Source organism: Macaca fascicularis, chromosome X (genome assembly GCF_037993035.2).
Source record: "Macaca fascicularis isolate 582-1 chromosome X, T2T-MFA8v1.1".
Classification (NCBI taxonomy): domain Eukaryota; kingdom Metazoa; phylum Chordata; class Mammalia; order Primates; family Cercopithecidae; genus Macaca; species Macaca fascicularis.
Window position 1 is genome coordinate 138,622,379 of NC_088395.1, and position 144,179 is coordinate 138,766,557.

The 144,179-nt window shown below is 37.0% G+C and overlaps 1 protein-coding gene across 14 annotated transcripts; it reads right to left on the reverse strand.

Moving 5' to 3' along the window:
- Nucleotides 1-3,918: 3,918 nt before the first annotated feature.
- Nucleotides 3,919-121,253, reverse strand: MBNL3 (muscleblind like splicing regulator 3). Of its 14 annotated transcripts, XM_074029189.1 has the most exons (11): nt 120,051-120,238; nt 66,193-67,068; nt 64,651-64,695; nt 32,456-32,620; nt 19,185-19,376; nt 17,870-18,106; nt 13,730-13,880; nt 11,715-11,750; nt 9,232-9,326; nt 8,414-8,487; nt 3,919-6,734 (listed from the first exon to the last, which is right to left on the reverse strand). In XM_074029189.1, the coding sequence occupies exons 4-10, from the start codon at nt 32,507-32,509 to the stop codon at nt 8,431-8,433; spliced, it is 822 nt and encodes a 273-aa protein (XP_073885290.1). In that variant the 5' UTR covers nt 32,510-32,620; nt 64,651-64,695; nt 66,193-67,068; nt 120,051-120,238; the 3' UTR covers nt 3,919-6,734; nt 8,414-8,430. The 14 variants fall into 14 exon arrangements, with proteins under 14 accessions (XP_073885290.1, XP_073885289.1, XP_015299527.1 ...); XM_074029188.1 differs by lacking the exons at nt 64,651-64,695; nt 120,051-120,238 and adding an exon at nt 121,032-121,253 and having other exon boundaries at nt 13,730-13,775; XM_015444041.4 differs by lacking the exons at nt 64,651-64,695; nt 120,051-120,238 and adding an exon at nt 121,032-121,253.
- Between the last annotated feature and the right edge of the window lie 22,926 nt (nt 121,254-144,179).

A 144,179-nucleotide genomic window follows, 5' to 3' on the forward strand; every position in this document is an offset into this window, starting at 1 on the left:
GCTTTTGAGTATTAGTGATTCTCTTATAGGCAAGAACAAGTAGAAGGGCTGGAAACTGCACAAATTAGTCAAACTAAATACTTTCTTGAGGTTAGTAATAGAGGGCTTTTTTTTTTCTTGGCCTCAGTTACATCCATTTGTTATACTTAATTCTCTAATTTGTCTTACTTATTGAAACACAGCCTCTATGTTGAAACTCCAGAGTATGACCCTGTGGCTGACAGCATGCACACCATGCCATCTATACATGGGGTATCTTTTGTGATGCTTCTACGGTTATTCCTACTAATTTACAGGTGATTTTTCCTGACTTAAAATGTCATATCTCTATTGACCTTAGAAAAATATATTCTTGAATCTGGCAGATTCACAAAGAAATGTCCATATCAGTACATAGGTTAAATTGGGAAATTATGTTGAAGATAGGGCTGAAGTTGGAATTCCTAACTACAGAATGAAGGAATGCTTACATTTTATATCAATGGAAATGCTGGTCAGATTGTCAGGCTGTTTGTTGTATGGCTAACTCTGAGTGATTATGGGCTGAGGGAAAAGAAAATTCTAGCCAACTGGCCCTGAGGTATTGGACAACTGTAAGGCTTGGATTGCTTTCTGGCTTTGGCTTATTTTTCTCTCTCTGTAAGTGACAACTATCAAAACGAGTAGCAATACCAACTCCACCAACCCCAGGATGGGCTCCTTCTCTAGGTACTCAAAGTACCTGTGGTGATCAAATGCTTAACCTTTCTAACCTTGACCTCTTCAAGGGCCTCATTGCCTGGGGCAAAAAGAAAGTTAACTGGCTATCTGTAGGTGGTGTGGGAGCTAAAACTGGCAGAGATGGTCAGATTGAAACATTCTCTTCCAGCTCCTGTGTTATGTAAGATTTTGGCTGGTTCTCTTCTGTTTAGTTAAAACAAAACAGTGGGAGGCTGAAGTGGCACAGTTAAGTACTTTGTAATCTGGTAAAGGTAGGTCAGAAAACAGCTTCCACTGAACAGGTATAATGTAAATAAAGTCAGTTATAAAGTTGTGCCAGCAGCATTTTTTTTTTCCTTTATTGAAGGGAATGAACTGCCCTACGCTGGCCATCCTTAACTGTTAAATATCATCTTTCAATGGTTACCGATTTGGTTTTGGTTACTGGATCTTAAAGGAGGAACAGTGGTCAACATTAACAATTTGTCACTTAAATAACTATTAATTGATAAACGTTTTAACTGACACATATATCAGCTGATCACTTTCTGTGAAAGACGAAATCTGATTCTATCATAAAGGTAATATCTATCGTGTAATATATGAGGTATTTCACTGCTTGCAACCACTGAAAAGGGAAAACTTGTTCTAGAAACTGCCTGGTGTGTGTGTGTGTGTGTGTGTGTGTGTGTTTATAGTGGGGATTAATTTAAAAAGCAAACAATCTTTGCTAATGATCTTGTTAAAAGATGAAATTATTCTACTCTTGTTCAATGCTGTTAGCTGAGGCTGACCTGTTACCTGTTACTAGCCTTCTCTTTTGGTGACCTGTAGCAAACTAGAAAGCCTCCATAACAGCAAAGCAACATTATGCTTTAGTTAAGTCTTAGAGCAAAAACACCGTCCTTTTCAAAGCCTTAGAAATAACTCTCTCTTACTAACTTTTCCACTATTATCACAGACTTCTCACATTTAAAAAAAGCTCCAAGGATTGCTTTCATGGACTATGTACATTAAGTGCAAAAAAGGTGTGTCTCACACATCCGCACCCTAACTGAGACAGTCAATTAACTGCAGCATATGTTTCTTAAACACTGTTAAGGAGTCATTCCACAGTATCTTTACGTATAGTTTTAAATATATGAATTAATTTCAAAAGAGGCTTTAGTCATGCTTTAATCCTCATATAGCTATATTTGCTTATGTAATTCCAGAAAACAGAATTTTTGCAGCTACAGCTATGCCACTTGAATAGGGTAATTTTGAATAAAGTTACAAAAAAGGTAATGTATTAAAAATGCAATGATTGTGTTTTTAAGTCTAAATACTGTGGAATAACCCTATCCACACAACAAATTCTATAAACTATAAAGCCTGATTCTCGAATCCATGTGTTACAAACTTTTTCACAAAAAGTCACACAAGGACACAAATTCAGCTTTTATATATGGGCCTTTGGGTTTAAAAAATAACTCAACCATGTCTGTTTTCATAGTTTTGAGCTGTATTTTCTACATGCTCATACTGTCACAAATCACCTATAGTTTACAAGTAAAATGTTCACATACACAAATGTCTAAAGGTAGCCATGTTGTAATTTTGTTGCCAAAGCAACAACTAAATATAATTAGATAACAATTATTATTTGTATATAAAGTTAAATTTGTTCTTAAATTGTGAACTGTAAAGGATAGTTTTGGACTATAATCTGTATCTTGTCATACTTCAGTGTCAGTTTAGAACCTAGCTAGGCGGGCAGAATCCATGCAGTAAAAGCTTAAATTTTCTTTAACTTTACTTCGAAATTAAATTCATTAGTTACTTAGAGCTACAGAAAAGCAATAAAATAAAGCCTTAAAGATGAAAAATAAGAAAAATGAAAATATGGTACCAATTAGTGAGTTATATTTACAGTTTGATTAGGTTAGCAACTAAATTTACAGAAGAAGTTGTTATACACTTGGACATGCTATTTATTCTAGTGCCTTCTACAGGCACTGGTTAAACAAGGCTACTATCTTAGTATATCTATTCATCAGAAATGGGAAATCAGATTTCCCTCATAAATTTTGCCTATTTCTGTTTCAATGTGTGTGAAATGTATTTGAGAGAAAAATAATGAGGATTTCAGTTTCCAATCATTCTGTACCTCATAGCCTACCCTACAGACTAAAGGAACTCAGAAAACTTGTGGCTGCATTTTACCTAAGAGCATCCTTATCTATATTCTTCAAAGAGGGGGACAAAGAACCAAATAACATTTTAAGTAGCACATTAACGTTCTCTCTTATTTAAGAAAATGTAATGTAAATGTCATTCCTTATTCAGACATCACTGTGCTTATTGGTAATGCTACTTAAAACAGATTCAAGTTGCAAAGATTAATTTCATTCGGTTTCTGCTGATGGTAGGGAGGAGGTACTTGCTTTTTCCCAAATTGGAGAGCAGGTGAGCTGAGGCCCTCCCATTAGTGAACACCGCCTAGTGGTATAGGACAACACTTATGGCAAGATCAAAGTGCTTCAGCATGTTCAAAAATGGATGAAGAAAATTGATGGGGTAGAGAGAAGATGACTTTCCACATCATGATTAACTACAAATTAAAGCCTCTGATCTAGATAAGTGAAATGAAATGCCACTGCTGGTTGTGGAATCATGCTCCAATTAAAAAAGTAAATACTGTATTTAAATAGCAATTTTATGAATCCATTTACTTTAATTTAATCTTAATCCCTCTTTAAAATATACGTCTGTTATGGTCACGTAATACTTTTTTAAAAAGTTGACGCTACTAAATCCCTCTTAAAGATAACTTTTAGATTATTTTCTCTGTATACATGACCCGTTTTATCCAAGTTTCAGCACTCTTGCATATGTTTTGCAAAAGGCTGAGAAAAATGGAAAAAAACAATAAATTTGGATAAATAGAGGCCCCTGTAAAATACAAAGCTTATAAAATGTTAACTAAGAATCATAAGTGATTAGAATTTTATATATACAATTCATCCAGTAAATTTTTGTTTAGAGTCACTGATTAGTTTTGTGACTTGTCTTTTTAAATGGAAATTTATAGTCTAATGACTTATCTTTCTTTTCTTTTCTTGAATAAAGATAATTTGAATAAGTCATTGCACATCTAGTTCAAAGAGTGCTATCTTAAAATTGTATTTTTTTCCTCAAAACTCTATTGAATTTGATCAAAACTTTAGGGCTTTGGGCTTTCTTTCTTTAAATTCATTTACAAAACAACTTTTAAAATGCCAACGATGTAGAAAATTGTGGCACCAAAAATACAATGGCCCTAAATATTCCTCACTGAACCTTTTACTTTAAAGTAAGTCATTGTTAATGTCTTCCAGTGCTTAACGCAACATGAAAACAGCTGTACTCTAGGTCTATTATCCATGGTTTATGTACGTCTTTGCCCAAAGTTGAAAAAGTTAAGTGAGATAGTTCACTGCATGCAGATGTCAAACTATACAAAAGTTCATTTTGCACAAAAAAGTTCTTGTCTTCTTTAAGAAATATATCCAGACTAGCTCAGGTGCATCCCTTCTGGATTCATGTAGTCAGATCCGCCCTTCTGGAGAGGCACTGGCACAGATCATACAAAACTCAGTTCCATACAGAAGGAATTTCAAAAAGGCATACACTACTTTCTTCTATAGCAATGTTAAGATTTAAGAAACAGAAATTAACTGGTTCAAAGAGTCCATAGGTAAAAGTCGGGACAACTCTTGATCTCTAATTCCACGCAACACTGTCAACAGCTGACAATGGCTCAATACAAGCAAGACTGTTTAGAAAGCACTGTTGATCAGGATTTGGATGGATAATTAAGATCAACAGAGCATCAATTCCCAGAAAGTTAATTTTGCTCTCTCGCATTCCGAGCCAAATGGGTCTGCTTTGGGAGAGAGCATCAAATGTTCTGAAGCACAAACAATGTGAAAAGGAGGAACAATGGGAAGCAGGAGATATTTCTAGTTCCCACAATGGCTAAGGTAGCCTTGGGCAAGTCATATGCCCCTGGATTCAGTTCCATCAACTATGAGAAGGATTTTGCTAACTCCATTGTTCTGTGATTCGAACACTTCTAGCCAGCTTCAGTTATCCTCAATCAGATTTGCTTTTTGTCATATTCATGAAAGAGAAAAACAATTATATATATATACACATATATATGTATATATATGATGGTTTTATACTTTCTGGTGGAAGAACACCTATTTACTAGAAAATATTAAATCTATTACTTGATGTAAAATCTCATGTTTCCACCACTGTATAATAACATTAATAACTGAGTAGAGTGGATGAGATATGTCACACACCACAGGAATTATTTGGTTGTAAAATTCTTTCATAAGTATTAGTAATGTGAATTCAGCTGAGCTCTGTGGAGTATAGCCACTCTGTCTCATTCAAAGGGTGCTAAAACCCTCTCTATTGTCATTTTCAAACATATATAAAGGCAAACAAATCCAAACAAGCAAAAAAAAAGGCTTGGTTATGATGTGAGAGGGTCTGATGTTAAAGTTTGGGCAGGGGGACACTTGCCATATATCACAGGTGCTTTCTCCTTCACTGAACTGTTTAACAAAACGAAATTCAGTTGAACCGAAGCTAAAGACAACTACAACCATCTTTCCCAGTTCTTTTGAATAAATCAAGGAATAATTGTAAGTGCTTCCCTGTTCCCTGTCCTAGCCATTTCTCCAAGCCTGTACTCAGGCTCCCTCTGTGATCAATAGAGAAGACTGTCCATTTGGGGAGGAAAGTCGTTATTTGTAACCAATTCTCTTTCACCCTGACTGACTTTTGCTAGATTGCTTCTTACTTGTTATTCAAAGAGTAGCCTAAAGAGCATGAGCCATTTGCATTTGGAAAATGGCATTTGTGTAAAAGGTGACATTGCCATGGTTTTACACACTTTCCTCGAGTATGTAAGAACTATCTCCACGCCCCCATCTCTCTGTTTGATTTATAACTTGTAATTAGCATATTTTTAAGCTCCCAAGTACCAGTTTCTCAGCTGAAGATGACAAAATGGCTGAGTTTTAGACACTCAACCTAGGAGATAGGATTCTCAAGCCACACACACAAAAAGTCTAATGGGCACTTTACATAATTTTTACTATAAATGCTGAGAAATTCATTTAAAGGTAAAGTCTTATTTTCCAAGCTATTTAAGAAGAGTGAAATAGGGGTTAATGTTTTATGAAGTTCTCTGCTTTGTGCAGGTAATTATTTCTCTCTTTAAAAAATCTAGCAATTTGATTGTATTATGCAACATCAGATCTGCAGGTACAAATTATACACATGCATGTTAATGAACAGGTTTTGTGCACATTCAAAAATGAGGCGTTTTGAATGTCAGTCCCAAGAAACCTACAGAAATATTCTAAAGAAAGAGAGCATATTTGCATGAACCTGTCATGGTTTTAAGCACATATAGTTCTGTTCCCCACTAATAACACTTTAGTTGAAATCAAACACCATACATATACGGCAAAACACTACAGTATGTAAAAACCTAACACAGCACAACACAATACAAGAAATGGTACTGAATATATTTGTTACATCCTGAATCAAACCAATAGACTATCTTGTAAACAAAACAGTAAGGTAACACTTCAAAAACAGATGAACAATTTATCCACCAAGAATGTATATAGTAAGCCAACAGCTCACTGTGGAAATACACTTAGCATGGTTATTAGAAAATCACAAAGAGTAATGTAACAAGTTACCAAATTTTATGGTCATGTTCTGCTTGATAATTCAAATAGGATGGATGGTAGTTACTAGTTTTCTATTCGTGTTGTTTTAACATCTCCATTGATTTTTAATGCTTTATTTTTTATCTGAATTTGCTGGCTGGCAGGTTTGCTTTGCTTAATACATTGACTGCAACACGCTTATTGTTGTGTTGGTAGAATAAGACATACGAGAAAATACATAGAAAGGCCATATGGAGGTTTCCATGGAAAGATTCTGATACTCCATAACTCTGCTGTTCAGAATTTCAGCTGAAATGGAAAAAAAAGAAAGAAAGAGTGAGAAATATTGAAAGGTTATTGAACGAAGAGTCAGGAGAATGTGGTGGGTCTTGTTCCAGTTCTGTCTGTTAACAGTGCCAAAATATCCCCAATGTGAATTTCATATTGAAATAGGGCTTTTGAGAATGATCATGAAAGAACCATGTATCTATGATAGTCTATGATACCCTTTGAGTGCTAATGTGGAGAACTGTCCTAACAGAGATGCACTCCAATGTTTAAGGCATTATTTATCTACTCAATGCCAATACTTTTTGTCGAGCGTACACCCATGTGTCCACCTTTCAACTGGCATGTACTGAGAAAACATGTTTGATACTGAACATTTTGAAATATGCAAATATTAAATACACTTTCAACTTTTTCTCTGAATGTTTTAGAGCCATGCAGTAATAGCCTACCTGTGAAATCTGGGTATTGTATTGTACAAAATTACATTTTTGAACTTTAGAGAAATTTTCAGCACCTATTACATATTGAAGTGATTATGTTCTGCCAAATACCTCTACATTTTCTAACGAAATCAAGCAAGAAGGAATCACTCTTCCCAAACATGCTCTGTTGGAAAGTTAATTTGACAACTTTTGTTTACCTTGATGTAAAGCAGCCCATGAAAGTTGGGCAAGTGTTGGCAAAACCTATATTATCATGTTTAGTGCTATTCCCAAGTTGCCACTATCCCAAATGACACCCCTGGATACAATTACAATTTACAGCTCCTTCAGTTATCCCATGTGCTCAAAGGTGCCTTTTAAAATCCTTCCTTATGATTCAGGGGACCGATTTATTAAATGTCCAGTTGGCTATCTGCTCTGTCCAGAACACTTAGTGTTCTAAGCCCATGTGTCCTCAGCAGGAAAGAAGGGCTAGCTGGGATCTGGGGGACTAGTTAACTAGGGTACAGAACTGCTGCCTCCTTCCACCAAATGACACATGCCAGGTGTGAGAACTTCAAACTTTCGATGATGAAGGTATGCAATTCAGAGTTGGTACACTATTTCAGTTAGTCCCTAGAATTAATTAAAATACCTAGGAGTCTTAAATGGCTTCAGAAGTCACATGTTCTTAAGTGAATGACTGCTAAAATGAAGTGTGTGCCATGATGGGCACCAGGCAAAGAGGAGATTGAAGATGAAGGACAAAAAGAAAAATCCCACAACAACAAAAATTTTAAAAAAGAGACATGATTGGAATGAAAATAATGACTCGGTTACTAAATTATGTCACTCAAAATTCAATACAATGTCACATGAGAGGCATAGTGCTTACTGTGTTTAACATAATCATATCAGTCAAATTCTAAAAATTCTTGTTTGATTTCCAAAAATAATGAAGCTATAAAGTGGTTAAAGAATTACAATTCAAAAGTAATCTGTGCCTCTGTCTAACAAATCATATATTCCTTTACATTTAAGAATGTGTTAGCTCATTGAGAAAATACAGTACCAGCTGTCATTGCCATATAAAAGATACTGCATATTTGCGCTCACATTTCAATTTGGAAAATTTATAATGTGTAAATCAAGCTCTACGTCACAAGCAATGTCTATGAATGAAAATATTTACCAAAGCCTTTTAGCAAGTGTAATTGTGTAAATAAAATATGTAGCCTATAAATATTATTTATATTAATACTTAAAGAAACTTACTGTTCTACTGGGAACTTCTACATCTGTGAAACAAACATGCTGCTATTCAGTTCATCTATTGATAATTGGGGTATCTATAGTAGTAAAAAAGATTTTAGATTAAAATAGTTTCTTGAGAGAATTCTGTTTATGTTGTTACATATGTGGAACTTTTCATCTATAAGCATGATTCCCACTTTAATAAAGCAAAATGGCCCTAATATTATACAATAATTATCATATGCATCTCCTTATAATTTCAAGACTCCCCCCAAACTTATAATTTGCCTTGTGAACTCTGCCTAAAAATACCTAAAGCAAATAAAAATCAAAACGACAAGCACATCTAATGTCCATGTGAGAAGGAACTTCTGATATAATCACTGGGAAATGATAAAGATATCCATGTCTTGGAAAGAAATGTGATATTTTGTTTTCTCTCCAGTGGATCTGAAGGTAAAGGCGATGACTGTACTAAGCCAAAGTTTAAACACAATAATAAAAAATGGCAGTAAAATAAATTCTCTTGACCAATGAGGAAGCATTTAAGTAATATTAAGTATATACATTTGAGGATTGGTGTGTTACCAGTAATTAAATATAGAATATCAAGAGCAACATCTGGTAACCAATTAAAAATGAGCAAAACTCCTCTGATTCATCTTGAGATGAATAGCAAAGCACATATAGCACTCTAGAATATACACAAAAATAAAAATTCTAAATGTAACAATGGCTTACAAACACATAAGAATCTCACCAATCCAAAAAGCATACACTGTGCATTACCAAAACATTGTAGTTATCTCTATCTGAACAGCTGAAATAAATGGCCAAACCTGATTGCCTGTAGTTGGTGCAGCGAAGGGAACGCTGGTGGCAGGTGTTGTTGCTGCAGACACAGTGGTAGGTGTAGCACCGTGCATCATGGGCACTTTCAGTTGAAAACCATAGAAGCAACACACAGGAGGGTAGAGGATTTATGCAACCATGACATTTACGATGGAATGAGGTGTGGCAGGTATCACAGCAGCAAGCCATGTGACATCATAATGATGAATACATCAGGGTGTTCATGCAATCACAGTCAATGCAAAGCAACACAGCATGGAAGGGGGGAAAATTAAAAAGAGAAAAGGGGAAAGCCAATTATATTTACCAATATGGAAAATGGAACCATTCTCAACATTTAGTAAGGTTTTGAGCAGAATCCCATTGCAGTTTACTCAAAAGGCTAAATTTTCAGAAGGGGCTATAATGAATGCATATGAAAACAAAAATCCAATGTTACAAGAGCTATCTATCTGAAGCTAGTTAAGCAGACAAGTAACTGGATTGCGCATTCAAAATGGAATTAAGGAATCATACATTGGAATTTAGGTTCACTGACTTATGGACACGAATGCCGTCACTAGATCTGCAGGTGCAAATGGACAGTTATATGTATACTTACCCGATCTGCATGCAAAGACATGGTAGGTAGACTGGTTGGTGTGTGGTAGGGGGGCAGATATGAAGAATATAGTGAACTATGCATGCAGGTTTTTAAGTACACCTCTGGCAAACTCCTGGGAAACTTTGGCCATTTATCAAATAAATACATGGAGTACTTCATAGTAAATCTTGTCTTCATAGCAACTATTATAGCTACAATGGTTAGCAGCTGTGAAATCTCTTGCAGGACGTTTTATCTTTGCCTTTTCTAGTTCCTATCTCTTTTAGAAAGTGTTTTGGGTGCTTTCTGATGTCTAGCTCATTTCAGAAACCAAACCAGGGAATTAATGTGTGAATGGCAATGTGTGAATGGCAAGCACACATATGTAATAATTTATCATGTCTACATTGATTGAATTCAGATTTTCTGAAAGTCTACAGAGAAAATGAATGGCCAGGGAAAACTTAACATGTGCAATACCATAGAAACCAAAAATGTACCCCAAATGGTGATTAACAAAAACTCCATAGTTATCCATTCCACTTATCTCTAGTTACCCATTACCCAGAGTCATCCCTGTTGTCTTACATGCCAATTCTAAAAACACTCTTGTTTTCCATTTGGGAGTGCAGCAATTTACAGGAAGCAGACCCACTAAAGAATGCAGTTTGCATTCCTAAGCAAAGCTCTGAAGGTGAAAAGACAAGAAAGCATCTTCAAGAAAATTGTCACAAAATATGAAGGCAAAGACACATTTCTCAAACTTGCAGAAGTCTGTTCTGATTGTACACATTATGATTTCAATGTATACATATTGTGCTCCTGTTGGTATTAATGGAAATGTTTATTAATTCCTACAGAAGACAGTCAAACCCTCCCTGACAGGATCCTCACCTCCATTGCCAGGGTTCAGATCTCGCTATGTTAGTGAGCGCTGATACTATGCGGTTGTCATTTTGAACTTTATTCTCAAGAAGCCTGTTAGTAGTGCTTTTGGGGCTCTGCATGTACTCTGGTCCACCAAGGTGACAAAGGTCAATTTGTTGCGAACTCTCAAAAAGGGATGGGATGGCCTGGATTGATGTGAGATGGCAGAGTGGGACGGGGTGGGATCATTTCTCCTTGCATAGAACAGAGCTATTTTCTCCTGGTCTGTTCCTTGTGCCCATGAGGACTGTAGGAGCTGTGAACTCCCCACTCCTTCCTCATGATCTTCAGTATTAGGGCTGTATAAAATGGTTTAGAGATGGCTATCATATTGTGTTAGTGGCTAACGAAAGGATCTGTGTGCAACTGCTTGTTAAAAATCACATAACACCCAAAGAGTCATTTTGAAATTATTCCGTTGTGCCTAGCTTCTATGCCAATGGTGCCTCAGGCTAGAGCACTATAGGATTTATTACACAACACTGCAGAATCCTCTGGCTTTGCTGAACTCATCCTCTGGCAACATGGGAACATCGAATGCTTTAAGTTGTATAGATAACTTTTTCAGGGAGGAATTGTTTCATTGTACTTTACAAGTTATACATTTTAAGTATTTTACAATTTTTAAATAATACATGTTAAGCAAGGAACAAAACTGCCCAGTCTGGCTAGTTTCAAATATTGAAAAAGAGACTTTTTAAATATTTCAGTTGCTATTATTAGGGTAGAAATAGAGAAATGACAGGGCCAGCATTTGGCCACAGTGGCAACCAACTAGGACTTGAGAAAGTAGGACTATTTTGATGCTACAAAGACATAAAACAGAAAGCACCATGTTAAACCTTAACACACTCAGAATATTTCCAGCCACATCTTTCAGTCATTCATCTTTCATAGTCACAACAGAAAAACACATTTTTTCAGATTAGAAAATGTTGATAATTTTTGTAGAAAACCTACCAATATTTGAAGCGGGTGCCATGCACAGTATTGGCCCTGTACACCATGCAGAAAAGCGTGGAAAGTAAAGAAAAGAGATATTTGATTATTAAGGATTTACTGATAGAAATACATTTTAACAGAAAGATTATTTCTTTGCAATATCAATTACTCAGCACATGCAAGTCCAACAATCTCTCATGTTTACAATTACAGATTAGCTTTAAGGTCACAAACCCAGGTAATCAAAATAATTCTTGGATTCTTAGGTACAAAATGAGCTATAATTTTTCTTTAAAAGAATTAACTCACTTAAATTACATATTTATTGTGGACAAATACATCCTAAATAATTTTTATAATAAGAAGGAGAATTTTAATTTATTACACATATCATTTTCTAAATATGCTCCAGAATCTTGTATCTGGTGTCTGTATTTCTATTTAGAGTATTAATCTGTTAACACTGTCTCCTCCACTGTCTCACAGTCAATAGGACTCAACTATGAATATATGGCAAACAGGTTCCATTAAGAGAAACCTCTTAGCTGGACAGGCTTTTATGTTGCTACTAATCAAGGGGAAAGGAATTTTTCTGAAATTTTTGCTTATGAAACTAGATTTCATGTTGGCCAAATCTTGCAAAAAATTTAAACTTGGAAACAAAGTAACTGTAGTATTAAGAAAACCTAAGATGAACAGCATAAATTTTATTATATTCAACCACCTTGACTAGACTTCCAGGGCTACTGAATTCATTCCATAGCTATAATATAAATTGGAAGTAGCCAAGGTAGAGTGATCTAATGTGTAGGTAAATTACCACAATTTTTGAAGAAAAAAAATGCCAGGAATAAAGTCATGTCAACTCATACTGGTTTTCTCTTTTACTCTGTAGACATTATGTGTTTTCTTCTTAGGTTGGGAGAAAAATATCTAAATTATTAGATATCAGTGGTTACTTATCATAAGGGATGTAAGAAAGTGCTGAAGAATTCCATATTTCCTCTCAGAAAATATCATATAAATGTATACAAATTGTATAATTTAAATGATGGCATGAAGGACTACTGTGGCTAGTAATTAAAGACTGGTGTTTTACGGTACCTTTCAAAATTAATTAACTGATTAATTTACTAATTAACCAATAAGTTTTCTCAAGTCTGGGTATTAACAAGGATTTCTAAATTTTTTTAAAACATATGTTATTTTCATTTAAAAATAGTTTCCAATCTTGGGCATTTAGCATTCTGTCAAAAAAAAAAAAAAAAAAAGAAAAAAGAAAAAAAAATGCTGTACTCTCAATGGTTAGAATTTTCAATTTATTCTTAAGAAACTATATGCTCATTCTTAAACTACTAAACCACTGGAAGAAAATTATTTTCCCCCCCAGTATATGATATTTAATTGAACAAATTTTTGGCTTAACATTTTCTATTCAACTTGGTGTAAAACAGGCTATTAAATATAGCTGAATGTAGGAGATAACAAAATACGCTGCAAAATGTCAGAAAAGATAAACTGCTATGTATTTTATATTAACTGATTCAAGAGTTACAGGCTAAAACTATCTGTTTAATCTATATTATACTATATTATACATTTAAGGGTAGTTTTATTTTAACTACCTTTGGCATATCAAAGATATATTGACAACGCATTTCCATAATATCGAAGCTGGGAGTTTTTTCCTTTTTTTTTTTTTCCCCGACAACACTCTATTGTCTGTGACAGTGATACCTGAGAGTCAAGGAATTAGTTTGAGACTGAACCAAGTGAATTAATCATAAGCAAAAACCAATAAATGCTAAAAAGAAAAATGTTGATACCTTTTCCTAGTTTGATTTCAAACCATGAATTTTCATGACTTATAGAAAAACAAGTAGTTCTAGATACTAGCAGATAAGCATAACTTCCTTGTTTTATTTTTAATCAAAATACATGTCCTCCTATAAAAGCTCTTTGAAAGCTGCTTTGCATTGTATACATTCACAACATCACCAAACTCGCTGCAGTGCCCAGAGCTGTGTTCTCACCTGCAGGGATAAATGCCGGCTGTGGGAGCTGCAGGTTAGTCAGAGCCTGTTGACAGTGGAAAACAGTGGGATTAAAGACCGGGGTGGCACCATTGGGCTTTTCCAGTGCTGATCTCTTTGGTATCAGTTGCAGTGTACCAGGCTGCAGGGCCTGTCGGGGGAGAGATGGTACTAGTACTAGAGAAAGTAACCAATGTACTCAAACCAAGCAAGCACCAGTTATATAAGGTATTTCCTGGGAATCCTCCGTAAGGGTATCCATTGGGCAAGACACTGGATAAGCAGTGGCCCCACAGCAAGGTAACCAACTGCAGAGATAAGGGGGTTCACGGCTGTGTGCAGTGGCTCATGCCTGTAATCCCAGCACTTTGGGAGGCTGAGACCAGCAGATTGTTTGAGCTTAGGAGTTTGAGACCAGCCTGGGCAATATAGCAAAACCCCATCTCTAAAAAAATAGAAAAATTAGCCAGGCATAGTGGTGCATGCCTGTGGTCCCAGCTACTTGGGAGGCTGAGGTGGGAGGATTGCTTGAGGCCAGGAGGTCAAGACTGCAGTAGCTGAGACCACACCACTGCACTCCAGCTTGAGTGACAGAGCAAGAGCCTGTCTCAAGAAAAAGAAAAAAGGTAGTCCACTACATGAGCAGTAGTCCAAAACAGAAAAAAACGCAAAAAAAAAAAAAAAAAAAAAAAAAAAAGGTTTTCAACTTCACTAATTTAGACCTCATTTGGGCAGGATGTGACAGAAAGCTACTACAGTAAACGATCATTTATAATTAATATCTCAGGGATACTCATCTGTGAATCTATAAAAATGAGATTAGCGGAAGCAACAGATAGCAGGAAAGAGATTCCTGCCTGTTAAAACTCCGATACAGATCTAGGACATAAATGGCATATAGGTGATAAAGCAGATGTTGGTAGATCAGAGTCTGACACTGTCACCCCATAAAATAAAATCCAATTTATACAAAGACTTCAGGTTCAAATCCAATAACTATATATTTCCTAACTAACAGGTAAGGAAAAGGCAAATGAATATTTCCTTCCCCACCACCTACCTCACCCAGGTACTATGTAGATAGCTAGCAAAATATATGCAGTTCTTATTTATAGAGGCTTGCTGTGCATTTCGGTATGTACCATTTGCTTTGTTAAGTTCTTGTAAGGTTTAATTCTAAAACCTATTAGCATTTTTAAACCATCCTTTCATGTCTACAGTTCTTTCAAAATCCCACTGTGCTTACAATACTCAGTCAAACTTGCCCCTGGATCAGATTCTTTGGAGAAGTTTAATACTACTTTACATTTTTTTTTCTCAGCAAATTGCACGTTACTTAAAAAACATGTCCCAGCAACAACAATTAGGTATCCTCCAAATTCTTAAGGAAACAGGAATGCTTGTGTTGAGTAACTATCCTACCATGTGTCCAAAAGGGTAATGCCATGACCTCGTTCCTGTGGATAACAAAGGTCTCAAGGTATCTCTATTTTCTTTTGGGAACTCTGCTGTCAGTACACACATTGTGACAGAGCTGCTTTTCATTTCACCTAAATAAAGAAAAGCATGCTAGAAGAGTGAGATAAAATAAACTGAGTAGCTTTAGAGATACAAAATTTCCAAATTTATCCCAGCAGACCAGATGGCAAAGGTCAGGACTAAAATCATAAACCATAAAACAAAATCTATCATTTCGAATGCCTTTTATCACCATTGGGAGAAAATGGTTTTGCTGAACATTTTAACTAAGACAGAAGGCTTACTTATCTGGTTGTTAAAAAGATTTCCCTTTGGTATAAATGGGGGGTGTCCCTTTCTCTTGAAAGCTGGCAGCATGGTATGATCATCAGAACCACAGTTATGTTCCCTAGTAAACTATAAATTGGGGTGAAACCTAGATGAACATTCAATAGGCAGACGCTGGTAAAGTAGTACTGCTTGTTTATGGCTGGGGTTTATCCTGATGGGTCAGTGCCCAGTTCCAATTGGGTGGTGATTGTACTACTAAATTCATAAACCTACTGAAGAAGTGTGAGACTGTGGATGAACGAAGTATCAACCCTTTATGTCTTTTTTTTTTTTTATTACAAGCTGCTTTCTGTGAACTTAACCTGAGCTATATACATGAACAAGGTAAAAATGTCTCTTTTACAAAGCATGTCCACTATGAATCCTTAAAAATATAAAATGCTTGAATTTCTTCATGAAGCCCTTCTTTATTTAATCTTACCTCTATCAAATTCCTATGGGCCAACTTGATCACACTGCTAAGACCCTGCTGTGATCAGTTACTTAAAAGGGAATTTTATACTGATATTCATAAGTAACAATTGAAGGCCTACCATATAATATTTAGCTCTCTAAATGGAAATTTGAGGCTGACTTATAACCTATGCATTCTATCAAACACACTCAAATAATCAGAAACGGACAGATGCATATGAAGTTATTTTCATAGCTTATAATTCTCCCATTCAAAAGCATTTAAGACAAAAAGAATTTGGTAAAGTCTTTTTTAACATTAATTAACAGATTATGTTGTTCAGATCAAGGGAGAAAGTAAGTTTTTTCTTCTTTAGTGCTCAGATCTTTCAGGATGCAATGAGTTCAGCTCTGAAAAAAAGTGGAGCCAGTCTGAAAATGGTACTGTGTCCTTGAAACCACAAACTACTAGGAAAAGTGGGAGAAATCTGCAGTATTTAGCTTAGAGAGGAGACATCAGAGTCCTTCTCACTTGGAATAGGGACTGACTTCTTTCGTGAAGTTCCAGTTGCAGCAAGATAAATTTCAACCCAGTATGAAGAAAACCTTCTTAATAGGGATGTTTGAAAATAAGTGTCTCTGTGTTGTGAATAGGCAAAGTCTGTGTCATGGGAGTCCAAACTATGAATGTTTGTGAGGAGATTTAGCTACAGTGCATCTCCTGGGCTTCAGGGTCACGTCAGTGCTTTTTCCACACCCAGGGAACATGAGGTTTCCTGCGGGTTTTGTCCTTTATTGGAGCTATTATGCCTTATTATACAAGGAAAGGTCCAGGTAGAAAAAGAAAGACATAGCAAGCAGCACATCAAAACAATGGACAGCTGTGGCAAACTTAAGTCATAAGAATTCCTGGTTCTCACTGATCGCACTACAGTGTTACACAAATATTTTTCTTACTTCCTACCTTTCAGTGTTACTAAGCAGCACTTACTATTCCCCCAAACTGGCTTTCTACAGCAACTTAAAAGTCAGGCCTCTGGGCTGTGCATGGTGGCTCATGCCTATAATCCCAGCACTTTGGGAGGCTGAGGCAGGAGGATCACCTGAGATCAGGAGTTCAAGACCAGCCTGGCCAACATGATGAAACCCGGTCTCTATAAAAAATACAAAAATTAGCCAGAAGTAGTGCACACCTCTAGTCCCAGCTACTCAGGAGGCTAAGGCTAGAGAATTGCTTGAACCTGGGAGGTGGAGGTTACAGTGAGCCGAGATCACGCCACTGCATTCTAGCCTGGGCAACAGAGTGAGACTCTGTCTCAAAACAAACAACAACAAAAAACACACAACCGCCCCCCCCCACCAAACAACAACAACAACAAAATACCAAAGTCAGGCCTCTGCTCCCAACCATGTAGAAATTCTCCCCCAGACTAAGCAGGCTGCTGTCCTTGATACTATGCCTCTAGAGAGGAAAAGTGGCCTTAACCTTTAGGAAATTACAGCCCACTTAATATCCTATCTTTTAAGTGCTCTGTTTTTGAAAGGCATTAAGGATGTTAGTAGCAAAGTGCCCATGAAAGTGGCTCACAGAGCAGAGGCAACTTTCTGCCTCGCTAGGATATTGAGGGTAGTGAAACTATAAAAGCACTAAAAAATAACTTACTGTTTAAATTATATACTTTACCCTTACTCTGAAAATCGGAGAAAGAGCACAGTAGGTTAAAAGCATTAGTAAGGCTTTTAAATAATTATCTTTAGAAAATCTTAGTAAATAAAGTAGAATAAATAGGTTCTTTCTTTTCCAGCTTATAACCTTGACTGTTCATATTAAGGTCTACTCATGACTATCCATGATTATGGCTACAGGATATTAGACAAATTGAGGAATATACAAAGCATTTACTCTGAAACAGGCCAGAAGTACAGGCCTTTTCTTACCATGGCAGAGGCAGCTGAATGGTTCATCTGATGATGAGCTGCCTTGAGTTTGGCTTGCAAGTGTGCAGGAGGATGAAAGTACTTGCATTTCTCCCGCGAGCATCGACCTTTGATGTAATCCATGCAGATTGTCACAGTATTATCACTCGCTTCAATCATGGAAGCATCAGTAGGGTGAGCATAGCGGCAATCATTCTCCCCACGGGTACAATTTCCACGCTGAAATTCTCGGCAAACCTTAGAACACACACATGCACATACACACGCATCACACTGATGACTGGAAGCTGACTGGCTTTTATTTATTTTGCTAGTGAATGTAACAGTAATTATACATACATTGAATATATTATTTATGAACAAATCTAAAAAGATAAAGAATAATGTAAAGCCATATTCACTATGACATATAAACAGACAGAATTTCTATTCCCAGAAAAAAATTCTATTCTCCACAAAGGAAGGTTGTCCTTACATTAAAATAAAAATGCTTAAAAAATATATTACTGAAAACCAGTTTTAATTCTCCAATTAATACACAGCCCTAAGCATAATTAGTGTTTATTTAAGTCCAAGATGAGTCTTTATTACAACGTAACACACTGGTTTTCCAAAGTCAACTTGTGAACCATAACTGAGTTATATGTACAATCAGATTCTATTATAATACATTACTAGGCATTTAAGGGGCTGCAAATGGAGCTGACTTGATAAGGAAAAGACTAGCTATTTCAATGTACAAAGAATAACAAGAGAAGAATGAAGGACTTCAATAAATCAAAAAGTTGTCTGAAATTTCTTTCAGATTTTCTTTTCTTAGGCATCGGGGGTATTTATTGCCTAGCACATCACTCTCAAAATGGAGAAAAAAGTTGAGGCACTATGAGACTAATTTACTTTCTTTATTCATATAGCTTTACATTCTACAATCATAGAGAGTTATATTGTCTACTTTTTTCCCACTTTGATTATTCTAGCAAGTAGAGACTCATTAACAAATACAATAATCTGTTTCTGAAAGCTGGAGCCTAGGTAAAAGGAACATTCCCACAGAGGCTTCCTGAGCCATCACACAGTCTATGGCTGGGTACACTTAACATATTGTTTGACCCACCATACAGCTGAATCAATGCACTTTATAACAAGGTATGATTGCAGTAGTAAAATGTTTAACATTTTTCTGAGGTTATACCCTATAAGCTAAGAAATTTGGGTTCTCTTATTTAAAACACAACACATTGGGCTCTGAGAATACTGCTTTATGTGTAAGGTTAATATCTATTCTACAGGTATTTATATATATCTTCACAAATACCTCCAGTTTATCTGAACGCATCAGTTTTGGGCCAACAGCTCCTGGCATTGCAAGAGGTGGGTTTCCAGGAATCAGAACAGGTGTATTTGGTACAAGTTCTGCAGGAACGAGGCTCATCCCAGGATGTGGTATGTAAGGATTGAAAGCCATGGGAGGATTAGCTGGAAGTGATGGAGTCATAGGAAAAGAACCCTGTATGTTTAAAAGAGAAAAAAAAAGATGTTAGAGGTAAACAGATTCTTCCTGTCATTACACAAAGAGGCATTCTTTCAGAAACATCAAAATTACTTACGCCACATCAAAATTTACCATTGTTTCTTCTGATTTATTTTTAGCCTCTTACTAATTCCCATAGAGGAGTTGCTTTTAAACCAACAAATCTCTTTAAGTAATAACTTTATTGGTAAGCTGATAAAATAAGCCACATGACTTTAACAGTCACGAATTAGCCAAATTAAATCTCACTGCTAGAGTCTGTTCCAAATGTGTTTCCTCCAACTCTTTCTTTTTTCCCTAAAAACCATGTCACCAATGACAATACACATATGGACAATCTTCTTTGTTTCCTTACACAGGCATGGCCTTTGCATTCAGTCCCTTTCCTTCCTCCTTCCTCTTCCCCATCAATACTGCTTGGCTGTAAGGCTGTCTGTCCTACCACAGGCCCCACCTGTACTACCAAATACTGACTGTGCTTCTGTCTTTCTGGCCTGCTGACAGTTATGGAACACAGCAAGGAGTTGAAGAAGAAAGGGATAAATTAGAAAAAGTGAGTGCTTTAATGTCTACCTAAAATGAGTTTACTATGGTCCATTATATTTTGTTATTTTTTTAAATTAGAGGTCCTGTTTTGTTTAATTTTTTAATTTTTATGTGTACATAGTAGGTATCTATATTTATGGGCTACCTGAGATATTTTGATACAGGCATACTATATGTAACAATCACATCAGGGTAAATGGAGTATCTATCACCTCAAGCATTTATCATTCCTTTCTGTTACAAACACTCTAATTATACTCTTTTAGTTATTTTTAAGTGTACAAGAAATTATTGTTTACTGTAGTCATCCTAGAGGTCCTGTTTCACAAGCTAATCTGACTTGCCTAGCCTTGTCTTTATCTAGGGGGCCAGATGATATTCATAGTTCAAAAGAAGGCACTAGAAATGCTACAAGAATCCCTGTTAGGCAGGAAGAGATAAGATAACAGGATTATATGGTATACAAACTAAGTGTAACTTGTAAAAAATAAAAAAAGCCTCAGAAATGCAAAAAGGTATTACTGTTTTTTCTATTTTCAAAGATCCTGGGACTCAAAAAGTTTGATATGTGTATTTCCTTTATTATCTGTCACATTATTTATCACTTTGCTGTTTCCCAGTTTGTTCCACATGTGGGTATCTTTTCTTGTCAATGTGGTCTTATTCCTTTGATAGTTCTCATCTCCCCTATAGTACACAACACTTAGTGAATGACTGGTTGACAGATATACTCAATGATACATTTTAAAAGCTTAATGAATGAATAACAAATCATGACTAAATGTAGTATATTTCTAAAAATGACTCTATAAGGTAGTTATTGTGAAACTGGTGGTGTTTCACTGTGTATTACTAATTACATGCGTTCCTTTTTGCTTTATAAAATTTTTTCATGTTAAAAAGAACCCGAATCTGTTGCATTTGCCAAACTGTGCCCATACCTGCTAAGTCACATTAATAGAAACAAGTCTAAATACAAATTGTGGAATATAAAGTGAGGGGCAATGTATACTCTTTGCCTCACCCCCACACAGACTTGAAATTGTCACCCGCACAGCATTCCAAGAAGACCCTGTTATAAACCATATTCAGCTTAGAAGGAAGCACTCCCCCATTAGCATTCTACCTTAGATGAGTTTATCAAATTAGCTGATTGGGACATTAGGAAGAGCAGGAAGAATCTGGCGCCAAAAAATTGGCAAGACTCATGAGGGTGAGTAGAAAAGGCATGGTTGCTAAGAGCCTTAAGTGGAAAGGGAAGGCCAGGTGCCAGGAAAGATGATGGCATAGTCAGGAGGACTCTAAAGTCTGGGGGCAAATAGCCAAGGGCTGACCCAGTCTAACTAGGTCTTATGATATAATAGAATACAGGAATATGGGATACCTGTCATGGAATGAGATGTGAAGCTCAGGAACTAGCTGATGTGACATTATCTTATATAATGAGAAGGAAATCTTCTGGAAACAGCCACCCAGGCATGCTTCAGCAATAAGGCAGACTTTATCGATGTAATGATTCATAGTTGTCTCAAGATCACCAAGAAATCTCTGAGAAAAACTCCATTTTTGAAGCACATGATAGTGCTCTTCACTTGACTTTTTGTTGTCTCTGACTTTACTGGTAAATTTCTCACTGAAGCCACCAGCCCATTCTCCTGCATGCTTTTTGCTTTTGCCTTTTACAAAAATGAGCAGGACCATTATTGCATCTATTAATTTTTGAACTGAAAGAAAAACCTGGAGGTGGGTGAATTTTCCAGATTAAAAAGTTATTAATCACTAATAAATGCTGATCAATTAATAATATTAAAGCCTAATGTATGTGTAAGCAATGCTTTCTGTTTATGGTAGCTTTTTACTTCCGTAATTTTTTCTTTTCTTTTTTGGGGTGACTCACCAGGGAAATTCTCCTAGCTAAATTCTGCTTTCTTTGGATTACTTTTAAGCTTTCTTAGGTTTGTTATATGCTCCAAGTGTATGGAAAAAAAGCTATAAATTAATGATTAGTCTACATATAAAATGTAAAGGGCTTGCTGCAAGTATTTAGATTTTTCTAAGGTTTCATCACAAACTATGCTATCTTTAGATCTTAAAACTAGTATCCTAGCACTTATAACTATTTCCTCCTTGAGTATGAAATGCATTCTATAACACTGTTTATTGAGAAGAAGCAAGCTATTCCATTGTCAATACTGGGGCAGAGGCAGGAACTCCTGAGTGGCTTATTTATTTTCAGTTGGACATTTCTGTTTTCTCACCACCACCTCTGCCCCAGGGTAACTACTCCATTTCATGAATTTGAACATTCAAGGGCTTAGCATTGACTAACAGCCATGGGTTAAGTCAAGCAGCCTGCAAGCTCACAAGCTCAGGTTTAATAAACAACTTTAATCCTGTCTCTACATATATCTCAGCCCTTGATGTCAGTTGAGCTAACATGAACCTATCTGTGGGTTAATTTTTATTGTAAAGGAAAAGGTTTTAAATACGCTGACTCTGATTTATCTTTACAGCTTGAAATGGTCTGAACACTCAAATGTTTCAGATATTTAAATTCCAACCTAAATTATTTACTAAATACTTGAAAAGAGACGGCTGTCCCTCCCACAACCAGGTGTAAATTTTCATCTTTCTGAGTCTTGTCAACCAGCAAGAATGGTGGCGACAACAGGCTTTATGAATAAGATCACCTGACAACTATTTATCCCGATGTCTCTAGCAGTATTAGCTCCTACAGTAGAAATTCCCATGAGTTCCCAGTGACTTGCAGAGTGCTTAGGAACTATTGGGCATTCAGGAAATGTGTCCTAAAAATTAATGAAATATCTAGAGAACAGTGGCTTCTAATCTTTTTTGAGTCCAGGACTTCTCCAAGAGTCAGATGAAGACTGCAGGCTCTGTCCACAGAAAAATTCATGTATGCAAAAAATGTTGCTTATGATCTCAGCAAGTTCAAGGACCCCACAACACTCACCCCTGGTGTGGGGTTATGAACTACTTACTGGTTAAGAATCTCTGTTCTAGAGTAAGACTCTGCAAACTAGGGCCCATAGGCCAAATTCAGCCTGCCCGTGTTTTGTATGGCCAGCAATCTAAGAATGTTTTTTACAGTTTTAAATGATGGAAAAAAATAAGAAAATAATATTTAGTGAAACATGAAAATTATAGGAAACTCTTATTCCAGTGTCCATCTACAAATTTCATTGTGCTCATTAGTAGACCTGTATTACAAAAAATTGTAGATACTTGTTTCCTCTCTTGTTATATAAGTACCTATATAATACCCTCAACTTTGCCTCTTGAACCTCACAGCCTAAAATATTTATATTTAGCCATTCACAAGAAAGTTCACTGACCTTGGTTCTAAATGATTTCAAAAAATGAAATTCTCCAACACTTTCAGGAGTAAAGCACCAAATATATACATATATATAGACGTGAATTTAGTATTTGTAGCAAGATTCCACAAACTGAAAATGTTTGGCTTTGTAAACCAATACTAAGGTATTCACTAAAATGCTCTTTTACATAGTTGCTAACGTTAGGATTTTTAACTATTTGTTTCTAGTATAATCACTACTCAGTGACTAAGAATGAGGAAATAGCAATTGGAATCCTGTAAAGGTAAAAATTTTAAGAGCCACCACAGATTGCTCTTAAAGGATTCTGAGGCAATGCAATTCAATGCAAAACTATGCCTCAAATAAATGTCTAGTTTACACACACTTTAGGAACAATGACTTAACAGGTTATTTCTCAAGCTAGTATAAAGAAATGAAAATTAAATGTTATGCTGAATCAATCTTTGTGTCTCCTCAATAGCCTAGATCTATTTGTAGTTACCTCAAAAATATCCAAGATCAGTTACAACTATTGTTGGATGAATGTAAAAATTTCAAAATCCTGGCCTAAGGTCAACAGAATAATCGGGGCCTTCCATCTCTGAGTTTCTGTCTGGAGTTGAATGACTAGATATTTTCTTTTACAGAAGGGTAAACATTTGGTAACCATTTGTTGACCCAATTTTAATACAAGAAAAATAGCACTCTTAAATTTTACTAGCATCATAATATCTGCATTTTATTGCTCATTTGCAAGCATTTATATAATGTAAAAGGAAGCTCCTTTTATGGTCATCATGCATATTTCTATCTTTAGATAATCCCCAAATGCACTGAAATATATAATGTTAGTTTCCATCCGACTTCATTTTCACACAGAGTACAATTGAATAATCTCTCTTTCACAGTATTTGCTTGGTCATTTCCACACTGCTTGAGTAATGTTCCATGGGGACTGAAGTGGCCAAAATGCAGGCTGCAGGAGACCCACATAACCTCCAGACTAGTTAATTGGTTTCTCAATAATTGAGAGTTAACTTTATAAACAGATGCAAGCTGATAGTGGTGGTATTTAAGTACTAATCGTACTTGTTAATGAATAAGTCGCCGTGGCTCTAGAGAGAGCTAAGGAAAAAAATGTTCAAGGGTCAAAAGTGAACCATTGTCCTCACCTAGACCTGGATTTTCTGATCTTATTAATCAGAGAAGTCTCCAAGTAAGAGGAAGCATTGAAGGCAGGCAGGTTAGTTGAAAGATCAATAGGTGATTGTGAGTATAAGAGGTATAAAGAGTAACACAAATGAGAACACAAGTCATGGTTCAGAGCTACCCATATTTGCTGGGAGGAGAAATACAACAGCAGGCCAGGAATCATAAAGGAGTACCTAAACACAGATCAGCACATCACCTAGGTAGAGAGCAAATGATTGACACTTCATAAGCAGGTAACTTTGACATTGTTCCTGAGGAGGTGAACAGGAATTGACCTAAAAATTTGTTGGTGACCACTGTGTAATAATAATGACAATTCAACTAACTTTAGTAATCTAGTAGGAAACAAAGATTACTTTTAAAAAATTAAGTTTGTGGCATGGATTGTAGTAATGGTATCATGAGCCTCTGTTTGTCTCCAAAGTCATCAATTTGCATACATTGAACATGTGCAGCTTTTGTGTGTCAATCATACCTCATTAAAGTAGTTCAAAAATATTAAAGTAGTTCAAAAAATTAAGTGGTTATCTAGTTTTAACAAAGGGTATAAACAAAATGTGGGTTTTTGAGAGACAAATAGGAAGAGATAAGCAAAGCAAGGAACCCACAGGAAACCTGGAGACTATTTATGAAGATGTCAGTGAAAGTTAGATAAATAGGCACGCTAAGAGTTAACATTATCAGGGGTTTGACCAATTACAACCACCACCACCACCACCATCAAAACAACACAAACCAAAACAGACCCTTGCATGGCTAATAGAAAGATAATTCTATGTGGAAAAAAGAGAGGCCCAAAGCTATAAAAATATGAAGAATCAGGTACAAATCAGAAATTAAGGGGACCAGAAGATATTCATCCAACATCTTACTTTTGTTACATAATGAATTCCTAGAGGGTAGAGTTTGTTTCTTGATCATCTTTTCATCCACCCTTTACTCATTTAAATACCTGTCACAGAGTATATGCTCGATAAATACTTACTGAATTGAATAAAAAGGGATTCCTAAACCATTAATTAATTTTTGATTTACTAAATAGAGCAACCCAATTTAAAAATCAGAGTGCAAAAAGAAGTAAAAGTAGTTTCAAAAATGGTGGCAAAGAGAATGAATAAATCCTCAGTCTTGCTCTCCGCTGAGGAAGACTTTAGGCAGATGGCTAGTCCTAAACTGTCTTTTGATAAAGATATGAATTGCTAGATCAAACAGTATGAAAAGCACAGGGTATTTTATACATACATATATACATACATGAATCCCATATGTGTATGTATGTATGTATGCATGTATTTTTAAAATTGGAGTGGCTAAATCCATACTAGAAGGTACCTAATTAAGAGCTCTAAAAAAAGTGATTTAGTGATACTATAGATAAAAATATGTAACTTTATTACAAAGTGTGTAATTCACAACGTGTATAATCCAGGTGATTAATGAATTGCTAATGTGACTGGTATCCAGAGTGGTTCAAGAGATAAGACTATGGAAAGAAGGGTGTAAATTAATATTTAACAAATGATTACAGGATATTAAGGCAAATTACAAACGCTTGGGGGTACCACTTTAATTATCAGGTGGTAGGGCAACCACAGGTTTTTATATAAGGTCTCCTCTCATTGACAAATTACTGAGCCATATCAACCTGCAGGTAAAAAAAAAAAAAAAAATATTTCACAGAGCCCACCAAACTCCCAGCCTTCACCTCATTTGTGATCAACAGCAAGCAATCTCAAGGCAGCTGGCTGTAGCTTACACTGCGACCACGAACAGTGAAGCTCACAGGCCACCATGGTCTCATTAGCAGCAGGCTCCAACTAACCAAGCTAACCAGCCCCAAAGGAGAAGGACACAAAATAGAGGAGGTTACATATAATTCATCTCATGGGAATATATAAAGGATGATAAAGGGAGAATGTTGAGATTTGTGACTATCAAAGAAACTGGGCACTATAAAAGATATCATATGTACAAGTGTCCTCTGTTTGACTGTAAAAGTGTAGCATTTTCATTCAACTTTTGAAAAAAGCAGATTTCGCAGTGTCTATTAACAGAGGTGGGGCAAAGCAGCAAAGGGACTGCTAGGGGATTTATTTTGTTTTAACGTAAAAGAAGCTTTAAGCTATGTGACATACACAGTCTTATTAGCAAAAGGCCCGAATAACTACTCTACTTTGGACCAGTAATTGCAATGAGGAGCAAATCTAGGATCTGTGGGGTCTGAAGCTTAGACCACTGGGTGGGGAAGTGAAGCCTTAAGAATGAAACACACAAATATATTTTGCAAATTTTACAAACACATTTTAAATACGTTGCTAGGACCCCTCTCAGGGTTTTGGAAGGAAACCATGCAAATGAGCATCCCTAAACCCCTCATGTTAGTTTGAAGGTAAGTCTACCTTAAAAACAATATTAGTTGAACAAACAGATAACAATAGGCTTCAGTTGGTACACCTAAAAGTAAAATTTTGTCTAATCTTTCAGAAAATATAGTAAAGTCCAGATGATTATGGCATGGTAGCACTCCAGGCACTTCTGTGATGTGATTTGGTCAATCTCAGTGGGGAAGTTCACATGATCATGACTGTTGTAATTATATTAAGAGCATATTAACCTTATAATTACATAATGTCTGTCTTTTCCTGACTTGAAAATTTTGCAAAAATCCTTTTACAAAACATGTAATGTCACCACATCAAGATGAAAGTACTAAATGCCATCATTCATCATTACATGAGTAGGTGAACTGAAAAACCTGTTGTGGAACCTTCATTAAAACATGTTATAATTTCTGTACTGACCATGAGACTGGTAATTTAGAATATGGACACAGTTTTCTTTTCTACTAAACCTACACAATATCTGGGCCACCTTTTAAAATAATAATTGTTAATAAAAGAGCCATGACAAAACTACTGTTTTTTAAAACAGCATACATATTTCAATCAATAAACTAAGTTTATATGAACTAAAAAACTGTAACTCTAATATGAATATTTGTCCTCTTGTTTTCAAGTACTATATCATTTAACGACTGACTTACAAAAATTAAAAAGTAGGCCAGGCATGCCAGCACTGTGGGAGGTCAAGGCAGGAGGATTGCTTGAGGCTGGGAAATCAGTACCAGACTGGGCAATGTAGTGAGATCACATTTCTAATTCTATTCAAAAAAATTTTTTAAAAAACATTATCTGTGCATGGTGATGTGCACCTGTAGTCCCAGCTACTCAGGAGGATGGGGCAGGATGACGACTTGACCCCACAAGTTTGCGGCTACATTGAGCTATGATCATGCCACTGCACTGTAGCCTGGTCCACAGAGTGACACCGTGTCTCAAAAAAAATAAATATTAAAAAGTAAATAAATATTTTCCAATTTTATCTCTAGTCACTTAAAATTGTTCTAGTCCTAAATTTATAAGTAATATATACCTAAGTAATATAACACCTTGTAGCCCTTTAGTAAAAGAGAAAAAAATTAAAAACATGAGTCTAAAAATAATATTATTCATTAATTAGTATATCTCCCTTCCTCGTACCTATTTGAACTTTCTATTATTTTTTTCTCTTGGTTCTGAAGCATTACATAACCTTCATTCCTTACTACATTAATGTGAGATAAACATATAAGCCTGTTTATGAGAAATATATTTGGTAAATAGAATTATGATAATGATGTAAAAAGGTGGAGGGGGATCCAGGCAGACATCAGATGATTCAATTTGAGATAAAGGAAAACCTAGAGAGGAAGCCTTGTTTATGGCCTCCATGGTTTGGAACTTGGTAACTTAGCCACAGGAATGCCAGCCATGTATAGCATACAACAGAACCTGAGGACTTGGCACACCCCAATGCAACCTCAAATGTGCTGAATCAACAATCTCTATATAAATAATCAAATGAATACACTCTACTGAGTCAAGTTCACTTGTGTGTCAGGATCTGTTTCCATGTGAATCACTACATTCAAAGAGAGAAAATAGAGGAATTTCCCAGGTATTCCTTTAGTTTGGATATGGACAGGTGTAGATATGCAAAATGTCCAAATAAAACATTTTAACAGCCTGTAATATCATATTCACTTTATAAATACATACACCACATCCAGTAGTGAGAATCTTTCCTCATAACTAAAATTTCTAATTGTAAAACCAAAATTTTAAAACATTCGCTTTGCTTCAGGGTAATCCACTGTTCCTACTCTTTCTAATATTCTTCTATAGTGGTTGTATTTGCCTCCTGATTATGGCAAGGGGATACTTCAACTTATACTTTTTTTGCTGGGAACATCAGGAACAATCTCTTTTAAACTGCATTGAAAAATACTAGGTAGTCACACCTTTTGTTTCACCTGCTGAACTTCCTTAATAAAGCCAAAAAAAAAAGCTTTCAGAGATGGACTTTTATACTGGCAAATGTCAATTCAGATCTGTTTAATAGAGTGAACAAACTTGCCTGTTCCAGCAAGCATTCCACCCAAATTGACTAGGTGTGGCTTTTATTCATTGTTCAGTTACACTCAACAGAATCTGTTCTCTAGGTACCATCGCATTTAGGTTGACATTCCCTTTATCTAGGGGCTTATAATAAGCAAACCATATTCAATTCTGCAAAGGCAGATGTGCTCTTCTGGTATCCTAGAAACAGATCAAAGTATTCTTTGTGGAAAGACATGAAGTTCAAGCCAGTGATACAAATGGGTCTTAATATGCAACCCTACAAATATCAGGACTGGAAATTTCTTAAACAAAAGCATGACCATCTTAGAGACAAGAATCAGATTATTGGGTGCGGTGATTGAAAGGGATAGAGAGTTGTTTGAGGGAGAGTAGGTACCAGAGAAATTAAGTAAAATCATACATTACTTCTGTAATAATATCAAGATCTACAACAAAGAAATTTTTTTTCCAAATCAGGCTGGTAAATGTTATTTAAAATTGCTCACACTAGCTCAGTTACACCATGCCTATAAAGTGGCTTCCTTAGACCATAGAAGAGGAATATATCAACCATCTTGGAGTTAGATTTTTGTATACATAATAACTGCAGGAATTAATCATTTAGCAGCTCATTGCATCATAATAGCTATCATTAAATAACCTACAAGGTAGAGAAGCAATTTCCAATTGTTCCCTTGGGTCTTCTAAGTAATGCCTTGTATCTTGTAACATTCTATAAAATAAATTGTACTCCTGTGAATCATATCAGTCATCTTCCGTCATCTGAAATCTAAAATTACCCTCATTGAAGAAAAAACAGGGAAACATATTCTAACATAGAAAGGATGGAGAATCAAATTAGAAAGCACAAGTGAAGAGGCTGGAAAGCACAATGGATTTCTTATTGGATTCTCAAAAAAGCTACTCCCTATTCTCCAGTATGAGCTAGCATGATCAATAACACTTGAAGGGTTGAGACTTGAATTGGAGAGACTCTAGCAGAGGCTGAATAGAACGGCTTTCCTCTGTACCCCTACTTTACCCCACTTCTTGCTCTCTGATTCCCTGAAACAAGGCATTTCACTAGTACCCTGAAGCTGTCCCTCGACCTTTGAAAAGATAAATGCTCCAGCTCTGTAGGAAACACTGGGCTCAGGTGTCTGATAATGAAATCTGCTTCCTAGTCTTTGCTCAGTTTGAATTGAGACATCCCATGAGAAGCTGAGAGTAGTAATTGTGCGTTAAAATCTCCCTTGCTATACCTTTGACCAACATCTTCCCCCATCCCCTCCCACCCACATCCCCTGGCAACTACCCTTCTACTCTGTTTCTATGCATTCAGTTTTTTCAAGGTTCCACATATGAGTGAGATCATACAGTATTTGTTTTTTCTCTGTCTGGCTTATTTCACTTGGCATAATGCCTGCCAAGTTCATCCATGTCATCTCATTTCACAATGTATACGTCTAACAAATCATCACATACTGTACACTTTAAAATATACACAATTTTATTTGTTAATTATACCTCAATAAAACTGGGAAAAAAAATAAAAGCTGCCTTGCTTTATTCCCCAGCCACTCACATTTTCTGGACTTACCAAGCACGTTCACTTCTCTGTGGTTTTGTTCATAACAATTTTCAGTATCCAAAAGACTTTATCTTCCCTCTGCCCTTAGAAGTAGGGAGGGACTGAGATACGTCAGTATGTGAAAGCCCAGAAAAAGCGTTTGCGCAAGGAGTTCAAAGATGTAAAGAATTACTGAGGGTCAAAGAGGAGCTTCGAGGAGTTCACCTTCTAGAAACTAATTTACCAACATAATTAATCTGAGTTCCAAGGCAAAACTTTTTGGTAAACTAATAGTACAGAACATGACATCTATTTATTTTACTTAAATCTGTCTAGACATTCTGGAAAGAGTATGGTGCAAACCTTTAGTGATTCATCATTGCCTCTCCCATCTGTTTTTGCATATATCCATAAAGATGTACTCATTAAAGGGTTCCATATCAACACAGATATCCTTGAATTCTGAGAATCAACTTTATAATGAGATAGGTTTTACTGACAGCAGATTGTCCTCCCACATTTTCATTGCATCTAAATACTATATACATATTTCAGCTTTCAAGTTCATTGTAGTCACTGATTAAATGGGTAACAAATAAAGGTAACAGGATTTTCAAATTTATCCTGTTAATAGTTTAAAGGAAGTAGGTCAGCTGGAATTAGAATGAGGCACCACTGAACTAAATGTGAGGCCTGAAGAACTATAGCAGAAAAGGGACAGTTTTCAATTCACCCTAAGAGGTGTAAAAGCAAAATGAAAGTTTATATTTTAAGGCATAGGGACAAGATGAATTTTCAATAGAATAATATGAACAGATACAGCTTAAGTACTTTATAAAGAATCCATTTAAACTCACAAGTCCACAAAATAGTAGATATTTGTCTAGAATGACATAATCTTACTAATTTCTGCATAGGGAAACCCTGTAGCTAAGATAAGGGAAAGCCACCATCAAGATCATGGGAAATTGGGGAAAACTGAGAAATGGTCACAGAGCAGAGAAGAGAGGGGAGGCAAAATTCAAATGAATGCACTTTGGTACCCTGAATCAGACACTGGAATAGAAAGATTACATTAATAGAAAACCTGGGGAAATCTGAATAAAGTCTGGAGTTTAGTCAATAGTAATGACGTGTGATTCCCGTTTCTTGCTTTTGACAAATCTACCAGGGTAATATAAGATGCTAACAGTGGGGAGAACGGGGTGAAAGGTAATATAGGAACTCTTTGTACTATTAATACCTTTGCAACTTTTCTGTAAATCTAAAATTATTTCACAATAAAAAGTTTGTTTAACAGCAACAACAGGCCAGGCTCACACCTGTAATTCTAGCACTTTGGGAGGCCGAGACAGGTGGATCACCTGAAGTCAGGAGTTCAAAACCAGCCTGGACATGGTGAAACCCCGTCTCTACTAAAAATCCACAAAAAAATTAGCTGGGTGTGATGGCAGGCACCTGTAATACCAGTTACTTGGGAGGCTGAGGCAGGAGAATCACTTGAACCCGGGAGGCAGAGGTTGCAATGAGCCTAGATTGCACCATTGCACTCCAGCCTGGGCAACAAGAGTAAAACTCTGTCTCAAAAAACAACAACAAAACAAAACAAAACAAAACAACACCAAAATCCCCATCAAACAAGAAACTTTGTTTGACTTAATGTCCTAGAATTCAAAGGTTTCCATGTAACAATAATCAACTCTCCTTATCTTAAAATGCCCCTGCTCCTTTATCCATATTCTTTTATAAACTGAACTCATGCATAAATGCAGCCAGGTTTTCAGTGCAACACACCTGACTGCTCTCTTCAAGTGCACAGCTCTGTAGTGTCAATGAACATATTAGTTTGTGTCCTAAATCCTGTTGCAACTAATTTCCGCAAGTCCCTGCCAGGTTATTCCACTGTAGATCTTTATTGGCAATTTTCAAAACATAGCTGCGACTTACAAGTGATGACATTTGAGCGTTCTGGAGCATAAGCTGCATCTGCTGGGCGAACATGGCTGCGGCAGTCTTCTGTTGAATCAGATTGTTCCGCCCATTAATCTCCAGCTGCGTTTTTAAGTGTGGAGGAGGGTGAAGGTACTTGCAGTTCTCTCGAGTACACCGACCCTAACAATGAAGAATGGGGAAAATATTTAATTAAAACTATACACAAATAGATAAATTTTGGACTCCATTATCTGGGGACAATCTAAGCTCCAAAACTCTTCATCTTGAATCCACATAAAGCGAGAAATACCCTGAAATTCACTGACAGTCTGTTAATGAAATAATAAATCCCTATGCCCGGCAGCCATTTTGTTCTTTAGGTTCCGGAGACAATGGCCTTAGATCACTTGCATGATGGAGACCAAAGTGTATTTTGGAACCTCAGCTAATTGAATGTTTTTTATTGATGGTAAGCACTTTCAAGACAGGATAGTGTGTCAGGTCCGTGGAATCAAACATGCTTTTGGTGTCACCTAAATGCTGGCATGGCCGCTGATTATGGTGTTTACTATGTAGCAGCAAAGGATGTCACTGGACTAGTTGTTGATCACATTGTCACAATGTGACCCATTACTGTGTTTAACTCACGAGCAGTATACAAAGAAGCTAATGACTCTCTCTTATTTGGATTACTAGGTCCACCATAAACCTTTTAAGAAAGCACAACTGCAAACAATTCTATTTCCCATAGATGCTAAGATTCTTTACAGTACATGAGGTTATTGGGGGAGGGGAAGGTGGGGAGCAAAGGGGCAACTTTTTTTTGGACCAAAGAGTGCAAGCTGCTAGGCCACCTGAATTCCCAAGAGAAAAATGAGTTTGTTCACCAAGTGTTTTCATTCAACACATGCTATGTGCAGTTTCCTTATTTATGATGCCTACACAGTTTATGCAATGGCTTCTCCATTGTTTAGTTGTTATTAAAACATTCCTATAATGTCATTGAGAATCAAGATGTGTCCTTCAAAACTTTTCTAGAGCTACATATAATGCAAACCCAGATGCACTGCAACTGCTCTTTTTAAATATTAGATCACTAGGACAAGGTGGCTCTATTGTTTTACCTCCTCTGTCAATAAGCTGAGTATAACTTAAAAGTCAGTGTGAGAGATTAAAAGACACATCATTGTTTTCTGTCGAGTTTGTCTTTTTGTTTTTCCCATTGCTCAATTTACATTTAATTAAATTAAAATGATTTACAAAATCAAATGCTATCTTAGTTTTATGTACTTCTGTATTTCTATGCAAATCTTGGAGAAAGAATAATTTATTGGTAGTATGAGTTAAGAATCATGTTAACCTAATCCTCCTAAATTCTTAAAAGTAGCCTAGGAATAGCTACACAATTTCAACATATATAATGAGTATAAGCAGACCCCTGTGTATGCTAAATCACAATAATGGGGGTCTTTTCCCCATAAATGTACCCCTAAGAGAAACCATAAGCTTCTTTTTACACCCACCAACGTGATGCAAGGCAGAAAGTCACAAGGATCTTCAGTTCCTAGATTCTCCACTGTCCATCTACATAACTGAGGTGATCCGGCTCAGAATTAACAGCTGATGGAGGCAGTGGCACTTGGTGACTTCCACAGCCAAGCATTCTAGTTTATACTTCTACTTCAGGGTTTCTCTTCCTCCTCCCACACCCTAACATTAAAGATTTCCCCAAGGCCCTGTTCTAAATCCTCTTGCTCTCTCCTCTCTAATCTCTTTTCCCTGGAGAGACTAAGTTGTCTCAAAGTTCCATCTATTTGTACAATTGCTCGGATCTTAAATCTCTATCTCTACCCCTGACCTCTCTTCTGAATTACAGTCTTTTGTTTTGTTTTGTTTTTTTAACCAATTGCAGCTGCATTTGGAGACCCTGCTGCCTAACCAGGTCTAAATAACTTACTACTGACCTTCCTTCTCATTTGACTATTTTTCATCTTGCTGCATACTCCCGGTTAGGGCCACCACTCTAATTCCTGTGCTTTGGGGTAGTTAGACAGCAGTAGTGGGAAAACAAATTAGGCAGCTCAGCAGTATTGCTTAAGGATTACAGAGCCACCTAGATAGCTTGTTTAGACAATTAGCATACATAAGCATGGAACACAATTTGTAACTCCACTGCAAAAAAAAAAAAAAAAAAAAAACTATATAATTAAGACTGTCTTTCATATTCAGGAATTCCAAACATTAGATAAGTTAAAGAAAAGAAAGAAAAAAGAATAATTGGAATTTCACCATTTGTTACAACTGAGTTTTAATATCATCTACATTGAATGTAATCAGACAGAGAAGAAGAAAGGGAGGGAGAGAACACACTGTATTTGGCACATTTCCTGCCAATATACAGATAAAGAAGTGAACATGCCTTTGTGCTTTTATATCACTATCCTTTACATAAAGTAACTTATCTTAAGCTTTTTTTTGGGAAATAATGACAGTTTAGCAGAGCAAAAGCAGTACACAGAAATAGAAAAAAAGAGAATTACACTTTAAAAAATTATATCAAGTTGGGCTATAAAACTAAAGTATGGAATATGAGGCAGCATGAGATTTAAAGAAACTTATTCATCTTAGTTATGAGATTTTACTTGATTTATAAAGCTTCTATTTTGAATGACAGAATCCATAATTTAATTCTATAACAATGCAAATGCATAGCAACACCACCTTACCAGAGACTGCTGCTTATGTTCCAGAAAGCTTATAAAATAAAATAAAAATCTGCATTCTCTATCCAAACAATAGATGAGGAGACCAAGTAATTTAATATCTATATTATCCATGGAATACAACATTTCAAAAGAAAACTATGCCCCTGTTTTTTTCAAAACGACATTAGAACTCAGGATAATATATTTATACGCACAACACTTGGTGATAATAAATCTCGTCTACATAGCATTCATTCTTCAAGAGGCCCAAACGTAATTATAGGCCAAAATACTTTAATTGGTGTTTGGGAGAGAACAAACTTGGTTTTTGACATCTGTTAACACTTGTTTTTTAATCCTTGTATAGAATTAAGGCTTTGGTAAGGCATGTAAGGTTGGGATGGAGTGGGGATTAGGGAGGGACTGTCCCAGTGGAGGAGGCAATCATCTATTGTTTTTGTCCTTTGGAAAATCGATGACTCTGTACTAGGAAAGTTCCAATGATTTCTGTAGGCCACCTAAGCACTCTGAGTGGGCCACAAGGTACCTATCACATTGGGTCTATAACAGTTTGGTGTGATAGCCCAGCAGCCATCTTGGCTCTGAAAATTCACCCTTCATGTTTCCCTAGCCAAGTCAATGGTGTCCCAAGTCCTCCTTCTTCCAATCTAGACCCACAGGTTCAGAGTTGGCACACACTAGTGCAAAGTATCAGACCAAGTCTTAAAAGACTCTGTAAATGTACCTACGACAGTCGCCATCCTCTGGCAGAGCAGGCTACATACTAAAATCAGCAGCTAAGGGGAGTCAAGACATGAAAATTAACTCTCTCTCTCCCCCCCTCCCATGTACACTGAAAATTAAAGAAACATCGAAGAGATTAGAGTGCAAGCTCATTTATGCTTGCCTCAATTTCCCTCCTTTTCCATTTCCTTTTGGACTTAAAAAACATGTCTTTCACTGTGTTACTGAGTTAAGAAAATAGCAAAGTGATTCAATAGGAAAGCGATTCTCTGCTGAAATATGTGCTACTACACCTATGAATCATATGAATCTTCTAACTCCCCTTTCCCATCTACTGTCTTTGAAAAATGCACTCAAAAAGCAGCAAGCAGGGGGAGAAAATAGCCGATGACATTTCTGAAGTACATCTGCATCAAGAAGTTGATGCCAGACAAAGGGATACGTTGCAGAACATTTATAAAGCCTCCCAAATTCAATCTATTACCTTTTTCCTACCTTCAGGCTTCTCCCAAATGAATACAAAGCCTTTGACTAAGAGAGAAAAGTCTCATTGTAGAGATTCAAATCCCACCTATGTCTAGGGAGTTATGAGAGTCAGTCTGTCAGACACAAGACTTCCCAGGCACTGGGTGATAGAAAAACTCTGTGAAATGTACTTTACGTTCATGAGAAAAAGCCCTACCATACATCAGAATAAGAAAAGGAACCTGGGAGTCTGCAAATTACCCTTTGTCAGCCACAGTATCTTAAGAGAAACAGCTGTTTGCAGAATGACTTGCTTCTTCAAATACATATGGAGTTAGAGAGAGAAAAAAAAAAACCCTAAATATCGTCTCTCAAATACAATTATAACTGGATTATTTTTCAAATACATAATCTCACTGATCTGCTAGACTGCCAACAGTTAAAAGTTAAATGTTAAATCAAGGCACCCAACAGATGATTTGTTCTATGAAGAAAAATGTTGTTATTCCATTTTAATCATCATGTATTAAATGAAAGAATTCTGACGATAGTGCCCCACTGTAACATACTTACATGCATAGACATGGCTTCTCAGAGGAAGTAACAGTGATTTCAGAATTACAAATCCTATGTACCAATTTGGCTAGTTCCTGCAAGCATCACAGATTTATTAAAGCTAGGAAAAACCTGAGTCAAGATCAACATACAATGAGTTATTAGCCAGATATCAGCACTCTACTGGCAAATTTCCCACTTTCTTCCTCTTAGAATTCCGTCTTTACAAAAATGGATAATCTGCATCATTTTCTCCTCCAAATAATGTATCATCTATAAATATTGATATAAATGCACAAAGAGCAGCCTTAAAATTCTGCATACAACTTTTAAGTTAAATGTGAGATGCAGGCAAGAAATTTAGAGGGAAAAGTCTTTGATAAACCATTTCTTAAATATAATGAAGGCAAAATTAATAAGGCTGAACGTCGACCCCTATGGAGAGGGCCAGCCAAGTACCCCCTACCATTGCAGCCAGCACTGTACCCACCTTCTTCATGCTGTCCCAACTCTGTTTTCTTGACACATCCCATACACACATACACAGGGCAATGACTTTGGTGCAAACCAGATAATAAGTTTGAACAGGCAAGAAGCTGGGGGGAGAGCAGAAGAATTTTCTTGCCTATCTGTCTCCAGAGAACTTTCACATTTTGATCTCCCAATGACAAAGGGAGTACTGGGCTCAACAATCACACTTTTGTTCTGAAATAGCCCACTAAGATAATTTGATTCCCAGGATGGAAACAGTTTAGGGCTGAATCGGATTGTAGGGAACATCTTGTGCACCTTTATCTTACAGAGAATGTGAAGGCCAAAGGGGTGAGGTGACTTGTCCTGATTCATAAGCAGCTCAGTAAGCACATAAGCCAAGTTTCCAGACTTTCACTACCCAATATGGATTCTCAGTTCAAATGACTTTTCCTCTGTAAAGATTTTCCTGGAACCATCTCCCCACTCCTGCCTCCATTTATCTCTCCCTTCTTTGTGCTCCCAACTGCACCTTGTACTCAGTTTTATTGTAGCTCTTATCGCTGTGTATGTCGATAAATTGTTTGCATGCTTGTCTCCTCTATTAGACTTTGAGTATGTATAACGGCAGAACTACATCTTCCTCCACTTTCAATCTCCAGGGATGTGTGTGTGTGCCTGATGAATAGTCGTCCCGCCATACACGTTTTTTGAACTTTGTGAGAATAATTTTATAGGGCATAACACTAAGTCTGCCTTAGAAGCCTAAGTGCTTCTCTTGTTATTTTCTTTCACAAGTTCTTTCTTCTCCCTCCAAGAAGAGAACAATAGTCAACACAAGACTGAGGCTGCTCCTGGTTGTCTATTCCAAATGAACCGTTATTCTATTCAGGTCCAGAAAATAGCTAGTTCCTAACTTTTTTTTTTTCCTATGAATATAGACCCTGAGGAATATGTGACCATTACAGCTGAAACATCCTGATAATTTAGTATAACTTAACCAGAAGTGACATGAATCCATGAGGCCCACAGACACAAACTCTGGTCTGATTCCAAGGGGTCTCTGGCCACAAAGGCCCTCAGGATATAGGGCCCCACCGGACGAATAAAGGAGCCAGCAGCAGATCCATATCTAATCAGCACCTGGGCCTGCCCAGGAGGGCCCTGCATTTCCAGGGTCAGTTTAGAAAAAAACTGCGTTCTCCAACTGCCCCACCCCCATCCTGAATTTCTCTGAACAAGCCGCAAGTCAAATTCCCTGAAGCTACTAAGACAAAGGTGGCTTTAGGAAAATCACAGCAGGTGGGGCCTTCTTGTGGCTCTCTAATGCATATGCCTTCTTACAAGAAAAATGTTTGCGGCTTTCCTTCATGACCCACGCTTAGCTTTGTTTACGTTAAACATTTATTTTCAAATGATCATGAGCTTGATCTTTTTCTCAGAAATTTTTTGAACAGCAAATAACACTAAAAATCCCAGAAGCTGTTCACCGTGAAAGCAAGCCTGCCTCACTAATAACCCAAATCTACTTCCTGCCCTATTCCACCCCACTTACACACTTTTTACCTCGGTTCTCATCGAATACTGTCCATCGCTGTAGAAAAATATTAACTGAATGGTCAATAATAAGCTCATCAAAAATGCATCATCTATTTACAAACCAGCCAACCAGAATAAAATTAAAACCCAAACACAATGAAGCACATTGGTACCAATTTATCAAAAGTCAGAAGGCATTCCTGATGCAAAGTATTCCTAGACGCTGTCTTTAGAGCAGCTGATAGCTGCCAACATAAACTGTCATCAAGAATGGAAAAAAAGGGAGAGAAAAAGTAATGGTACTGAATTTGTTACTCCAAGAAATAAAACACACATAAAATTATATAATTTCAAACATCTCCTTCTACACAGACTTCATTAAGAACATAAGGAGGTGTTTCTCTCTGACCCATTAGTCAAATCTCCTGGTCCTAGGCTTCTTTACCTCCTTTTTCTGGACACCTTATCCACTCACTTGCCACAACGATTTACAAGTCAGGACAAACAGGGTACCAGCTGCTTGCCCCCTTTATTCCCCAGCTAGGGCTTCTGCTTAAGATCCTTTCTAGAGATGCTAGGTTTATCAAATAAATATGCAGGACTCCCAGGTAAATTTGAATTTCAGATAAACAGTGAATTTTTTTTTTTTTTTTTAGTATAAGTATGCCCCATACAATATGTTATCTGGCAGCCCTCTCCCGCTCTGTTCTTCTGCCTTGATGACTTGAGCTCAATAAAGGCAAATCCTTGAAAACCCATTTTACCTCTTTACCTTAAGATTCTTAGCAGCCCTCTCCATGGAATCAGCCCAGGCTCTCCCAGGCCTTCATTTGCCCAGAGTAAAGTAGAAGGCACTCTCAGCCCCAGCTTACCTGATCAGCTGCAAGGAAATTTAAGGAAGTTGACTGTTGGAGACAGCAATTTTTGATCCATAGCTCCTCCCACCAAAAGCTTCACACGGCTCGCTACCCTGGCAGCCACTCCACCTTCCCACCCACCGGTGGCGCAACAGTATATTTAAATACCCTCGATGTCCCCTGGAGCTCCCCCTTTAGGCTAGGATGAAGAGGGGGATGGTGTGTGACCAACACCTGCCTAACCCGTAACTCCGATTTTACAGAACAGATTTTTGAGTATATGAGGTGTTACATAAAGATGAGGCTTTTAAGTTTTTAAGGTTTTTATTTGTGTGTGCAGAGGTGAGGGGTGGTTAATTTTTTTTTTTTTCCCCTTCAGCCCTGTCTTTGGAATACTCAAATTCGAGTAAAAGTCAATCATTAAAGTGCAGGGAAATAACTGCTTAGCATCATGTTTCTAAACGCACACATAAGCGCTATAAAGGTACAGATTCACAGCATGCAGATGAATAGCCATTATTTGCATAGATATCTTTTTCAGTCAATACTTGATTACTTACATTAAAAGAAAGCGCAAAGTAGAGAGGTATGGCTAATTCTAATGAACCAAATAATATATTCAAGAAAAATGGCAATCCATAATAGCCTCACATTACAATCGTGAACATTTAAGCAATTGCCAGACACAGTCCTGAATTTATTTTTTCAGTAAGAATGCAGACTCTTTCATTGGAATGATCAAAGATTAAGAATTAGTAAGGTCAGAAGTAGTAAAATTGTACTGCTCTGGGGAAGTTTATATGTTTACGGATATATCATAGAAAGATCAAATAGTAAAGCTGGAAAGGCTCTTAGAGATCATTTAGTCCAGCATTTGCCAGAGTGTGTACCACAGACAACTAATACCAAGAGAGGAACCTCAAACGCTGGGTTCACTGGTCAATTAGGTATAAGAAATGTCACTTTATATTCCTCGCTTGTAGGCTGACAATACACAAGAGTATGATAAAGGCTCTCACATGTCCTAAAGTAAAGAAACCTGGTTACCTTTGTTAACCCAGCATTTCCCAACATTGTTTAACTCACAAACCATCCCCCCTTTTTTCAACATATTACCGTTAACATCTCTCTTTAGTACACCCTTAGGAAAATACTGATCTAATCCAACTTCCTCATTCTATAGGTAAAGAAACTAAAGCTTAAACCAAGTTGTATGGTGTTTTACGGGTCAAGTTAGTTTTCCTTCGTATTTTCATTTTGATTTCTCTCTTAAATAGAAAAATAGAGTGAACTCCCCAAAAATGGCTCTTCTGTTGAAATGCCATTTTTGCCCACCCCTGATCTCCCAAGAGCTAACAAGATGGATATTTTCCTATTACTTCAAAGTAACATCCCACAATCATCTTCCCAACACCCCTTTTCAAAGCTGTAAGTTTCGTCAGATCTTTCCAAATGGTTGCCGTGGCTTTCGTCTTTCATTTGAAGGCTTTAGTCAAGGAACTTCTGAAATAAGAACGTCAAGCATTCTCTGCCTAACTGGCTTTCCTACATTGTGACTTCTGCCCCTTGAAACCATGCTAATTATTTTAGGCTTTCCAAGACTTAAGGGTCTCAAGTGAGTTTTCGCTGTCCTGAAACCTGGGAAGTCAGAAGGTATTGGGCAATCTCACCTCCAAATGGTTTTAGTTTTGCACCAACCTCAAACCTTGGGGTTTCCACTTGGCAAAATTAAATTTCCTGTCTCTAAGTAAAATGAAAAGTTTCAAAGAAGAATTTAATTTGCAAAAATATCTTACAAATTTATGAAGAGTATAAGGTGAGAAAGGCACTGATTATTGTTCAGATTTAAACAATTTATCTTTGCAGGGCTCAGTGTGCGGCTCAGAATAAATTAAATAATTATGTCTTTATAGCCAGCCACATATCTCGCCACTCAAACTTTATTTAAAGGGTAGATATAGCTATTGATTTACCTCCGCATTTTGAAATTAGCAGTACAAAGATGAAAATCAGTTCCTCTTTTGTTAAACATGAATCTTCTTTCAGATAAAGAAATGTAAAACATGGTATCAGAATGATTGTTTGCAGGGTGAATTAGTCTGTGTGAAATTATGTTTCAATCCCCCAATGAGGCCAAATGTCTCCACTTTATAATAAGCATTTTCCTCACACTCCTACCCTACTACCAACCTAACACCAAAAATGGAATTTCCACGCAGAAAGTTTTTACTTGGTGACATGGACTGCCATTAAAATACTTTTGAGGCATGGACTAAGTTTATATTTTGTTAGGGAAAGTATACATTTCATCACCAAAAGTTCTACTGAAACCTTTGTGCCAAGTTGTTATTAAAATTGTAGGAAAGTAGGCAACTGTTGGTGAGAATGTAAATTAGCACAGCCACTGAAAAAAAAAAAAAAAAACAACAGTATGGAGGTTCTCCTAAAAACTAAAAATAGAACTATGATATGATCCAGCAATCCCACTGCTGGGTATCTGTCCTAAAGAAAGGAAAACAGTATTTCAAAGAGATGCACCCCTGTGTTTATTACAGTATTATTCACAATGACCCAGATATGGAATCAATTTAAGTTTCCATCAACGGAAGAATGGATAAAGAACATGTGGTACATATACACAATTGAATATTATTGAACCATAAAGAAGAACAAAATCCTGTCATTTGCAACAGCATGATTGGAACTGGAGAACATTATGTTAAGTGAAATACGCCAGGCACAGAAAGATCAATACTGCTCATATGCGAGAGAAAAAAAACAAAACAAAAACCCACTGAACCCATAGAGACAGAGAGTGGAATGATCTCGTTGCCAGAGGCTAGAAAGGGTAGTTAGCAAGGGCTTATAAGGAGGGGATGGTTAATGGGTAAAAAATACAGTTAGATAGAAGGAATAAGGTCTAGTATTCAGTAGCACAATAGGGTGACTACAGTTAATAACAATTTATTGTATATTTTAAAATAACTAAAAGAGTAGGATTGGAATGTTCCCAACACAAAGAAATGATAAAGGTTTGAGGTGATAGATATCCCAATTACCCTGATTTGATCATTACGCATTGTATGCCTGTATCAAAATATCACATGTATCCCACAAATATGCACAACTATTATGTTCCCATAATAATTACTAATTAAAAATAAAACACAATTGTATGAGGTTTAGAGTATCAGGCATATGCCCAGGGAAAATTCCAAACTCTAAATGTATCATGTATTTAAGCGGCATTTTTAGCCAAATGATTCTTTTAAAAAGTATCTGAAAATTAGGCCAACTTACTGTTTATTTTTGTTCTACAGACACGAAAACAAGGTATTGATACAAATGCTTTCTCTTCTAAAAATAAAGATCTATTCTGCCTGGCATGAATATCTACCAAGTATGTTAAGTTTCATCCAAAATGTAACTTTCATTTGGGATGAAATGTTTCAGATATGTGAACACAATTGACAAAGCTCTAAAGAAACTGCTGAGATTATTTTTCTTTTTCTTTCTCTCTCTCTCTTTCATATATGTGTGTGTCTTAAAATGTTCCTCTCATAAATTTAGTAAATACTGCAACCTTAATTAAGCTCACCTTCTGCTTCCAGTGAGCAGTTAATATTTAATGATGATGAAACTGTTCCCAGTATTTAAAGAACTAAACAAGGCCCTCCACAAACAATGTAACTAGAAATGGGGTTAAAGAAAATAGTGATAAAGGGAGGCTTTTTGCTTTAAAATAAATCAATGCCTCAACCATAAATGTCTCATGGTCTTACAGAGAAGAAGTTGAAATATGACCACTACCAAAGGATGCATATCTCCACACCCAAAACAAGAAAAAAATAAAGCAAAGAACAGAGAGTTAATTAGTTAGCTTCAAAATCTATGAACTGTACTCCCTTAGTCAATTTAAACAGCTGGAATAAGACTTATTAAAAGAGTAGTACACGTCTAAGGATGTAGTGTTCATTAAAAATGTGCATCCTTTATATTAAGCACAAAAAGATTTCTGGGGTCATTCAGGCCATGGTGATATTCTAGTCAGTGCCTTTTAATTAGCAGAATCCTTATTTTGGCGAGGAAAAATAAATAAAATAAATCTACTCTAGCTCCATTGTGCTTTCCCTCAAAATCAAGATAAAATTAGAAAACTTCAGAAAACATGTCTTTCTGAAAAAAAAAGTCAGTTTATGTCTGTTATATAAGGTAAATCAAATTCCATTCTCAAAGATTTTGACAAAGTGGATAGAACGAAAGAAACTACGTGGTGTAAAACATCAGTGCGCTAATCTTTTACACTCATCTTTCTACTAAAGATAACTAGTCTATTAATTTGGTTTTACATTGTTTCATGTTTTGCATTGACTTGGTATACTAGACTCTTGCATATAAGGTCAAGTGACCCTTTTGATGTTAACTAATTCAGATCACTTATGAATAAGCTGCAGATATTTGTATATACAGCTTTAGCTCATGTTACTTGGCATGAGACAATTGTTGATACACATTTAGACACCAGGTTGAGGCCCCTGTAAAATTATATTTTCTATTAATATCATGAAAGTAGTCATAAAACATAAACTAATTTTAAAAACAAAACTAGTCATAAAAAACCAAAACTAATTGGAGAGATTTTTAGAATACTGTAAACTGGTTTCAATTTTTTCACACCATGTCTACCTGAATATTAATGGCTAACTTTATTGTGGATTTACCACATGCCAGGCATTGTTCAAAGTACTTTATATGCATTATCTCATTTAATCTTCGCAATTGAGGAAACAGGGGCACTGAGAAGTGAAAAAGCATGCTCAAGCTGACATAATTAATAAGCAGCAGAGCTGGGATTTGAACCTGTGTTCTCTGTGTCCAGAGCTCATACTCAATCAGGATACTTTGCTTCATAATACTGTGATAGTTCTAAATAGAGGAATGAGCTGGTTCAAATATTTATACTGTCTGGGCCACCACTTACCCTCTAAGATTATAACAAAGACTGCATATCAACTGGCTGTTAGGTATGTCCAGACACTAGTTACTAGCCCAAATTTATGGCAAATTTATTTTGTTCAAAACCCAGGGATCTTGAATGACTTCAGAATGAATAATACAAGGCAACTGAAGTGCGTGTGTGTGGTTTTTTTTTTTTGTTTGTTTTTTTTGTTTTTTTTTTTAGATAGGGTCTCACTCTGTTGCCCAGGCTGGAGTGTAGTGGCACCATCACAGCTCATTGTAACCTCAACTTCCCCAGGCTGAGGTAATCCTCCCACCTCAGTGTCCCGAGTAGCTGGGACTACAGGTACACACCACCATGCCCAGGTAATTTTTGTATTTTTTATAATGACGGGGTTTACCCGTGTTGGTCTAGAACTCCTGGGCTCAAGCAATCCACCTGCCTCAGCCTCCCAAAGTGCTAGGGATTATAGGCGAGGGCCACTGCACCTGGCCCTAGGTAACCAAATGTTAGAAATAGCCTTCCATAATTCCTGAAGCAGAACAATTAGCATAAACATGTTATCTGTTAACACAGCTTTTTAGTAAATGTTTGCACAGTAGCATTTTGCTAGTTGGTTTGGGAGAAGCAATGTCCAATTATCAGGAGTTGGGTCATGAGGGCTTAAGCATAAACGGCCGTGACTTGACAGAAGTAACAGTCTAGCAATATCCCATGGAGATTGAGAACCGATGGAAGTAGGTCTCAATGAAAGAGGTGGTCTGTGAACTTCATGACTATCATCACCACCCTAAGAGAAGAATCTTTTAAAAACACCATAGTGCCATTCAGAAGCAAGTTTACTCAGATGACAAGTGAGTGCTGTAGGTTTGACACTATCACAAAGCAGAGAAAGTCTCCAAATGATGAGAAAAGATCAACCTTAACACAAAATGGTACAAAGTGTTCTTCTGAAGCATTTCATTCCCCTAAGGACAAAGGCAAATGAGAACGCACATGAACTGCACACACCATTTCACAAAAGACTACCCCGCCGAAAGCTCAGTTTCAGAGGTTTTAGTTAAATGACTGTAAAGTAGATATATTTTGAGATACTGCAAAGTGGAGGTGACGATCTGCGGGCCTAGGCACTAGGGTTTGACTTTTTCAGTGCTTCAAATGTACAAGTTTTTTTCTTTCTTTTCTTTATTGGCAATTTATTTTTGGTTAAGCAAATATTCACAAAATAAAACTAAAGGGTTTCAAACACAAATTAATATGTGGCTGCATCATGTAAACATGCCAATAAGATAAACATATCAATTCTATTCTGTGATTTATCATTTAGGTTTCTCCACAGCTTTTTAAAATGAAGGGTTATAGACATTTTGATGATGACAGTAGATAATCTGCCTGTTATATAAAAAGTGAGCTGGGTGCAGTGGCTCACGCCTGTAATCCTAGCACTTTGGGAGGCTGAGGTGGAGGATTGCTTGAGCACAGGAGTTCGAGACCAGCCTGGGCAACATGGTGAGGTTCCATCTCTACTAAAAACAAATATACACACACACACAAATTAGCTGGGTGTGGTGGCACATGCCTGCTGTCCTAGCTACTCGGGAGGCTGCGGTGAGAGGATCACCTGAGCCCAGGAGGTTGAGGCTGCAGTGAGTCATTGTTACCAGGTATCCTTGTTCTTAGAGCTTCCAAGATAGTGGTGGGCCACTTCCAAGATGGTGGCAAGCCTCTTGTTCTCTGACCTGGGGTTCTTGGCCTCATGGATTCCAAGGAATGGAATCTTGGGCCATGTGGTGAGTATTATAGCTCTAATAGAAGCCGTGGATCATGGAAGAGAATCTCGAAACCCAGCGACTAGTTCAGCTTGATTAGGACGAACCTGGGCACTTAGCCATGCAGGAACAATGGCAAGCCTTTAGCCCGACTGGGAGCGGCAATGGGTGCCTCGCTGGACCAGGAGTGCAGCGGACACCCTGCTGGATCTGGAGGGGTGGAAGTCAGCGTTGGGTCTGCGGCGGCGGGAGAAGAGTGTGCAGTACCAAGATTTATTAGAGTGAAAACAGAGCTCCCATAAAATAGGAGGGGACCCAAAGGGGGTTGCTGTTGCCAGCTGGAATGCCTGGGTTTATATCCCGATCATTGTCCCTCCCCCTGTGCTCTCAGGCGATAGATGATTGGCTATTTCTTTACCTCCTGTTTTTGCCTAATTAGCATTTTAGTGAGCTCTCTTTACTACCTGATTGATCAGGTGTGAGCTAAGTTGCAAGCCCCCTGTTTAAAGGTGGATGCGGTCACCTTCCCAGCTAGGCTTAAGGATTCTTAGTTGGCCTAGGAAATCCAGCTAGTCCTGTCTCTCACCATGATCTTGCCACTGCACTCCAGCCTGGGCAACAGAGTGAGACCCTGTCTCAGAAAAAAAAAAAAAAAAAAAAAAAAGTGACTAGACAACTGAGGATACAGAATCCAAAAGTATACTAATACTTCTAAAGACAATATAATAGGGAAAATAATAACAACAACAAATAAATCCACTGTTATGTGAATTAACTGTTTTGGAAGCAGGTCACAGGCTGTTCATACTCTGTCCTCTAATGTATTTGTTCCCAAGAAGAAGTGAATTTAAGTTTTAACAGGAATACAGGATTTTATTAGAAAGAGTACTAAGCTGAGATTCAAGTGGCCTTAATTCTAATTACTTTTAGATCATCAGTAAATTATTTTCCAATTGTGCTAGCTTCTCTAGAAATAATTCCTGCCCCTACATACTTTCTAGGTGCTTTGAAAGAATAAAGGAACAAAGTAAAATTTAGTATGTTTTGGAAGTAAAATCAGTACAAAATGTAAAAAATATATTTTTCTTTATTAGTTCTTTACAACAGAACTAAAATATTTCCCGAGAATTAAGTATAATAACTTTGACAGATTATAACTACTTTAAATCATTTTACTTCCCTAAAAGAGGTAATATATTATCATAGAGTAATTACCAATTATATGAGTAATATAAATTACTATGTGCCTAGGGAGGGAATTTGTATATGTATAATGTTAGGAAACTGAGGACACTTCTCTTATTAGAAATGGATATTACTGTCAAACAGTTGCTGTTCCCACAACTTAGTAGTATTCTAGGTGGAAAGGCAGAGGATAAAGAAGCATATCCAAGTTTTAATTTCATCCTCGTAAATAACTAAAAGGAGAAAAGAATTATTGCTCCTTTTCAAATGGTAATAAGCCAGTGCCTACTTAGGAGACTAGTTTATCTAGTCAAGAGACACTCTTTTACCATCACAAGCTTCTTTAAGATTTAGCATAACGAACATCCACTTTAAAATCATAATGAATAAAACATTCAAAGTCATTTGTATTATATAAAAAAGCATGGAGCATCACACTCTAGTTGGTACTATTTTTATTCTAATTTGGCCATGGGTACTGTTATATTTTACTTATAACATATATTAAAATGATAACAAGAAACCAGGCAAGTCATTTTTTCCTGGTAAGTTAGAAAGACAAAGTCAAATAAGAGACTATAAAAGATGTTAATGGTGCTTAATATATTTTTAAACAATTATAGCGAAGTGATTTTAAATATCATTTAAATAAATTGGTAAAATAATAAAATCGAATCTCGTTAGAAAACTGTTTATAGATGTCTGAGCCAATTTTTCATTTTTCTGATTTTTCATTTTAATAGGCTAACCTTATGGAAGTGAAGATTGACTCATATAAATGTGAAATGTCTGAATATACTGTGTGTGTGTGTGTGTGTGTGTGTGTGTATACATACACACACCCTTTTGTTCTCACAGTTGCTACATATGAAAATTTGAAGGTCCACATGTGGCAGCTAGCAACACCTACAATACACGTTTTGGGGTACAAAAAAAGTCACTAATCCTTTCAAAGGGTTATAATAGGCAGATAATTAAAATAACTTCATTTCTTTTGGGTTCCACACATTTAGACATCAGCATGATTCTTGCCCAATTACCTGTTATATAATATTCCATAAGTTTCTCTATGTTCCACAAAGACAGGGTTCTATGATCAAAGGATTTAGAGAAATTCTTGGGTTAAACAGAACTAAACTGCACTAACACGCAGTTAACAGAACTAAACTGTCTTTCATGCAATACCTCTCAGAGCCTTTTATCAGCTAAAAAGCATTGTGATGCTCCTTGGAGGGAAAATATAATAGGTCTCCGAAAGAAACATTAGTTTTCCAGAATAGACATCATTTCCCTTCCAACAGATCTGAATATATATCAAGAAAGGGCCGTTTGAACAAGTGGTGAGGAAGGAAGAGGCATTGGAGGAACAAGACAGAGTCCTGAGAATTATGAAGCTTTGAAACATCATCCTTAATTGACACCCTGCTAAACCAATTATCGTTTTCTCTAAACTAATGGTTCCCAATTTGCCAGAATTACCAGGACAGTTTCTTGAAACAGAAAGTGTCAGGCCTCCCCACAGAGTTTCTGATTCAGTAGGTGTGGGTGAGGTGAGAATTTACATTTCTAAATGCATCCAGGTGAAGTTGATGTTGCTAGTCCATCTGCCATACTTTTGAGAACCCCTGCTCTAAGGGAATATTGTCCTATCTGACAATGGATTTAGTTATTTGCTAAGCATTTTCTTATGGTACTGATAATTCAGTTTCCAAAAGGTCATACTGAAGGAATCTGGACACCTTAATTCTACATCTCTGACATCAGTAATTATGTTAGCAGCCACGTAAAAGAAGGCCGGTCTAGGTCATGAAGAAGGATTGGCCTTCTCAAAATCTATTCTACTACTCCTGGGAAACACATTCATTTTCTGTTTACAAAGTAGGGCTACTAGTTATGATGGTAAGTATGTATATGAGAGCTCTGTGTTGTATGTTGCTTACATTTGCTGTATAAACATTTCCAGAGTGTTTTCTAAATGTTTGGTATGTACTCAAATTTGAACGAATAAAGGATTCTTTAAAAACTGCCCCTCAGCTCTCCAATAAACTCACACCTTTACTCACTATAGAAATCCCAATCATTTGAGAACATTACCCCTTCTCCTCACCCCTAAAAAAAAGATACCTAGAAAAAAGACAAGCTAAAAGGAGGAAAATACTTTCCACATCGATTAGGCAAACAATGTAATGCTGACCACAGCATTTCAGCACAGACGATCAAAAGCTTAAGTATCAATAGATTACTAAACTTCAAAACAAGCACTGAATACAAGTTCATCAATTGCACCCTGCAGCGAGGAAGTAAGGAAAAAACACATCTCATACAACCCTTTCTACTTTTTTCCTAATGAAAAAAAGTGAACATCTAAGGAGTGTCAAGTATTTGTTATTTATTCCTTTCTGTTTTACAAGTAGCCCCAGCTGCATTTGGTTTACTTCTGAGTATCACTGGAAGCCCATTTTAAACTGAGGCCCCCAGTTAACCATACTGGAATTCCTGGAATACATTAACATGTCCAAATGAAAATCACTCAGATAGCCTTATAAGCTGCAAATAAGAAATGCAGAAATGGAAATAGCCCCTTCTCTTGTTGACTTGCTCTCTTACTACTTAGACAATTACATTCTTCCCAAAAGGCTCGAAATGACCTTCAAGAAAGATATTTTTGCAGTAAGATTATTACAGTAACTGTAAAGACTGATATAATGGGGAAGGTGGAACAATGGAGATAATTGTATCAAAAACTTCAAAATTCTAGACTAAGGTTAATTGCTGCAGCTAAAACTTCAAAATTCTAGACTAAGTTTAATTGCTGCAGCTGGGCCCAAAACATAGCTGTGAGCTTTCTGGCAACCACAGTAAATAGGAAAATGTACTGAATTGCATTTGCTCCTATAGTCTGATAAAAGAAGGCATACCGTTTAATACCTCTCCTGCATAAAAGTAAAAACTTGTGCTAGATACTGTGGAAGAAATGAAAAAGATTATGCCATGGAAACTGCCCACAAGAAGTTTACAAATCTTCTCTCTCCCATAACTACAGAGGCATGAGTAGTTGTGCTGGCGGGGGACCTAGGACTTGACGCCTGCTTGGAGGTTGTGAACAGTAGGGAGATCAAAGGTAACTAGTGGTGCATGTTTAGTGGTGCTGTTGAAAATGAGGAAGAGCAAGTTCCATGGGGAGAATGAGACTTCTCTGGGCCATAATTAATCACAGCTATTCATTTTTGCTTCAACGAAAGCAGAGGAGTTTATAATGAAAAATATGTGATAAAAATGGCACAAATAATTCTCTCTTGGGGGTGGAGGAATCCTACTCTCTTATATTACCCTCTTTTCATGAGTATGTTACTCTATTCATTACACTTTCCTTATGTTTTTGTTACAAATACATTATTATTGGAGCTGAAGTATTTCAGAATGAAAAGCCTTTCTCAATGGGTGTCTCCTAATTGCTTTCTTTCTTCACTCACTCCTTCCCTCCTTTCCTCCTTCCTTCTTTCTCTGACTTGGAAGCAATGCCACTTTTTAAAGGTATTTCTTTAGTGGGACAATAGGAAAATTTGGGGAGAAATAAGTGAAACATGTTTAAATGTTTTATCATTTCAAAGATGAGTAAATGTCACATGCCACTAAAGTGAGGCCTCAAGAATTTGGAAAAAGGGGGAGACAGTCTTGGTTCTGTTTTATCTGTCAGTTGCCTATTAAAATATGCAAGTCACAATTATGGAAATCATTGCCAAATGTTGACACCAGCTGAATGCTGCTAAATATTTAAAAATCATTTTAAGGTTTTTTGTTGTTGTTGAAACACTTTTCTCAAATGTTCCAGACACCTTCCCTGTTTTTGAAAGCAGAGTCAGTTGTCCAAACCTGAATCGTATCTTGGTTACTAAGGATTGCACTAAGACCTAAGGATCGCCTGTTCAGAAAACCAGCAATCACTATCCAGGAATGGAGATGAACATGGAGAAAGTCTAAGAGACTGGGCTGACTATACAAACTCCAAGATATAGTACATGAGCCTAGAGATCCTTTCTTAAACTTCCATGTTGAAATTACTTTCTTATTATTTCTCCCATTTCTTTTAAAAGCATATTGCTTGGACTAAATTACAGTTACTGTGGGTTTTTTTAAGTGTTAATTCATGGGCTCTATTATAATATTTCTTTGTCTTTCTATGTTCAAACTTTTTGGACTTTGAAAATGTCATTGTGTATTTAGAACAATAGTTCTTTAATAAACTTTAAATATATATATTTTTGAACTAGGCAGTCACCTTTTTCACAAAATCGCTTTTTGAAGATTATGAGCTCATACTTGATTCAGAATCACCTTATTAGCACTCATTATGCTTCCAAGAATACCTTGATTTGCAAGCTACCCATCTGCTGTAAAATTCAACCTCAAACATTTTAAGACAAAAAATGCTAGACTACTTACTACTGCATAATCACACTGATTATTTTAAAAATAACACTTAACAATGGCCACTAAGTAATTTTGTTTTTAAATCCGTATATAAGGTAAAAGCACGCCAAATGTAACAGTTGGGGAGTATCCAACAGCATTTAGCCAAATATCATTTCTATAATGCTAAGGGATGGAATTAGATTTGCAAATATCAGCAATCTGTAGGCCATCAAATCTAGGTTAAAATCTGGTTGAGTGAGGAAAGTTGGCACATGGGGGTATACAATTTTCATCTATATTTGAGTAAAAACTGAACTGGGAGTGAAATTACAGCTGTAGATGAAGAGATCTCTGTGTACCTCTCAGTTGAGCCCATATTTATTCTCCCTCTCTCAAAGTGTTTCAACAATCTCATGTTTCATTCAACAAATATTTTTCCAAGTCCTCACATGTACTAGGCACAAAAGATATGATGGTGGACAAGATAGCATCTAATGCAAAACAAAACAAAAAGTATGGCAGACTTTCACTGCAACTTCAAAGAAATCTGATGTTAAGATGAGCACAAGGTCAGTAGGCTGGAGGAAAATATCCACTCCTTTCTACTTAACCATGTAGGATTCATCTGAATCTCAATTCCATCACTAGTTTTTCCTTCCCACCATGACCACCTAATTCAAAACCTTAATATTTCATACCTTCGATACTTCAACAGCTTTCTAAGAGGTACTTCCTCTTGTCAGTCTTTTTTTTCTATCATTTTTTTTTTTTTTTTGCACAAGCTGATGGTGTCATTTCTCATGCTTCAGCCATTCTGACTTAACATTCGACTCCCCAAACATATCACAGTTTTCCCCTTCTATCTTTGCTCAGGTTATTCCCTCTGCCTGGAATACCTTCCTATTCCTTCTTCAAAGAACACCTCAAACAGTGTCTCTCCCATGACTGCATCTTCAGCCACCACTGCTGGATATAATCCCAGTCCCTACCTGTGCCCTTGGACTGTTTTAGCTGTTAGTTTGTATCTGGCTTACGGCATATAACACAAGCAACCTCTTACTAAAAGGTCAGGCAAGAACCACGTCTTTCCTAACTTTGTATTCTCCACATTACTGAGCCCAGTGCCTAACAAGTAAGAGATTGCAATAAATGTTTGTTGAATGAATCATTTCTTTGGGGAATTGAATGTACATACAATTCTTAATGGATTTAACAGGACTTTCAGAATTAAATAACCCCTGACATTTATAAAAATCCTTCTAGGAAACCACAACCAAATAGTCTTATAAATTCACTGCTGCTGCTTGCTCTGAAATGAAGAGAAACAGAGGTAGTAGGATTCCCATGACTTGCTCAAGGCTGCATAAGGAGCCCTTGTTAGAACTGTTATGTGTGACAAAGCAGCATTTTCAGTGTTTATGCTACTTGCTGATAGAACGTTTCATTTCAGATATTTTCAGTGGTTACATCTAGAGTTCACCCAAGAAAAAGGCATTTTCCAAAACTACTTATCAGGCTCCTTTGAAAAATGAGACAATATTCCAAAGTCAAATTCTTCCTACAGTGGGGGTACTGGGAGATTAAGGATGGCTATGGTTTTAAAAATTTTTTAGTAACACTGAGGTTAAGACTGAATTTGTTTCTATATAGAACACTTTTTTTGGTTAGTAAAAAAAGTAAAATAATCAGGAAACTGCAGAAACTCTAGAAATTACATTTTTATAAAAGCTGGAAAAAATTAAGTTTGTTAAGTGGAACGACTCCTAGGATAGGTATTTGTGAAATATTTAAAACAAGAACACAGAGTACATGGAGCTATTAAAAATCCTCAAATTATTACTTCAGTTTTATTATCTTTCACAAATAGGTGGATGAACAAAGATATTAAGACAGTTTGACAATGTGGTCTTAAAACAATGTAGTTTTTTAAAAATGAGACCTCTAAAAAGTATTTGGAGCTAAGAGATTATTGATACTACAGTGTCATCTACTCACTGTATTTAGACGCATATAAAAGATGGTTAAAGAGTTTAAAGTCACAGAAAAAGGTTTTCTGTTTGCATTTTTGCATGCTAAGACAGAAATTAGAACATTACTACCATTCAGTTAGTTAGCTAACAAATCATGGCTGATACATAGGACATGTCTTGGTTTTTGTCATATTTAATGGAATTAAAGGGAATTTGTCATCTGTAATACATTTATATTACTGTGGACTTTACATTTTCAAATTTTTGTACAGTTTTCAATGTGGAAACTGCCTTCACTGTCCACTATCTACTCATAAGAATATAGGTAGAAGCAAAGCCTAATTTATTTTCTACCAATTTCCAGTGGGTTAAAAAAAATTTGAGCTTCAACAGAAAAAAAACTTATTTATGATAGACAAAAATCCAATTTAAAGCATACATTTAAATGCCTATGACCGAGTTATGGCTGCAAAACTGTTTCTAACAGATAGATTCTATAGCCATATCTACTTAACTAAATAACAGATTAGACATGACATTAAGCAATTTTACATAAACTCATCATAAACAAGATACTGAAAAGTGATTTACTCTATCTCTAGATACAACATGGTTCAATCCAAATACTGGAGATCATTTAGAAAATAAAAGGACGAAAAACAAATGGAATTGTTTACTGACTTCAAAGAAAACAGTATCAAGAAAGATGGCAAAAAATGTGAGACAAACTTGTAATGACATCTAGCAGTAAAACTTGACCCTGGGGTGAGAATTGAAGGCACAGAAATAAAAACATTGAAAACCCAAGCAGGACTGCAAATCTGGATTAGACATCAAAAATTTTTAAAAAACCATAAATTTAAGAAACTGAAGACCAATTATGCAGCAGAATAAACACTGAAGAAAAAAAAAAAAGAGTATTTAGAGAAAATAGCAGACAGCTCAGATTCCTCTGGAATATATAACCCCATAAGTCAGGGACCAAGTGACACACTGAGATAGAGGAAAACAAGGGTCACCCCAAAGATGGTACATGCAGAAAGGTCATCTGCAAGGGCAAAAAGAACAGTAAGTAAACAATGTTCTATGAATAATGTCATGTTCCTAGAAGAACTAATTGCTATTTCCAGATGCACAGAAGTACCTTGTATACACATTTCAAAAAAATCTGATATGGCGAAAAAGACTTCATTTCAGCTATGCTACATGAAGAGATTATTTACTAACCAAGTAGGATCAGATGTATATTACCCTAACATCTAAGAGTTTCTTCTAGACAAAATAGTTGACATAAAATAGTTTTCAAATTTCAAATTTCCAAATCTCTCCTACTTAATGGAGCTCCCATAGCAAAGGGTCAGTATTAATGGTATCATCAAATAGTGGTTGGGGAATACATGCCTGGCCCTAGCCCAAGTCTTTTCTCACCAGATGCCCAATTACAACTTGGCCAGGAAGAAATGATTTTGAGCTATGATCCCATAAAACAACACTTTAAATAAGTTGGATTAGATTCTAAATTACTGTACAAAATACTTGACCCATAATAAGGCTGAATTGCTACTGCAGTGTTTCAGCTGATCTATGACAGGTTTCTTCCTAGTTGGCCAGGGCATCGTACTAATGAGAATATAACAGAATCAGACATCAGTGAGTTTTATGCAGTGAAGATGTGATATGCAGGCACAGTTATAATCCCCAGTTCTGGTCAGCAAACTCAACAATGCAGTGTTTGGGGAGAAGGATGGACAAGGGAGCAGAGACAGCTCAGTGTTCTGATGTTCATCAATTAAGCAAAATTTAGTACCACAGAGTTAGGTAACTTTGTCTAAAAATTCTTCTCTTCTGCCCTGTTTTCAAAACAAGTTATCCAAGTAATTGTCCATGAACTAAATATGGAGGTTAATAAAGTCTTAATCTAAATTATCATGAATCAGAAACAATAAAAGAGGGAGGGAATAGCAAAGGAAAAGTTGGCTCTCCACCCCTCACTTTTAAGTGCAAAAAGTAAAGGAGAGCCACAAAACTTCACAGACAGTCCCAATGCAATGTGGAGCAGCATGACTGTGATAAGAGCTGGATGCTTTTGGTTTACTAAAGCAATAGACTAATTGATGTTTTCTCCATTTCCTTCTCCTCCATAGGAAAGAAGACCGAATAATGATTGGAAGAACGCTGGAGTCATCAAGCTCTTTTGATAATTGCATATGTGAACTAGGTCAAGTAACTCTCCCCCAACGGATCGCCAGTTTACCCAACTGTAAATGGCAACAATTTTGAACTGAACGTTCTTCCTTCTACAGCCAAAATTATTCATTTGCTAGGTTTGTGAAGTGCTTTTATATGTATGAGTGCTTTCTTAACTATTATCTGAGTCATCAAGCTTTTGTCGGGGGCGGGCAATCTCATGATCAGTCATGACATGGATTTTAGAGTTTTCTCATCCCCATACTCAAAGTTTTTTTAAAAAAAATAAAAATGAAAAGAAACAATACCCGACAATATTTCTGAGCCTCAAAGGACAGACTAAAAAAGCTAACTTTTAAAATACTTCCTTTTGAAATAATTTTGAACTTACAAAAAAATCGCAAAAATGATACCTGGAGTCCCTGTATACCCTTCACCCAGAATTCCCCTACTGTTAAAAACTTACATAACCATAACACAATTACCAAAACCAGGAAATTAACACTGGTACAAGACTCTTAACAAGAGACTTATTTGAATGTCACCAATTTTCTTCCTAATATTCTTCTGTTCTAGGATCCAATCCAGGTTCCCACATGGCATGTATTCCTCCCTTCTCCTTAGTCTCCTCCAATCTACGACACTTTCTCAGTCTTTCCTTGTCTTTCATGACCATGACACTTTGGATGAGTACTGGTCATTTATTCTGTAAAATGCCTCTCACTTTGTGTTTGTTGAATGTTTTCTCATGATTAGATGGAAACCATGTCTTTTTGGCAGGAATATCACAGAAATGATGTGTATTCTATCTGAGGGTATGTGATATTGCTATATCTTATCACTCATTATGTTAACCTTAAACACCTGGTTAAAGTGGCATCTGCTGGGTTTCTCCACTGTAAAGTGACTATTTTCCCTTTATTTATTTATTTTAGAAACAGGGTCTTGCTGTGTTGCCCAGGCTGGAGTGCAGTGGCACAATCACTGCTGACTGCAGCCTCAATCTCCCAGGCTCAAGCAATCCTCTGCTTCAGCCTCCTGAGTACCTGGGACTACAGGCATGCACCATTATGCCCAGTTAATTTTTTAAAAAATGTTTTGTATAGACAGGGTCTCGCTATATTGCCCAGGCTGGTCTCAAACTCCTGGCCTCAAGAGATCCTCCCATCTTGGCCTCCCAAAGTGATGGGATTAAAGGCATGAGCCAGTCACCATGCCTGGTCTATTTTTCACTTTTAATTGATAAATATCCTGGGAGAAATACTTTGGGACAATGCAAATATCCTGTTTCTCCTCCAACTTTTACCCACTGATTTCAGCATGTATCAGTGGATCTTGCCTGCAACCACTATTACCATGGCATTTGCCTACTAGTGATTTTGTGTTTCCTTCATTTGTTCTCCATTTATTAATTGGAATTCTTCTGTAAGGAGGAGTTGTCCCTTCTCCCCACCTTATCCATTTATTTATTTATTTATTTATTTTTATTTTTTTTTGGTAAACTATGGACTCATGGGCATCTATTTTATTCTATGGGCTATAATTCTATACTATCATCATTTAGTTTCTTGCTCAAGTTATTCCAACTTCAGTCATTGGGAGCTCCTTCAGATTGGCTACTGTGCTCTCTTTCGTGCCCCCACCCTTTTTCTAGCACTTTCTTATATTCTTACACCAAAAGACATTACAGCCTCATCTTGTATTTTCCCTGCTTCTGTCCAGAATCAGCCATTATTCCAAAGATCCCTAGTTCCGTTATTGGAGAATGATATTAGACACAAAGATGTGGGTGCTATGTATGCTCATTGCTGTTGGGGTGTTAATTGCTTCTAGGTCCTCCCTAGACAGAGCTAGGAAATGAAAGCGTACATAATAACCCATGCATACACACAGATCAATATCTATTCCTGTATCTATCTGTATACATACTCATGTGTCCTTTCTAATCCACACCACAGCATTCATCCTAACCTTCCCCTTTTATTTTTAACTTTTTTTCTCTGACAGTGAGAAAACAGGCTCTCATTATCTACTCTATATACATTTAGTTGTTCAACCTCAGTATCCACATACTTACATATGCCTGTGAGGAACAGATTTACTAACTAGAATCCTGTATTTGTGTGCAATTCTTTTTATCTTTATTATAAATATAGCACCTCCAGGCTTCTATTTATTAGTGTCAGCATCACATAGCTTTTCCCATCTTTTACAATTAATATTTTAAACTTAAAAAAAGCAAGGAGGAAAACGGTATGCTACTATTTGTGTAAAAATGGAAAATAAGTATGGATATATTTGCTCGTGTGTGTGTGTGTGTGTGTGTGTGTGTGTGTGTGTATATATATATATATATGGGAGAGGGAAAACCAAAGTATCAGTTTGGAGGTCAACTGATTAACTGGGAAAAAGAGATGAGGGGAAAACTTCACTGCATACTCTATTATCGTTGAATTTTCTTAAACTTTCTCATTGAGTATAATTCACAAATCATAAAACTCACCCTTTTAAAATGTACACATCAGCAGTTTTTAACGCATTTATATACAAAGTTGTATAACTATCACCACTATCTAATTCCAAGACATTTTCATCACCCTTAAACAAAAAACCTTGTACCCATTAGCAGTTAATTCCCATACCCCTCATCCCTCACTCACCCATCTACTGCCCTTCACAAGACCCTGGCAACCACTAATCTGCTTTCTGTCTCTCTGGATTTGCCAACTCTTGATGTTTCATATAAATGCAATAACACAATATGTGACCTCTTATGTCTGGCTTCTTTCATTTAACATCATGATTTTAAGGTTCATCCATGTTGTAGCATGGATCAGTACTTTGTTCCTTTTTGTGGCTGAGTAATATTCCGTTGTATGTATATACCACATTTTGTTGATGTAGTCATCAGCTGATGACTGTTTTTATAAATTTTTGAATTATGAAAATATCCATTCAAAAATTAAACTTTAAAAAATAGAAACAAAATGAACAAGCCCTTCTCATAAAAAACATAAAAATGTAAAAAAAGAATCAAGCAAATAATATACGAAAAATACTAATGTACAGAAAAGCTTCTTTGACATTTGCCAGGACTCACAGACTCAATAGCAACTTACACTCGTGGCTAAAATTTATTACAGCATGGAATACAGAGGAAAAGTAACAGGAAACATAAATGTATCAGCAGAGTCAAGAGAAGCCCAGCACAAGCTTCCAATGTTCTTTCTAGTTTGAAGCCACACGCACAAGGACTCTCTCTCTAGTAGCAAACTACAGAGGCATGTATGGAATGTCTCCACCCTGGGAAGCCCAGTTCTAGTCTCAACGTCTGAGGTGCAGATGGGTCCTGATCACATATGCACAGCCTGCTACCAACTGGCCATGGCAACTGTAATCCAGGACCCTAACAATGAATCAGTCATCAATCTTGATCTTGAGCAAAGCAACCCTGACAAATTGTTATGTCATGGTCCATTGTTCCAGGTGTATACAACACAATAACCAATCAGTGACAAAATGAATGGTGGCCACATTCCCAGGGGATAGTTAAGGTTTCCCTTGGAGACATGCAAAGAGTAAGCCACCAAACCTGCTATGTTAACTCTTTCCTCACATAAGATTTCTTTATTGATAATCCCCCATCACTGGGGCATGAACTCTAGTTGATGTACAAGTCATAGAAAGAAGGGAGTGAAGAATAGGGATTGGGCACCGTTTGACTTCTACTTTACCTATAAACAGGAGTTATTTGTCTTCGTGGAAATTATTCTCTTTTCCATTTAAAAATATAAAGAATAGACACCTCTGCTTTGTGTGGGCTTGCTTTCCCCCGATTATGTCAACCTTTCCAGCTCTTGGAACAGAATCCAAAGTCCTCAGTATGATACACAGAGCCCCACCTGATCTCCCCACCCCCAGGACCTCCCTGCCCTCATCTCCCACTGCCCTCCCCCTTCACCGCTCTCCTCCAGCCACACTAGTGACCTTGAGTTTCCTCACACACACCAGGCTGCCGCCAGCTTCAGGGCCTCAGCTGTCACCATTCTCCTTGCCTGGAGTGTTCTTGGAAATCCTCTTCACTGTCCCCTCATCTCCTGCATGCCTCTCCTCAAAGGTCACCTCATTGGAGGCCTCCTGGCCACTGTATCTAAAACAGTAGCCCCTGCCATTCTCTGTACCCTTTCCTCACACCTGACAATATATTGTTATCCTGAATATTTAATTATTATTATTTTTTTTTATTTTTATTTATTTATTTTTTGAGATGGAATCTGGCTCAGTCGCTCAGGCTGGAGTGCAGTGGCACGATCTCGGCTCACTGCAAGCTCCACCTCCCGGGTTCATGCCATTCTCCTGCCTCAGCCTCCGGAGTAGCTGGGACTACAAGCGCCTGCCACCACGCCTGGCTAATTTTTTGTGTTTTTAGTAGAGATGGGGTTTCACCATTTTAGCCAGGATGGTCTCGATCTCCTGACCTCGTGATCCACCCTCCTCGGCCTCCCAAAGTGCTGGGATTACAGGCGTGAGCCACCGCACCCGGCCATATTTAATTATTTTTTTACCTGCTCCTCCTCCAACTCCCAATGAGAATGTCTGTACCATGGAGACAGGGACTGTTTCTGGTTTATGGCTAAGTCCCAAGGCCGTGAACCAGAAGGGGACAGCTGTCACACTCTGCAGGAGTATATGATAGGCACACATATATCACACCACTTCTAGGACTTCTCACTCTCCAGTGTTCTGTCTTTCTGGCGACTTGTTGCTTCTATTTTCTCTGTCACGCTCTTGGTCCATTTTCCCTTGCTCTCTTTCTTGATTGACCATAATTACAGAAGTACATTACCAATCACTTCTAAGATGGACACTTGTTCACTTTTTAACATCTAGGACATTGGGATGCCCATTATGATCAATGGCATATTGTAGGGGATGATGAATAAATGGGAGACACAGTTAAGAGTTTTTACAAAAGAAAAACTGGTCATGTTACAGTAGAGAAACCCAGTAGATGCCAACTTAACCAAGTGATTAAAGTTAACATAATGAATAAGATATATCAACATCACATACCCTCATATGTCATGCACATCATTTCTGTGTGTGGGTTTCTTTTTTATTTGCCAAAACCACATGACCTCAGTCTAATCATGAGAAAACATTCAATAAGCACAAAGTAAGATGTATTTTACAGAATAACTGACCAGTATTCATCCTCAGTGTCATGGTCATGAAAGACAAGGAAAGACTGAGAAAGTGTCACAGGTTGGAGGAGACTAAGGAGATATGAGGAATAAATGCCATATGGGATCCTAGATTGGATCCTGGAGCAGAAAACTAACATTAGGAAGAAAATTGGTGACATTCAAATAAGTTCTCTAGTTTACTTAAGAATCTTGTACCAGTGATAATTCCCTGGTTTTGATAACTGCAATGCATGGCATGTAAGTTGTTGACATTAGGAGAATCTGGATAAAAAGTATACAGGAGTTTCCTGTATTACTTTGGTAACTTTTCTGTAAGCCTAAAATTATTAATATTTCAAAATAAAATGTTTAAAAGGCGAGGCTGAACTCTCAATATGTATTTGTTTGGGTACCATTAGGTTGGTGCAGAAGTAATTGCAGTTTTTGCCATTGCTTTCATGGCAAAAAACACAATTACTTCCGCACCAACCTATAATTACAATTCTATTTTCCTTTCAAAAGAGGTTTTTGAAATGTTCAAAATAGCATTGACTTTTACCAAAGATACTTCCTTTTGAAGATTAGCATCATAGAAAATAGAGATCCTTAAATAAAATGTTATTTTCCTTGACTCTCAGGATGACAGGTGCTGCTTATGTGTCTTTATAGTGTAGACAGACCTCTCTGATGGAGCTGATAAATGGTGCTAAGTCTTGCATAATCCAGTGACCCTTGGGATTGTGTTGCTAGGTGTCTAGTTTCTGGTAAACTTTCCCTTAGCAAATAGGGATGAGTAAGTATTCAGTCAAAAATAGTCAAATTTTAAACTAATGAAAACTGCTGTGACCAGTGGTGCTATTACAGAATATACTGGTAACTCGGGTCAGTTTGACCTACAAGGATAGATTCATATCCATATAATTATACAACAGGTTTCACTTGTCAAAATATTATTTTTCTTGTGATCATATGTGATTTTGAAGACACAGCATGTGACTGTTTTATGTGCACTCCTCACCCAGTTCCCATTTTTTAAGGAATGTATATAGGTTAGCTTGAGTATCCTCTAACTATGTCTGCTGCTATAGCCTTTACCAGGAAATTCTTGGCACAAAACTACCCAAAGTGGTAAGAGGGGTGGGCAGATGTGATGGGTGTTGACCTGTCATAATGAAATAATGACAACATTTATATCCTTCCTTGATAAAAAGTGACTGATAACACATTGCTTCAAGTATAGAGAGAAAGGTTCAAGACATCATGATATTACTGAAGCAGAATAACTTGGCTATGAAAACAATCACAAATATTGATTTCGTTTTAAAAATGACGACTCTTCGTTAAATCCAAGGAACATTCACTAAAAATACCAACCTAGATCAATGGCAAACTGTAATATCAAGAAATTGGCATAGAATGGATTAAGCAATATTTAAAGAGAACTTTGGAGACAGATTGTGCCCAGTCCACAAGGCAACGGAGTCAAAAACAGCTGCATACTAACATGATATGAGACCATTCTACATAGTTGGAAATTAATCCATGGACTGCACTAGATTTCCATTTGAAGATGGTGCTGCCTTCATCACTGAGCACTCAACATTCATGGATTGATAGGCACAGCACTTCAGCACAATACACAATCAGTCATCCAATTTGCCCTTCTTATTTTCATAATATTCCCTCATTACAAGGTGCATTACAATGCTCATTAGAACATTGTATCTGTTGTACCTGTTATTAAGGCAATAACCATCATCTGGTAGAGTAGCTAGTACTAATAAAATTCTTACACAACAACAACAAAACAAAACAAAAACAAAAGCAGCAGCCCAAAATTCATCAAATGATTGCTTCAGTTATTTAATCACTCATGAGAGAAGAAATAGTATACAGATGAAGTTCAACAGTGTTTCAATTATAAAAACTCAGGGGAAGTAGGAAATGCTGCAGTAACCACGGAAGTATGTTATTTGTGTATTATAGATATGATACTAGTACAATGCACACAGGTCAATTACCCTCAGCTTAATTTAACTTTCATGCATGTCATGGATAAGAACTACAAAGCTCTTGTGCAGACATGGAACTCTGATTAATGTGCTATCTAAATGGCAAATTAAATAATTGTTTGAAAGGCTTTATATATTTGAAATATTAAGGGTTTCACAAAAATATGAGAATGTAAGGATTATGTAAATCATCTTTACCCTTTGTGACTGGTCATCAGGATATTAACATGATGCAAACATTACTTTAAAAATACTAGATACAGTGAGTAGACAACTTATTTAAATAATTAAGTGGCTTATTAATATTCATTGGCCATTATCTATTTTGTCTCTGAATTAAACACTTTCCAAGCTCTAAAGTTGTAGTGCAGTACGCATTTTGTAAACAGTCACCTTCCCTAGTACTTTTCTTCAAAATGTTTAGTTTATGGTACTCTTTTGCCTTTAAATGGAATTACTGACCTGAGTTTATTAATGAATAGGAAGATCACACATCTCCTTTCACATTCTATGATGTTCGGAAAGATAGAATTTACAAAGCCTGCAAGGAACTCTATATCAGAGCAACCACAAAACAGTTATACTTAGTTTGAACAACTAATATCACACAGCAACTAGATTTGGTTATGTACCTTTAGAACATGAGTTTGTAATTTTAAATAATAAACCCTAACTAAATAGAACTTTATTAAAGAATGCCTCCAACAAACATTTAGTTGATAGGAAGAAAACCTTTTATTTAATTCACTTTTATAGTGAAATGTGGTTTTCCATTTGTACTAGCTTACTGCAGTCTCCACAATAATCACAGAAGTTAGGTAGAGAAGATATTACCTATCTGTTAGAGATGAAGTCACTCCAAGATTGTGAGGTTAAGTTGCCCGAGGTCAGATACAGAGGCTGGGACTGTACCCCAGATCTCCTGAAACAACACATGCAAAGTTCCTACTGCAGTTCCTGACCCTCTATATGGACTGGATGAAAGATACCTCATTTTTTCCCCCAACTAACTCAGCAATCTTTTCCCCTTCAAAGTAATGCCCAACCCTGTAGCAGCAGATTTAAATAATACACAAAATAATTGTAGATGAAACTTAAATGAAACCAAAATGAAGAAAACAAAGTAAGTTCTTTAGTCATAATGTCTACCACAAATAAAGGCAATTCAGAGATTTTCAATGGTAGGAATTACCTTTATCTTTACAATAACAAGTTTGTATTCTTAAAATGGGATGGTCTGCAAAAAAAAAAAAAAAAGCAAACTAGTAATCACGAAATAGGTAAAAGTAACTCCTTAAGTAGTACAGGTTGAGCATCTCTAATCTGAAAACCTGAATATAAAATGCTGCAAAAGCCTTAACTTTTTAAGTGCCAACATGATGTCACATGGGTGGCTGAGATAATGACACTTTTGTTTTCTGATAGTTGAATGTACACAACTTTGTTTCATGCACAAAATTATTCAAAATGTTGTATAAAATTACCTTCAGGCTATGTGTAAAAAGTATATGTAAAATGTAAATGAATTTCATGTTTAGACTGGAGTCCCATCCCCAAGATATCTCTTTATGGATATGCAAATATTCCAAAATCCAAAAAATCGAAAACATTTTCAGTCTCAAGCATTTCAGATAAGAGATACTTAACCTGTGTATCACTTAAGAAAATGTTTCCTGAGGAAACCATCACACTAAGGGATACATCTCTGTTAGCCAATGCAGCCATAAATAAAAATGTTAATGAGGTAAAATTGGTCACTGGTCATGATGAGGGTAAAACAATATCAAGAAACTGAAAAGGTTCTTGTTAAGCTTAATTCATTTTGACATATTTTGAAAAAAATCTCAAATGCATTGTAGCAAATCTTATTAATTAAACCAGAAATCCATTACAATTTATTGCTTCTATGTTTTAATTTGTACTTTTTATCCTTAAGGATAACTATGAATAAAACATGAAAATGACTACATTTTCTTTTTCTGCAATCATATACATCCTGTCCTATATAATACCTCATCTGCCCTCATATTTTGTTTATAATCTAGTATGTAATACTCAGGCTTGATGACTTTGGTAATAGGGCTTTTCTTACAAAATATACTTACAAATCTGAAATTGGTCAATCAGCTGTCCAGGAGGAAAATTAAGTGAACCTAGTTTTATAGCAATATGTTTAAGTTAAAGGTTCAAAATATACTTTGAGATACTTCAAAACGCTATAATTTTCCTTCTGGAAACCTTATACTCCCTCAGTCTGACCTTATTTATCCTCTGAAAGCTGACTGGTCCCTCCCAAGTGCATTTTGGTACTATGGATAATAAGCTATAATTCAGTGAAGGGCTTCTCTAGGTTACATGGCGATTATGATCACTGTAACATCTAAATCATATACAAAAAAGTAAATGATAGCAAGACTACAATCCCTCACTGCTACAAAAATTATTCAATTTTTATTCTTTAAGTGTATCTGTTTTGATAAGTGGTAAGTGGTCTTTGGTGGAATGAGATTTAGACTTGGCTTAGCTCTACAAACACAAAGAATTAAGACATTTTGTCGTTAAGCCATTCTGACTTTAAGACCTTCTATCTTGCCATTCTGTTTTTTTTAAAAAAAAAAAAACAAAATTTATCACTTTCATGCTATTATTAATTTTACTCATTTCAAAGCACATCGTATTTCAAAAAACACAGAAATCAACAAATTTAAATTATGTGCATTCAGATGGGACTCACCTTTAGAGAATCAAAACAGGCCACCACACGACCATTTTCCACATGGCAAACTCTTGGTGGATGGGCAAACTTGCAATCTGCATCAGCTCGAGAGCAAGTTCCTCTCTGAAATTCTCTACAGACTTCTAAAGTCAGCCACTTGGTATCACGAATCAGGGCAACATTGACAGCCGTCATATTGAAAGCAAAATTAAAATCCAATGTACCCTCTTTAGGACAATATTATTGTGGACTATTAAAGGATTAAAAATGAATTCAAACTAAGTGTGAAGAGATAACAGGTTGCTTTGGTGAAACGTCTATTTGTTAACACTTAGGTTTTCATTAAAGTCAAATCTGGTCTAGTCAAACAAAAAGCCAATCATAAAAACTATCAGAATAACTAAAAATCAAATTAGAGACCAACTCCTAAGAAGCCAACTGTTAAGATAATGAATGCTTTATTTTGTTCCTTTGCCGAATTTATGTGAAATAACCAGCAGACTTTCAAAAGAATTCTGTGCTCTGCAGTTGATGTTTTCAATTATTCTTGTAAAAAACATATGCTGCTGGCTGCCCTTTGATTTGTGGAATGGTCTCAGATCAGGGGGAGAAAAGTTTTTCTATTTATTAGCTTTAAATAATAAGATTGGGAAGGATGTTAGAACCCCAAAAAAGTTTTGTTGCAAAATCAAGTGGAGGGAAAATGACTAAGAAAATTGAGAATCACAGAAAAAAGAAATGGACCAGCTGCTGACAGTAAACTACAAGCACACCAGGTTCGGCGGGGAGGTGGAGAGGGCAGGGAACGGTATGGTAGGGAGAGGGGTTTATAAAGAGACAGCTCTAGAGTAGAATCCAAGCAGCAGAGTTTTCAGAAAAGGCACTTTTCAGAACCTGCAAGAAAAAAATAAATAAAATTAGCTAAAATAATACAATGCTTCCGTTTCAAACTCTAGATTTGGAAAAGAAGTAACTATATCCTATTTAAAACAGGAAGCATCTAGATACTGACAGTGCAACATAGTACAGTCAGCTATTGTCAATAAAAAGGGCATTTCCCAGTATAAAACTGTATAGTAAAAGCAAGCAAGTGCTTAGATTTACTGTTGTACTACAAGACTGGGCAACAACCTCACATTAAGTGGGGTGGAGGATGGAAATGTAAAATGTGCTTCAGATAAAGAAAAAAGTCATTTTAAAAGATATTTTTGTTTGTTTGTTTGTTTGTTTGTTTTTCGTGTGTGTAGGCTCCTTAGTCTCTGAAGGGAAATTGGAGCAACTCAGAAGAAGGTTTCAGCATATACAAACAAGTGAGACAGAATGTGCTGTTTAATGAAATAGATTAAATATTATGCAGCTTTAAAGTACGCAGTTTAACTCAGTGTGAACGAGCTATAATTTCTAGCAACAGCTGAAAAGATACAGGAAAGGTTAATTTACTGGCATATGCCATAAACACATACTGAAACAGCACTAATGCAAAAGTGAGCTCTGAGTATTAGAAAAATCAAATAACTGTTAACTTCATCAAAAAGTGAGATTAAAGTTCTTAAAAGTATTTCATTTAATTTTTTGGACAATATTTTCAACAACTTTATAAAAATCTCAATCTTCTCTTTGTCTTTTCCATATTCAAGATGAAATTCAGTATCACCTGACTTTTCAAATGTCATTGAGAAATTAAGTACCTAGAAAATTCAAGCAAGCTTATCTACTCAAGAGCAAAACATGTTTTTCTCTGAATCATTCTTCATGGAAATCACTCTAAAATGTATTCTATGTAACTTTGCCTTCTTAAAAAATATATCAAATATAATTTGGTCTCTAATTAAAGACTTGGGACTATTAATATATTAGGAAGTATAATAGTTCTCATCTTTAAGTGGCAGACTAATTGTCATATCCACTGCCACTTATCTGACTGTCACAATATCTACCACAGTGAATTTTCCAGCTCTCTTCTGAAAAACCTAATAGCCAGTCATGAATGTTGAATAACAATTAGTTACCCACTGAATGAGGGGCCTTTGGAACAAAATGCAGAGCTTTCTTGCATCTTCTATGACTGCTCTTACTTTTTTGGGGGCCCTTCTGCATCAAGTTACATGCAGGACCATGTTCTAGAGGGTTGAAGTTGCAGGCAAATGACTTCTAGGAAAAAATATTTTTTAAATAACCTGATGATAGAAATGCAAAACAAAATCACAATGTGATGACCACTTCACTCTTATTAGTCTAACTATAATTTTAAAAGACAGAGAAATTGGAGAAATTTGAACCCTCATACATTGTGGCTGGGAATACGAAATAGTGCAGTTGCTGTGGCAAACTGTCTGACAGTTCCTTCACTTCCACAACTCAGTATATACCCAAAGTATCTGAAAACAAGCGATAAAGAAATCCTCCTACAAATCCTTGTACATGAATGTTCATAGCAACACTATTCACAATAGCCAAAAGTGGAAATAGCCTAAGTGTCCATTAACAGATGAATGGATAAACAAAATGTGGTATATCCACACAATGGAATATTATTCGGTCACAAATAGGAATGAAGTACTGAGGCATGCTACCAGAAGGATGAACCTTGACAACATCATGTTAAGCGAAAGAACTCTGTCACAAAAGGCCACATATTGTATGATTCTATTTATATGAAACATTCAGAGTAGCCAAATCTACAGAGACAGAAGATAAATTAGTGGTTGCCAGGGGTTGCGAAGAAGGGATAAGGGTGAATGACTGCTTAATGGGTACAGAGTTTCCTTTGGGGGGTGATGAAAATGTTCTGGAATTAGATAGTGGTGACGATTGCTTGATTTTTGAAATACCATAACCAATTCACTGAATTGTACACTTTAAATAGATGAATTGGATAGTATGTGAATTACATCCCAATAAAGCTGTTATATATATTTTAAAATGTCTAAAGAGACATGACAACCAAAAACAGCCTGACTAGTGATGGGATTAGCTATCCCAAACTTTCTGAGTTTCTCCTTAGCCAGAGATTTTTCTCAGTAGTGTCAGTAAGTTGAATTTCAAGAGTAAATTCATTTCCACACTGTAACTGTCTTAATGTATTATGAAAAGTACTCTGGAAGAGTATGATATTCCAACCTAATCCCACAACTAAATTATATAGTCTGTCTGAACACATTTGGAAGGAAAATGACAAAAAAAGATCTATCTATATAAGATCTGCTCAAAACATAAACACTGAGGGTCTGGAGAAAGACTTTTTCTACAGAGGTCCACCAAGTATAGAAACATAATAAATGATACATGTGAATTCTGAACTTTTACAAATGAAAAATGCAAACAAGAACTGGCTTCTGGACATGCATTTTATTCAGAGATAGGGGGAGAAAGAATTTTCTTTTTTCTTTTTCAAAATTTTGGCCTGTAACCTATGATGAAGCCCTGGCCAACTCTTCAAAGCAGTTCTAGCCACCACATGTCTTCCTTCAGACTGAAACTATTTTAGGGGCTGACTCAGAAGAAACTAAGTGCAACACTCAAGGGAGCTGGAGGAAAGATGGGGAGAAGTTCTCTCATGCAGCTCTGTTTGTCTATGTATAAAAGACAGGGAGAAGTGCCAGTTTTCTCTGTATTCTTAAGATCAATTTTGTTTTGGGGATAATATAGCTTTGTCTTCACTTCCTTAGACTTAAGTAATAGGAATACAGTTCTGCTTCTTAAGATTTATAGTCCTCTAAAGCAGAACATGAAAAGTTACCATTTCTTAGTGCATTTGTACTTTATTGTACTTGCAGTTTACAAGCGCTTGTATTTCACTGATCTTTCGATCTCTCAAAAATATTCTAAAGCATGAGTGATAACCTAAAACACTGATGACTGAAATGAAGCTCATGGAGGTTAAATTACTTATTCGAAGTTACAAAGCCTGGTGGTAGAGCCATGACTCCAGGCAAGATCTTCTGACTCCAAATCTCATGCACTGATTCTAGCTGAGAAATGTCATAGATAGCATTGTTTATCTCTCTTGGGAATCTTAAACAAGGGAAACCTGTCAATTTTGTAGAGTACTTATGGTTCGTTTTCAGAATTACATTCATGCCTGATGTATCAACATTTTCATAATTGCCATAAGTTGTGCTCAACCAACATTTATCTAGCATCTACTATGTGCCAGGCATTGTTCTAGGTACTGAACAAGACTGATAAGGTCCTTGCTCTTGTGGAACATGCTATGCTCATTTAAATAGAGAAGTAACTTGATAGTACAAGGAAATAAAATGAGTATTAGAATTTATGAAGAGCTGGAAGTAAACACTAGGAATTCTGACTTCAGCACAAACCTCTAACTCACCATGAATGATACACCAAGCACTATGATTTAAGAATACTCTTAAACGCACACTCAAACACCACTGCATAGAAGTTAAGTCATCAAGAGGAATACCTTGGAATTACATTGAGACTTATTGCTCTCCAGATTTCTCTTGGAGAGGGCAACTACTATTCTCATTTTACAGATGGGGAAATGAGGGTGGAGAAAGGTTGAGTAATTTAACTTGCACAACTTCATGAAGCTAGCAGGTGATCAAGCCATGGTTCAAACTCAGGCAGCCTGACTCCAGAGTCCCCTCCACCACTTAACCATACCACAATACTGTGTTACTCTTATGGCATCTATCATATTCTTCCTCATGCTTGCTGACTGGGCCCCTTAACCTTTTCTCCCTTACCAGATTTAAACTCCTTGAGCATAGAGATCATGTCTTGCTCAGCACTGCTGGCTCTATCTTGTCATTGGGGGTTACAGTAGCATTCCCCAGGATTTTTGTTTTGAAAATTATAAAGATTAAATGGTAATTTAACATTAACCCTTCTGTTGTATGACACTAGAAAAGAGTTTTGTCAGTTGGGCACCCTCTAGGCTAGCTGAGCTTTGGCCACCTCTGTTAGTTTTGAATTGATTGGACCTGTGAAGTTGAATATTTTCTCACAATCCTAGCCTTCAAATTGGGATGACAATACCTAGGATTCTTCATATATAGTGCATTCATTCTTCACAAAGAATGACCTATTCCTGTCCATTTGATAGCAACAAGATCTTATAAAAATATGAAATTCCCAGATGATTGCTGTTTGTGTCTTTGGATAGTAGGTTCATCTTTGGAATGTTTTTGCTCAATAATAGGTATGATGAAACTGAACTGGTGGTGGGAATAAGGGTGGGGGAGATTTCACTCCAATCCACAGGAAGAAACCTTTCATAAGTATTTTTCCATGAAAATAAAATAGTTAACTTTGACTTTGAATTGATGCTCATCTATGAGAGTCCTAGACAAGATACAACATAAGGAAAATACAAAAACTTATATTTTAAAATTAAATACATAACAGATTCTCTATTAAAGTATAATGTTTGAAAAAAGAACTGCAGATTTTATTATTTTTAAGAATTCATATTTTTTTTTCTCACGGAAGTTGTCTTGAAAGTAAAACAAGAGAAGAAAGACATGTTTTCTTCTAATCTAATGGAAGCAGTAACTTGTCCTAGAGCTGTTTGCAAGGCCACTACCATCAGCTACTTTTGCCCTGGTTTTCCTATACTTTCCTTGTCTCCTACTTTCTTTTGCCTTCCCTCCACAAACCAGCACATAACAGGAACACTGCCAGTGCCTGGTCCAGAAGATCACAAAGATTTTTGGCACCTAAACCAATCACTGAAGAGGTCTTCCTTTAAATGCATTTATCAACCCCTGAATAAACAATGAAAACAATGTTTTCTTTCTTTCCATTTTAAGCTTTCCTTACATCTGTATTACTTCTGAATTTCTTGTGGTCATTTATTTTGGCTCTACAAATATATGACACACCTGCCATACACTGCTTGAATTGGATGGCTGACAAGATTTAAAAGTCTTCAAGTTTTCAGATTTGCTTCAAGTTCTATTTCCCTCACGTGTTTTTGTTAGTGGTCCACCACAAGTTCTGTAAGGAATATAAGAGGTACTCAGCACTGCAGATGGAAACCATGATTTCATAGACATCCTATGGAAAATCAAGTCTTCTGTCCAGAAAAAAAAAGTGGTCGTAAAAAAATAAGGATATTTTGCCTAAGTACAGAACTTTTTCATTAATGTATTTTTAAAGCTTTGCTGCATTTTTTTCATAATACTCCTGGGATGGTAAATTCCATGTCTTTTTTCAAAAAGCAGGTAAGTCAACTTATTCTATTTTACAAAACAATTAAACATCCCAACTCAGTTCATACATATAATCATAAAAGGAAAAAATAGGTGCAACAGTGTCTCTTTTGAAAATAACTTTAGCAATGGATAAAATAATGTTACTGGCACATCTTTTTAAAAAAGATGTGTCCATTTTTAAATAGTACAAGAACTTGCTAATAAATGCCATTTAAAGTTTTATTATCATTATTATTTTTTAATTGTACTTTAAGTTCTGGGATACATGTGCAGAACGTGCAGGTTTGTTACATAGGAATACACGTGCCATGATGGTTTGCTGCACCCATCAACCCATCATCTACATTAGGTATTTCTCCTAATACTATCCCTCCCTTAGCTCCCCACCCTCCAACAGGCCATGGTGTATGATGTTCCCCTCCCTGTGTCCATGTGTTCTCATTGTTCACCTCCCACTTATGAGTGAGAATATGCAGTGTTTGGTTTTCTGTTCCTGTGTTAGTTGGCTGAGAATGATGGTTTCCATCTTCATCTATGTCCCTGCAAAGGACATGAACTCATCCTTTTCTATGGCTGCATAGTATTCCATGGTGTACATGTGCCACATTTTCTTTATCCAGTCTAACATTGATGGGCATTTGGGTTGGTTCCAAATCTTTGCTATTGTGAATCATGCTACAGTAAACATATGTGTGCATGTGTCTTTATAGCAGAAAGATTTATAATACTTTGGGTATATATCCAGTAATGCGATTGCTGGATCAAATGGTATTTGTGGTTCTAGATCCTTGAGGAATCACCACACTGTCTTCCACAATGGTTGAACTAATTTACACTCCCACCAACAGTGTAAAAGCATTCCTATTTCTCCACATCCTCTCCAGTATCTGGAGATGGTATCTCATTGCAGTTTCGATTTGCATTTGTCTAATGACCAGTGATGATGAGCTTTTTTCCATGTTTGTTGACCACATAAATGTCTTTTTTTGAGAAGTATCTGCTCATATCCTTCACCCACTTTTGATGGGGTTTTTTTTTCTTGTAAATTTGTTTAAGTTCCTTGTAGATTCTGGATATTAGCCCTTTGTCAGATGGATAAATTGCAAAAATTTTCTCCCATTCTATAGGTTGCCTGTTCACTCTGATGAGAGTTTCTTTTGCTGTGCAGAAGCTCTTTAGTTTAATTAGCTCCCATTTGTCAATTTTGACTTTTGTCACCATTGCTTTTGGTGTTTAAGTCAAGAAGTTTTTGCCCATGCCAATGTCCTGAACGGTATTGCCTAGGTTTTCTTCTAGGGTTTTTATAGGTCTTGTGTTTAAGTCTTTAATCCATCTTGAGTTAATTTTTGTATAAGGTGTAAGGGGTCCAGTTTCAGTTTTCTGCATATGGCTAGCCAGTTTTCTCAACACTACTTATTAAATAGTGAATCCTTTCCCTATTGCTTGTTTTTGTCAGGTTTGTCAAAGATCAGATGTTTCTAGATGTGTGGTGTTATTTCTGACGCCTCTGTTCTGTTCCATTGGTCTAGATATATGTTTTGGTACCAGTACCATGCTGTTTTGGTTACTGTAGCCTTGTAGTATAGTTTGAAGTCAGGTAGCATGATACCTCCAGCCTTGTTCTTTTTGCTTAGGATTGTCTTGGCTATGTGGGTTCTTTTTTGCTTCCATATGAAATTTAAAGTAGTTCTTTCCAATTATGTGAAGAAAGTCAGTGGTAGCTTGATGGGGACAGCATTGAATCTATAAATTATTTTGGGCAGTATGGCCATTTTCACAATATTAATTCTTCCTATCCATGAGCATGGAATGTTTTTCCATTTGTTTGTGTCCTCTCTTATTTCCTTGAGCAGCGGTTTGTAGTTCTCCTTGAAGAGGTCCTTCACATCCCTTGTGAGTTCAATTCCTAGGTATTTTATTCTTTTAGTAGCAATTGTGAATGGGAATTCACTCATGATTTGACTCTGATTGTCTGTTATTGGTGGATAGGAATGCTTGTGATTTTTGCACATTGATTTTGTATCCCAAGACTCTGCTGAAGTTGCTTATCAGCTTAAGGAGATTTTAGGCTGAGAAAATGGGATTTTCTAAATATACAATCATGTCATCTGCAAACAGAGACAATTTAACTTCCTCTCTTCCTATTTGAATACACTTTATTTCTTTCTCTTGCCTGATTGCCCTGGCCAGAACTTCCAATACTATGTTGAATAGGAGTGGTGAGAGAGGGCATCCTTGTCTTGTGCTGGTTTTCAAAAGGAATGCTTCCAGTTTTTGACCATTCAGTATGATATTGGCTGTGGGTTTGTCATAAATAACTTATTATTTTGAGATGTTCCAATAATACCTAGTTTATTGAGAGTTTTTAGCATGAAGCACTGTTGAATTTTCTCAAAGGCCTTTTCTGCATCTATTGAGATAATCATGTGGTTTTTGTCCTTGTTCTGTTTCTGTGATGGACTACGTTTATTGATTTGTGTATGTTTAAATAGCCTTGCATCCCAGGGATGAAGCCAACTTGATCATGGTGGATAAGCTTTTTGATGTGCTGCTGGATTAGGTTTGCCAGTATTTTATTGAGGATATTAGTCTCTCTTTTTCTATTGTTTGGAATAGTTTCAGAAGGAATGGTACCAGCTCCTCTTTGTACCCTTGGTGGTATTTGGCTGTGAATCCGTCTGGTCCTGGGCTTTTTGGGGTTGGCAGGCTATTAATTACTGCCTCAATTTCAGAATTTGTTATTGGTCTATTCAGGGATTCGACTTCTTCTTGGTTTAGTCTTGGGAGGGTGCATGTGTCCAGGAAATTATCCATTTCTTCTAGATTTTCTAGTTGATTTGCATAGAGGTGTGTTTATAGTATTCTCTGATGGTAGTTTGTATTTCTGTGGGATCAGTGGTGACATCCCCTTTATCATTTTTTATTGTGTGTATTTGATTCTTATCTCTTTTCTTCTTTATTAGTCTGGCTAGTGGTGTATATTTTTTGTTAATCTTTTCAAAAAACCAGCTCCTAGATTCATTGCTTTTTTTGAAGGGTTTTTCATGTCTCTAGCTCCTTCAGTTCTGCTCTGATCTTAGTTATTACTTATCTTCTGCTAGCTTTTGAGTTTGTTTGCTTTTGCATCTCGAGTTCTTGTAATTGTGATGTTAGGGTGTCAATTTTAGATCTTTCCCACTTTCTCCTGTGGGCATTTAGAGATATAAATTTCCCTCTAAGCACTGTTTTAGCTGTGTCCCAGAGATTCTGGTACATTGTGTCTTTGTTCTCATTAGTTTCAAAGAACTTATTTATGTCTGCCTTAATTTCGTTATTTACCCAGTAGTCATTCCCAAGGAGGTTGCTCAGTTTCCATGTAGCTGTACGGTTTTGAGTGAGTTTCTTAATCCTGAGTTCTCATTTGATTTCACTGTGGTCTGAGAGACTGTTTGTTATGATTTCTGTTCTTTTGCATTTGCTGAGGAGTGTTTTACTTCGAATTATGTGGTCAATTTAAGAATAAGTGTGATGTGTTTCTGAGAAGAATGTATATTCTGTCGATTTGGGGTGGAGAGTTCTGTAGATGTCTATTAGGTCCATTTGGTCCAGAGCTGAGTTCAAGTCCTGAATATCCTTGTTAATTTTCTGTCTCATTGATCTAATATTGACAGTGGGGTGTTAAAGTCTCCCACTATTATTGTGTTGGAGTCTAAGTCTCTTTGTAGGTCTCTAAGAACTTGCTTTATGAATCTGGGTGCTCCTGTATTGGGTGTATATACATTTAGGATAGTTAGCTCTTCTTGTTGCATTGATCCCTTTACCATCATGTAATGCCCTTATTTGTCTCTTTTGATCTTTGTTGGTTTAAAATCTGTTTTATCAGAGACTAGGATTGCGACCCCTGCTTTTTTTTTTTTTTTTTTTTTTTTTTTGCTTTCCATTTGCTTGGTAAATATTCCTCCATTCCTTTATTTTGATCCTATGCGTGAGATGGGTCTCCTGAATACAGCACACTGATGGGTCCTGACTCTTTATCCAATTTGCCAGTCTGTGTCTTTTATTTGGGGCATTTGGCCCATTTACATTTAAGGTTAATATTGTTATGTGTGAACTTGATCCTGTCATTATGATGCTAGCTGGTTACTCTGCCCATTAGTTGATGTAGTTTCTTCATAGTGTTGGTGGTCTTTACAATTTGGTATGTTGTTGCAGTGGCTAGTACCGGTTTTTCCTTTCCATATTTTAGTGCTTCCTTCAGGAGCTCTTGTAAGGGAGGCCAGGTGGTGACAAAATATCTCAACATTTGCTTATCTGTAAAGGATTTTATTTCTCCTTCACTTATGAAGCTTAGTTTGACTGGATATGAAATTCTGGGTTGAAAATTCTTTTCTTTAAGAATGTTGAATATTGGCCCTCACTCTCTTCTGGCTTGTAGGGTTTCTGCAGAGAGATCCACTGTTAGTCTGATGGGCTTCCCTTTGTGGGTAACCCGACCTTTCTCTCTGGCTGCTCTTAACATTTTTTCCTTCATTTCAACCGTGGTGAATCTGACGGTTATATGTCTCAGGGTTAGTCTTCTAGAGGAGTATCTTTGTGGTGTGCTCTGTATTTCCTGAATTTGAATGTTGGCCTTTCTTGCTAGGTTGAGGAAATTCTCCTGGATAATATCCTGAAGAGTGTTTTCCAGCTTGGTTCCATTCTCCCCATCACTTTCAGTAACTCCAATCAAACTTAGGTTTGGTCTTTTCACATAGTCCCATATTTCTTTGGGGGCTTTGCTCGTTTCTTTTCATTCTTTTTTTCTAATCTTGTCTTCACACTTTATTTCATTAAGTTGATCTTCAATCTCTGATATTATTTCTTCTGCCTGATCGATTCGGCTATTCATACTTTTGTATGCTTCACAAAGTTCTTGTGCTCTGTTTTTCAGCTCCATCAAATCATTTATGTTTTTCTCTAAACTGGTTATTCTAGTTAGCAATACCTCTAACCATTTTTCAAGTTTCTTAGCTTCCTTGCGTTGGGTTAGAACATGCTCCGTTAGCTTGGAGGAGTTTGTTATTACCCACCTTCTGAAGCCTACTTCTGTCAATTTGTCAAACTCATTCTTCGTCCAGTTTTGTTCCCTAGTTGGCAAGGAGTTGTGATCCTTTGGAGGAGAAGAGACGTTCTAGTTTTTGGAGTTTTCAGCCTTTTTGTGCTGCCTTTTCTTCATCTTCACAGATTTATCTACCTTTGGTGTTTGATGCTGGTGACCTTCGGATGGGGTTTTTGTATGGACGTCCTTTTTGTTGATGTTGATGCTATTCTTTTCTGTTTGTTAGTTTTCCTTCTAACAGTCAGGCCTCTCTGCTGCATGTCTGTTGGAGTTTGCCAGAGGTCTAGTTCAGTCCCTGTTTGTCTGGGTATCACCAGCGGAGACTGCAGAATACTAAAGATTGCTGCCTGCTTCTTCCTCTGGAAGCTTCATCCCAGAGTAACACCCACCAGATGCCAGCCAGAGCTCTCCTGTATGAGGTGTCTGTCAACCCCTGCTGGGAGGTGTCTCTCAGTCAGGAGGCACGGGGTCAGGGCCCCACTTGAGGAAGCAGTCTGTTCCTTAGCAGAGCTCAAGTGCTGTGCTGGGAGATCTGCTGCTCTCTTCAGAGCCAGCAGGCAGGAACGTTTAAGTCTACTGAAGCTGTGCCCATAGCCTCCCCTTCTGCCAGGTGCTCTGTCCCAGGGAGATGGGAGTTTTATCTATAAGCCCCTGACTGGGACTGCTGCCTTTCCTTCAGAGATGTCCTGCCCAGAGAGGAGGAATCTAGAGAGGCAGCCTGGCTATAGTGGCTTTGCTGAGCTGTGGTGGGCTCCACACAGTTCGAACTTTGAGGTGGCTTTGTTTATACTGTGGAGAAAAACTGCCTACTCCAACCTTGGTAATGGCAGACACCCCTCCCCTCACAATGCTGGAGCATCCAAGGTCGACTTCAGACTGCTGTGCCTACAGCGAGAATTTCAAGCCAATGTATCTTATCTTGCTGGGCTCTGGCAGGGTGGGATCCGCTGAGCTAGACCACTTGGCTCCCTGGATTCAGCCCCCTTTCCAGAGAAGTGAACGGTTCTGTCTCACTGGTGTTCTAGGCACCACCGGGGTATGAAAAAACTCCTGCAGCTAGCTCCGTGTCTCCCCAAACAGCTACCCAGTTTTGTGCTTGAGACCCAGGGTGCTGGTGGGGTAGACAACCAAGGGAATCTCCTGGTCTGCGGGTTGCAAAGACCATGGAAAAAGCATAGTATCTGGGCCTGAATGCACCGTGCCTCACAGCACAGTCCCTCATGGCTTCTCTTGGCTAGGGGACGGAGTTTCCCAACCCCTTCTGCTTCCTGAGTGAGACGATGCCCCACCCTGCTTCAGCTTGCCCTCCATGGGTTGCATCCACTGTCTAACCAGTCCCAGTGAGATGAGCTGGGTACCTCAGTGGGAAATGCAGAAATCACCTGTCTTCTATGTTGATCTCACTGGGAGCTGCAGTCCAAAGCAGTTCCTATTCGACCATCTTGCTCCACACCCAGAACCCACCATTTAAATATGTTAAACTAGCCCAATTTAATATAAAACAACTGAAAACCTGGATTCTAAACATAGTTGTTATTAAATCATACTCATTAAGTGCTTGCTTATGTGCATGTGACAGAAATCCCAGTGCCATTAAAAGGTCTTCTTTCACCAAAAACTGGATTTCAACTTGAAGACAACAGGAACTTGACACACTTGGCACTTCCAATCCTATAATGCTCAAGCATCTTAGATGAATGAAATACTAAATGGGTCCCAAGACTGATTCCATTTAATATATGTGGGGTGATTTTGCTGACAATACTCGGCAGACATTTATCAGGCATCCACTATGACCCAGGCCCTGATCTAGGTCCTGGGGAAACAAAGGTGAACAACACAAAAGCCCTGTCCTTTGACTTGTACATTCAAGTGAGTGGTAGCAGGTGAGGACTAGCCAGGGGAGCAGAAAATAAAGAAATATATTCCATCATTCATTTTATCCAATCAACAAATATTTAATATCAATGAAAGTAAAATCTTTAAAAATGTTAACATAGGAAAATATCAATCAATCAACAAACATGTTTTGTATGCCAACTACCTGCACAGACCTGTATCAGGTGCTTCGTGGGAATTAGAATAACCTTAAGGCACTGCCTCTGCACTCAAGAAGCCCCTAATTTAGTTGGGGAGGTAAGAACAACATATATGATATGTCTGCAAACAATGCAGACAATTAAGAACAAAATTTGGTAACATTAACAACAAATCTGATGACAGTTCTGAGAACAGAACATCACTAAAGTCTGGAGTAGTCAAAGGAGTTTTCAAGAAGAAAGGGGAGCTGGGCCTTAAAGAATGAGAAGGATCTAGATGAAAGCAAGAGGAGCAGATAGTATTTCTGAAAAGGGAAGCAGCATGAATAAGGGCTGGAAGATCAGACTGGGCACCTGGCATGTGTAGGATGGTGAGCATACATGGGTTGGTTAGGATGGTAGGTTTATACTGGTGAAGAGAAATAATGTGTGGGTGGTTTCTGAAGAACCTGGAAAGCAACCCAAGGAGTATATATTTGTTATAGAAGAAGGAGCCTCTCTCACAGAATTGAAGCAGAGTAGAGTCTTAGAGGCCGTAAATGTAGTATGTTAACAATGATCTGCTCCTGGAAAATTGGTTTACTTAAGGAGCCCACAGCACAGAGTCAGAGTAAAGTTCATGCATTCAATGTACTGTGGAAGAACAAAAGGTGAAGTGAAAGTAGATAAAGGTCAGAGTGTTTTTCTTTACTTCACAGGCTCCGTGAGGCCAAGATAGAGAGTATTTCAAGACCGGTCAACTTAAAAAGGTTGGGAAACAGAAAATTACAGCTTCTTGTTTGCATTTTGCTACCTACCCATCATTTATCAATGACCCCAGTCATTAAGGACACATAGCTACATTCCTATTTTCTGAACTGACTCAAATACTTTTCAATCTTTGTCTCTATAATATAAATTCTTTTAAAAATGTAGTTGAACTTTCAACTAGGATGGTTTTTTCCAGTTACATTTTGCCAAATAGTAAGCTCACACCAGGAACTAAATTTGAACAGTAACTTTTTGGATATAATGGCATCCTGTAAATTCCTGCTATAGGGCTTTAACCAGCACCCCTTTTCAAACCAGTGGTTTGAAAGTGTTCATGCAGACGGGCGTGGTGGCTCACACCTGTCATCCTAGCACTTTGGGAGACTGAGGCGGGCGGATCACTTGAGGCCAGGAGTTCCAGACCGGCTGGGCCAATATGGTGAAACCCCATCTTTACTAAAAATATAAAAATTATCTGGACATGGTGGCACATGTCTGTAATCCCAGCTACTCAGGACGTTGAAGCATGAGAATCGCTTGAGCCTGGGAGGCAGAGGTTGCAGTGAATGGAGATCATGCCATTACACTCTAGCCTGGGCAACAGAGGGAAATTCTGTCTCAAAAAGAAAAAGAAAAAAAAGTGTTCATGGTTCTCCCAAAGTACATATTGAATTGAATCAAATTAAATTTTGGTGGCCAAGATATTCACTGATAAGATTTGGTTGAAAATTCACTGTTCACCTCCCCATACACACACACACACACACACACACACACACACACACACACACATCAAAAGCTATCACTAAATGTTTATTCATCCTTTAACTACTTATAAACAGCCCAAGAAATTCTCTAGTCAAACATGAGGGTCATGTAAGGATAATTATTTGGCAGAGAGGTAAACTAAGGTAGCATCCATGTGATATAATGTTGTAAAGGGATTCACTACCATACCTAATAGGCATCCCGTGAGGGCTTCCTTACCTGAATTCATCACTGGCATTATAGCCAATAAATTCAGATTCTCAATCTCCATACTAAGTACCTTCTTATCAAGAGCACTTATAAGAGAAAAAAGCTTTGTGGCTGAAAATGTTGGGAGAGTACCAAACGTACCCTGATTTCAAAGACCAATGCCAAACCTTCCAGTAGCCTTGAAGGGAGTTTTCTGGGAAAGTGAATTTTCTAGGAAAGTATGCACAAGAGTTCTAACCCTTTGTGTCTGAACTTACTGTTTCTAGAAGCATTATTTCACATTCATATCACGCACATGACTGAAATACGTATCTACAAACCAATTGCCTAGAGTTCATTGGAAAGTTGGCTACTTTAGCAAAAAGTTATGAGTGAAATGCTGGGAGCACAGACAGGATAGAATCTTAAGCTCTATATTTCCCAATCTTTACACAGGCCTGAGGGTATCCTTCTTTAAGAGTTTCTAAAATAAAAAAATTCACTTTTCTCTTGATATTCCAAAGTAATTTATGCTTCACTGGAAATTGTGGGCCTTTCTTTATGGAAAAATTTAGAGGAACTTCGAAATAGGCTTACTTTTAAGCATCTTTTAATTGAATGTTGGCCAAGTAGTCAATGCCCTTGTTAACACTAAAGAAAGTTGTATAAATATAATACAGTCATTATAAAGTCATCTTCCTGGCCCAGATAGAATAGTTCTCTTCCATCTTCCAAGGTCAATCTCAAAAAATCTCAAAAGAAAGATTATAGAACCCCCAAAGTAGAGGGGAGCTGGAAAGGAGATTGGTTTAATTATACCATGAGATTGGAAAGCAACACCTTACCCCCATAATCTAATACTCATCTTCAATAAAAACAATGCTATGAAACACATCAGTTTCAACTCTGATTTACCTCAATAAATGGGGAAACAACTTCTGTGCCAACTTTTGCAAGGCATGCGATTTAAATCCATGTTTTGGATATAAAAAAGGGATATGGACAATCAAGTATACATCAAATACGAAAATATTCCAAATAAAATGGGCTCATAATAGAGTTATCAAAGCCAATGAGGGACAAAGTAACCTACTGATTACTTCAACCTTGAACAGAGGCCCAGAAGGGTTCATTTACTTGGCTGAAATGCCTAAAATTTTTAGTGTACACACGAAGAGTTCACGCTGTAATTTCATCTTATCTGATATCTTGGCAATCTGTGATCAGAATGGGTAGGCAGAGTCCCAAAAGTTTAACCCAATTGTCCCAGTTCATTTAGTTTGTTTTATTGACAGCTCATATTCATGTTGAAACTTAATTCCTGGCTCTGGAAGCATTTTCACACTACTGAAAACCAGAGGGACACCTTCCATAGCTTTAAATCCCTGGAGAAAGGCAATCCCTTGCTTCTGAGGTTATAAAGATTCATTGACCTCTGTGGGCCTGTGTCTTCCATTAATTTCAACACAACTGCCGTGACACCCTTGTTCAGTTTCAGAGAACAACATCTTCTTTGGACACATGGTTTTGTTTCATTTGCCTCTCTACTATAGGTTGTCCAAACTTTGGATTCAGCTTTTCTATCATACTCTGCCTGATCCTCTCTACTTTCTAAAACCTGTTAGAATCAGATTTAGTTTACCTGTTTGTAACCATCTGACCCTCCTGGCCACAGTCTGTTGCAAGCCAAAACTCGTGAGATCTAGCACATTTCTTCTGTTAAACAAATAATTTGGTTTGTCCTCTCTTTTTCCTGTGTCTACTTCTGTGAGCCCATTTCTCCTGTTATCCTCTGGTCTGGATAAACTGTGTCCACACAAAATATTTTCTATATTAATTTCTAATCAACTGTGATACTGGGAATTGTATTAAGTAGGAATTCTAAGAGTGAGTTTAGGATTCACAACCACTAGAACACAATGAGGAAGATAAATTTGCTTTGCTGAGCATATCATATGATGTATTCTAAAGCCAATATCTTTGTTATTAACTAATAGCTATTTTTATATTCCAAGGTCAATCTATTGATTATTAATAGGTATCAATAATAGTTAACATGTATGGAGCTCTATTTCTGTGCCAGACACTGTGCTAGGCATTTTATATTCATTTTCTCATTTAGTCATCCCCAATATCCTATGAGGTACATACTTTTAAAGAGCAATGTTAAAATTTCATTTAAAAACAAAATCAGTCTTTCACAAATTTTAATTCTAGACTTGTCACCAAATCATTGTATTGTTTTTCAATATTTAAATTTCTCAGAAATCATAAGAGTCATAAACACCAATAAAAAATCTCCAAGTTCTCATTCTCTACACCCCAGATTCCTGAAATTACAATAAGAAAGCTTACTAATCCCTACCCATGGAAGCCAAAGCATCCTGAATTGCTTATAGGTACACATATCTGGCAAATAAGTTAGAAACTGCTTGACACATTGGGTTTAAAATCATCATTCAAAAGAACATGTGGTCCAGAAATCTGGCAACCAGCTGGCAGAAGGGAAGCATAAAAACCCTTGGGCACAGTAGATCCTTCCTCTAAAAATAAATTTTTTTTCTACCAAAAAAAATGGCTATCCAAATCAAAGTGAAATCTCTGAACAAGATTTGGAAATTATGAAAAAACTATGAAGCTATAATACTACAACAAGATTGTCGGTAACCTTCACAAATGCAACTCCGTTGCTAACTTGTCAATTTACTATATAAAAATCTGGAGTGTGCAAGTCATAAAAAGAAGGCAAATTTCTTTAAAAAAAGATTTCACCACAAGAGGTTTTCAGGACAAGATCTGAGTAAGAGCCTGCAAAGAAAACAGGGATTTGACAATAAAACTCAACGGAAATACCGAAGTCAAACAAGCAAGGAAGTCTGTACATATATGTTGGTAAGTACCAACATATATGGAAAGTAAGAAGGTACCTATAAAGAATCATCTCAAAAATCAACTCAGCTTAAATGCCTAGGCAAAAAAGAAGAAGGAGGTGAAAAAGGAGGAGATGGAGGAGGAGGAGTGGTGGCTTAAATAGTAATTTAAAGAAGGCATTTACATTTATACTGAGGTGAAGGGAAAGTCCATTAAAGCTGATAGATTCCTGTACTGTAGGTAGGAATCATGTCATGTAGGTATCATCTATGTCACTAAGTACTGAATGACTTAAACCATTAAATCTGACAGCCATATAATTCCATATACAGAAAGGGAACCAAAATGTCTTCATTCTACTTAAAATAACAGTATAATCCTACAAAAGATCATAAAGATTCTCAGCAAATACAAACTTCTTCAACTCAAACTGACATAAAACTAGGCTGAAATTCTCAGGGTCTAATATGGATGGTATTATCTATTACATGTACTACTAAACACTTGTTCCACTGAAGATACGCAAGCCTCAAACAACAAAGCAGCTTTCACATTAGTAACTACTGAAACAACACAACTCATGTTTTCAGGTTTGGCAAAAGTCATATAAGATTCATTCAGTAAAGGGTAAGAATTTTGCCAATTCTAGAGTTGGAAATAACTCTGAAAGATCAAGTCTAGCTCATTACCTTCAGGCAGGTAAATGTAGGCCTCTAAACCTTTTAGGGTAAATGGTTTATATCCATTTATTCAATGTATATCAATAGCAGTTATCCATAATTAATCTTTTATAAATTTATTCACTAAACAAACAGTAAGAACTAACTCAGGGCCATATAACTAGATGTTGAAGGTACAAACATGGATAAGCCACAGTCCCTCGTTTACATTTAATTTTCAAAATTTCAAAGAAATTTCAAAAAATGTCTTAGTGGATAAATGATAAGACTTTAGAAATCCTGATGTTATATACCCTTCATTTAAAAAAAAAAAAAAAAACTTATGTGTAGGCCCACAATGTTACTGAAGAATAGGCCAAACACTAGGAACTGGTCCATCTTCTGTTGCTATAAAGGAATATCTGGGACTGGGTAATTTATAAAGAAAATAAGTTCATTTTGGCTCATGGTTCTGAAGGTAGGAAAGTCCAAGATTAGGCAGTCCTTCTGGTGTGGGCTTTGTGCTGCTTCAACTCATAGTGGAAAGTGGAAGAACAATTAGACACATGCGAAAGAAAGGGGGACAAAGTGGTTGGCCCACTTTATAACAACACACTCTCATGAGAACAAACCCAGTCTTACTAGAACTGCGTTAATCTATTTGTGAGGGTGGAATTCCCATCACGTAAACACTTCTTGAAGGCCCTATTACACTGGCAATTAAATTTGAAGATGAATCTTGGCAGGGACAAACCACATCCAAACCACAGCAGAACCCATCTATCCCTTGACCATGATCCTCAGGCCTCTTCCCACTATCACTTGAGCTGTAATTTTGTCTCCCCAACAAACATCCATGTGACTTTCCTAAACGTCAACTTGGCCTCCCTCTAGGGGAAGGCCTCCAAAGCCTTCATGGTTGAAATATCTTCTTCTACCTGATACCTCCTCTTCCTCACCCTTAATCACTCCAGCATGTACTACAATACAGCTTCCATCTATCATTCTATTAAAATTCCCCTAGATTCAATGACTGCATTCAAGTACATTAATTTGAATTGAATATTACCTCTCCTAGTACAGTATTTGGCATACTAGATTCTCAATAAATACTAGCTGAGTTGAAATTTGTATAAATAATAAAGGTGGTGTGCACTATATAGTAGTTACTCATTAAACAAAACTTCAAATTGTCAGTTGTGTAAGAGTCTGCATATTTACAACTATTTTTTCTTTCATTTGTTTTCCAAATATGTATTAAGTACCAGTACGAGGCAGTGGACATGGTTCCTGTTGTCATGAACTTTAATAGTCTAACAAACTATAATTTCCATGCCACATACTTAATAAACCTGTGTATATAAAAAACAGTATAACATAAATTTGATTTTTAAAAATATATTTAAAGGTCTTACAGGATTATGGAATGTGCTTCCTTAGAAAGGGAGAAATCCTACTCATTCCGTGAGAGCCAGCTTTTGATTTACACCAAGTAAAAGGGATCAATGGGTACTCAAAACACTGTTCAAATAGACATCACCACTATGAACCCATTAAATTAAAGTTGTGTATTTCTGGGAACCCCTTCAGAGCATAACCTAGCCTGATGCCTAACACTTAACAGGCTCTCAGTCTACTTTTTATATATATATATTTTTCCCTTTTCCAGGTGAGGAAACTAAGACCAGACCCAGAGAAGTGAAGAAAATGTGTTGTTGTATACACTACAGAATAAGTTTTAGAATCACAAAGACCTGAATTTGAACCTCTGTCAGGGTATTTAAACTTGGTATCTCAGCTTCCTAGCAGGAATAAATCATATGACACGTGCAAATGCTTGGTGTGAGATAGGCACTCAATAAAGCCAAGATCCCAGTTAATGACAGATATGGTAAATGAGTTGTTAGGAATTCAAAGGAAGTGTTAAAAATGAGCAAATTATGATATTTATTTGGTGTTTTAGGCTTGACTTCATCCAAGGTGAAGCTTTAAATAAAGTGTGGGAGAGTGCAAGGGACCTAGATGGAAAAAAGTTAACAGTTGCCCAAGGGATAGAAAACAGAGCTGATGTAACAGCATCCTTAGAGACTATAGTAAAACTTACCCAGATAGTAGCAATGTCAATTAATTAAACAGGCAAAAGTTTTATACAATTAAAATAAATAAAGGTAGAGTGCTTCAAGGTGGCACAAACAGAACAAATGAAAGCAGTACCTTTTCCAGATCTTTTAAGATTAACTTTTAAATAAGTAAAGTTCGCATGAAAAATTGGAAACTTTAAACGACTAGGTTCTTACTTAAGAGAACAAAAGAAACAAAAATTAAATGTCCTAGACTTTTTGGAAACCCGTAACAGTTATCCCAGCATAGCATAGTGGTTAAGAATAGGATTCTGGAGCCAGAAGGCCTTGTTCATCATTCTACTTCTTACTGACTAATTGAAAACCCTGGGCAAGTTACCTAAATAATCTGTACTTCAGTTTCCTCATCTATAACATGGTATAATAGTATCTATCTCCTAGGGTTGTTTTGTAGATTGAAATTAGTTAATATTTATAAAGGACTTAGAATAGTGTCTGGCACAGAGTAAATACTAATTAAGTGCTTCTGAAATAAATCACCTGAAGTTATCTCATTCAGTGTGGAAATAGAACTCTGACAAATCTCATTCCATTACTTTACAGTGGCTCAATTTTTAAAATTATTATTACTTTTCATTTCAACAACCTTTGAGGTACAAGTGGTTTTTTGTTACATGGATGAATTCTATAGTGATGAATTCTGAGATTTTGGTGCACCCATTACCTGAGAAGAGTACCATGTGCCCAATATGTAGTCTTTTATCCCTCACTCACGTCTCTCAATCTCCCACTGTGAGTCTCCAAAATCCATTATATCACTCTGTATGTCTTTGCCTCCTCATAGCTTAGCTCCCACTTGTAAGTGAGAACAAATAGTATTTGGTTTTGCATTCTTGAGTTACTTCACTTAGAATCATGGCTTCCAAGTCCATCCAAGTTGCTGCAAAAGACGTTATTTTGTTCCTTTTTATGGCTGCAATGACTCAATTTTTAAAAAATGATTTGTTATGTATTTGCTCTGAAGCCATCAAGGTCCTTATATACACACTTACAAAATGATAAATTCTGGAGATGAACACAGTTGAACAAGAAAAAAATAAAGACAAATGGTTCACTTGCTGTTTTTCCAGAAAGATCTACAGGTGAAAGCTACAGAGAGATAAACTTTAGCTCAACACACTGAAGAGCTTTCTCACAGCCTGAGCTCTCTAAGTGTGTTGAAATGCTTTTCTGGGTGGTACACTCCTCTTCACTGGGTTTCCGTCACACTGGCTGGGAAGTTGGGCTAGAAATCCCCAAATGACCACATAAGGCTAAGACACCATGAGTCAATAACTTATTATTATAGTATCAGAGAGGAAGTGCATTTCTAACCTGTATTCTAGGTGCATAGCACTGCATTTGGTTTTTGGGTGACACAAAATGCATACAAGATAGTTTCTTCTCTCAATTAGTTTATAATCTAGTTGGGGAGATAATCTCACACCCCAAAACTATTAGAGGCAGCATATAATTAAGTTCTGAATTTCACTTGCTTTTTATTTAAAAAGAATATAAAATGACAAGCTTTGCCCTCTTGGAATGCACTCTCTTATCCAATTGCAGTATTTCTTGTAGATCACAATGATTGCATCTATGTAAACAAAAAATAATCATTGCAAGGTTCCTATTTTCCTTTAACATGAATGGGAATATGGTATATCTAACAAGATATCCTAAGTGCAAAGCACTGCATTGATAGCAGATGATTCAGAAAATGCAAGAAATAAAAATAAAAATGAACATACATATTTCTATTATACATAAGAATCTGTGCTTTTTATAGGAAGTTGAGTAGTTCAGTCATGAACTCAAGCAGACCTGAAACTATGCATTCCCCCACATTTTTGCTTTAATATGAAAGCCTGAGTTATGGACTCACAATGTGGGCAAGTGATGATCTACAGGCCAACTCCCTCATTTTTCAGAGAAGACAATAGGACTATAGAGGATAAATGACACAGTCACAAAGAGTGACAGAGCCAACACAAGAGCTCAGTTCTGATACCTAGAGTTGAATATTTTGTTCTACATTTTGGAGAAAGTTTAAATCTCAATCTCTTTCCCAATCTCAATCTCTCTCTCCCTCTCCCTCCCTCTCTCTCCTCTTTCTCTTTACAGTTAAACTCGATTTTCATGGCATGATAATACATGTGGTCAAAGAACTAAAGCAACTATGTCTCTACCTAAAAACCATTCTATTTATTTGAATGGGAAGTTGAAATAAATGCTTTCAAAAATTCAGTAGAAACAGACTATTGGCCTCCTTTTGCAAAGCAGACTGTAAAACTGCTGGGAATCTGCTAGAGAAGTTCACAGGTAATTTCACTATTTGATGCAAATTAGTTTTTGTACCAATCCAAGCATCAAAGTCCAAAAGTAAGCACAAGTTAGAATGAGTGACAAGCTGGAAGCTAGTTGGTGGAAGAGAGACCACTGCAGGACTTTTTCAGAGATCAAGGAAAGACACAGCCACATGTCTACATACGTATACTATACTGTTATAAACCAGTGTGTGGAGGGGTGAGTACACCTGCACTCTGTGTGTGTGTGTGTGTGTGTGCATGCATGCATGCGTGTGTGTGTGTGTGTTATTTTTGGACATGGGTGTGGAATCTTATGTACAATGGTCAAAAAGGAGCTAAAACTACTGATACACTGTATTCGATACGTGACACAGTTCTTTCCTATATAAAATTGCTAGGGCTTAACACTTCACCTGAAGCCCAACTAAACCAGACTTTAGTCATTTAGGGCACTTAGAACTAGTAGCAAAACAATTAACTAGGTCAATAGAAGAGAAAGCTACAAGCAAAGAGCCTACAGGAAGCTGTCCATATGCATAGGGCCCAGAGCTTTTTAATAAACAAAAAATTTTGAGTAACAGAAACAGTCAAGTTCTCCTTTAAAGAAAAACTAAAGAAAGCACATGAGGTGATTTAAAACATTTAAAGTTTGGTGAAAGAAATTATGTATAATTATGCACCCTCGTTTATTTAAATTTTATTTAAAAATGCAGACCAATCTGACTATACTTGGAAGCTGACTGAATATTTATATTGAGGCCGGGCGCGGTGGCTCATGCCTGTAATCTCAGCACTTTGGGAGGCCAAGGCAGGTGGATCACCTGAGGTCAGGAGTTCGAGACCAACCTGACCAACATGGTGAAATCCCGTCTCTACTAAAAATACAAAAATTAGTTGGGCATGGTGGCTTACGCCTGTAGTCCCAGCTACTCCAGAGGCTGAGGCAGGAGAATCGCTTGAACCCAGGCGGAGCAGAGCTTGCAGTGAGCCGAGATTGCACCACTGCACTCCAGCCTGGGTGACAGAGCGAGACTCCATCGCAAAAAACAAACAAACAAAAAGAATATTTATATTGACCAATTTTCATTAAAAAACCGAATTCAGTTGTGTACTATAAAACTATTCTTTTTTTTTTTTAATTTATTTATTATTATTATACTTTAAGTTGTAGGGTACATGTGCATAACGTGCAGGTTTGTTACATATGTATACTTGTGCCATGTTGGTGTGCTGCACCCATCAACTCGTCATTTACATCAGGTATAACTCCCAATGCAATCCCTCCCCCCTCCCCTCTCCCCATGATAGGCCCCGGTTTGTGATGTTCCCCTTCCCGAGTCCAAGTGATCTCATTGTTCAGTTCCAACCTATGAGTGAGAACATGCGGTGTTTGGTTTTCTGTTCTTGTGATAGTTTGCTAAGAATGATGGTTTCCAGCTGCATCCATGTCCCTACAAAGGACACAAACTCATCCTTTTTTATGGCTGCATAGTATTCCATGGTGTATATGTGCCACATTTTCTTAATCCAGTCTGTCACTGATGGACATTTGGGTTGATTCCAAGTCTTTGCTATTGTGAATAGTGCTGCAATAAACATACGTGTGCATGTGTCTTTATAGCAGCATAATTTATAATCCTTTGGGTATATACCCAGTAATGGGATGGCTGGGTCATATGGTACATCTAGTTCTAGATCCTTGAGGAATCGCCATACTGTTTTCCATAATGGTTGAACTAGTTTACAATCCCACCAACAGTGTAAAAGTGTTCTTATTTCTCCACATCCTCTCCAGCACCTGTTGTTTCCTGACTCTTTAATGATCGCCATTCTAACTGGTGTGAGATGGTATCTCATTGTGGTTTTGATTTGCATTTCTCTGATGGCCAGTGATGATGAGCATTTTTTCATGTGTCTGTTGGCTGTATGAATGTCTTCTTTTGAGGAATGTCTGTTCATATCCTTTGCCCATTTTTTGATGGGGTTGTTTTTTTCTTGTAAATTTGTTTGAGTTCTTTGTAGGTTCTGGATATTAGCCCTTTGTCAGACGAGTAGATTGCAAAAATTTTCTCCCATTCTGTAGGTTGCCTGTTCACTCTGATGGTAGTTTCTTTTGCTGTGCAGAAGCTCTTTAGTTTAATGAGATCCCATTTGTCAATTTTGGCTTTTGGGGCCGTTGCTTTTGGTGTTTTAGACATGAAGTCTTTGCCCATGCCTATGTCCTGAATGGTACTACCTAGGTTTTCCTCTACCAACCAAAAAAAGTCCAGGACCAGATGGATTCACAGCTGAATTCTACCAGAGGTACAAGGAGGAGTTGGTACCATTCCTTCTGAAACTATTCCAATCAATAGAAAAAGAGGGAATCCTCCCTAACTCATTTTATGAGGCCAACATCATCCTGATACCAAAGCCTGGCAGAGACACAACAAAAAAAGAGAATTTTAGACCAATATCCCTGATGAACATCGATGCAAAAATCCTCAATAAAATACTGGCAAACCGGATTCAGCAACACATCAAAAAGCTTATCCACCATGATCAAGTGGGCTTCATCCCTGGGATGCAAGGCTGGTTCAACATTCGCAAATCAATAAACATAATCCAGCATATAAACAGAACCAAAGACAAGAACCACATGATTATCTCAATAGATGCAGAAAAGGCTTTTGACAAAATTCAACAGCCCTTCATGCTAAAAACGCTCAATAAATTCGGTATTGATGGAACGTACCTCAAAATCATAAGAGCTATTTATGACAAACCCACAGCCAATATCATACTGAATGGGCAAAAACTGGAAAAATTCCCTTTGAAAACTGGCCCAAGACAGGGATGCCCTCTCTCACCACTCCTATTCAACATAGTGTTGGAAGTTCTGGCTAGGGCAATTAGGCAAGAGAAAGAAATCAAGGGTATTCAGTTAGGAAAAGAAGAAGTCAAATTGTCTCTGTTTGCAGATGACATGATTGTATATTTAGAAAACCCTATTGTCTCAGCCCAAAATCTCCTTAAGCTGATAAGCAACTTCAGCAAAGTCTCAGGATACAAAATTAATGTGCAAAAATCACAAGCATTCTTATACACCAGTAACAGACAAACAGAGAGCCAAATCATGAATGAACTTCCATTCACAATTGCTTCAAAGAGAATAAAATACCTAGGAATCCAACTTACAAGGGATGTTAAGGACCTCTTCAAGGAGAACTACAAACCACTGCTCAGTGAAATCAAAGAGGACACAAACAAATGGAAGAACATACCATGCTCATGGATAGGAAGAATCAATATCGTGAAAATGGCCATACTGCCCAAGGTAATTTATAGATTCAATGCCATCCCCATCAAGCTACCAATGACTTTCTTCACAGAATTGGAAAAAACTGCTTTAAAGTTCATATGGAACCAAAAAAGAGCCCGCATCTCCAAGACAATCCTAAGTCAAAAGAACAAAGCTGGAGGCATCACGCTACCTGACTTCAAACTATACTACAAGGCTACAGTAACCAAAACAGCATGGTACTGGTACCAAAACAGAGATATAGACCAATGGAACAGAACAGAGTCCTCAGAAATAATACCACACATCTACAGCCATCTGATCTTTGACAAACCTGAGAGAAACAAGAAATGGGGAAAGGATTCCCTATTTAATAAATGGTGCTGGGAAAATTGGCTAGCCATAAGTAGAAAGCTGAAACTGGATCCTTTCCTTACTCCTTATACGAAAATTAATTCAAGATGGATTAGAGACTTAAATGTTAGACCTATAAAACTATTCTCATTGTTATCCACACATGGCAAGCCCAGATGGTTACAACTTCCAACCACGTACCACCTAGTGGCAGATAACAGAATTGCAAGCATAGTGGCTAGTTAAAAATGAGTTTTACACACAATTTAAAAAGAAATATGTATCCCATAAAACGTTAAGAAATTACTAAAGCCATGCTTTTTCAATGACTGCTTTTTCTCATTTTGTGGTATCTAAGTTATACATAGATTATTAGAACTGAATCAATTGCATAGCAATTCCTATCACTGTGTAAGAGTTAGAAATAAATAATTTCTCATTTATAATCTGTCAAACAAACATGATCTGTATGTTTGCCAAAGGTAACAAAGGTTAAACCATCACTGTCCCTAAAAAATTTGTCGGCAATTTTTAAGGGGTTAGGGGAGAATAATGTGGCATGAGATTATGAACATAAAAAATAGATGTACGAGAAAAATAGCTTTTCTTCCTCTGTTTTATAAAAAGACAAAGCACAATATTGTCTGAAATCAGTAGACATATGAAATAGATTCATTTAATGAAAATACGGAATGAATTTTTTAATCGTGGTTACTAAAAACCACTTTTGATAGAAACCATTTCAAAATACCAGTCCTTGTTTTTGTCTTGGTAAACAGCAAATAGTAAACGGAATTAAAACTTTCTCTCATTACTAAAGAACGTGGTTACACTTTTCTTAACACTGAATCCTTGGTAAATTCATATTCTTCCTAATAATCAAATACAAATAAAACTTTTGTCGACTATGGTTTCAGACAGTTGGGTTCTACTTAAATAATATTTCACTGCACCTGAGAAAATGTATTAGTAGCCCTCAGTGAAAAGAAATAATATGATCATACAATGTAAATAAATATGATGCTAAGTTAAAATCAAGAGTATCTGCTCCTCACAACTGCAAAGGTTGATAAAATAACAGTAAAGAATGAAGGGGCTTTTGCTTTTCACATCTAAGTGGGAACTCAGAAGTGAAACTTAAAACACCAAAAAAACCCACTAATTCTATATGCCATTTGTTTATGAGGTTATTTGGGTCAATAGAAAAATCAGCAAGACCATTAGTGGTAAGTGGAATGGTGCTGTATCAACTAAAGACACACAAATGTCTTACTGTATTTACTATCCAAATACATTTTATATGCTAAGGAGAGGTAAGAAGAGCTTTTTTAAAAAACCATCTGGCCGGGTGTGGTGGCTCACACCTGTAATCCTAGCATTTTGGGAGGCCAAGGTACGTGGATCACTTGAGATCAGGAGTTCAAGACCAGCCTGGCCAACATGGTGAAACCCCCATCTCTACTAAAATTACAAATAAAAAATTAGCTGGGCGTGGTGGCATGCATGTGTTATCCCAGCTACTTGGGAGGCTGAGGCAGGAGAATCGCTTGAACCTGAGAGGCAGAGGTTGCAGTGAGCTGAGATCGATCCACTGCACTACAGATTGGGTGACAGAGCAGGACTCCCTCTCAAAGTAAATAATAAAAACTTTAAAAAAGGGAAGTAAAACAGACATTTTGTTGCTAAGCACATAGTAGGTTTCCAAAAATATATTAGCATATATAGGATTCTAATATACAGGCTATCAAAAACCTTACCTCTGGTAAATCACTGTGTGTGTGTATATTTGAACACAGAAAACTCCAGGGCACATCTTGTAAGCTGTAAGCTACTATGTATTTATTTTGTTATGGTAGTGGTAATACTTTTAAATAAATTGGAATATTTGTTGCTCATTACACTATGAATGGTAGAAAGCCAAACTTAAATTTAAAATCTATGATTCTGGAAACAATACATGTGGTTGTTGGTGCACACAAGTAACATTTACATCTGTATAATATTATCTTCTCTGTATTATAGCACAGGGTATTGTGAGCATTCACATTAACACAGCACTTGAAAATCCTCATATGATAAGCAAAGTATTATTGATATTTTTTGAAAGTTCCGCTGGTAAATCGAACCTTAAAAAGTTAGTGTTCTTCATCTTTGTTCTTCTTTTAGTCCACATTTCTATTTTTAAATGATGCACAAATATTTTGAAGCACATATGATATTGATGACAGAAAAATAATTTTCCCTCCAAATACAAATGCATATTTATTAAAAAGTAAAAGGTGTACATGTAAACATTCAATGGTGACACCAGGTCATTTTAGACATTTCCTGAACAGGCTCCCTTATACTGTTATCAGTGAGATATCTAATAATTCTTTAATCATATTTCTTTGAAAAAAGAGACTAAGAAGATTAATATTATGTGTTCTTTTACCTCACAAACAAAACTCTATGAGTTTGGAAATATTTTCACTGAGAGCAGATACTTCTTTGTGATGCTGGCTCTGGTCCCAAAATAATTTTCTCACTGCGATAATTTCTATGAAAAATAATTTTGATTAATATTGCAAGCCCATCATATACTACAAAAGTACCTAAGTTCATATACAGTTCTTATTACAACACTTCATTTATTGGAAAAATGTCAGGCAAGGAGATCAATAAGAATAAAATTTCAAAAAACAAAACCCTTATAAATTAATATTTGTCTCTTTTAATCAATCTTTGGAAATATTTCTGAAGTGCTTTGTAAAACTTTGTTCCCCCTTAGACATAAAACAGTGAAAAAAGTAATGCTTTTTCTGATAATTCCAGGTTATCATTAGAAAGAAGCTTTAGTAATGCCTTGAAGGATATATTGGGCACTTTGTTAAACGGCCCCAAATGCCTGTGTGTTTGCTGTCTTCATTTCCACTTTTTACAGTTTGTCTGTCTTCTTCCTCACTGGCAGCTATTTATTGGCCATGACTTCACTATGCCTCTGCCTCTATTAATTCCCCCACAAACACACTGATTAAATTTCTGTGGTTTGTAAAGTCACATTCAATCAAATAAACTGTAGCAAACAATTGCTCTGTGTAAGGTATTGAATCAAGAGTCTTTAAGATTTGGGTCTTAAAATATAAATGACATGGGCTCTTGAGTGTTCTTAGAGAGGGCCTTGGGAGGTTCCCTATGAGTATGTTTTAAATGCTTTAGGGCCTGGCCTTCATGAGATCTACAGCGTCTGTTAGAAGCTGAGGTCTGGAAGTAGTATGCCATTTCTTTATGGGATACAGCTCTTCTCTCAGAAGTCTAGCTGATGTTTAGGAAGCAATCAGGGAAAAAGTGTTCAGCAAAAGGCTGTGAATGTCACAAAGCACCAATGGCCTGGTCGGTGAGGCAGGGGGCCAACCTCATAGTAAACTATGAGCCAGGAATGACACTCAAAATGTTAAACAATTCTTATAGCATGGTCACAGGCCAATCAAGACTGAAGGTGTTCTGCCAAGTGTTGCCATTTTTGTTGCTGAATCATGGGGGGTTGTCAGGAAGTGAGCATTGGAAAGGGTACTGTAGGCAGTGTCTATTTACCAACCAGTAAGGAAATATTTCAATAAATATTCAATACTATATGGCCATACACATGCAGACTATTACACTGTTACTTTGTGCTGGGTGCTTGCTAATGCACACCACACATTCAGATCCCTTGACATTATATGCACAACGTGAAGGTATATACAAGAGCTTAGTTGGACTTGAGTCAATGAACAAGAGGGAGGATTAGATTTTCCAGGAAGCCAACTAGGAGAAAGCGTAGTTTGCATGCCTAGAGAGAGACACAACCCTCCTTAAGTCTAAAATACAACTAAAAGGCATGCCAATAATTAGGAAATACAAGGAAAGTGGTTATTGCCATTTCTGTTTATTTATCTTAGTTAAAAGCTCTAGAGAATTAGTCACTGAACACATTAAAATTTCTAGAGATAATTACAGCAGGTTAGAAAGACTATTTGTTGTTAAGTTTATAAACCCAACTTAACTTCTTGTGCATTTTATTTAAGGGAAGTTCTGATTAAAAATTAATAATGATCATATATATAAGAACTATCATTAACTCATTTTCTTATTGGTGCTGAGGAAACTTCCTTGTGGATACAACAGTAATATTTTTACATTTAACAGCAATATATTTACATTTAATGGCAAAGATAAAATTGTGATCTAAATACAATGAGACATTGTTAACAACTTGATCCCAAAAGGTTAAAAGTGCAAAGTGAATCTCCTGTAAACCCTAGACTAAGTCACACATAGTATAGCATCATGTCCCAACAGGCTTCTGTTTTTCTGTGCCAAACTAGCTCCATCACTCTTTTATGCCATTTTCAATGTTTATACTTGTGCTTAATCCTGAAAATGACTATATATCATCACTGTACTGTAAATAATAAATATGAAGCAATATTGAAAGATGAAAAGTTATTAGTAACCTGCATCTGCACTAAGGCAAAAACAATAATCTCAATGTTAATTTGTTATTCTAAATTACTTTGTATGTGTCCATTTTTGACCAAGCAGAACTCCCAAACCCTGCCAAAAACATTTATCAGCAAGACAGACTGCAAGTCACCACTAAATTTTGGTCCCTAGACAGCATACTGGCCAATGATGCTACTGGCTGACTAAAAAAAAAAATGCCCTTGTAAATCACAAGACTGGCAAACAGAATGACATCAATGCAGTCAAGAAGTATAAATCCAACCCTGTTTATGCTTTATTTCCTGTGGATTTGTAACTATGCATCAAACATTTTAAAAGCACTGATCCTTTGGCATGAAATAATGTGTGAGTTATAGAGATTTTATCAAGCTAACTGATAGGAGATAGGCATGTGACATTATAAAACTCTGTGGCCATGCAAAAGGAGCAGAAAGGAATGTCAACCGTGACCTCTTATTTTCAAGTACAGATACCAGAAAATCTAGTTGGCCTTTGGTGTGAGAACCTCAAAAACTATAGGTCCTTGTAAAACGAACATTCAATTTCCAATGACTTGAATATCATTTAATGGTGAGTGTGTATAATTTATGAAGAACAGACTAATAAAACATGGCAATTCAACATGGTTGAATTGAAAATATAACAACAGAAAATATGCACGGGTTTTCCACGTGCAAGGCACTAATTTTAGCATACTCATATATATTAATTCATTTACTGCTCATACCTATCCTGTAAGGCAGGTTCCATTATTGTACCCATTTCACACATGAGGAAACTGAGACACAGAGAGGCTAAGTAACTTGGTTCAAGATTACACAGCAGATGAGTGGAAGAGCTAGGATCAAATTCAGGCATGTTCCAAAACGCTTACTCTCAATCACTACTCTGTACTGTCTCTAATGGGCACAAAAGCATACAAACATAATCTAAAATTTATACATATTTCTTACCAGAGATTTTGGCCCATTAAAAATCCAAGTACTTTCTATAAAATAATAAAGATTACTTGAAGTTCTATTATGATATGGTATCATTTCTGGAGGTGCCAAGTAATGTTAACAGCTCTATTTAAGTTTTATTTACAAACTATGTAATTATACTGTATAGATTTGATGTCAAAATATATGGGCATTTGGTAGATTAGAAAAATGCAGCTTAATTTCACTGTGTTAGTAAAAAGTGAGCATCTTATGTGCAAAAATCACAAGCATTCTTATACACCAGTAACAGACAAACAGAGAGCCAAATCAGGAATGAACTTCCATTCACAATCGCTTCAAAGAGAATAAAATACCTAGGAATCCAACTTACAAGGGATGTAAAGGACCTCTTCAAGGAGAACTACAAACCACTGCTCAGTGAAATCAAAGAGGACATAAACAAATGGAAGAACATACCATGCTCATGGATAGGAAGAATCAATATCGTGAAAATGGCCATACTGCCCAAGGTAATTTATAGATTCAATGCCATCCCCATCAAGCTACCAATGACTTTCTTCACAGAATTGGAAAAAACTGCTTTAAAGTTCATATGGAACCAAAAAAGAGCCTGCATCTCCAAGACAATCCTAAGTCAAAAGAACAAAGCTGGAGGCATCACGCTACCTGACTTCAAACTATACTACAAGTCTACAGTAACCAAAACAGCATGGTACTGGTACCAAAACAGAGATATAGACTAATGGAACAGAACAGAGTCCTCAGAAATAATACCACACATCTACAGCCATCTGATCTTTGATAAACCTGAGAAAAACAAGAAATGGGGAAAGGATTCCCTATTTAATAAATGGTGCTGGGAAAATTGGCTAGCCATAAGTAGAAAGCTGAAACTGGATCCTTTCCTTACTCCTTATATCAAAATTAATTCAAGATGGATTAGAGACTTAAATGTTAGACCTAATACCATCAAAACCCTAGAAGAAAACCTAGGTAATACCATTCAGGACATAGGCATGGGCAAAGACTTCATGTCTAAAACACCAAAAGCAATGGCAACAAAAGCCAAAATTGACAAATGGGATCTCATTAAACTAAAGAGCTTCTGCACAGCAAAAGAAACTACCATCAGAGTGAACAGGCAACCTACAGAATGGGAGAAAATTTTTGCAATCTACTCATCAGACAAAGGGCTAATATCCAGAACCTACAAAGAACTCAAACAAATTTACAAGAAAAAAACAAACAACCCCATCAAAAAGTGGGCAAAGGATATGAACAGACATTTCTCAAAAGAAGACATTCATACAGCCAACAGACACATGAAAAAATGCTCATCATCACTGGCCATCAGAGAAATGCAAATCAAAACCACAATGAGATACCATCTCACACCAGTTAGAATGGTGATCATTAAAAAGTCAGGAGACAACAGGTGCTGGAGAGGATGTGGAGAAATAGGAACACTTTTACACTGTTGGTGGGATTATAAACTAGTTCAACCATTATGGAAAACAGTATGGTGATTCCTCAAGGATCTAGAACTAGAAGTACCATATGACCCAGCCATCCCATTACTGGGTATATACCCAAAGGATTATAAATCATGCTGCTATAAAGACACATGCACACGTATGTTTATTGCAGCACTATTCACAATAGCAAAGACTTGGAATCAACCCAAATGTCCATCAGTGACAGACTGGATTAAGAAAATGTGGCACATATACACCATGGAATACTATGCAGCCATAAAAAAGGATGAGTTTGTGTCCTTTGTAGGGACATGGATGCAGCTGGAAACCATCATTCTCAGCAAACTATCGCAAGAACAGAAAACCAAACACCGCATGTTCTCACTCATAGGTGGGAACTGAACAATGAGATCACTTGGACTCGGGAAGGGGAACATCACACACCGGGGCCTATCACGGGGAGGGTGAGGGGGGAGGGATTGCATTGGGAGTTATACCTGATGGAAATGACGAGTTGATGGGTGCTGACGAGTTGATGGGTGCAGCACACCAACATGGCACAAGTATACATATGTAACAAACCTGCACGTTATGCACATGTACCCTAGAACTTAAAGTATAATTGAAAAAAAAAAAGTGAGCATCTTGTTATTGGATGTGTTCAAATATAGAGAAGAATACCATGGATGGGGTATGCATATCAGATAAGTGAATGAACTAGATCCAGACACAGAACTATACTCAGGGTTTCAGCATCCCCATCAAACATGTCTGCCCATCTCCACCTCAACATTTGTCACACTGTAGTGTAACTGCTGCTTAGCTGCCTGGCTGACTGTGAGCTCCTTGAGGACACATCTTCATCTCCAGTGTCTGGCTCAATACTACATATAAATAAGTCATCAATAAGTACATGCTAAACCAATGGAAGTCATGAGCATCTGTCATATGGAAGACACTGTGCTAGATGTTGGGAAGGCAATGATTTGGTCCACATGTAAGGCAGCATGGCCAAGTGCTCAGTAAATAGTGGGACCAAAAAGGAAGGCATCTGTAAGAACAGAGATAGCTGATGTGGGTCTTCAGGTAAGAAATCAACTGTTCCCATAAAGATGAAAGAATAAGTGGAATCCAAAGCTATTCCAATCCATTGCTCTCTTTAAAAATAGATCAACAATCCCCTCAATTTAGCTATTGATTAAATTTGTAATTCTAAAATGAGAATAATATAACATATCATATTTAAGTCAGTACAATTCTTAATAACAGCTTTATTGCAATATAATTCACATACCATAAAATTCACCCTTTGAAAAAGTATTAATTCAGTAATTTTTAGTATTTTTTACTAATATCTGCAACCATCACTATAGTCAATTTTATAACACTTTTACTCCCCCACCAGAGAAACTCCATTTCCCTTAGGCTGTACTCCCACCCCTTCTTCCCTAAGCAGCCACTAACACTAATCTGCTTTCTTGTCCCTGAATTTGCCTTTTCTGGACATTTCATATAAATTGAATCATATCATATGCAGCCTTTTGTGTCTGCCTTTTTTCATTTAATACAATGTTTTTAAGGTTCATCTACATTGAAGCATGTATTCCATTCCTTTCTATTCCTGAATATTATTCCATTGTATGGGTATGCCACATTTAGCTTACCTGTCCATTAGTTGATAGACATTTGGGCTATTTCCACTTTTTGGCTATTGTGACTGAATCAGTACAATTTTAAAACAACATGACTAGGCTAAAGAAGGACATCTAAGGCAATAAAGGTAATGGTGCTTTGTGAGACTCAATTTATAGAAAAATGTCTAAGTCCCTTACATTAACACTAAAATTAATTTACTTACACGATCAGAGTTATATCCTCAGCACCTAGAAACACGGCTGACTCATAGTATGTGCTCAATAAAGTATGTTGAATGAATAACAAATGCAAAATCAAAAAAAAAAAAAACCCACAAAAACAAAAAAACTGAAAGTGGGATGAAAAGGAGAGGGAAATAGGAAAGTCCTAGGGAGTCAAATATCAGGGAAAAATCAAGCTGTAATTTCAAAAATGCTATAGATACTTCTAAGCATTTAACAGTTTACATTAAAGTCTCCTAAATGAAACATTCCTAGAAAAATGTCAAGAACTACCTCTATTATATAATAGTAAATCCCACCATAATACAACTTTTAAAAGTCTGAAACATTTAGGCTTGCTATTACTGAAAATATTGTGCCGAACAGTCTTATTCTGCACAAATGTATTATTAATCAAATGATGCTTTCCCCCCTCCACTTCTAACAGTTTATAATTCTATAATTAGAATTATAATGAATGAATTGTAATGTCTGTCCCATCTGGTGGTTCCAGCTGTTTACTTCATTCAAGCAGCACTATCTTTATCCAGTGCCCAATCCTAGGTGGCTAATACACTGTGGAAGAGACAAGCAGCAAATTCAAGTTCCCAATCAAACCTTTTTTTATATTTCCACAATATAACCACGGGGATTATAGGCATAGACCAATGTTAGAGCATTAAGTTCAAGTTTTTGACGCTACTGTTTACTAGCAGAATGTCTTTGGGCGTGCTGCTTCCTCTCTCTGAGTCCCATGTTCCCCATCTGTAAAAAGGAGATAAATAAGAACACCAAATTCACAGGGTTGCTGTGAGGATTAGATGAGATAACATGTGCAAAGTGCTTGCCACAGACACTAGCACAGAGTAAGTAGCTGTTACTATTAGAAAAAAGTAAAAAATTACATCACTACTTCCCACCACTTCTTAATATGATATCAATATTCCTTTTATTTTCCTTTTTTCTCCCTAGTGGATAATTCTACAGTTAGACCCACTCTGAAACTAAAAACTGGCTATCAGTTAATATTACATTAAAATAAAAAGATATGATTAAATGATTTATTTTAGGTCAGTTATTACATGGGAAAACACAATTGAAAAACTTTCACAACTGCTACACATCTATAATATAACTGGGCCAGGTGCAGTGGCTCATGCCTGTAATCCCAACACTTTGGGAGGCTGAGGCAGAAGGATCGCTTGAGCCCAGGAGTTCAAGACCAGCCTGGTCAACACAGCAGACCCTGTCTATTAAAAAATTTATTTTTAATTAGCCAAGCGTGGTGGCACATGTCTCTGGTGCCAGCTACTCAAGAGGCTGAGGTGGGAGGATTGCTTGAGCCGAGGAGTTTGAGGCTACAGTGAGCTCTGATGATTGTGCCACTGGTACTGCAGCCTGGGCCACAGAGTGAGACCCCCTTTTTGTAAAATAAAAATACAATGTAACTGCAAGCTACTACATAACTGTAGTTTCAATATAAGTTAAAGCTGTTCCTATGTTTATTTCTGTGTGTACATGCTGCAGGAGGGAAGGGAATATATTTAGCACTTAGGATGCCCTGTTATAAAGTCATAAAACATATGTAGTCTGTAAATATACTTTGAAAATAAAAAGAAGACTTGCTATCTAATATATTTTGTTAGTGAAGCAATTTTCCAAGAGTATAAGTATAGTGATTTCCTGGGCTAAGACTGCTTTGGGAGGATGCCAGCATTGATATGCTATAGAAGGTCAACTGCAGACGTCACACACAACTGGTATACTGAACTTTTCTCCATGTGTTTTGTAGATTTGCTGTTTTCATGTGAAATTGTGTGGGCTTATTGACTAGAGTCAGATAAATTAGCCCCCTTCCCCTTTGTGCCAACTGCTCTACACATGTAAGGGCACAATTTTCAATTTGAGTATTGGAAGAATCAAATTCATGCCAAGAAAAGAGGATACAAAAGTTTGGATGTCAATGTGGATATTTAGGAACATTGATGCTGTACCAGGAACTGGGGCTAAGGGACTAAATGTGAGCTTGCACTTTCAGACAAAAGGGAGTTCTGATGATGTACAGACACAAGAGAAATTGACTGGAATTTGAATTGGAAGAAGTGAATACCTCTCAAAGATCACAAGTCCTTCAAACTAGGCTTCTCTATCTTTGAATAAGGCAAGGTACTTAGCATCCTAAAGTAAATGTTTCTCTCTCTCAACTAAAATGCAGCCCGGCAGAGATGGAGGCAAAAGCTTTTCACTGAAAAGTCATTTTAAGACACTTTAAGAGGGATATGTTTGGAAATACTCTCTCATCACTCACTTCTGTCTTCCTTGCTGGATTTTTTCCACTTAAAGCTCAACAAACAAGTCGTCATTTCTTTGGTATTTACTGCAGTATTAATCATACAGACACATACCCTTCAAAAGATAACATAGTAAAGACTTTTGGGGAAAATGCATCTTTTCTATAGGTTTCCCATTTTAATTCTTTTAATTTCATTGTGTAAAATGTGTTAAAAAATATTATTTTACAGAGGAAAAGGATTCTAAGAATGTTGATTATTGATACTATCCAAATCCGAAAAGGATCTGCTTGCAAATTGAATTTCTTTACTGAATCCAGTAAATAATCATCATAATACTAAACTAGAGAGCAGACCCTGAAAGAGAGACTAAGATTCCTATGAGGTGTAGCTAATTGGTAACACAGAACATGGACTTTGAGGGGATATCACACTAAATTAATTAGTTCAGAGATGCACTGAGTTCACAACTTGATTACAAGGGTTGTCTGATTCCCTCAAAACAATAGCCTTAATTTAAACCAACCATATAAACTTGCCTTCCTTTGCAATCCTTCCAATTATCAAGCAGTTGCAAATCGTTGATCACAGGCTTAATAAGCTCATTCATGCTATTATTTCAGAATTTAAACCTGCTGAATATTTTTACTTTAACAAAGTAAAACTATATCCTCCATAATCTAAATGTAAAGCCATTTGACTTGCTTCTCTATATAGGATACTACAAAATATATTTTCCCCAGTATAAAATGATAAAAAAAATTTATACTAGAAACCATAAACAAAATTAAAAGCAAAATTCCTGTATTCATTTTAGAAATGCATTTAATAAACATTTTTCTCTAGCATTAGGGAAAGCTTTTAATCTAAAGTCTTGTTGATTTTGTGCAATGTGTTCTCTTGGCTTGAAGATGCCATTAATCTACTTTGATTCCTATAGAAAGAGTATTCTTAAATTCTTATCAACAAGTAATATTTGCACAGTAACTTGAAATGCAGCATTAAAAGCCAAAAGCTGAAATTTAAAAGAATAAACACATGCACACACACACACACACACACACACACACAAACCCATATGTATACATATGTTTACATATATTTTTAGGAATATAGCCTTAATGCAATTTAATTCTCAGAATGTGGTGTTTGTTTCAACCTCAATTCTCAGGCATTCCACCTAATATATCTTTTTTATCCTAGAACATGTGGCAAAATAAACACAGTTTTGAAAATGCTGGTTTAGATCATTAGTATCTCTACAATATAACTTCAAAGATTTAAGTTTTTCAATGTATTTGCATTGAAAATTTGCCACGTTTTCCGCTTCAGAGTAAAAAGAAATCTGCAGAACCTCAGAGCAGCATCACCTTTTGTTTGACTAGAATCAACCTAGACATTAAATTCAAAGCTTAAGGTAGAGATATTTTCTACCAATAATTCATAAGCTTCTAAGAAAAGAGGAAATAAATATATTCTTCTAGATGGGAGAATAGGGATGGTGATTAAAATGAGGGAAATTGAACCAGACCTGAGATTTTTTTAATTATTATTACAAGTTGAAATATAAAATCTATGAAAAACCGAAATTGTCAGATATAACATAAGGGAAGTAATGTCTATGGTAAATTTCCAAATTTATGAAAGACACTGAATCCTAGTGTAAAGGCAAATCATAGAGTAAAAATATATCCTCTATAGTTATATTTGAATTCTCATTTTTATAGATTTCCCCAACCCTCTCTTTCATTTTCTTTGAGCATGTGCTGTAAAAAAATGTCAGTCACATTTTCACTATTTCAGTAGCACTGTCTTGCCTCTGAAGCCATTTAAAAATAATCCTATCTGTTATTTTGGCTGAATTCCACTGTCTTTCCCCCTCCTCCTTTTTTGTTTTTGGTTATACCTATCCCAGTTATTTTATGACAACACTAATCCTCTACCTTAAAGGCAAAAAGAATAAAGAGTACCCAAAATTCAGGCTCACCAGAGTTCTGCATGAATTACTTGATCAGACTGCACAATTAATACTGTGCATATTAACAGAGATGTTGGGCAAGTAGGGTAGCCATTCAGAACATATTCCATGCTTGACAGACATTTTCAATATTCTCTTCTGCTTCCTTCTCATCAGCCAGTAAGCACATCTAAGTCGTCTCTATCCTAATAACAAAACCCTTCCTTCCCTTGATGCAATTTCCTTTTTAAGTTCCAACATATCTCATCCTTCATCATCATATATCTGAAAAAAAGTCATCATTACCACTTTCACTTTCCAACTTTTCATTTACTCCTCAACCCACTGGAAACCAGCTTCTTGGCTCTCAAAAATCACCAACAACCTTTTCAATGCCAAAACCAGTGGCCTCAACTTACATAATTCCTGCGGTATTTGTTGATTGCTCACTTCTTCTAGACTTTCTTTGCCCTTTGCTTCTATAACAAAAAAATTCTCTGGTGTTGCTCAACTTGGGTTGCCCTGGCCACTCCTAGGGGTGAGGGATTAACTTCCAACATCTTGCCCTGTTATTTTCTCTGCATTCTAGACTTAATCCAATGTTATTCTAGATTTTTCTACATGGCTTTCACTAGCACTTAACTCCACATCATTTCACACTCCTGACCCCTCACTCTTCATCCACCTCTCAAGCTTCTTCCTCTGTTTCTCCTATCCTACTGTAGCACCATCCATCAAATACTGAAAGCAGCCTTTTGTTACATCAAGATGGGTAACAGATTAGTGTTGGCTTGATTTATAATGAAATAAATATCTTCATGGATGGAAGAGGCAGGCCATGGGCCATTAGATGGTCCCCAAATGATGAAGCAAGACAGAGAAGAAATGATTGTGTGTTGGGGGGGGTGTTTTATATAAAAAGTGAACAGCGTCTTGAGGATGCAATTTTTAGCCTGATATCTACTAGATGCCAAAGACAGTATTTGCCTGGCTAGAACCAATTGTATTTCATAACTTAAAAAAACTGTCATAACAAAATGAAAGTACCTAGCAGAGCATCTGGCACACAGTAATTGTTCAATAAATGTCAGTTGACTCTGAATAAACACCTATTACAGGACGTTTTTATTGGGTGTGAAAATGGGGGTTCAAATTTTATTCCTAAATATAAACTCCTGCCTACAGATACTAACATTGATTTAAAAGTATAATACATTCCTGGAGGTGAAGGTGGTTGTAAACACTGTTTCTCCTGCCACCCAAGTGCTACAAGAGCCAATGTCAAACTGCCTGGGCCTGCCAGCATAAGGAAGTATCAAGGGAAGTCTCAGGCCTCTAACATCTTACATAGTTAAATTCTATACCATTATTCGCACCACGCCAATCAGAAAGGGACCCTTAACAGCACAGAAGCCATAGATTTTTACTGTATTTTCTGACTTCATATTTCTTAAGTCTTTCCTGCTCTAGAAAGCAAAAAGCATAAACTCTCAGAAGTCTGGATGAGTGCTTCACAAGAGTCTCCTTATAGGAATCCAAGGAAACCCTACTTATTTTCACTTAAAAAACCTGCCATTTCAAGGGGGTTTTATTTTCTTCTGTTTTAATGATTATTCAACATGAGGAATAATATGAGCCAGGACTCCTCTCCTGGATCCGAGATGATCAAGTTTTTTTTTCAACATGATTATATTTATTTTTATTTTTTTAAAAATGTTGTGAGTACATAGAAGGTGTATATATTTTGTTTTCCTTATGTCCAAATCATTGCAGGCTTCCTGAGAGTGTTAATGGTTGCAATTCTTGGGAACAAGGGGTTTCCCTCACTTACTAGTTTAGGGAAAACTCTGCTAACAGCAATATAGCATTTCAACCTTCTTTTGGATTTGATGAAAATGAGGAATGTGGTATAAGGAATTCCCCAAACAAAATGTTAGGAAACCGTGCAGCTCTTTCTCTCCTTCCTTCCTCCTCCTCCATTCTACAAGAAAGTTTGCCTTGACAGTCTCATTGCCTACTGAAGGAAATTTCCGCTCACAATAAACAAAACAAACTCACCTGTCAAAGGTCTTGAGTTCCGTGTATACCTTAAAGTTTCAAATGTAATATTACATAACACGTCATAATATTTCCCAGACAGCCTGATGAAAGTTAGAATGCTGCATGAAATGAATGATAAGTTGGTGTTTAGTTGGCTTGAGCACTCCCTCTCACAGAGCTTTTGCTTATCACTATTAATTTGTCAAGCATCCCATAACAAAAAATCCCAAAAGGCTAACGTGAAAAAGGTAGCTGACACCCAAAACAAAGGCTAATTTTGTTTGCCTAAAACAATCAACTACATGCTTGTTACAGCTGAAAATCCTGAATAACTCACACTCAAACCCCCCACACCTTCTTGAACTGACTCTATACTACTCTATAAATGTTTACAGTGAAATAGATGCTTATAGGCAAAGGTATCCTATAATCCCCCAAAATATGTATTACTGCTTTCTAAAAAACTTTAACATCAGAATAAGGAAGAATTAAAACTTTTAACTCCCAGGATCAGAGAGTGTATGCAATTTCATCCTTCAACATTTTTTAGTTTTTATCGTCATAAACAGAAAAATGTATATAACGGGTTTTGTTGGTGATGATGTAACCTTTTATTATGGTCGTTAATTTGTTTTACATCTCATGTCATAAACTGATTGCTAATTACACAATCAGAAGATGTGTAAATCTTTTCCTATTCTTAATATTTAAATGTACTATATCTGAGGAGGGAGATACAAACTCACAATGAAAAAGAGTTTAGTCACTAACTCATAAAAAGCTGACATTATATTTTCAGAGCAGTAACTTCAGTTTAACATTTAAATATCTATAAAGCCTTATTGCATGTCAGGTCGCAAAGCTGAGGAAGCAACAGTGCTTTAAGGCTCTGAAGGTTGTCCACAGGAAGAGACCTTTGGGAAATGAATTTAGTATGTCCCAGGCAGAAAGAGATTTAATGACAACAGGAGGGAACTGCAGGAGAGGTGAGGGTGAAGACAAACTCCTCATGATCCTACTGGAGATGCAATAGTACCCTCAGAAGGCAATATTTTCCTCCCCCTGACAATTATTTAATTCTAAGGAATATGCAAATTGGCCAGACTTCTAAGGATGATTCCATTCTCCTAATGGGTTGCATTCAGTAGTTAATCTCCTATCTGTTCATGTGAGTACATCTTATTTTTTCCTACTACTAAGCTCAATACTCATTAGTACAAAAAAAGTGATAGGAAGAGTATGTGGCTATTTTCTTCTTTATTTCTGTAATCACTCCCATTAATATTTTAGGTATATTTAACAGACTTTCAGCTTATGCCTCATCTACAATTTTAAAATTCATTTTAAAATGTGCCTTTGTTCACTGCAGAAAAAATAGACACCAGCAGTTTTTTTTCCAGCACAAACATTTATATTTATTTATGAATCAGCTTGTTTTGTTCTTGCAAATACATTCTCTCTTGCTGTGCCCATTTTTGGTTTATGAAAATCAAAAACAATTTTTGAGCCCTTTAGCTTATATTTAACTCAGTAAAATGAGCTGGAGTTTCTTCCAACATTTAAAATTTTTTGATAATTATTTTGCCATTCGAAGCACCTCACACCCAATTGTCCCAAGATTTTTAGTTGTCATTTTGTTGTTGTTGTTGTTAAACATCCTTTTTTGGCTTTTGTTCCCAGATAGTTTTATTTTCAGTGTCCTAATGTTCTGGCAATACCACTTAGTAAATACATAATATATAAAGTTTCTGCCTTCAGGATTGCAAAATACCTTGGACATTAAATCTTATAGCACATCTATAGCAATATTTTACTGTTCAGTTTGAAAAGCAGACACATAACTATCAGGGTACTGAACCAACAGCACTAGGTATGTTATCACCAAAGCCCTCAGCATCCCTTGACCATCTTCCCGTCAGAAAAAAAGAGGAAAAATATTTCTGACACAGAAATAAGATCCACTAAAATACTGACTTTTAAACCTTTCTGATAGCAACAAATAGTAAGAAACACACTTTACATCCTAACTCAGTAATATGTGCATGAATTTGAAATAAGTCTCCCCCAAAATATCTAATCTTACTACATGACACATGTTGATATTTTCTTACTGTCTATTTAATGCAATTCTGTTTAATAGAAATGCTAGTCACAACCTACTAAATGGATTTCATTATGCATTAATGAGTTGTTGCCTACCACTTGAAAACTACAATGATAGAATAAATAGGCTTTTCTAATACCACAAGGTAATGCTGTTGGCTCCAAATACAGTAGAGTAAACCTATATTAATTTTGACACCACTACTTCAGATTGTGATAACTGAACCTGAATCAGCTTGAAATATATATTTTAGATTACCTATAAAAAACGGTTTTGCTAAACAAAATAATAAAGTCCAGGCCGGGCATGGTGGTTCACGCCTGTAATCCTAGCACTTTGGGAGGCCAAAGCAGGCAGGTCACCTGAGGCAGGAGTTCAAGACCAGCCTGGCCAACATGGTGAAACCCAATCTCTACTAAAAATACAAAAATTATCCTGGTATGTGGCGGGCGCCCATAATCCCAGCTACTTGGGAGGCTGAGGCAGGAGAATTGCTTGAACCTAGGAGGCAGAGGTTGCAGTGAGCTGAGATTGTACCACTGCATTCTAGCCTGGGTGAAAGAGTGAGACTCCAACTCCAAAAATAAAAAATACATACATACATACATACATACATACAGCTGTTTTGCTAATTATAAATGTGTGTAAATATTCAGGCCAATCTACTTAAAAAAACTTTATTTGTTCTTAGTCCAAACTAGTTTCTAAATCAAATACTGTCTTTGAGTTTTCAAAATTTTAGTGTATCTTAACATTCAAACTCAAAAATGTTCAAAAATTAAAATCATGTTTTGAAATATATATATTTTCATTTATCAGCCACTTTTTTGTTTATAAATCTGCTCTGGGCATCATCTAATAACAACAGTAATGAGTATACGGTTTATTTGTGGAACATTTTAAACTTCAGAAAACCCTTTCACTTTTGTGAACTGGTAATGACCAGCAATCCCTGGATTACTAAATATTTAAAAAGCATGTAATGACATTTGCCAGACTCAAAAATGAAACTTAATATTTGGTTTGTTCTGCATGTAACAGATTACTCAATCCCATGAAGAAATGCAGGTGTCTGGCCATCAATGATTGCCTCTATTTCAGAGATTCAGCCCACCCCTGCCATCCCCCCACCAAATTTGGAAGATATGAAAGAAATTTAAATTTCAAGGTAAAGGACCAAGCCACGTCGTGGAGTCGGAGGAGTTGTGGGGGTGGGGGGAGGCCGGTCACATAGCCTCCTTTATATGGAGGTACCTACCAAAGAACTCAGAACAGATGTTTGTCTTTTATAAACATTTAACTTTTTGGCAAAGTGAAGGCTTAGGAAGCTAAGGGAGTGAAGGGCAGGCCAGGAAGTCAGGGATTCCTGGATGTGAACCCAGCCTCGATCTTATTCTGTTTTTGCTCTAAATCAATGCCAAACTCTTCACACCTCAGCTGCTTTATAGCAGGCAAGAATTATACCGAGGACAAAACTGTTTCCTGGAAATGTCATGGGTTACATGATCACTATTACAGCTCTCAATGGTACTTCCACAAAAGGCAAAGCACTCTTCATGTATATTATTTACCTTCATTATATTAGGAGATCAAAGTAAAATAGCTGTAACCTGCTAGACTGACCTTGAAAACAAACCGTTCTTTCCATTCCTTTCCAAGTTTTTGTCCACTTTACTAATGATCAGTTATTCAACCAATTAGGAAACTCAATCATGTGATCTTAAAGGTTTTTCAAGTACCTGTAACAGCTCTGAGTTAAGAATTATCTGGCAGACGTTAATGGCAAGTTCAGGGCCTTCAACTTTATTTGGCCAGTCTCTATTGGACCATCTACCTATAGGAAATGCCCTCCCATCGAAGGCCCAATTTGGCAACCTATGGGAAATAAGTAGTTCGTCCCTGTTAGGAAAAGCAGCTCCATTCTCCAAATGGATGAAGAGGCACCACATCCATACCCAGCTCTGCCCATGGTGCTCTGGGCTCTTCAAAGGGCAGAATGTGGTTTCACTTTCTCCCCACTACTTCATGAGAAAAGCAGCCTGGTCGCTTCCTGGCATTTAATGAATGGTCCTCTCTCCGTGGATTTGGACTGTTGGTCCTTCCAACCAGTCATTAGCTGGCAGGAAATGCCCTCCTCAGCAATCACTATTGTGTAAATAAAGCCATAAACTTTCGAAGGCCCATGCAATCCCAGACCACAAAGCTGCACGTGTGGGGGGGGGGGAGGGACCTTGATTGTAAAAGCACTGCCTTCCAAATTAAACTCAAACCACATGATACAGTTCATAAAATATACAAAACATGCAGCCCAGTGACAGATTTATTGTGGCCTTACAGAATAAAGAAAAAAAAAAACTCTATATGGAAAACACAGCTACTTTTGACTCAAATAGCCCCCAAACAGGAAGTTAAAAGCAAATCAGCCAGCTATGGCCTCACTAACTTATGAAGGAGCCCAGTGCAACCAGCATTTCCTGTCATTGCTTGTCACCGTTTCTGAGCGCCTCTGTCTGAACTGTTTTCTTAGATGGCTAAAAATATTACAGAGATTTCTTTGGGGATAGACACAAGGCAACAAGGAGGCCTATTATAGGATCTAGGCTTGAAAGTGAAAAATGTAACTTTTCTCCAAAAAACATTCACTTAACACAGGTTACAGATTCAGTCACTTGAACCACTGCATTATAATGAATATTGGAATAAAAGCCCATATTTGTAAAAGCATTTAAAATCAGATCTTAGGTTGCCTGTTTCCTGTTAATTTAGGATAAATATTCAGAACCACAATTTTCATATGCCTGATTAGTAAGTGACAGAGCTGGAAACTACTATATCCCAGAAAACTAGCTTCTTAGAGGTTTCTCTCATCATCATCATCATCATCATCCCACAAAATTACTTGTGCAAGTTCAAAGTATGTGCATGTATGAGAGTTCTCTAAATCAAATCACATTTTAGATCCTTTTATGATGATGTGATGATGATGATGATCACACTCTTCACAAAATACGGAGGCAGTCTCGTCTTTTTTTCAGCACTGTGAAATGCCAAGCCTTAGGACACGTCTTTCTAGCCTATCAACTTTTCAATCACAAAAGAGCTTTGGAGGGGGAGTTTCGGTAACAAAGCAAAAGCATTCTGCCCTGGTATTGTTGCTGCACTGAATCTCAGTGTATATAAATGAATTCCCCAGCAAAACCAGGTTATTAAACATGGAGAAGAGGGGCAACTTGCAAGTCAGTCAGAAGTCCCACCAAAACATGGATGAACCTGGAGGACATCATGTTACATGAAATAAACCAGGCACAGAAATACAAATACTGCATGTTCTCACTCATATATAGAAGCTGAAAGAGTTGATCTCATAGAAGCAGTGAGTAAAACATTGGTAACTAGAGCCTGGGAAGGGTGGGGGTGGGGGAATATCCAAAGGCTGGTTAATGGACACAAAACTATAGCTACATAGGAGGAATAAACTGTAGTGTTTTATAGCACTGTGGGGTGACAATAACAACAATTTAGTTTATGTTTTCAAATAGCTAGAAGAGAGGATTTTGAAAGTTCCCAACACAAAGAAATGACAAATGTTTGAGGCGATGGATACGCTAAATACCGATTTGATCATTACACATTGTATGCATGTATTGAAATATCATACTCTACCCCATAAATATTACAATTATTAAGTGTCAATTTAAAATATACATATAAATTTGTTAAAAGAACTCCCAGACCCTCCCTCTGGTCAATCCACAGGTTTTAGCCCTTCCTCCTCATTTAGATGGGTGACACTGATTTTCAATTCATCTTCTATGGTGAGTGGGACATACCCTGAACTGAAGTTTAGAGGCGGACATAAAGCCCTTCACTGCTCATACTGGTCTCCTCCCTGGTTCTGATGTCATGATGACTAAATGGCGTGATGACCATTTACCTAAGGTCTTGAATTCACAAATTGCCTCAGATGCAGATGTTTAACACTATCTCCAGTTCAGGCTATGTATTTTGAGCCTATATTTTCATTTGCATTACAATGTTAATTTAACAAATGTAAACATATAAAGTACATCACAAAAAAGTCCCGCCAAAATCCAAGGTCTTTCTCAAAAAAGGGCCTCCCTTGGGGAGCCTGTCAATCTGAGTCTGGCCTTGACCCTGACTTCAGAAAGCCAAAAGAATGCATATTGACACAGCCTCTGTCTGCAGCTGAGGCCGCTGCTATAGGCATTCATGAAACATATCAGATTACACAGGCATGGTACCCCAGTCCCTCCCTAATTATTTTATTTGGAAGTCCTTAAAGATAAAATGTAACTCTATAACATGTACTATGTTTCACTTCATGTATCTGGGTGAGCTAATAAGGTTTCTCTTCATGTCCAATTACTTGGGGGAAAATGCTGACATAAAGGAGTTGGGAGTTTAAAATTTTCTCAAAATCACTTCTGAAAGAAATGCCCCCATTCTTTCTTCGGGATCCTCATGGATCACAGACAGCAAACAATTTTTAAAATATCAACGTACCCTTTAACAAAACAGCACCCCCAACTGGGCCATTATCAAGCGCCTACTTTTCAGAGGACGAATACAAACTCTTCACTTGGGTACTGAGGTTAAATGTGATCCCCCACCTCTGTGCCATGGGTCTTGTTGAATTTGTCATTACATATTTTAAATGGAATTCAGAAAAACCAGTGTATAGTATATGAATCCAACCTTAAAGCAACCACCTTAATATTATATATTGTGACAATCTCATTTTCCCTATTGGTAAATTAAGTAAGGAATTATTTCATGAGATATATGTCCAGTTAATATTCTACAGCGTGCTTTTGTTTTGTGTTGTTTTGCTTTCCCGCGTAGAAGCTGAGTACTACAAAACAAAAGGTGAAATGCTAGCTGTCTGGCTCTTTCACTCTCTCATTTTGCTAATAGACCACCCCTCCTACACCACTCTCCAACACAACCTGTTGTTTGGTTACTTTGTACTGCCACATAAGGAGAAACTGCAAGCGCTGAACCTAAAGACTGATTATCCTCTGGGCACAAAAGATGATTGTGGTGGATCTGAAATGACAGCTCTTGTCTCTTCTACTGTGTGGACTTTGCTTTCTGGACACAATAAAAAGAGGCACTATTCATACCTGTATCTTGGTAAGTAAAAACCTATGCAAATCCAGTCTCTAAATGGGCAATCAACATCTGACTGAAAATGAGACAGCTCCCAGTGTCCTTTTTGGATTTTGTCTGTAACTTCATCACTTCCTAAACTATACATGACGGGAGGCATCAGGGTCACAGTATTTCTGATTTTTTTTTCTTATTTTTAATCTGGTGAAACAGTTAAAAAACTGTTTCTATGTAAACATTTCTTTGTAATGAAGACTGATATCCCTGGGATGTGGGGGAGGTATTCTAAATGCAACTACAGGTGAAAGAAAAGTAGCAGCTGGCTTTCAGGCCAGTCCTCAAGGTCTCAGCCCTAAACCTGCATTGCTTGCATCTCCCTGGACTTGAGTTGCTACTGTGGCCTCTAACAGAACAGTCATTCAATCTAGTGTTCAGTCTGCTTATTGGTGTTGATTTTTCTTTTGTCAATAAAAAACAGAAATAATGCTATAAGGAAGAATGTTCATAACATGCAAAAACAAGTTAGAAAGATTAATCTAGTCTTTCATTTATTTAACAAACTTTTACTGAGAACCTACCATTTACCAGGCATTAGGGATATGAGGTAAAAAGACCCAATAACCTCTGCTTAATGAATAGTTACTGGTACATTCAAGGAAACCTGAGTAAGCCTGAAGGAACCTTTCCCAATTTTCCACACCAGTTGAAAGCAATGCCAAGAAGCTCAGGATTCAAAGAATCCAATGTGGACAATTTTAAGCTAATTTGAATGATCCTAAATTGAAAACAAAATCCAGCCAACTATCAGACTCCAGGATGCTCCCATGGCTTAAAGAGATCAAATGACCTCTAGTCTCTACTGCCAACCCCCTGCATTTCTGTCCAGGTTGCCTTTTCTCAATGGGAGGCCCTTTCTTTCTAAGCCCTTCAAGTTCACTCACCGGGCACAAAACAAACTCCTGCCTCAAATCAGAAAACAAATCATTTCTTTTCCTCATGAGCCAACTTAATGTTGATGCAAGTAAAACTTGAGAGTCAACATAATATTTCAGGAAGCATGTCAAGTTGAGTCCTATGCTTGGGCTTCTAGAAAATCACCATACACATACAAAGGGAGAACACACACACACACACACACACACACACACACACACACACACACACACATATTTAAATCAAGCCTCCTTTTATTCTTGCTTCCTCTTGAGTTCTGAGCAAAACATCTTTTTTTTTTTTTTTCTGAAAGTTAACTGCCTGGAGTTGAACATTCAGAGCCCTGGCTCTTTTCCTGAGCCTCAGAAAGACACCACTATATCAAATATTTATTATAGTTTACAGTGAACCTTTTTTCTTTCATTCTTAGAATTGAAGGAATGCTGTAAAAATAGGTATTTTCTGTAATCTTCCAGTGAGAAAGCAATGCACATCTGTATACACTGTTTTGAACTGGCCACTAATTTGCACACTCACGTACGTGTTTGTGTGCCCAGGCAATTTGGAAGTCCTGTTATTTCTCAAATAAAAATGGTAAGGTCCTACTTCTCAGATTGTATTGTTTTCCCCATCAATCTTTTATAAACAATGTCACTCAATCTAATACCAAGCAGATCTAAACGATGAGTTAATAATGCATTTTTACTAGAATGATCTGAAAAAAAATATTTTGTTAACCCTTTCAGGTCATGTGGATGTTATTAATATCCAATAAGACAACTGATACCTTATTTATCCTAATTCTCAAAGTTGCCTTTCCAACACTGTCATTTGGCTATCTTGAGGCAATAGATAACCATTTAGAAAGAACAGAATGTCATGGAACCATCTGGTATCCTTAAGACCTAAAAGCCCACATTATTAAAGATCTAATTGCTTTCTTTCAGTCATAATTTATGTTTGTTTACTGATTGTTTAATTGACAGTTAAACAACTTGCTCCCAGACACAGTTTCTTCTCTTTCAGGAAAAGTGTCCATCTCATTTTAGCTGAGGCTCGGGTTTCTTTCTATATTTGAAGTGAGAGCTGTATCTCTCCTAGAGAAAGGCAGAAAAATCCCACAAACACAACTTCTGATTTCCATTTTCTTGATATCACATACATTTGAATGAGGAAAAATCCATCTGTTCTGCCTAGTAGACAATGTCATAAGAAAACTCAACAGCATAGAAGAACCTTGATGAAGTAAAGGTGAGTGTAGCCTTCATGCTCTTACAGACACTTGATAGTGTTAACATGGCAATGACCATTGTCTAACTTTAATTACAGGATGAAATTACTTGTTAAAAATGTACTATAACTTATGTACTGTCAGCTATGCTCCAATCTGTTTAGAAGCCTATCAGGCAACATTATTTATTTGAAAACAGAAAAAGTCTGCCACCTTCCTGAATTTATTGTACTATAAGCAGAATAAAAGTAAAATGTTATCAATAAAAATCTTCATCATTTTAGAGCTTCTCACACCATTCCCTCCCCTCCTCCCTCACACATAAAGGCAGCTGGGTGGAGAACAAAACTGTACTAAACTATACTGTCAACATCTGCACAACAGTCAAGAGACTGTCACTGTTCCAGCATGTGTGGTACTATACAGTCACTCAAAAGACAAAACCTTTTTTATTCCCAAGCTGCTGTGATTACTGGGAAGTATCACAGTGAAGCTGGAGAGATAATAATACACCTACTGGTCAAAAGCATGAAGCATGCAAGTGCCTGGAAGTACAATGAGAGGCAAGAGAACCCTTTAGAAGCAAATACAATACAGACAACTAGGGGAATGTACATTCTAATCTTCTTTGAATGTTTAGGTTCTTGTAAGTGCACAAAAATGCCTTCCGTTTAAATTAAAAGCTGTACCCAAAATCCATTCCACTGTGAGTTTATAAGCTATTCATTTTTCTTTTTAATGTAACATTTATTAAGCACCTAGTTTGTGCAAAGCATTATTTAGGTAGAGGGTAGGTGCAAGAGAATACCAAAGGTACTTTGCCACCAGCTCATAATCATAAAAAGCAGCTGTTGTGAAATGCCTGAAGTGGACAGTTGAGGAAAAAAAGGTACTTTATAATAGTCCTGGGAGTCATTACAATTGCTTAAAGTAGCAAAGGAAATTAGAGAAATGAAGTAGCTCTTGGAAGTAGAGCGAAACATGCAGTCACCACCTCTAGCCCAGCCCTATATCAATTATCTCTCAAAACATTTTTTTTTAACAAACTCTTTCACTTATGTTTTCATATAAGGTCTCCAATCTCATCACTGTAAGAGGCAGCAGAGTGTTAACTGGCAAAATTTCCTCCTAATTTCTCTGACACCAGTTTAGCTTATCTATTCTAGCCTCAAGGTTTAGTATTTTCACTTTCTTTTTTTTTTTTTAAGGATGCATTTGGTCCGAAGTCTTTTAGCAGCAAGGCAGCACATCAGGAAGCAAACAGTACTGAACTGGGAGAAGTTGCTTTTTCTCATCCTCCCTTTACCAAAATGCAAGGGTTTATTGCTCTACCTGCAGGAACTCTCATTCTAGACACGAAGCAATGAATTGCCCCATATACTTCTCTCAAGAATACTATGAAAAATTGCTGAAAATTTGTTGTACAGTAAATTCCATTGTAAACAGTTTGACTGTTTCTAGGTAGACTACAGCACCTGGGCAGAAAACTGCACCATGCTTTAATAAGTGCAAAATAATATTTTTCTCCCTTTCCACACACTTGCTAAATTTAGTAGCAGAGTGTCTGCCAGCCAAGTAGTTTCTACCTGCTTTGGGAGAAGTAAGAAGTGAACAGAGATAGAATATTATCAGCTAAGCTGTGGGCAGAAGCCCATTTTAGGTTATATTTGAAGAAGTGTTGGTAAATATGAAAGCATCCCCCAAAAGTATCGCACATTAGAAAGAAGTTAAAAATTACTTGAAAAAGTAGTTATTCAGGACTAGATTTTCATGGGCCAAGGAGAAAATGAGAATATAATCAGGAAAAATCCAAGGTGTCTGATAAGCCTCATTGTCTATTTACCTTTCATTGGAGGGGGAAACAAAACAAAACAAAATTCAGATAAATTGTATCAAGCAAGGATGTTTAGTCATTCCCACATACCAACAATGTTTCCCAAACATTATATCGGTAATCACCCAAACGTTTATTCACTAAAGCAGGGAGTCTGCTTAATAAAAATGTACCAATCATTTCAAAATAAAATCTTGCAAGTTTTGTTTTAATTGATTCTTTCCCATGAAGTCTACCCACGAAGACGGAGAGGCTGTGGGGATCCCAGCTCAATTTACCAACGATGTAAGAACATCTAGGAGAAAATAACTCTTTTAAAACATATTACTTGAATTAGAGCCACAATCAATTTTTCTGTTTTATCTCTCATCTAGCTAGCTAGCTAGCTATCTAAGAGTGCTCAGAAAAACACACAGTAGGTCTATTACCCTAATTACGAAACTACAACAATGAATCACTTAAATGTCAACTTTCATTACTTGTCTGGGTTTAATTTCGTTTTCTTACCATAAAAGCTTATTGTGTGAGTGTTAAAAACTAAAGTTCCCTTTTTAATAGTCTCCTAAAATCTACTCTCATGCCCTTCAAACCCCAGTAGTAAAAGCGAGCTGCCCAAATGTGTTGACTCAGGGCAGGAAGAGACAAGGTTCTGCAAGGAAGCTGTGGCACTGCTCACGATATCGCGTGAAAATGGGGAAATTAGTTGTTAAAAAGCATTTGCTGATGATATGCCATGTAAGAAGTTCCTTTAAATTAAAAAGATAGAAGAAAGCAGAAAAAAAAGAAAGAAGGAAGGAAGGGGAGGAAGAGAAGAGGAGGAGGAAGAAGAAACAGGAGGAAAGGAGGAGGAAAATGGTCAAAGCTCTAAAATCGCAACAAAGTTGCAGGATGACTTTTCCTTCTATTTGCTATTTTGTAAAATGAAGTGTAAAAGGCATTATTTCCTCGGAGTCCTAGGAAAGCAGCCTCGCTTACAAATCCCAGTTCATCTCCAGCCTTACCTTATGCTGCTAGCGCAAACCCAGAGGCTAAGGGGCCCTGCTCTCAGCGGCAGCAGCAGGGGCAGCGGCAGCGACAGCGGCACATGCCATCTGTTAGCGGCAGAAGCAAAAGCAGCGCTGCGCTAGGTGGCCCCGGTGCCGGGAGAGCCTTTAGCAGGGGTGCATACTGAATGCCGCCATTTTAAAGCGAGGTTCCTGAAATCATTAGATATAAGCAAATTAAAGCCCGCCCCACCTCCAGAACTTAAGGGCTGGGACTCGCAACTCGGCTCCAAGTCGGCCGCTCTGGGGTATAAAATGTCAAGTCTACAGACACGCGCACGCGGACTCTCGGACGGAGGCGACGGATCCCCCTCTCCCTTCTGCCCCCTTGACCCTTTGGTGCTTTTTGCAAGACTCCTTTCGATTCCAGGGGCCAGAATACTTTCTTTTCTGGGCTCCTCGGGGCCCCTTCCCGGGGCCGGCCGGCGGGCTGTTGGGGGAGGGGACGAGGCCACGGACTGGCCCTCCCCGCTCCTCCCAGGCTCTTGGTTCAGTCCGCTCGGAGCACACCTCGTAGAGCCCCAGCTCCCTCGCGGAGGCCGGGCGTGGGGCTCCCGCCCGGGCTCGCAGCCACCATAGCAACCCGGTCCCAACCCCGCCCGGCCTTTGCCAAAGGCGTGCCCTCCTCCCGGGCCAGTGCCCTTCGCCGGACGCCAGACGTCCCCTCGCGCAGCCCCGCCGATCCCGGGCAGCCCGGGACAGGGCCGCGGCTCCGTGCGTCCAGCTCCGGACACACGCGGCACGCGGAGGGAAACGGCGCCGGCGAGGGGCTTTAGGCGCCAAAACGGAAACTCCCGCGAAACTCCGCCGGCCAGCGGAGCCGCGCGCGGGCATCCGGAGCGCCGGACTCGGAAGCGGCGCACGCGGCCGCCCGGCCCCGCCCCGCCCGGCCAGGTAGCGCGGCGCGCCCCGCGTCACCAGTGCTGCCGCCAACCTCACCTGGCTCCGCGCGCCGCTGTGGGACAGACGGGAATTTGGCCACGGGCCGCCCGGGCTCCCGCGCCCACCCCGGACTCTCTGGCCTCCGCCTCCCTCTCGCTGCTCCCAAAGAGCGCCAAAAAGTCGCGCTCCGGCTCACGCTCGGAGTGCGGGCACTTTCTTCCTGTAGGGCGCTGTTTCGTCGCGAAATATATTCTTTGTGTGGTTCGCTCACTCGTGCCTGGTTCTCCGAGAGCGCAGCGCGGGCTTTATTCTCAGGGGGTGTGGCGCCTCGCCCCCAAACCCGGCAGCCCAGCCCCCGCTGCACAGACCCTTTGTCATTTCATTAGGAAGGGAAAGGGGGACAAATCATAACGCTCAGATTTTACAAAAGCGAAAACAAACGGAGCAGGCACACATCCCCAGAGGCGGGGGTGGGGTGGGGGTGCAAAGTTTCTGGCGCTTCAGGAACTGAAGTACCAGTGAGAAAGGCAGGGTGGTTCACAGCGGGACGCTCATAGACACTTCCCAGACAGGTGAGAGGCGAAATGGGTCCTTTCAAAATTGAACTTAGTCGATAAATATGTCCACTCACTACAGGCTAAATAAATACATTCATACTCACCAGCTGCCTTCTTGGGGGTTTTATCTTTCATAAATGCCCCAATCCTTTATTTCCCTCTAAGAATTTCAGGCAGGGAAATGCTGATCAGTGCAATCTGTTCCCCTTCTTCCACGGAGTTTGCAGGAAAAGAGGAACCCTGAGGTAAGGTTCCAGATACTTTGGAAAATGGACAAAGCAAATGCAGTTTTATATCTTGATTAAAAAGTGTGCATCTGCACAGGGAAATTACAAGTTTCGATTTAATGCAAGTGTAATAGGAGCACCAGCTGTCTCGTAATTGGAGCCCCACAATAATAAATGCGTGCTTTTATTTAATTTTACGAAGACAATTGTAGTTGATAACGCACACATATGCAGGATCGTCAGTGACAAGCTCATAGCAATTCATGGCTGCTTTCCTGTAATCAACTGCTTCACCCAGAGACAGAGTTCTACATGCTCTGCACAAAGTGCGAAACATTGCAGGAGATATTTAAGCAGCAGTTAGGTTGAAAAGTGGAGTGAATTCTCAGGCTAATTACACTTTTTAATTCTGATGGACTGATCCAAATAGAATTCTCCAGCTAATTTTAGGCAAGAAATCAATCCGTTTGTTAAGTGCAAGATAATAGAGTAGGGTGGTAATTGTTGGGAGGAGAAGACTGGGTACAAACTACCCTTCAAATAATTGAGAAAATACCCCATGGTGTTTGGCAAGTATTGTGAAAGTCATTGGGACAATGTGCAGGGATGGTGTCCGATACTTTGTTATACTGGGTAGAAACCTAGCATGAGTCAAGAGAGTAGGAGTTTCCAGTTATTTGAGAAAAGGGGGAAAAGACTCTAATTCCTAACCACCTCTTCCCACCTTCCTTCAAATTTGCCGAATTGCCTGAACTGTGGTAAAAGTCAAATGTGTCTGACATACAGGAAGTGGCTTTGGCAGTCCAAGATCTACCACAGCAAAAAGTAGGCAGTGTTGGCTACCACAGTCAGCTAGAGAGAAGGGCATGGCTGAATTACATAACTTTATACCCAATGATCTAACAAATGAGGAACTGTTATCACAGCGAGTCAACAAAGGAGTCTTTATATTAAACATAACTTGGGTCAACACCCGTTCTCTTACCTCTGTCCACCATTGCAAGCCACATCTCCTGTGGGACATTCGGGGTTTTGCTAATAACACAAAAACTGGCTCAATCTTATTGAATTGCTGAAATAATTGTTTTATCTTAAATTTAAGGCATAAATAGGTCAATTTGCTATTTCTTGGGATACTATAGCTTCAACATTGTCTGTTGCTTTTAATTTCTGGCCAGTGAAAATTGCAGATGATACTTTAGTATTTTCTTTCCCATACTGGAGGGGAAAGAAACCTTATAAACAAATTTTAGCCTGGTAAACTGCCTTCCTTTTATCCAGGGTGGCATGACCTCCACAAATGAAGCTAGGCAAATTTCCATGCCACTAGGCCACTGGGGAATGTTGTCAAAGGCCCGAAGAAATTGCTAGTCCCTCCCCTCAGCATTTTAAAAAGGCCCATTTGCTCTCTGGGGCGGACTCACCTTGGAATTACTTTCTTTCCATTTTCGTAGAGTGGTTAGAGCTAGCCAACATTTTCTCTTCTGTTCTTCTCTTTAGGCATAATTGGTGGCATGACCCAGGAAAAATAGGATCGTGTAGTGACTGATACGCAAGATGAATTCTTATAATATTGTATGTGCATTATAGGCTCGGAATACATATGCCTGTTTCCCCATTGCGTTTTGAGATCATCTGAGAACCACTATCCTGACGGATCTTCAAAAGTCAGTGTCTTGTAACTCGGATTGAAAAATTAAGTCCCTGGCTGAAGAAGAAGAAGGAAGAAGGAAGAAAAAGAAGAAGAAGAAAGAAGTAGTCCCGTCCTTCTCTCCTAGCCAGTCAAATGCAGGTGTGTAAGCAAATGTTTCAACAAACCTAGGGGACATGCTTTCTGTGCTCTAACTAGGTCTTAACGCTTGAGATGGACACTTACACAAATGTTAAGGCTAGGATTCTGGGTAAGGATGTAGCCTCTCAAGTAGCATGTTCTTCCAATAAATATAATTAACTTTGATGCAGGAAAGAATTGTAAAAGTTATGTAATGGTTTAATAAAAAGATTATTGTACTCCACCACCAAACAAATGTCGCTGTGTTTTTAGAGAGATCGGATAGGTGAAAAGTTAAACTCATGCGTATATCAGTGAACCAGGGTCTTGAGAAGTTTTTGAACTTTCAGCATATTCTATCAGAATTATCCTTTTACTCCTCTGCTAAGCCACATAACTCATTCATTATTCTTTGAAACAGACAGTCAACGTGTACTACTGGACATATGGGCAAGGCCGTGCTATGGACAAAAGGTCAAACATCTCTTTTCTGTTTTGAGCTTGTGTAATTATTCTCACTGGCCTATCAACAATAGTATTATTTGCTACTGCTGTGTTCTAGCGATGGCTCCACAGGCTCCAGCCCCACAGCAGTATTTGTGGTAATTCCATAGAGAAGCCTCTGGCCATTTAAGGGTGGTTCAGGAGCTAAAGACACTGATTATTCATTCATTCTTGAAGAGTCTTTTTCATTCAGAGTTGGGAATTTGGACTTTGGGGTTCAACACAAAGGTTCCTACTAAATAAATGGGAAAAAGGTTTAAATAATCAAGTAAATGTTGGCTTCCAAGGTAACCCCTCTGTAAAATGTTATAGACTGTATTCTTACAGAAGAAACTATAAGGCAATTTAGTAACTAGTTGAATGCAGAAACAATTGCAAGCATAGATAACAAATTGATCAACAATTCTCAGGTTGCAAAGAAAATTTCTGAAACTCATTGTTTTTTTTTCGCATGGACAAAATTGTCAGAATTCTTTGGACATATTCTAATAAATACAGAAGAAAACAGGACAAATATATTTTTAAAAATCCTTCAAAGCGCACCTGGGCCTGATGGATTTACAAGGTGAATTCTCTTCCAAGCCTTTTAAGAACATATTATACAAATTATCCTTGATTATTGAAAAGTATAGTATATTTCTTAAAATTGCCCTCAGAGGGAAATGTGCTAAGAATGATACAGATAAAATGATACAAAAAGGTAAGAATAATTCAAAAATGGAAGCATGATATAAAAAAGAAATGCAAGCCCTAGTCTCACTTAGGAATACAATAATTCTAACAGTAATCATTTAATGTAGAACTACTCTAGGCACTGTACTAAGTATTTTTCACAAATTAACTCATTTCTCATAACAATCTTATAAGGTAATTACTTTTATGTCCCCATAAAAACAGAAAAACTGAGGCTTGCCCAAAGTAAAAAAGTTATTAGGTAGCAGAACTAGGATTCTGCACTATTTTTCTCTGATGACAGGGCTCATGTTTTAACTACTGCACAGTACTGAATAAAGCTGCTGTGAGGTCCAATTGGATTTAAACTCAAACACTTGCTCCATATAGTATGCCACACTACCTCTCATTGATGTGGGCATTTTAACAAAAATTCTACAAATACAATAGAGACATGTATTAAAATAACTTTGTCTTGATCAAGTATTGTTTATCCCAGAAATGTAAAGATAATTTCAACAACTATCAATATATTGAAAAATATATGATTATCCCAGTAAATGCCAAAAAAAGCATTTAATAAAATCTAACTCCTGTTTATGGTTAACATCAGGAATAATGATGTTATTATGTCTCTGACATAATAAAAAATGTGTACTCGAAAAACAAAGAACTAACCACCTACCTATTGATAAAACATTATTTTCCAAAAAGCTGGACTAAAATAAGTGTTTTAATCATTTATAAGTCTAGTGTTTCTGAGGAATCTTTGATCTGGCAATAAGATATAAAAATAGATTAGAAGTAAATATTGTAAAGGAAGAAACTGTGGAGAATTTTTAAATCAAGACTATTTTTTAAAATCAGTTTTAGGTCCACAGTCCAATTGACAGGTGAAGAGATTTCTCATATAGCCTGGCCCCAACACATGCACAACCTCTCCAATTATTAACATCCAATTGATGAGCCTACATTGACACATAATTATCATTCAACGAACAGTTTACATTAGAATTCACTGTTGGTGTTAAAAATTCTATGAGTTTGGACAAACATATAATGACATTATCTACCATTATAATATCATGCAGAGTATTTTCAATACCCTAAAAATCAAAGATAGAAAATGTTTAGACAATATTGTTGTATACCTAGAAAATCCTCAGAATTAACTGAAAGAGATTAGACATTATTAGAGTTCTTGAGGCTGCATTGAGCCATGATTGCAACGCTGCACTTCAGCCTGGGCAACAGAGCAAGACCTTGTCTCTAAATAAATAAAATAAAAAGCAAAATCATTAAAATATTTGGAAGTAAGTCAATATACAGAAGAGTTGTGAGAAAAAGAAATAATATAAAACCTTAATGGCAGAAATAAAGAAAAATTTGAATAAATGTAAAGTCATACTGTGTTTCTGAATGTGACCAACAGTATGAAGATGACACTTCTTCACAGGTCGATTTATAAATGTAGACAATTCAAATGAAGATATCCATTATCTCAAAAATGATACATTAACAATTGTATACGACTGTCCTAGAAAAGCAAAAGTCTAAAACAATTCCCAAATACTAGAATGTATTATAAGCTAACACTAGTTAAAATAGCAGAATTCTGATGCAAATCAAAAAATCAGTAAATGGGACCTCGAGACCAAGGAAAAGCCCTAGTAAATGTAAGAATTGAATGTTTGATGTACAAAGCATAACTAAACAATAGGGAAAACACTCATTATTTAATAAATTCACGTGGGGTAACTGGTCATGGATATGGAGAGGAATTAACATAAGCTTTTATCTCTTACCATATATAACAATTCTTTCTACATATGCTAAATGCTTGAATATTTAAAGAAAAATTTAAAAACTAGAAGGAATAGACTAACCATGAGACTAGACTATTTAAATCAACTATGGGGATTTTTTAAAGTTTTGAAATAATAGAAAACATTACAAAGACTGGTCAGAGAGTACAGCATAATACAACAATGTAAAATCAGGATCAAAACTGAGATTAAATGGTGGAAATGCTAGGAATGTCAGAGATAAATTAATATCATCTAAAGTGTGTTCAGAAGTACTACAAATTTAGAAGGTCCCCAAGATCCCAAGGGACAAATGGTCAAAGAACATCATCACGCTAAAAGAAATATATATAGTTCAAAGTAGGAGGCACCATTTGATATTAATTCAACTGCCCAAACTAACAGTTTACAAAACCCAATACTATACAGACTCTGGAAGAAAAGACTCATTCAAGTTGCTAATAGCATTGCAAAAAGAGTCAAGAATTATAAAAATGTTCATAGTCTTGGACCCAGGGATTCTAATCCTGCAAGTTATCCTAAACCAATAATTCAAATGAAGAAAAAAAGCAACCTTAGTTTGAATACAAAAATAATCCTTAAAATAACCTAAATATTAAAAAATAATGGAATGCTTAAACTATTTACTATATACTCATTCTGTAATAAAAACCAAGAAAATTGCATAAAATAATATTAATAAAAGATTAAAATGCAAAATTATATTTTTCACATTGATTGCATCCAGTCATATTCATTTGCTTTTAAAAAAATAAAATGGGGATATTGTTTTATTTATTTTATTATTTTGGCGTTCTGTCTAACAAAACATTACTGAATTGGAGAAATAAATAATTCAATGGGAGAATCAGACCTCTATTTCAAATGAACTACTTCTATTTATGTCACCTTGTGCCATTTCTTTTTCTGTTTCTCTGCATCTCTCAACATCTGTTATTTTACCTTCTATGAATATTTTTTCTGGCACTTTGTCTCTTTCTTCATTTCTCCCTATTCCAACTATATTTCTTTTTTTCTTCTGTCACCCCGGATACTACACATTTTTCCCCCTTTTATCCTTCTTAGCTTTCTTTTCTGCCTCTGTTCTTGGAATGGTTAAAATATGGAACAGGAATGTATTTTATTTGTTTTATCTGTTGAATAAAACATTGCTTTTGTTCATTTTTAAAGTGAACTGAATTCATTATTTTTAAATTCTGTTATAAAGGGCACTCAAATTGAATTGTCTTTTAATTGTTTATGCATGGGCAAGGCCAAATCAAAAGCTTCTTCAAGGCCCTAAACTATGTCAAGTGGAAAATACTACATATCATAATTCCATTAGATTTATCATCACAGGAAGAACAGTGAACATAAACATGAAAGATTTACATGTGTATGTACAGGAAACCCTGCTATGCCAATTTTTGTGTTTTCAACTATCTACCTCTTAATTATGCTAAAACATGCTTTTAACTCTCATGAGACATGTTGATGCAATAATTATGATCTCGTATTTGGCAATCAAGATATTGTGAACGTAGTATCAGTATGAATGGGTGCCTTTAATCATGGAACCTGAGATGAAACTGAATGGCAATGCACAAATGCAGAGAATGGTCAAGAAGCTAAAAAATAGCTATTGGTAGTACAGTGACCTTGGGCAAGTTATTCTCTCTCAGCTTCCTCACAAATAAAATGAAGATAATACTAGTGTCTTTTTGAAGTATATATTGTAGGATTAATATATGGCAAGGTTTTGAAAGCATTTAACACAGTACCTGACACACAGTAAGTGCTCCATTAGTGAGAGAATGTGGAAGGTATTGCAGATTTGGAGGCATAGCATGCACGTTAGCTTGAGAAGAGATTGGCTTACCTCTGGTCATACTGGAGGGTTAGTTTGGAGAATCATCCTTTTACTTTTAGAAAATAGGATTAGTCATACTTCAGCTGTTCTTTGTCAAACCTACAGAGCAACCCCCAGGGCTGAGCATTCCTTCCTTTTTTGGGATAGAATGGAGTGGGAGAAGGAGGGCTTGAGAGGCAGTCCCTTGTCAACCTTGTGCAGCATAGAAGGGAAGAGGGTGATATCAACCTCAGAGTAGCTTAAGCTCCTATGAGCAAGGTCAGAGTGCCAGGTCAGTGGCCTGTTTCTGCTCTGCCAAACACGGGGCATGGCTGCAATACCCCGGCTATGGGATTAGAGTGTGTGCCTTAATGATGACTCTCTATGAGCCAATTGTTGTGTCTGATATATCTGCTAATTCTATGAAGGAAAAGGAGACTTGAACCTGAGACACTGATAGAGATAGGATAGTGATTAAGGGCGTAGATCCTGGAGCCACACTTCATGGGTTCACTTGGTAGCGGTGTGACCTTGAACAACTTACTTACCCTCTCTGTGCCTCAGTTCTTTGTTCAAAAAGTGAGATAATGATAGTATTTACTTCATGGGGTTTGTGGTGGGAATTAAATGAGATCACATATGTCAAGCACTTAGAATGCTGCCTACCAGATCATGAGTACTGCCTATTTTTATCCAAGTACAAATAGCCCATTCCTCAGCTTCTCTTGTGATCAGGAGAATTTTCTTCATGGGTCCAAGAAAACACATTCCAAATACAAAAAAAAAAAAAAAAAAAAAAAAAAACAAAACAAAACAAAAAAAAAAACAGGAGGATTGTGCATTTTCTCTTTGATCCAAACTTGGTTGAGGCATAATAAAATTCATAAGACAGTGAAGTGCCTTTGGCACCAGGAAGATTTTGCAAATGGCCATAGAAACCAGACTGAGGCTAATCCTGAAAGCCTGGGTCATGTGGGGGCACTCTCTTCCTCTCCAGGCTGCAATGAGACCCAAAATTTCCTGCCATCATGCCTTAATGTCTTCAAAAAACCCCTCTCGAAATGAACAAATTACCCCGGAAGAATAACACATCAACCTGTTAGCTGGATGAACACTTTAGCGGAGATTACTTTTATCAGATTACTTAGCTTCTGGGAGTTGGACCCTGAAGCCAGCAGATGAAGGATGGCTAAATGATGCTGGGAGGGAAAGAAGAGGGAACGAGCATGGGGAGGCAGCCTAAGGGCTTCTGAGGACTAAAGCTGGGCAAAGCCAGGAGCTGCACGGTCTCCTGGATGGCGCATAGAGCTTCCTCAGCCCTACTGTCTTCCCTACTCCCTTTGTCCTGTATTGTTTTTCATTTCCCTATTTTCATGTGTATCATACACCACCTAGTACAGGGCCAGACACACAATAAACAGATATGTATTAAGTACCTATTGAGTGAATAAGTGCCTACAGAAGACACATGCCTCCCCATCCCTCCCCAAGACAGGACAGGGATGTCCTGTGTGGAACACAGCTAGGTCCGGCTCAGTAACTACTGACTAGAAGGGGCTGTAATTTAGAGGTTGGCCTGCTACATAGGGTGAGGTAGGCACCTGTGGCTGGCAACTTAACACATACTAAGAAATCACTCACAAATAACTAGAAGGAGGATACTGAATGTCCCCAACACAAATAAATGATAAATGTTCAAGATGATGAATATGCTAATTACCCTGATCTGATCCTGTACAATATGTGTATTGAAACATCACTATGTACCCCAGAAATAGTTACAATTGTTATAACTCAATTAACAAAATAAAAGGAAAAAAAAACCCAAAGTATTCACAAAATGGCTGGAGCATAGTCATGGGCACTGCAGAATCAAGGATAGGAGATCTGAGCAGAGAGGCAGCATACAGTACTCAAGAAAATAGCAAGGCAGGACTGATTCCAAGAACCAGGAGAAAGCTGAGTTTTCAAGAGAAAGGAAATGAAAAAGAGAGAGAGAGAAAAAAAAAACAGCTTTTTTATCCAGTGCCTTCTTTGTACCAGGCACTCTTCACTGACCTTATCACATATATTCTTCAAAACAGGACCCAAATGAACTCTTGCCTCTATTTGTTCAATAAATGGAAAACTAATAGAAAAGCTGTGAATTTGCAGCATAGTATAGTAGCTTAGTGTAGACTTAGCTGCCTGGGTTTGGCTCCTGCTCTGTCACTTATTAGCTGTATGACCCTGGGCAAGTTAGTTAACCGCTCTGTTCCTTAGTTTCCTCTTAGAGGAAAATGAGGATAATAATAGTACCTGCTTCATAGAATTATTATAAAGTTTAAGTGAGTTACTATTTACAAAGCACTTAGAACAGTGCTTTGTAAGCACAGTTATATATATATATATATATAACAGTTATATAAGTGTGTGGTAAATAAATTAATATTCCCAATGTTATACAGCCATTATTAGAAGTAGGCAGGACTTGAGCCCAGGTCCAAATACTTCAGTACTAGCACAATTCCTACCTCCTCCATAAACCTCAAGTTTGACTTCTCTTCAAGGACTCCTTGAAGTCCCGTATCCCCCAGGAAACTTACCCAGTCCAAGCCTACTTTGATTCCCTGCTTCATATCCAGTTTCAGACTGCTTGCCTAATGATTTGAATTCTTCCTGCACATTATCTTGTTTTTCAAACTAGTTCATACACCTCTTTTTGAGGAGTTCACTTTTTTATTTTCACGTTCCAAAGTACCTAGCATTTCCTCTGTGTATTGAGTTCAAACACTGAGTGGTCTTAAAGTTTTGAGTACTTGCTAAATGGCTGGAGCATAGTCATGGGCACTGCAGAAGCAAGGGTAGGAGACCTGAGCAGAGAGGCAGCATATTGTATTCAAGAAAATAGCAAGGCAGGACTGATTCCAAGAACCACGAGAAAGAAATGTATATGGCAGGCCATAGAGGTCCGGAATCATTTGGTCTTATGTACTCACATTTTCCACATCTGCCCATGCATTTTAACAGTTTTTGTTTCATACCTAACCAATGGCTGAAAGAAATAGACATTCCGGTTTTTAACTCATTCTATATAAAGTTTTAGTATGGTTTTTGTATTTTTTAAACAATTCTCTCAGCTATTATCATTTTAAAGCATTTGCTGAAGCACAATTAGTACAAGTGTGAGAGAGAAACAGAGACAGAGACTGAGAAACAGAGAAACAACATGGCACCACCAACGTTCCTGTAAAAACATAATTTTCTATGTTATCCCTTCCCAGGCATATGGCACTGAGTCATAATAAATAACAGTAATGGAAAATGGCCAAATGTACTTGGTATACTGGAGCTAAGTACAAAAGGAGATATAGAGTTAGTTTTAAGATACACTGTATTTCTAAAGTGCTTTCAAAGCCTTAAATATACTGAACAGTCATATCTCTAAAGGGAAAGAAATGTACATACGTTCTAAAAACACTTGCTGAGATAGTAAATGAATGTGCTCGATTTCCCTGATCAGAGCCTTTCATTCCAATTTGATGCAAGCCATAAATGAAATGACTTGGCTGATTATAAGTCAGCTCCCCATGAACATTTGTTTACATCTGAAAACCACTACACATAATTGCTGTCTCTGCTCAGGGGAGGCCCAGCTGGGATTACAAGAACTGTTGCAAGGTTCTACTGAGGTGTGATCACCAGTTACGGCATGAACCTGGCACTGCATGTCCACACTCTGTCTGCTTTGGCAATTGGATCCATCAGTCTTCCTCCTTCACACAGCTAAAATTAGCTAGAAGACAGCAGAAGTCTTGGGAAGGAAAACGTGGGGCTGTAAATAACATTCAGACCCCAAGTCTGCTTTGCTCCTGAGAGATAGCGTGTAATTATACAGTAGTTACTGTGTTCTTCCAAAAGCCAATAATAGTACATTTTCATTGATGAAGGGAAGGGTGAGATTGAGGATAAGGCAGGATAACGGGCATACCATAAACATTGATTTCTCTGAAAAAATGGAAATTGGCAATTTGCCTTAATCGTTTTCTTTTGAAGAAAAAAAATGGGTCTACTCGATTTGAATAATAATGGGAAGTAAATATGTAACTGCTTCTTCCCTTTATTAACAAATTAAAATTTAAAATAAGCCAGTTTAACATCTGTATGTACATTGGGGATAATAATGGTATCTACCTCAAAGGTAGTTATGAAGATGAGTGAATTTAGAACTTTTATAACTTTTAGAACAGTGTAACTCTATATGTTTTCCAAATAAATGAATAAAGCCTAAGAAGAAAAAATCTATTAACATTATTATAATCTTTCATTTTGTGTAGCTAACATTCCCATTTAAATGACAGCATGTAAAAATTTTGTGGTACAATATTCCTTTGCATATTTTACACATAGCATACATTTACTTTCTGATTGTAATGTGACCCAAAAGAAGTTAAATCCGAGCTTGAGAGTCAGTATCATTGCCTCTAGCATTACCAATTTATTGCATATTCTTAGATAACTCATCCGTCATCTTACTCCCTCTGATATACACATCTTAACTCAAAAAGGGTTATAGACCTCTATCACAAATATGCTTAAAATGATCAAGGAAAGAGGTGAGATCATAATTCCTTACCCTTGTATTTACTGTTAACAAATAATAATAAAGACAGATTTCCAGACTTGGTCTGTTGTTGCTGTTTTTCTTCATGTTCAAATCTTATCAAATAAAACCCTCTGATTATGACTTAATAAAGAAGACCCTTGAAGTTGATCATGTAAGTAACTCCAGTAACATTTCCAGAAGGTGGACTCATTAGAAAATGAGATTCAGATTAACGGGGGAGAAGGGGAGATTCTTCTTTCTTTATGTAATAAAACTGCTCACTGGGGCGAGGCTGCCCCAGCAGCGAGGACTTCCCTTCACTCCTGAATGAGGATAACACATGTACTAACTGATCTAACCTCTTAGTTACAGATGATTAGAAATACAGCCGTTTACCAACCCCAGGACGTCACTCTTGCAGACAAACCATCAGCCCTGGTGACAACCCACTAGGAAAAAGGCTCATGAGGACCCAAAGTCCAGGCTGTCTTGGGTGGTTCTGGCTGAGCAGAATAAGCCTGAGGAGGAGGGAAAGGGAGGGAACACTAAATCTTTCTAATCATTCTCTCTAACCTCCCATGTCCCATAGGAGAATGTAATTTTGTTTCTGTGGAATTTTTTAAGTAAATGGTTCAGGTTTCCTTTGCTATTTATGGGGGCAAGACTGGCCTGTTATTACTGTACTGAGGTGTGATACCAAAGGCCTTTATAGCAATGGCAAGGTGGTATCCAATTCTGCCTCCCACTCAGACTTTAGGCAGCTCACTTTCCCTCTGCAGGCCTCATTTTCTTCATCAGTAATGGTGTTACCTGGTCTGTGAATTATTATGATTTTTTTTTTTTGAGACAGGGTCTCACTTTGTGGCCCAGGCTGGAATGCAGTGGCACAGTCTCGGCTCACTGCAACCTCTGTCTCTGGGTTCAAGTGATTCTCCTACATCAGCCTTCCGAGTAGCTGGGACTACAGGTGTGTGCCACCACACCCGGCTGATTTTTGTATTTTTAGTAGAGATGGAGGATTCACCATGTTGGCCAGGCTGTTCTCAAACTCCTAACCTCAAGTGATCCACCTGCCCTAGCCTCCCAAAGTGCTGGGATTACAGGCGTGAGTCACCGCGCCCGGCCCTATTATGATTTTTTTTAACTTACTTTGGCAAAAGAGATCATCCTCCCCTTTGAGCTCCCACTACGTTTTGGACACAACTTAGCCTCTCCACTTTCTACTCTGTCTGCTAATGTACTATTCCGATAGGACTTGAACTCTTTCAGAGCATGGACTATATCTTACTTATATTTGTATTACTATCACCTCGAATGCAGAGAACCCTCAAACATGTTTGATGAATAAATGAAGGAAGGAAGGCATAAATGAATACATGAGTGAAATGAGTTGAACTAGATATAGTCTGAGACCTCTAAACTGCAGGCTGGGGCAGTACTTTTCCATCCCAATTCAAACCACAGTTTGTATAGGTTCAGGCATAGATAGATAATTCAGAAGAACTGGAGAAATTATAGATGAGTGCTTTAAGTGTCTTGTATTTTGTACACTCCCTCCCCCAATTTTTACTCATCTTTGTCTTCTTCATCCTATGATGAGACCTATTTTCCTCTTTTCTAAGGCAAAGAAAAAAAATTGACATTTGCATTTCTCCACCAGACTGTGTCACTGTTTATTATAAAAATAATTCTTTTCAGCTCATTAAAAACAGCTCATATATGATACAGTATTTCCTTGGTAAATACAACCCTTTTTATACAAGCCTGCATCATTTTCCCCAGATGCACTCAAACTGATTATATGCCATGACCAGCCAATCTTAGCCACAGAGTCCCCTCTTTCCACAATCATTGATGGCTGCAATTAGCATATGTGAAGTACTGCTAGGCAACCTCAGCATCTTTCCCTATGTGTCTGAAGACTTAGGCAGCCAGCTTTGGAGTGCAGGTCTTCTGGTCAGTGTAAGATTCCCCAGATTGTACATGCAGTTGCAACTTCTGCCAGTTGTTTGAAGGTTCTGATTGCTTGAGTGACAGTTAAATGGGAGTGTGACTATAATACTGCTTAGACCTTTACATTTTACATAGGTCAGAGAAAAAAGCAACTTTAAAAAATGGAGTGTACTTAAGTAGTACATTTTTCAAAATTGTCATTGTTTTTTCTTTCTGCTATTCTGTGAAATATAAAAGGGCCGATGGTCACATACAAATAATGCAGGTGCTTCACTAAATAGGAAAGGGGAAGGAGAGTGAGAGAAAGACAGAGAGAGAGAAGGGGCACATAAGAAGGGAAATATGGAAATATGGAAGCACTGTTGTTTTCTCTCAATAGTGCTTCTATGAAGCAATGTTTCTAATGGACCTAGGAAGGCAGACCAAGGAGGAGAGTATAAAGAAAGGCAGTGTAATTTAAACCAATGGTTCATAACAATGTGTAATGAATGACTAAGGCTTAGATCAAAGTCCAAAAGGAACAGTCCAGCCTTGGCTGTAAAAATCAAAAGTCAAAATATGCATTAAGGGTGGCCCTCTGTAGCCAGCACCATCCCTCTGCCGGTGCTCCTTGTCTCTAAAGGAAGCATATGTCACAGCAGCAAACTCTATTCACAAGTGAACATTCTTAAAGAATTATTTGTGTACACCTTTACTGCATAATGGTCCAAAGACAGAACCCCCTGACTGTGCCATTGCACAATGCAATGGAAAAATTCAAAACTGGCAGCCCTGTGTTTGTAGCTTCCAAGAACCCTAACCAAGGTCAATTACCAGATACTTACTCTTTCCAGACAAAGCATTACAATGAGAAGCATCAGGGTTTTTTCACAGGAGTATAAAAATTTGGTTAAATATTGGGAAGGCATTGAAAGTTTTCCTACTCTTCTTTCCACTTGTGCTATGCAGTGTGCTGTGTGGAAGTAGGCTGCGTGCTCTGCCACCAAGAGTTGGCTGCATTTCAGTAGCAAAGAAAAAAGGCACCACAGAACTGTGATTATTTCTTAATATTCCTGAGGATGATTTCTCCTGAATCCTATTATGTATTTCTCAGCATGCTTTGGTTATGGGATCCTTGCCTTAAGTCCCTTTAACATTGTGACCTCCCAGAATTAAAAGGATGTTGAATACCACTGATTACATTTGTTTCTCAGTCCTAACCTGAGTCACAGTTCCTTTTAGAGGAGTAAAACACACATGCATCCAAGTTCTTTACATTTGAAAGATTTGGAATAAGTTGTCTAGCTTTTAGGATTCCTCAATCCAATCAACAGAGGTATTTCTCTTCACTAAGATGTTTCCTACATCAGCAGGACATCCAAATCATTCTTCACTTTGATTCTAGGGTAATGCCTACAGAGGGCCTGAAGGGAACAAGTGTGATTTAAGGGAGGCCTAGGGTTTTTAAAATAAGTGACTCCTGCTAAGTGCTTCAAGGCTTTGTTTTATAGAAGGTGAGGTCAGTGAAAGTGAAGTTATACTTAAATCATCAGGGAACAAGCTGATCTACTGTGTAATGACCACTGCCTGCCTAAAATGCAATGAGACCACTTTGAAGGAAACTCTCAGCACTTGAAACATCCAAGTGACCTTTGTCTATCAAAAGTAGCCTTTTCACTGCCAGTACTTCCCATTTTGGAACTCCTCTTGGGGAAATGTCCTTAGAGCCAGTATCTGAGTTGTAAAAGAAAAGCACAGTCATTTCTTCAGCTACACACCTAGTCGGTGAACAAAAACAGCATTGCTCAGTTTGATCCAACGCCGCCCCCGCACTGCATTAGACTTTGCTTCCAGAGAAGGTGTCCTTTCCAAAAATTAAACCCACTCTCAGAAGACCAAACTTTTGCACCACTGAGAGTCATAAGAATGGGCTCAGAAGATAGTTTCCAAAGAGGAGCGTCATTAACCAAGCTGAAGTAAGTGTATAGCCCTAAAACGGACAGCACTAATTTATATTTAAATTATGAAATGTTATTTAAATATTGTGTGTATTGGGGAAAAAATTTTAGTTTAAAGTGGATTAAAAAATCTAGGCTTCCCCATTTCTAACAATGGGGATCAAAAACCCTGACTTCAAAACGCTTTTGTGATAAACAATCAAGATATGTGGATATCTTTTGTAGACCCCGAGGTGCACATTCAAGAATAAGGTGTATGTGTATGTATGTAAACAAATATAGGCATTTGTACACATCTACAAACTACATAAAACTAGTGCTTTAAATTCCCATCTTTTAATCTATAAGGAAAACATGAAGAAGATTTGAAGAGGATGGAGATAAAAGGAATGAACAGTTGAGCTTAGATTACAAGAGTAGAAAGGTGAACACAGATTTAAAAGCAGAATGTAGTGGCTTGAATTTTACTAATGATTCACTTTTCCCTATCTTAATACCAAACGATCCTATTAGAAAAGGTTAAACCCTCAAAGATCAGACCACATTTAAACCCAACAAAGGAAGAACCATTTTGCTAATTACTCTCAATTGACTTAATACTTGTTATTCTTTTTATACCGGTATTTCAACACAAAACACACTTATTAAAGGAAAGCTAAATGAATTAATTGGGAAACTTAATTTGAGTTCACTTGAACAAAATTTTACTCGATGGATTTCTTCTTAGAAATGTAATACTTGATGCCACCCTGGACCCTCAAAATAAAAAGCCAAATACAGAATTTCTCACAGACCCTTCAGTAAGTGATTAGTCTTAACACTTTTCCATTCAAAATTACATACTCAGAGGATCACAAGGTTTTTTTCTCTATTTAAAGTCAACTCCCAGTTATTGATAATAGATAAAACCTCAATTAATTGGAACTCAACCAACTAGAAGTCTCACTTTACTGGAATGTTGTTGTCATTACCCTTCAGAGAGAAGAAAATAACAATAAAGTGGCCAGGCCAGTAGCTCACGCCTGTAATCCCAGCACTTTGGGAGGCATGGTGGGCGGATCGTTTGAGGTGAGGAGTTTGAGACCAGCGGATCATTTGAGGTCAGGAGTTTGAGACCAGCCTGGCCAAAACCCCATTTCTACTAAAAACAAACAAACAAACAAACAAAAAAATGCAAGTGCAAGTCAGCCAATTTGGTTAGCAAACACTACCAGATCTTCTGGAGGGGAGAGTGTCTTCGTTTCCCAATAAGCCCAGTTTTCTGCACTTGTCCTGTGATAGCTATATAAAGAAATAGGGAAAAGAATAAATATTTTTGAGGCACTTTCTACATGCCCAGCTCTTTTTGATCTGGCCCCAGCTAACATTTTACACCCTATTCCTTCACATGTCTTCCATTCCAGCCATTCTAGATATCGGTCATTTTGTTTAATCCTGACAACAATCATGTAAAAGTTGTAATATATATTAATTCTATAGATGACAAAATGGAAGACTAGTGATGTTAAATTGTCCAAGGACATGAAGTTAAGTAACTTGTCCAAGGTCACATGGTGGTAATAGGACTGGTATTTGAATCCAGACCAGTTTGACACCAAAACGTGTATTTGAATGATGGCCCTTAAACATTGCAAAATCCTTAACCAGTACAGAAATGTTCTCTTGCATCCATTAGTGTCTATGTCCTGAGTGGTCCATGAAAGTTGATTTACATATATGCATATGAAATATTTATATATATTTATATATTTCGTATGTATGTGAAATATTTTCAGCAAGGAATGAAATTTAAAAGGCCATTTATTTAAACTTCAGTTAATTATAGTTTATTCTAACTCTAAAATTCCAAGTTAAAAGAAAAACTTCCATCAATTAACAAAATGAAGTTATTCACATTGAGTACGTTCTCATCACAATGCAATTATGTCAAAACTCAATAACAAAAGTCTCTCAAAACCAGATACTTAGGAAAACTCTTAAATGTCCTGAAAGAATGAGTCAAACAATGAAATCAGTAAAAATTGCAGAGTGTAGACCTCTGAAATTTATTCTTAAAATCAATTTTAAAAACTGACAATATTTCTCAGGATTAACTTTTTTAGAGCTCTGGACTGCTACAAAACTTTGGATAATTTCCAGAGTTCGGAAAAAGATATACCACACAAATGATAACAAAATAAGAGCTGAAATGACTACACTAAAATCAGACAAAATAGCTTTTAAGAAAAAAAATTGTTCCTAAGAAAAAAAGGGACATTTCATAATGATAAATGGATCAATCCCTCAAGAAGATATGACAATTATGAACATATGTGCACTTAACAATAGAGCCAAAAGATGCATAAAACAAAAATGAGGGAATTAAAGGGAGAAATGGGCAGTTCAATAGTAACAGCAGGAGCTTTCAATACCCCACTGGCATAATGGATAGAATAACTATGTTAGATCAACAGAATAATAATGGATAGTCAACAATGAAATAGAAGACTTTAACAGCACTGTAAACAAACTAGACTTAAAAGACATCTACAGAACATGCCACTCAACAACAGCAAAATCACTTTTGCACCAACCTGATACATGGAACATCTTTCTCAAGCACACATGGAACATTCTCCAAGACAGACCATATACTAAAATACAAAACAAGACTCGAGAAATTAAAAATGATAGAAATCATGTGAGTATGTTCTCTGACCACAATGGAATGAACATAGAAATCAATAACAGAAGGAAATTTGGGAAAATTACACATATGAAAAATTAAACAGCATACTACTAAATAAATAATGAGTTAATGAAGAAATCATAAGAAAAACTATCCTGAGATGAATGTAAATGAAAGTACAACAAACAAAAAGTTATGGAATGCAGCAAAAGCTTAGCTTAGAGGGAAATTTGTAGCATAAACATCTTTATTTTTAAAAAGAGAGACCTAAAGTAAGTAACCTAAACTTTCGAATTAAGAAACTAAAAAGGAAGAGCAAACTAAACCCAAAGCACACAGATGGAATAATATATTAAAAATTAGAGCAGAAATTAATACAATGGAGAATAAGAAAATAATACCAAAAACCAACAAAACCAAAAATTGATTCTTTGCAATTACAAAGAAAATTGACAGACCTTTAGCTAGACTGTCCAAGAAGAAAAAAAGAAGACTCATATTACTGAAATCAGCATTAAAAGCTGGATATTACTACTAACCTTAAAGAAATAAGAAGGATTATAAGGGGATACAATGAAAAATTGTATGCCAACAATTTACATAACGTAGATGAAATAGAAAAATACATAAAAGACACAAACTACAGAAACTGACTCAAGATGAAATAGACAATACGAATACACTGTATTATATCAAGTAAATAAATCAAATTAGTAATAAAAAATACCACAAAGAGAAACCCAGCCCCAAATGGCTTCACTGGTGAAATCTCCCATGTTTAAGGAATAATTAATACCAATCTCATACCAAATAAACATACAAAAATCAGTAGCATTTCTATATGCCATGAGTGAGCAATCTTAAAGAAGAAATAGAGAAAGCAATCCTACTTACAATAGCTACAACAAAATACCTAGGAATCACAAAAGACCCCATATAGTCAAAGCAATTCTGAACAAAAAGAACAAAGTTGGATGTATCACACTATCTTGTTTTAAAATATACATTGAAGCTATATTTTGATAGCACAACAGGGTGACTTCAGTCAATAATAACTTAATTTTACATTTCAAAATAACTAAACAGTGTAATTGGATTGTTTGTAACACAAGGGATAAATGCTTAGGGGGATGGATACCCCATTCTCCATGATGTGATTATGTCACATTGCATGACTGTATCAAAACATCTCATTTATCCCATAAATATATACACCTACTATGTACTCGCAAAATTAAAAGTAAAAAAAAAAAGAAAACCTACTATTAGTCTCAAAGTTAGTATGATTCAGAGAGAGGGAGAATGCTAAGGATTTTTTAAATTTTTAAATTGTTTTGAGTACATAAGAGTTTTATATACATGAGGGGTACATATGATGCTTATAGTTCTGAGATACCAGATGTTCTCTGACAGTGCCAACAGATGAAGTATCAAAAAAGCAGGGGAAACTCAATAAACTGAGTTTTACTGAGGGAAGAAGGAAATGGAAACTATCACCAAATTAGGGCCACTGTTTGACTCTTCCCTGGCACCCTCATCTGTACAAGACCTGTCCCAGACACAGAGCAAGTCTTTGCTCTCTATTAAATGAGAGCAGTAATCCATATTCATTCACAAAGCCCTAATTAAGTAGTTATTTGTAAAGGAGTTTTCCACGACTTCTAGACACAAAAAGATATGTGTAGAATCCCAGCAATTTATGTAGAAGCCAACACAGTCCCCGGCACATAAATAATAGATATTTAATGAACAAAGCATCCACGTTATTGTTAATATTAATAAAAAGAATATTCATTGAGTGCCTAAAAAGAAAAAGCCATAATAACAAAAACAGCATGATACATAAAAACAGACACGCATACCAATGGAACATAATAGAGAACCCAGAAATAAATCCACTCATTTACAGCCAACTCATTTTTGACAAAGGCACCAAGAACATACATTGGGGAAAGGACTGTCTTCAATAAATGGTGCTGGAAAAACTGGATATCCATACATAGAAGAGTGAAACTAGATTCCTATCTCTTACCATATATAAAAATCAAATCAAAGTGGATTAAAGACCAATGTAAGACCTGAAACTATGAAACTACTAAAAGAAAACATTGGACAATTTTTCAGGACATTGGTGTAGGCAAAGATTTTGGGTGTAAGATTTCAAAAGCACAGGCAACAAAAACAAAAATGGACAAATGGGATCACATCAAGCTAAAACACTTTTGCACAGCCATGGAAACAACAAATTTAAGAGACAACCCACAGAATGTGAAAAAAATTATTTTCAGACTATCTAACAAGGGATTAATAACCACAATATATAAGGAACTCAAGCAATTCAACAGCAAAAAAAACAAATAATCCAATTTAAAAATGGGCAAATGATGTGAACAGACATTTCTCAAAAGAAGAAATAGAAACGGTCAACAGGTATATGAAAAAAATGCTCAACACCACTAATCATCAGGGAAATGCAAATCAATACCACAATGAGATAGCATCCCACTTCAGTTAAAATGGCTATTATCAAAAAGACAAAAAATAGCAGATACTGGCGAGGATGTTGAGAAAGAGATACTCTCATACGCTGTTGGTGGAAATGTAAATTAGCATGACCATTATGAAAAACAGTATGGAGGATCCTAAGAAAAAACTAAAGGTAGAACTATCGTACAATTCAGCAATCGCACTGCTGGGTATATATCCAAAAGAAAGATAATTGGTATATTGAATATATCTGCACTCCCATGTTTATCACAGTACTATACACAATAACCAAGATATGAAACCAACCTGAGTGTCCATCAATGGATAAATGGATTTTTTAAAATGTGGTATATATACACAATGGAACAATATTCAGCCATAAAAATAATAAAATCCATCATTTGCAAGACACAGATGAGCCTGGAGAATACATAACTGAAAGAAGCCAGATGCAGACAGACAAATATCGCATGTTCTCCCTCATATGTGGAAGCTAAAAAAGTTGATCTCATAGACATGGAGAACAGAATGGTGCTCACCAGAGACTAGAGTGGGGAGAAAGATGAAAAGGGGTTGGTTGATGGGTAAAAAATGCAATTAGATAGAAAGAATCAGTTCTACTTTTCAGTAGCACAGTAGAAAGACTATAGTTATCAATAATTTATTGTATATTTTAAAGTATCTAAAAAAGAAGATTTGGAACGGACTCACACACACACAAAAAATTGTTTGAGGTGATGAATGTCTCAATTGCCCTGATTTGATCATTACAAATTGTATCCATCTATCAAAATATCACATGTACCCCACAAATATGTATAATTATTATGTAGCAGTAAAATGCAAGTCATCTGGAAAAAAAAAAGAATTACTACCAATACTTCACAAACTCTTCCAAAACCTCAAAGGAGAGAGTGTACTTATCAGTTCATTCCATGAAGCCAGTATTACCCGGATAACAAAGTCGGACAAAAGCATCACAAGAAACAAACTATAGAGCAATATCTCTTCTCAATATAGATGTAAATGTCCTCAACAAAATACTAGCAAACAAAATACTAGCAAACAGAATACAGCAGCATATAAAAATGTTATATTCTATGACTAAGTAAGACTTATTCCAGTAATGCAAGGTTGCTTCAACATGCAAGAATCAATTAATGTGAGATACCATATTAATAGAATAAAGGGAAAAATTACATGATCCTCTCAATATATTCAGAAAAAGCATTTGATGAAATTCAATGTTCTTTCATATAAACATACTCAATAAACTAGGAATAGAAAGGAACCTTCTCATGCTGATAAAGGGCAGCTGTGAGAAACTCAGTATCATATTGAATGGTGAAATACTTAAAACTTTCTCCCTAATATCAGGCACAAGATAAGGATGCCTCTCACTGCCTCTATTCAACATTGTACTGGAGGTGCCAACAAGAGCAATTAGACAAGAAAATGATGTAAAATGCATCCAGACTGGAAAGGAAGAAGTAAAACCATATTTGCAGATGGTATGATCTTATACAAGAAAATACTGTGGAATTCAGAAGAAAACTATTAGAACTTGTAAATGAGCTCACCACATTTGTAGGCTACAAGATTAATATGCAAAAATTTATTGTAATATGTGATGAATCAATATTTTGTATTATCTTGACAAATTTCTCATAAAATGTATCACATTGTGTGTTTCTGGGCTCTTTATATGTTACTCCTAAAGGGTAGACACTATGAGTTTTTCTATATGTGTATCCAGTCTCAGGACATGGCACTTATTTGTCATTCAATTAATATAAGTATGAACAATATAACTTGGTAATATGTCATAGATATTACCCAAGGCCAAAGATACTCATGAAGTAGGGCTTACCTTGAAATCTGTAATAGAACATATATAGTGTGAGGAAAGACAGCTCCCTTGGTATCACTTAAATACATACTATTGTATTGGAAAAATAACTACTTGTATTTATACATATTGTCAATGTATAATCTGAAAGTGATATTAATAAAGCAATTCCATTGAAAATAGATTCAAGCCCAAGTGATCTCATTGTTCAGTTCCCACCTATGAGTGAGAACATGCGGTGTTTGGTTTTCTGTTCTTGCGATAGTTTGCTAAGAATGATGGTTTCCAGCTGCATCCATGTCTCTACAAAGGACACAAACTCATCCTTTTTTATGGCTGCA

Coding starts and splice junctions, on each gene's coding strand:
- MBNL3 (XM_015444041.4), bottom strand. CDS start 66,369: ATGACGGCTGTCAATGTTGCCCTGATTCGTGATACCAAGTGGCTGACT. Junction 13,881..17,869: donor ATTCAGCTGCCTCTGCCATG/GTAAGAAAAGGC, acceptor CTCCCCCGACAG/GCCCTGCAGCCTGGTACACT. Junction 9,327..11,714: donor GGCACCCGCTTCAAATATTG/GTAGGTTTTCTA, acceptor TTCAACTGAAAG/TGCCCATGATGCACGGTGCT.